At 43.6% G+C, this 144179-nt stretch overlaps 1 protein-coding gene across 5 annotated transcripts; it reads left to right on the top strand.

Moving 5' to 3' along the window:
* The first annotated feature begins 28214 nt into the window (after positions 1 to 28214).
* Positions 28215 to 130613, top strand: LOC122396184 (nucleolar protein 4-like). Of its 5 annotated transcripts, none has more exons than XM_043394357.1 (11): positions 28215 to 29383; positions 48335 to 48365; positions 62063 to 62139; positions 94639 to 94693; positions 99581 to 99820; positions 111037 to 111371; positions 113402 to 113605; positions 115966 to 116112; positions 121881 to 122095; positions 123518 to 123699; positions 125124 to 130613. In XM_043394357.1, exons 1-11 carry the CDS (start codon positions 29339 to 29341, stop codon positions 125288 to 125290), a joined length of 1698 nt encoding a protein of 565 aa, XP_043250292.1. In that variant the 5' UTR covers positions 28215 to 29338; the 3' UTR covers positions 125291 to 130613. The 5 variants fall into 5 exon arrangements, with proteins under 5 accessions (XP_043250292.1, XP_043250290.1, XP_043250293.1 ...); XM_043394355.1 differs by having other exon boundaries at positions 123518 to 123708; XM_043394359.1 differs by lacking the exon at positions 48335 to 48365 and adding an exon at positions 35130 to 35213 and having other exon boundaries at positions 29251 to 29383; positions 123518 to 123708.
* Positions 130614 to 144179: the final 13566 nt, after the last annotated feature.

Here is a 144179-nt window from a genome sequence, read left to right as displayed (position 1 = left end):
TTCCTTAGCTCCTGCTGGGCGAAGCTTGATGGCAACAGGGGAGGGGCGCCTGTCGGATGGAAGCCGGGTGTTTCGGTCTGCGAAGGGTGGAGATCGGGATTGTGGGGGACTGCGGAGTCCAGGGTAGCGGCGATGGCATTACCTAAGGGTCTAATACGACGTAGGAGGGGTGGGAAAGAGATTGGGGGAGGATGGAAAGAGAGGTTTCTTGCAAAAAGACACCCAAGGACAAAGGGGTACCGACGGACCGGACTGGCGACTTTGGCTAGGACGAACAAAGGGAACGTTTAATCCCGACGTGTTACCCCGAAGAAACCATTCGTGCCCGGTCATCCGCCATTGTTCCTCGTCCTTCCTTTTGTCCTACTTCGGGTCTCTCGCTCGCGCAATTAGTCCTACGTACTTTCAGGAGACGCGGTGCCGATGATTTTTTACGCTGAGACGCCACGCATGGTATTAGCCACGCAGCGACGCTTTTGGCTTAGCGCTTAGGGTCCCCTACCCTGCGGTGGGGGATGTCTGGCTGACGGAAGATAAACGAACTTTGTTGTGGGGAATTTTTAGGTGAACATTGTGGCAATCAGAAGCCATTAATATCGTTCCATCAATAGCAAGAGTATACTTTCAATGCTCCTTTGTGTATGTGGCTATAGAAGCCATTATTTAATTCCAAAGTGGTACAACAGAGTTAAATGTACTGGACGATTACAGTACATACGTATTAATTTCTATTTCTCAACAGTAGAATGGTACTGGATAGATTGGTGGTGTTTCTACTGGGTTTACGGCAGCCATTTTGTTAGAGGTTAGGATACATGTATCTATTATTACCTCTAACTCTCAAGGAAGTCGGCATTTGCATTAATAAAAATTGTCTTTCAATAAAAACTGACCCAGTTTGCCTTAGAATGGAGTCAACAAATAAGTTTACAGTGAAAAAGTTGGGGGACGCTGTTCGACAAATTGAATATCACCGATAATTAATTGATACAAGGGGCTCCGAAAATTCAAGCGTCACGTTAATATATATTTTTCGATGTACGACGAGGAAGATCAACCGGCGAGCCCACAGAATGAGGGGAATCCGGGATCATGATTGAGGGCTGGTTTCCATAAGGCTCGGTGAACCGTCGGGTGGAAGTCTGAAAAATATCTTTCCATATCAACCCTCGTTCCCCCCCCGGTATCCTCTAACCCATGCATGCCTTTTTGCATTCTTCTCCGACCTGTCCCGTCCTTTGTCCGTCGCTTCGAAAATATCGAGGAGAATTTAGTGACAGCTAAAGAAGAGACAGAAAACATTGTGGAGCTTCCCCTGGATCGAACAGGTGCTGGGTATCGGCTCGAGGTTAGGTTTCGTATTTTCTAATTCTTAAAAATTTCAATTTCGAAGTTAGTTATTATTATTATTCAATATGTCCGACTGTAAGCCATTGCATTTTGATTTATGTTTGTTCTATCGAAAATATTATCACCACAAGACGTGACTCGGTGTAACCAATTATCGATGTATAATTTAAAATCGAATTTTAACCTCAAAATACAAAGAAAGTCTACCGTAACTAAAATAACAATAAAACTCTAATTTTAATCTCGCGTGTCGAAAACCCCCGAAGTCGTTGGAAAAAACAAAATCCTGAAAACATTAAAGAATCTATTTTAATCGTGAAACCTTGTAACGAATGTTAACCCTAACGCCCAGTAATATTATTGCTACAATATTCAGGGGTTGCAGAGTAGCGTGCAGCATTGATTTTTCTGGCAGGATATGGAGCGGGGACAAAAAATCATCGTCCGCAGCCCTCGAAAAATAACTCTCTACCTTCATCCACCGGTAGAGTTAGCCCCCCTTCTGCGCCCCGTTCCCCGTCTCTGGAACCCGCCCCCTTTCCACCGTGCGCCAAGGGCTGGCAGGTTTTTTGCCTTGGGCGATTCGAAAGGGCGGCCAGGACGTAGGGGGGGGGGAGGGAGGAGGACGGAAACCTAACCTAAGAGACTCGATCCGAGAAGCACGGCGTAGGCCAGAGAGAGAATAAGGGTGGTTCGGGAGCCGGTGGGGTGGCAGAAGATGAAATGGGGGTAAAGATACGAAAGGAGGACTCAGCCGGAGGATCCACGGGGACCACCTAAGGTATAAAGGACGACGTTCGGTCTTTCCACCCCCATATTTGTCCCCTCTACGTTCTACGTCCTTCCGTCGGTCTATGTATCCGCCTCTGTACGTGTACGCGCGCGTGTGTGCGCGATCATGGCAGAAGCGCTCGTATATATGTGCCTTCATAGCTGCGGTTATATACACTGTATCTGGAGCTGAATTGAAGAAGGATCCATGATAAGAATGACTGCAAGAAAAATTGCCGATTAAAGCATCGCGGGAGCCTAATCAATTTTAGTTCGCGCGTGATTAATGCTCGATTGATTGGAATTAAAGGGGGCTCGCGCTTTAGTTCGATACATATAAATTTTAACGAAATAAAATTGCCGATCTCGTGGTATGCGATTCCATTCTTTTTATCAGAATCTGGATTCCGTGATCGTATTAACATACTCGCGACTAGCCTCTATGCATCACTGAAACTTTCCTGGAAAATCATGCATCGCAAACCCGCTTATCGCGAGCTGTGATACTTCATTAGTGTTACGTAACGTGATCTAGATGTTTCGTGACTCGTTTTTTGCCATAAAGATTCGTGTGGGCAGCGGTGCACAACCTTTTTCCTCTTTCAAGTAAAATAAAATATTTTCTTAGACGAAATAGCTTTTTATAATTTATGAATTTTAGGTTTTAGCTCTTTTGGCTTGTACCTCAAGAGTATAGTTCTGTGACTTCAATAAATGGATGACAGTCAATTTAAAAAAAAGATAAAGGGTATTTTTCTCTTTTTGTACGACATATTAAACCCTATTTTACTCGAAACATCGAAGAATCTACAATGCCTAGTTCTGGTTTGTAATAGTACCAGCCACTTTTACCGATCATTGTTGGTCTGCTGCAATTGTATCGACCCTGAACAAAGAGTCCACCTAACCACAGAAGGTGTACCTTCTTATGATACATGGAGGAAGTCCCATATTATTATGCTCCGTAAAGAAAGGGCTTGCGGGGTGCCATGAGGGGAAGGGGAGGGCCACGGCGCCACACGTGGGTCAGGTTACAGCGACACTGTAAACACAGCGACCGCTGGCTTGACCTATGCAGGCATTTATATACACCTGACTTACAAGGAGCATAACTGAACCATAATACGTCGATTTTTACAAAATTTATATATATTTCTTACTCACATTCTACCATCAATCTATACCCAGAAGGTAAACACAGTTTTTAAAGTGGGGTGGATAAAAAACATTCTCCTCAATATTTCGAAAACTATTCAATCCATAACAAAATTGTTCAAGCAAAAATGGTGTACCTTCTACTACCAAATTGAACTACCCCAAGGCGGAGAACTTAAACACACTGTTGTGTATTTCTAAACCGAGTACTTTAACGAAAACAATGATTACAATTCATTTTCCAAAATGGCGGACTATAGGGCACATTTACCCCATGTTTTTTCCGGATTTTCGAGTGTGAATGCCCGGAATGCGTGTTGTTTGGTCGCAGTTTGTCAATCCCGGGCAACCAGACAGTGCCCTGGCGATACCAAAAATGGCCCCCGCCGTCCGTGCAATTTGCCGCGACCGTATGGCATTACGCGGCGCAAGATTCGACGATATTTCCGCGATGCATCAAGCCCCGGTGCCAGCTCCGTGACACGGTTCCGCCAGCACTTGGCGAAGAAGCTCCGGCTCTAGCCGGCGCAAAAAGGATGACTAGTCGGGTTGAAAAGGAGCGAAGGCAAAGAAGAAGCTAGGGTGGCTTGGGGGGTGTGGTGGGGGGGGAATGGAGGAACGGGCAAAAAGAAGAGGAAGAATCTGTAGAAGTGGCGGTACAGCGGCGAGGAACGTTGGGGAGGGGCGGGGGGAGGATCGCTGGAAAGACTACACCAAGAACATATCCCTGCTTGAGAACTTCTCCACGCCACTTTCCGCCTCTATTGTGATTTATGCGCGCGATGAGGGTGGCTACGGGCCACTATACGGGTTTTAGATTCCGGGATCCGCCAGGCCGTGGATGGCCCGCGATCGTTTTCAACGAGATTACAAAGGATCGTCGACTGTCTGGTCCATACCAAGCAGGAGACGTGAAACGTTTCGGAATGCTTTACTTTTCGACTCCTCTGCGCCCGCGGTCTAACCCTATTGTTTGGAATACTAGAGTTTGACGTCTCGGGGTTGCTGGATTATTGGGTCGAGGAGACAGAAGCCGAAGACACGATCGATGACGATCCGGTATACGCTGTCTGTTGCATGCTGCGGTACACGGCCCTCTCAGTTTGCGAGTGATTGTCGAATTAAGTGGGAATGTCGGCTGGGAAGGTAGTAGATGTAGTGGCCGTCTCAAGAAGCTTGAAATTAGCACGAATCAGACGCGAAACCGTTGCGTTATTCGTTAACGATACGGACGATTCACACTTCACAAACTGGTTTCCTCGATCTCGCCATTCGAACCCTCTAAAAAAGTCATTTACAGTAACAAATTTCATTCATTCGTCATTCACGAATGAACCAACCAGTGTTGCTAACGAATAACGAATAAATCGAAATTAACCGTTATTTTTTTACTTTTCGGTCGAAATTTGCAAATGAAAGTAAAACTTATGGACTCTCGTGGCTACAGAAATATCATTTTCTTATACCGCGAACTTTATAGCGCGAAGCGTTAGAGATTCTCTAACAAATGGGTTCATAGAATAGTAGAATAATCACTCTAACATGCATTAGGTTAATTACACCTGTCGCCTGTAGAGCTTCCATGTTTCGATTTGATAATACTAGTAGATAGAACGCTTGTAAACCGAAGATTAGATCGGTCCTATTTTTTTTCCTGCCCTACCACCCGATCTTATCGAGCAATCTGTTGCGACACGCTTTTAACGAAGGAAACATCGTTCCTCGAAGTTGTCTTACACGATTCAACAAACGAATTTATATCTCAAATACAGAACAACGTGAATAAATTACCCCAAGGAAGAATGTAATTCATATTTCAAAGAAAAAATTATTATAGTAATTATCGCGGTATAAAATCGAATGATAACTCCATCGATATAAAAATGGAGAACAATTGGCCATGTTACCATTATGATACCGTGAATTTTGCTTATTTTTACCGGCGTTATCGCGTTAAAATCCATGCCCAAATCTGTTCTAATCGATCCGTTTCTATTTCAGGTTGGATTGCCAGATTCGCCGGGAGGTATAGTTAGAGCCTGTTCCAACGTGGCGATACGAAGATCCAATTTACGACGAATTTTCGTTCGCGAGATTCGGCTATCATTGGTGAATAATTTACTTAATTGAAATTACGTTTATTTCCGTGCCGCCCGAAGACAACGCCTGCCAGAGAAACGGTAAAAGGATTATTTGGGGCACGTCACATTGTCTGTGACACGTTATAATGGCTGTCAAAATTAATTAAGAGAAACGGGGAAATATATTTAAAATGTCCAGAGATGGATCTACGAATAAATAAATTTCTCAGAGTGCAATAAATAAATAGGGAACAACAGAGTCGTGCAGCTTGTTCGTAAGTAGCGGATCGAAGTCTGTAAAAGTGTTGTTTAAGCTACCTTTTTGTTCCCTTTTGTTTACTTATTGATATAAGGCTACCGCAAATATGCGTCATTGAGCAGGGTTAAAAATAGTCCGAATAAGGTCATGTTTGGGGTCACTTGAGTCGACGAGTCAATCGGCTGAAAATGCGTAAACAATGGGGGGGATGATTCACTTCAATCCGGCATAGAAACTATCACTTGAAAGCGGGGGGTTACTCGAACTACTCACCATAAATTAAACAGTGAATTTTATACAATATTGTAAATTAATATTTCTAGAATAAAATATAGGTAGATGTTTCATAAATTAATATAACAAATTTTGCACATTTCCCTCTTATCGACGCGCGTCAAAAACGCTACAAGATCCCAACTCATCGGCAGAATAGTGATCGCGAGACCCTTTGCTTCTTACGCAACCAGCAAACTATAATTCACCTTCAATCAAAGTGCCCCAACTCATCGCGTCGAAATTTCAAGTAAACCTCCAGGCTCCTCCAAGTCCGAGTCTCCAAATACTCCGTATCTCGTGATCCAACCCCCGCCAGCATCCCCCCCAGAAAACCGTCGTACTCGTCCATCGACGTCCTTCACGCTTCGAAGGATACGGAGCGACGAATACATACCTGGACAAAATTTTCCACGGATGTCCCCGCAGTCTGCGAGTCGAACTCGCGCAGCCCGGCCAGGATACCTGCAAAGGGACAGATAGGGCGCCGAGGAAAGGGACGCAGGGTGGCTGCAAAGAGGCCAGAGGCACGGGGTTGGGAAGTTGGCGTCGGTTTGAAATGACCGCCGAAAGTCGCAACTCGAAGCATTCTCGCGCAGGGTCACGAGGGGCCTGGCACAGCGGGAAGGTAGGTGGGCGAAAGCCTTTGCAGAGAAATTAATATCGCCTAGCGGCGGCGTTCACCTATATATGTACGCGCACATATGTACCACAGACGCACGCGTGTATTACATAGAGACGTGTACGACTGTGTACACGCCAGGCTATACGGGGTGGTCCGTGGCGTCCCGATCGCCTGGGACCTCCACCCAGAACAAAGACGTTCGCGAGGTCCGAGCCGTCGATGAAATTTCTTCCCCGGGTCCAAACACTACCGATACCCACTGGGATCTATGGAACAGGTATCCCCGTAACATATTTGATCCGTCTGTCAAATTGCTCAAAGGATCCCCGGGTCCTTTGGCTCCCTGAGAGTCTACCTGTTTCATTACTCGAGCACGAAGTATCCAGGAAGGAATGCTCAGGCGTGCGGGATTCTACGTCAAAAGCATACTTTCCCCGCTTAATATAGGTACACGGGCGTAGTTGAAAAGTTAAATGATCCGCCCCCTCATTAATTTTAAAATCCCATACAGGGCGCTTTAGCGGTCGGGCAAAGTTTTATGCCCGGAGCTAGCCTCTTTCGGTAGAAACTCCGCATCCTCTGTGTTCTATTCCGAGGAACTCTATTATTACCTTGTATTTCTGGTCTTTTGATCCTGGCAGTCTAGCGCCTACACTGCGATTAAAAATAACCGTGAACCTATCCACGAAGATGCTAACGCCCGAAGTGACGAACTCATCGACGAACCGTGCGCACCCTTAAAAAAAAGAGGACCAGCGACGGATTCCCGACCGACGAAACCTACGTGTTCCGCGGAAGCAAACGTCGCTAGCCATCGGAATCAACCGTGATATTCATCTCGATCATGATATACGGATCACCCAGTATAGGGATGCTCCTCGGACACGTTTCTCTCCGGCCGTGTCCTTCTACCTTCTCTGCACCGATGTACCCGTCCCGTTTCCCAGCCCTCCCCGACCGCCCCCGCACCCTCGATTCAACCCCAAAGGACTCCCTTACTCTCCTCGACAGGGCATAGCGAGAACGAAGGGAAACGGGGGCTGAAGGGCGAGCGAGGGGAGGGCGAGAGAGAGTCGAGGTAGCAGAGAAGTTGGGTTTCATCTCGAGGGCTCGGGGGATGAGGGAGCGTTGCTGGCCGGGGGAGGACGAGGGGGGAGGGAGAGGGTCGGCCAGGATAGAGGGTGAGACTTCGTAATATAGGATGGCCTGTGTGCGGTGGAACGAGTCTCACAGCTTCGTTCTCTCTGTATTCGAGCGTCTCTCTCGCTCGCTGCTGCTCATAGCCTGCTACCCTTCTCCCTCCCTTTCTGTCGCCCTCTTTTCTCGTTCCACTAGACGTGCACGGGTCTACTACGTGCATCCGCGCTCTGCTCGCTCACGTACGTACCCCACGGCTTCCAGGTTTTTGCCTGTGGTAGCCAATACTCTCCGCCAACGACGACGAGCTCTTCGTTAAAAGAAGACGACTGACCGTAGAACGGGGGGAGGGGACAGGGGTGGAAGAGAGAGAAATGGACTAGGGAGATACGATTTTACCCCAGCCGCCTTGCCCGAGACATTTTTTCCTATCTAGGGATAACCTCGAAACTGGAGTAGCCCCGGTTCCGGAGGGCCAGAGTTCCTTGGATCCATTTCTGCCACCCCCCACCCGCCCCCCAGGCACAGAGTCTGCCAGGACGAAGACCTTTTATGTTTGAAAATGATTTTTGCTTCCTGGACAGCCGCACCTTCGCGAATATTACGAACAGGGAGCAAGCATCGAGAGGGGGACAGCAGGGACGAGGGGAATTGGTATTGTTTGATGGGAATAGTTGTCGTGTCGGAGATTCTGAAGGGGATAATTGTGGAATGCTAATGGATGCGACGGGTCGGAAATGTTGTTGCAAAAGTACGATGCGCTTAGGGCTGGATGTTTGTGTTGTTTTAGTTCAGTGACTCTCAAAGTACCGTGACTCGAGTACGGTTGTAGTGCGAGGTGCTGTCAGGAATGATCCTGAGCGATGCTCAGTATGTGTATTCACCAAAAATGATTGTAATTGACCCCTGCAACCAAAAATAATTTTTTTTAGAACAATTATAAATATATTAATTTTGTGACAATCCCAATATTGTCAATCGAAAGCTGGAATAACATTTTAACATTTTTCAATATTCGGAATAAAGATACAGTAAGACGAAATCTCTACTTTATATTGACCTATACTTCGTCAGATACATTTTAAACACATAACTCTTCTACTATCCCGCAGATAAAAATTATTACCCCGCTTTCGAGTGAACTGATAGACCTGTTTGTGTCACTCTGAAAGCAAGAACTACCGCGCATAAAAAAAACTGGCCATTCGTCAAAACAATCTCGTTATATTTTATCTAACCTGGTAGGAGACAGACGAAGATAAGAGATTGGAGCACGTCGTCAGTCTTTCTTCAGAAATCACTTTAAGACGTTCTAGCGGCGGCAGGATGGCGGGCTGGGTACCTGGCACTCGCGCAATAAAAAAAATACCCTCTGGGGTCGTGGCTGGATTATCGTTAGGGGTGGGGTCCGTGCAAGGAACGAGATAGGGTAGTCGAGGGCGGGTTTCGACCCCCTGCGCACTGGTTTGTTGTTACAAATTGTTATCCCGAATCCTCGTATCATCCTACAAACAAACCCCAGGATCCGGTTCTGGTTGTTTATTTGCATGGCTGCATATTTCTTCGGTAGAAAATTCCTCGAAACAGTAACGTCGTCTTAGGTGTTTCGCTATGTTGTAAATATTAATTATTTATATATACAACCCTTGTTCACGACTCTAAAATTATATAATAATTTTTGAAATCTCCTGAGAGTCGATGCCTCCGAGTGGAAATGTCGTTTCAAGGGTTGAAAGTGTCGCGTCTCCCGTCAAGTATTCACCGATCGCACGAAAAATATTGTTTCCTTCCCGAACGTCTTTGCCCGAAAAAAAAACTGTCGTCAGGATTCCGTAGCCCGGTTTCCGGCTGCACAGTATCAGTCCGTCAACCCTCGGCCAACAACCGGATTCCAACTGCTACATCAGTTTTTATCGCGAACAGTGTTCCACTTCTCCCTTCCCAAATCCTGACAACGACTTCACGGGAGAGGCACGTCGAGGATAACGGATTCGAGAAGTTCCGCTATCTACTACGAACTGGTAGCAAGCACCCTTTCGGACCGGAAGTGGGCGTGAAAGGTGTCCCCGTCCCTATCTTTTGGCCTCTCTGCCCCAACCGCTTCGTATCGGTCACCCGAAATGCACGTAGGTGGCGACGTGTGTGGCCTTGGCCAGCAAAACATAATTTCTCCCTTCAAAAATTTTAAAATCCAATAACGCGAGACTTTCAAATTTAAAACGATTATCAAAACTTTGATATTTGTATTTATAAATTTAGAAGGGGTTTGAATTAAATAAAATTTTGCAACTACCTTACCCCAGCGTTACATCATTGAATTTTTTAATGGAGTTGTATATGGTGTACGATTGTATTTGATAAAAATTTAGAGGAATCGAAATTTACACATCGTAGCAGGCTTAAACGAGGTCCTCCTAATTTCATGTATTTCCCCTTAACACGAATTAATTTCTCGATGACCTCGATTCAGGTGGCATCACCGAGGCTGCCTCTCACTGTCTTATCGATTCCCGTTTTGATTGCGTTGCATTCGATTTGACATCCAGAGCAAACAAACACTATCGTAGAGCGAGCCGTGTCTGTGACGATGTTTTCCAAGACGTCGTCAAGAGATAATTGCAATCGAACATTCAACAATTAAAATATATCGTCTATTTTTTCACTAATTTCTATTTCAACAATACTCCACAATATTCAATTTGGTTTAAGGTTTTACATTATCAGATAATTCAGTTTTCAATATATTTAAAATTAAATTTTTCTACCACCAATTCTAATTTCCAATTTAAACAAAAATTTGCATGTATCAATATATTTACCAGCAGAATTATTTTCCAAACCTAGAATTTGCATCCCACCGTGTATATTCGCACGCCATACAGGTGCACGTTTTGTGCATAAATGCTCGAGCTCCCTTGGTTGCACCCCACCCCACTCCGTTTTCACGAACTGCAGCGACGCATGGCGGTGGTCGACGCGAACAGTGGCAAAGGTGCAACAACAGGACGCATAAATTGTTGCGACTATTTTAAGATTTTAGAGCGAGTTTATGCTCGCCATTAGGTGAGCGCGCCGAGACAGCACGTTCGCGAGACGACTCGAATCCCCCAACCCTTTTCTCGCGGTCCTTTTTCCCTTCTGCGCGAGGCTCGGCCTCGTATAAACGAGACGGGGGCATAAATTGTCGCAGTTGCGCGCGTGCCAGCCTCTCTTAAAGTCTGGTTTACCTACCAAGGGCCGAGGGAGGAAAGCCGGTCAATGAGAAGAGTCGGATTGGCACGTTGTGATTCGTATCTCACCCCCCTTTGCCACTACCAATGGGATTTCTTTTCCAATTTTCTTAACCGTTCTGGTTATTTACGAGTCTGTCGATAAAATTCGTCGTACACCGGTCGGGGTATGATACAGCGTGAATCCTCTAACAGCGTTGCTATTATATTGGGCTGATAGCAAGAGGGATACCCGAGAAAACTAATTAGTCGGAGTTCAAAACCCTCTGGTTCCGATTCGTGGTTTTTAGTCTAAGGAGCTTTTAGTTCCCCAGCCGGGGTCCTATCGGAGCAGTTCTCGAATACTGGAACTCAAAAGGAAACTTCCTTACGTCGACTAGAGACTGATGGGTCTCCACCTGGTCCTTTATAACTGAAATAACAAGCAGACTGCTAGTTGTTCCGGTTTCAATCCACCCCTAATAATAGTATCCTGTAGTAGGAACACATGTTCACGCTGTTTGATATATATTTTTATTAACCCTATTTACTCCGAAGTACAAAAAAGAAATAAACTATATTCCCCCCGTTCGAAAATAAAATTGTTCTCAATACAAAGCATTAAGACTGTTATTTCTCGCCCCTGAGGCAATTTTTACCGAAATAGCCCAACCGAAAGTAAACAAGACGTTTCGCGTGCGACCCAATTCGAAAACACGCGGCGCGATCGTCGTCCGCCATGTTTTTTTTTTGTCACGCGGCGACGGAGCCCCAGATTTCGCACTAATAGTCACGTATTCGATTAACCGACTCACTAATTAAACCTTTAGCGGTGGCATTGGCGAGCCGCAGCACTCGAAGCTACGCATGCCTCTGTACCGTGGCTGCAACCCGTGCGTGTAGGGAGCAAGCAAGGGGGTGGTTGAACAGGGGTTGGAAAGAAGGACATGGGATGCGAGAACACGCGCGCACGGCAAACTGAAACGCGGAGGAATTCAAACGAAAGAAGAGAAAGGGAACCCGAACGGATAGAAACACATGGGAGTTGGAGGATACGCGGTTCAAGGGAATGGATGTTTGCAGGAAAATATAGGTCGAGATCTGGTGGAATTGATTATGCTCGACGTTTCGATAAGAAAGCGAATCGGTAAAGGAAATTAAGATTAATTCCATTCTGGAAGGCTGGATGTTGGGTCCATCCCGACCCCGTAGTAAATTCTGGTACTTTGTTCCAAACTGAATTAAAAATAGAGGGAATATTAGGGGACACAAGAATAAGATTCTATTTGTTTCCAAGAAGAACGAGTATAGAAATTTCTAAATGTGGAGGAACTCGGATAGTGATACTATTTTTACAAAAAATATTTTCGATCGGAGTTGACCCTGTTTGCTCGACGCTTCCGGTCGGGCATATTGAAATATCCCCTAACATCAATCGAGACATTGTCTATCGCTTAAACGCAGTTCCGAGTAACCTCCAATATACTAGTTCAGCTGACCAGATCAGCTGACTAATTAAAATCTGTGGTTATTGATCAGTAATTATCGACGTATATGCAATTTCAATAGTCAACTAACAACGCGTTTCAGCACTAGAGCATCCTTGGACCCTGATTAGGCTACAGTATATTACTTCAACGTTCTTCGTCAAAAGAACTATTTCGAAAGTCGAAACCATAAATGTAATTTGCGAAACGTTCCAATCAGAGCCAGGAGAAGGCGAGAGCAAAAGGGATGTCCCTGTTCGCCATTTTACGAGGGCGCAGACAGACGCCATTAAAAGTTGACGAAAGTAAATTAACTACTTTAACACTTTACCTATTATTTGTACAATAACGATCGACAACTTTGCAATAACTTCGCGGTGCTGTTTTTGAAAATTACCTCCCTTCCATTTCATGTACTTAAAATCATTTTATAACAAATATTGGCGCCCGGCTCGAAGGGTTAACGTTCCCCTTTTCTACGCGATTATTTATTATTACCAGGTTTGCGCGTTTCATCGTTTCCGACGAACCGTTTCGGGCAATGTTACGCGACACGATTTTAGTTCGGGAATTTTTACCGATTTCGTGTATTTTGACGTCTAATTCGACTGGATTACTAGTCCACATGTTCGCAACGGGTGGACGTCCGAGGGTGGCACCGTGGTTATTTCGGTGATTGGTTTTATCGCGTTGGCAACAGTAGCGACCTGGCCCCCTCATGATGTCACTCCCCCTCTTCACCCCTTCCATCCTCCCCCCGTTCTCCCCCCCCCCCCCACCCCCGCCCCCCTCCTGTTCCGAGCTCGGGTAATTCCCGAACTGCGCGTATCAGCGCGGGAGTTCCAGCGCGGGACGCGTAGATGGACGCTCGTGAACGTGCATACAAATTCGTCAAATATTGGCCCGCGTATCGGTGGCCTTCGCAGCTGCCCGGCGGAACGGTGAAAATGGAACGCGGCCGTTCCGTGTAGCTTTCCGCGAGCTGTTTGCCGACGATGACGCCGTGCCCTTTTTCCCTCCCTTGCGCTGTTCCCGCGCTATCGATTTTCCTTTTCCGTTTTTGCCCCAACGAATTGCCGGTGTTTTTGGCGCCGGTGCCGCGTCGCAAATTTAACGCGGTTTAACAATAATAAAATCGTCGAACCGCTAAATTTCTTTGTCCCGGAAATTGGATGGACGCCGCGGAACACGCTGGAATCAATCGACGTTAGGAAACAGCCATAAGTAAATTGACGGACGGCCAAAATTGTTCGAAAAATTTTCTTCTCACTTTCAAACAATTCTGTCTATTTATCTATTGTGTACTTAAATTTTGGCTAGTCAGCTAGGTTTACTTGAAAAATTATTAGAAATCCTCCAATAATTATTTTAGCATCACACTAGCGTATAGTTGAAAATTTGTGATTCTTGAGATTTACCTTTCAATTTACTATTAGCGTTTACCATTGATTATATTGTATAATTTGTTTTCAGGTGCCAAAAATGAGACTTTGGAGACTATGGTGAATGGATCAAAGAGGATTTTTGTTGCTGAAACGGCTGTGGCTCGGGACTTTAGGTACAGCATTACGAAAACACGCACGTGTTTCGAATTTTTTTGGAAAAAGTTTCGGGACTTCCTCCGACCAGTTGCGCGATGGCCCGAAATGTAAATGTGGCCCGAAAGTGGAGCGTACATACTTTCCAGCCCTTGCGCAGTGCGGTAAAGCTCGGCGGTTCCGTGTCATCGGTGGGGTTGCCTCGAAGACACTTGTCTTCCCACCACTTTTCCTGGAGCACTGAAGTAACTTGCCTCTTAGCGGTGTAGAGTCATCAGGAATGTTGTTCTATCGTCCCCGGGGTAGCTTTTTGTATCTTGTACACATAAATGGGTGAAATTTTAGGGATCCAGGTTGTAACGTGAGACAGAAGAAATTTAGAATTCTGGTTTCACTCATACTCGAAGTTTTTTAATACGTTTTCCTGGATGAAAATTAAACTCAACCTACCGACCACTTATCCACCTTACGCCCATAACAATTTCGGTACATGTACACTTATTACGAGAGTCCCATCCTTTGTTTGATCGTTTGATCTCGATGCAAATTATATAGTCAAACATTACACCTTGACACGTAGATATTAATTCCCCCAATTAACAATTCACATTTTAACTTCTCAATAACCTCTATCAACTTTGAATTATTTACACTAATAATTCCGCCTAATTGTTCCTGAATTTAACGCAATATTGTTTCCTAGCTCTCCGTTTCACATAATTCTGCAAATAGAAACACCTACGTATATACTGAATAATACACGTATTCGCTATATCATTATTGTAATATTGAAACTATCCGAATGTTATACGATCTATTCAATTAAATTTAAATAATCTTCTCCTTATGATATTATAAATAGCAATGTCTTCTTCATTTTTGTTTATTGTTTCCACTTCTATTCATCACAAAAATAAATGAAGCTTCACTGTTTATCTACTACTTGCCCCTCTTTCAAGCAAACCGTGGTCCCAGCTTTGTCACTCGAAAGCGGGGCCAACTGTGAGTCGTCAGAAAATACTATCTACGCTTTCAATAATAAATCTTTGCAATAAAAATACCAAGTACTACGAATCTATACCACACAGAAATACAAATTAGTCTGATCGTCTCTCGCCCCGGTTTCAAGCGAACTAGATTTGTACGAGGTGTCCGCTGGAAATATTCGCCTCCCACGCACTAGATCCAACAAATTAGCGCGATATCCAGGGCTAATTCACTCTGCGCCGATCCCACTAATTTCCAAAACCCGGACATCCACAGACGCCCATCGATTCGACGAATTCTGACAGATTACATCAGTAGTGGGCTTATTAATGCCGTCGTAAATGCTGCCCCTGACAGATTTACGAACGGCAAGGCGGCCCTTCGCGCGTGCAATCGTTTATGGTGGTCCGCCGCGAAGTGCATTCTCTGTGCAGCCCGGGATGCACCACGCTGCGGTGCATCGTTAAACGCACGATGTAACACATGCGCGCGTGTACCAGCGTCGGGTGAAAAGGCTGGCCAGGTCATTCTGCGTTAAGGTTGCGCTGTCGCATGCTACCGCCCGACCCGAAGTTCATTATTTTGATTACCCTCGTCGTGACTTTCGTAATTCCAGACTTTTAGCCAGTCTAATTCCTAATCGATGAATCGTCGGCATTCTGTGCCGTTCGAAACGCAAAGTTATATTAGGAGTGACCAGGACCGTGACAAGCCGCAGGCAAAGGGGGCACCGTGCCTTGGGGAGCACAAATGCCCTCGCGGGAACACGCGCGTGACTCCCCCCCCCCGTTTCTAGCGAATCTTATCGCCATCTATTGTCTCTTTAGCGATACAAACGACGGTCCAGCTTGTTTCACCTTCCAAACGTTCGAGTTTTGCACACACAGGGTGTATATAGCAAGTGTTTTGTGTTCTATTATCAAGATCTTTCAAGACGAAAACATAACAATTCTATTGTCGTCAGTGAATAAATAAATTACGAAATACTCGAAACTTTCAAGCTGCGGAACTATTGGAACTAATCTAATTGGACTGACGCGATCAATTTTTGAAGTCTATTAATCGAGTATTGTTAATTTCTCAAAAAAGGTTGAAATTGCGGATGATCGTATTCGTGTAAAGATTCGGACATCTTTCATTGGATCTCGATGCTACTTCCGCACGGAGTCCAATCCCTAGCAATTGAACGTTGCAACTAAACCATTTATGCTGGTCCACGAAGTGCATTCTAGATACAGCTCTGGATGCACCGCGGTGCACCATGTACTGCGACACGCTCGTGTGCGCGTACGTGCCCATTGCTCGGTTGGCTGTGTTAAAGGGAAGTCGAACCTCCAGCGAGTGGCTTTAGGTGGGTGGTACACACACGAGCGCGCAACCCCCGTATTGCACGCACGCGGGAACACGCGTGTCATACAGGACGCCCAGCGTGTTTCGCGTCCCCCTCTGCGCTGGCTGAGCAAAGCGAGGCGACGTTTCACGATAAGCTGGATTCCCAATGGAGATACACTCGGGGCTGGCAAAAAAGAAAGTCAGTCTAACTCGTAGATCATTGGATCGGTCTTGACCTCGACTATCACGTCATAATAAAAATATATAAAATATATTTCCTTTTGGAAACAGAAAACGAGAGACGTAGACCGAGAATCGAACGAAAATGGACGTCGAACTACACGAAACCGAGTATTAAAAGCACTAATAATAATTTCCTCGAATTTTATTGTATAAATGGAATAAAAAGATTTGTAACTAAGCAAAAACGCAGTTCTAGCATAGTTCTAAAATAATGCAATATTTCCAAATTATACTGACGAGACAGGATAATGGTTCCGTGTTCGGAACGTTAATGCATGGGGAGCGACACATGACGAACACAGAGACATCTATGACACGAAGTACACGTCTATGGAAATACGTCTTTATTGCACCAGGATTGTATAGAATATGAATTAAGGGATTAAATAAAATATAACACGTAAAAGTAGAGGTGGATATCGTGTTACAGTAAAAAAACTAAACACAATTATCCGCCATTATTAACTTAACCTAGAATCCACCGTTAGAGACTGCAATAATCTACGAGTCGTTGCTTGTTCCGGATAAAATTGTCATCCAACCAATTACGTGTCAAAATTTCCTACCGATCGTACTTTAAAATTCACGCGTAATATCGTGAGAGATATACCACGATCAGCCATATTCCAAATTTAAGGTTATAAATCGATACTGTTTAATAATTGATCTTGCTGAATAATCTAAATCATTCAGCCCAGGTGTTCGAAGTCTTGATTAACCCAGTTAAAACGATCAATGAACGGTATTAAATTAAAGTAAAATTTCAAAGTAATTTAATATCTTTGGGAAAGGAATATTTTGTATCGAACGAACAAAAATGTTCGCACAATTTTAATTTTAATTTAATTGTAAAAAAAAATGATCGCTTCGCGACGTTGGTAAGACTCTGTTACTTGAATCCGGGATAAAAATTGTCGCTTGAAAGTGGAGAATAGTGTACGAGTAATCAATCTACGGTTCATTGGTCGCCTCCTTTTTCAGAGGGTGCATTTATAAGGCAGTTTGAATATGTTTATACAAGCGGGTGATGAATTATAATGTATCGCGAGGAGGCTTTGTGCTCGTTTACATATTCTAGAACTTTAAATGATCAGATGAATATCTGTTGATGTTTAAAATGAACTTCGTATTATAATACAATTTTCCTAATAACTCTACAGCGAGATTAATGTTCTACTCGTTCCATGAATTGCGTGTATTAATATATGTAATGAGTTGTTACTGAATTTCTCCCCTATAATTTCGTAACTAATTTATTTTGTTAATTAGCAATTATCAATGATAATGTTTATGATTCATAAAATAGCAATACAGAACGTCCTTTTGATATGTAATGCAATATTACAGATTACCATTCCGTCTCTTATTCTTTTGTACAAATTTATTGAAAGGAAAGGCTAAATGACATAGCGAGGGGAAGTAGTTTATTTTCCTTCAACTATAGCTCATAAAACTGTACTGTTTCCGATCAATGACTGAATTTAATTCAGGGTAAATACTTCGATTAGAAACAATATTTACAAATTACATAATAATAATATATCGTCGATCAAGCAGTAATTATTTTTTAAAAAAGATTAAATAAATATAAACCGTATAGGAAGAGATGTAACGACGGCAACAGGGCAACCTAACGTGATTACCGATTTGCGAAACCGCCTAAATGTTCATTAATATTACAAACATATATCTTGCGACGCTTCCGCCCATGCTCGTAATGATACCACACTTTTTCGAAATAATATTGATGATCGCATTAATGAGCAATGCGAACGAGCCAGTGCTAGTGGCCGCGACGTAATATAATTAATGATCAAGTTTCGAGGTATTAATTAGAAAAATAATTACGTACGATACTGTTGCACCGGCGATCGCTGCAATAAATTGTCGCGTATTTGTAAATGTTGCACACCATAGAATTTACTTTTTTCGTCGAGTACGATTCCATCGATTCTATCGTTGACACGAAATATTGTATTGTTGTAAACATTGTATATTTCGCTAAATAAAGGAGGAGGATATAGTCCTACAATGTTTATATTTAAAAGTTGAGCTACCTGAAACGTATCAGCGAGTATTACTACGTATATTCCAGCGTTAGTGAACCATCAGTAGTCGCCATATTGAATTTACCACTTCTTCAAACTTCAAACTGTTACATGGCAGTTAAATAGTGTTTCGCGTCGATGCCGAAATTAATTAATTAGCAAAACTAATAGCGAAACGATACTTTCAATCATATTCTGAAAGTATAACATAGTACTGGAATATATTCATAATGGAATCATGAAAGTAAGGTTATGAATGATTTTTATATCGCGTGTACGAAGAATTTTATCAAGTTCCAGTGAATTTCCATTATTTAATTCAGTCCTTCGAGCGTAAGACGAATCGATTTTACGAAGAATAATCTGCATAAAAGTTTGTTGTTCCGTTGGTCGGTCCTTAATGAGCTGGAAGTCATCGTAATAATTTGTTCGCGGCCGGCAATGAACTATAACAGCGAAATTAGCTGTGGCACGGCCTGACAGCTAGGTGAGCGATCACGTATGACCCGCGTCGCGAGTAAAAGCTAGCAATTGCGGTCTACGTCATGCATTCGATCACCGAAACGCCTTCGTTCAAGCAATCATCCCTGGAATCACTGTCCACACGGATCCAGATCTATCCGGCTACGCGCTGATTCGTCCGATGCCTAATTGAGAACAATGAGCAACTTGTCCTCTTGTTTGCTACGGGTGTCTTCGGCTAGTGGACAACTTTAGGCATTTCCTCGCTGAACTGCGGACGCAGGATGAATGGCCGCCGAAGAGACGAACTCGACGCGACGGATTGCCTCTTGCGTCCAATTACACGTCGGATCGGCCGCGCATTTATGAAAATTACGGAACTTCGTGCCTCCGAGTGGACGTCAAGACATCGACAGTGGCATTAGACGACCCATCGACGCGTTGTCGATGGTTATAGATACGTTTATAATAAAACAATAGACTGGATGAACAGAAGTGGTATATAGTTCGGGAAAAAATATTTGGACTTGGATGAAATTTTGAATCTCCCTATTTTTGAGCTTGCTATCGTTATTAGCGACCTCAAGATACCCCAAATTTAACCTAAAAATGATTATTTTAATTGAGTCGACTACGTTGCATCCGCCATATTGAATCGGAGTCAGTGACCTCACAGTTATATCGAATCAACGCTCAAATGTCACGAAATTTTTGGATCACTCCTACCAAGGATATTAATAAAATAAATGGCAAATAGATGGCGCTATTATTTTTAAAATTCGAAGCCATTTCTAGGAACTTTCCAGAGGATTATAACTAAATACCTATGGACCGTGATAAAAGTACTATATTCCCCTGAAAATGGCTGACTTTCGTAGAACGTGGACGAATGGAAATCTTCCCCCCTTCTTGAGGGGTTCCAAGAATCCAGCTCAACTATAAAACGTTTCCCACTCGGTCCCCGGCCGTCCGCGGCAGCCTACGTTGTCTCCGTAGCTAAAATTCCTCCACGGTTAACTTTCAAAAACCATAAAGCAACGCGGCCATATCTCTCCGGACAGGTATGACGCAGGCCGATCCGGCAGCAGAAGCATCGCCGGCGCGTAAAGTCTCTCTCTCTTTATGCGGGACGGCGGCAGGGCTCAGATATATGTCCGGCAACAGCCGAGAAAGAAACTTCAGCTCTGGCATCACACATGGTGGCCACGTTGCCGCCTCCTCGACACTGGTGCTCCTCCACCTAATGTATTCCCCGGCGTTAATACCCGAGGATGGCTCTCACCGAGGCCGTTCCGTCTCCATCGCACGTGCAAAGACGCGTCCGAGGCCCGTCGTTCGGTCCTCTCTGTCCCCCTAGCGGCCGTCGCGCGCGTTGTCTTACCTCTCTCGGGGGTGAGAGGCTTCTTTTAATAGTGCTAGAGAACAGGATCCGCAGCTTTCATGACCGTGCGCCGCGGCAAGATGACTTTCAACTCCCGGCACTCTTTCCTCGTTGATTTTATGCGTGGCTTTTGCGTCTTGCTTTTCATCCTTTTGTTCCCTTCGTTTCTTGCCCCTTTTCACTCGGATCCGTTAACGTCTGCTCGACGGATCGCGGAATTCCTGCGGAACTATTGAAATTATCGGGGAGCGCGAATCGAATCGTAGGAAAAATGAACAAAACGACTATTTTGCTAGGTTATGTATCGTTTGAACAAGAAATTATCAACCTGTACGCCTCTAAGTAGTATCTATTGAGAAAATGATTCTGCCAGCTACTGTGGCGCCATCTGTAATCTCACTTCAGGCCATCTTCGTGTGCAACATTTACTACTATCGCTACAGTTCATGCTTAAGAATCATTACTGTGTTTCTTTTCGAGCTATTCTTAACAATTTTCATCCCTTCAACATGAACTGTTTAGATTTCAATTTGACTATGATTTAAAAGGGATCCTGAGTATTAAGGTCGAACAACCCTTAGGTTTACACGTTCCCTATTTTTCCAAGTATCGTTCTAACCTGGTTCGAGAAAGATCGCCGAAGGAGGGATGGCGAGCCGCGGGGTTGACCCAGGCGCGCGAATAACGGGGTAAAAAGGGTGTCGTTGAAAGCTAGTCGCATGGCAGGACAGTTAAGCGCGACGCGTAGATCGCATCGGCGGCGCAAAACAGCCATCGAAAGTAATCGCGTATCTCATTTTTGCCCCGCGTAAATGGAACAAGGTAATAAGAGTCGAAGGGAGTGGTTGGCTCGAGACTGAGAACGTTGCATCGCATGCGAGCGCCAGCCTGAGGACGATAATTTACCAACACGGTTGCTTTTACGAGCGCGAAACTCGCGGCCAGGGCCCGATTCTTGGCCGATCAGTAATGGGATTATCCGATCAAGCCCCGATTCGTCTTAACGGCGCGGCTAATGCGTTTAACCGGTGTTGGATCATCCGACGCGAGTCCCGTTACGAATAACATCGATACCTTTGATCGATACGACGCCCTCGCTACCGGTTGCGAGCCAGTTCCGGTCGCCTCCAACCGCCGGTGAAATGGGTCGTCGTCAGGGCTGGATCAACCAGCGAGCGAAATACGGCGCTCAGGGCGACGAGGAAAAGGGCTGTTGGCCAGTGGAATTTTTTAATCCTCGTTCAACGCAATTTGGGTTCACTTTGACTCGTGCAAACTTTGGTCCAGAAAAGTAAAATTCTGATGTTAATAAATTGGAATGATAATACTACCAAGTGAGCTTTTTTGAAACTAACGATGATGATAAATAAATTTTTATTCGAGTTAAAATGGAGTCATCCTAGGATTAATATAATTCGTTACGTGTATAACGCTAATCAGGGGGGTCACGTGGTTGCATTGAAGATACTGATTCTTGGTATACTTGTCGGTTAAGCAATTGGAGGTATCGTTGGGCTGTGCTTAGGGTACCATCTGGCATTAATACAGTCTTGGGGTTTCTGAGAATATTCGAATTTCTTGAGATTGTTTAGGATTCCCGAAAATGTGAGCACAGAGTTTGTTTAGGTTTGTTCAGGATAAGTGAATAGGGTCCAAACCCCCTGCAACCCTCCTTTGTACCTATCACTAAATACAAACGAATATAATCCATACTCTTTCTTCGTACTAATAATAATAAATGCCAGAAGGCCAGTTATAAACAGTAAAAATCAGGTTCGTTAATAAAGTGAGAAAATTAATTAATCGCACTTGACTTATTTCCATAAATATCGGTTGCTCCGCGTGGCATTTAACTGTTCGTAAAAATACATATTATTTAACACGAATTTTATACCTGTTGATATTTATAAATGCAACGAATGTAATATATTAATTATCCGTTTTTCCGATCAGGCTATTAATAAATACACGTCGCTCTTACTTGATCAAAAAGTTCAAATACGGTGTACGTTCGACGCGATTTCGAATTTATATGTTTTTTAACAATACGTCGACGGTATCTTTTATAAATTGTTTAAAAGTGATTTATAAACGTGTTTACGTCGAATGTAACTCCCAAAACTGATTCTGTCATTAAACGTTAATAGTGCCGGCGCGAGTATCGATTACGCTCGGGAATTGTTTATATCATTAAACATCTCCAGCGTTACCGTATTACATTCCAACATAAGTATACATTATTTTTGCAGTTTGACGTTAATGAATACGCTCGCGTCGACTATACGCTCCGCAAATTATCTCCATCCTGAAACGTTAATAAATAAGCCTGTACCGACTATACTCCGGCACGATATATCTCACCGCATTCGCCGACGGCCCCTAACGAACGGCTCGTCGCTATCGCCCGCCGTCACCGTAACCCAGAACATTCTCCCGCAAGAGGAAGCCAAACTCTCCAAGAACAACGTGTCAAAGTCATCGACTGACGTGGAGGTTGAGAGTCACTATCCCGGAGACTGAAAGACAGCCACCGGAGAGAGACGGCGCTCTACGCGAACCCAACGTAAGCGCCCGACGAAGGTGGCGCGGGCTACAATGAGAGGGAGCAAGTGAGACGAGGCTAGCGGAAAAGAGAGCCAACAGAGAGAACGATCGGACTAAGGTATAGCACGATGAGACTTGGCTCGGCAAGAGGGACAGAAAGTGGTCGTCGAGGGGGATGAGGAGGGGCCAGGGGACAGCGTGGGAGGGGGAGGCAAAGGAGAAACGTACGATGGGAAGAGGGTAAAAGGAGGCGAAGGGAGAAACCCCCCGTTGCGCCCACACTGGACTCGGGGTTTTTTGTGAGGGAGCAGCGCGCGGGCGACCGTAGAGTCGGTAGGGGGGCGGACGGGCGGGGGTGGTGGAGGAGGGGGGTCGACTGTGAGGAGCCGCAGGGCCGACGGTGGCAGGGTGAGGAGGGCGAGGAACTGGCAGGCAGGGGCTGCTCTAGGGAACGAGAAGCGTAGACGGTGGATGGAACGGCTCGAGGGAGAGAGAAGACAAGAGGGGGTTAGGGTGAAGACGATGAAGGTGGATGGACGGGTGGGGAAGGAGGGTCGCGGGTCGGGCAGAGAGAGAGAGGATACACAAGGGTGCCGGCAAAGGGTAGGGGACTGCCGCCCAAGGCTTCAGAAACCAAGGGTGTCTAATGCCGAGTGGACTTTGTTCGCTCGCGAGATGACACACTGTGTATACAAGTGCGCTAGGAGCAGACGCTTCGCCGTGTGTCCAGGTGTGCGTTACGCGAATTGCGCGTATCTCGCATCGATGGGAGCGCAAATGGATCTGTTAATGCCTCGATATCCCTAGAAAACTCTTTTTACTTCTTTCGTTACGTTTCTACGGTTATTTTTTAAAGAAACACCCTTACAAAGGATAATCTCACCCCCTCAAAGTAATTTTCTTTGGCAAAAGTACCGGTGTTCGAGTTTGCAAACCTCCCTTGCGAGAGGGAACCTTTAACCCTTAAGTGGACTCTGAATCTTAACTGAATTATTTCACTTAATGTTGATTTTTACCTATTTTCAAATAATTACATTGACATATATTAAATAATTGTTGGTTTAAACTCACAGAGGGTTGCAGTGGCCCCAATAATCCACTTAAGGGTTAATTTATTTCCATCTCAACCCTTTCATAGCATCGTGTATTCTCAAAAACGAAACTATTATCGTGAGATGCTCTAAAATATTTCAGCACCCCACAATATATCGAAAAATGAAAAGCAAGAACTACCTTACGAGATACTTAAGGAATAATAAAGAATATTGTCTATAAAATTATACTCTGTCACCCTGAAAAATGTCCAATCAAACTAGAAAAATATCAAAATTCATTTTAAAAATCAACATCCCCCAAAATGAGAATATCCCAGAATTCTCAATTATAAATAAAGATGACTCCGAATAAAAATGACTGTTCGAACTGGTTCTCGCGTACAACAAACAGAAAATACAGAGAGAGAAAAAAATCTGTTTCTTTTATCCAAGAAAGCAGAAAGTCCCTTCAATGGATCACAGTCTACACGGGTTGCAGGGAGTATTAAGTACCGGGAGAGCTGACCGAACGTCATCCTGGGCCGTTGCATTATGGTCGCATCGGAAAACGGAACGCGTACACGCGGGTGGGTAGGTGGGGGGGGGGGGGGGGGGGTGGAAGAGGAGGGGGTTGAATCGGGTATTATAGATTTAATTCGACCGCTTTCATACACGGACGGGAACGTCGTTTTTTGTTCGGGATTGTGGGGGGGTTGGGTGGCTGGCTCGGTTCGACGCTTCTGAATGCGCGCGGGGGTACACGGCGGGTCGAGTGGTCTTTGTTCCATCGTGGGATGACACGTTGCGCCCGCGAGATCGCGGATATACGCGTTTCTGGTGGTGTTCGCGGCTTTTTGCGCGTTAAGGAAAATCATTTGGCGCGCTGCCTGCTCGTCTTGATACAGGAACGAAACCGAAATCCGGAGAAATTGGAGCAACGACGAACGATGGAACGTAAAAAGGAGAGTAGATCATTTATGGAGGGACGGACATTTTATGTAGAAAATATTATATGGAGGCGCAAGGTCTGAAAGTGACGAAGAGATATCGAATTTGTGTCCGCAATCGAACAGGTGAATTAATTGCGAATAATTGGCGTGGTTAGGAAGTAATTATACTTTGTTATTCGTTCGAGAAAGAACGTTTTCTAAATTCTGGCAATTATTTGAGAGTCGATGTATATACCAATGAAATACTTTGATATTTATAGATGTTTACATGGAAGCAGCAATTCGCTTGAAAGCGGGGTAAGTTGCGATTTTGCAAGATAAAGTTAAGAATTAAAGTGATTCCTTTTGTTCTAATGCTCTGATAGTGATTCGAACTGTCGATTAAGAAACTTAGTCGGCGTCGATATGACTATCCTGTTGCCTATTTGCTTGGTTGCACACGAGAATTGCGCAATCGAGCCTGAACATGGATTCTCTATCAAGTTTTTCGTAGGGGTTCCGTGACGTTGTACATCCGGCTCAAACGATTCGTAAAAAACACGCCGGGAGGGGACTTCCTTCACCCTACTCCTTGTTTCTTACAGGGTGTTGTCACTGGCTTGACTTAGCGGATTGCATGTCAATATACTAACCCTAAGTTCTCTTTTATTTATTACAAATCAATTTTTTTAAATCCTCAACATATTTTAAAAAATCAGAAAGATGACTGAGAATGGAAATCATTAAAAACGTTGGTCAATACATCAACGACTAAAATTAAATGTAAATATCATTATTCTATAATTAATCTACGACCTAGTAGTACCAAAAAAGACTCGAACATCAAATCGAAACGCTTAAATATGAATATGCTCGCGCAATGGCCGAGGGCTCCGAAAATTTTTCGAAGTCAAGAACACCGAATTAGATTTCTTTCCAATTCGCGGAAACAACGAGTTCGAGCAGGGTGGAAAAAGGTACAAAAGCGCTCGATTTCTCCGTACACGGTGACCGAGAGTGTCATCGATAGCGCCGAAGGGAGTCGAAATGGAAGGCGGAGAATTGCACTTTCGCCGGAAAGTTTCGACCTTTTTTATGCTCCTCGTGTCCCGAAGTTTTCCACCCCCGCGGCAAACTGTTGCTTAGATCGTTATCGCGTACGCCAGGCCGATAAGGGTGACTCCACCCCCTATCGACGCGAAGGAATTAGAAACAATCTCGGCGCCGAGGGGACGCGGGTTTATTTTCGTTCCGTTCGCTCGCGACTTTTCAATTCAACGGCTAATGAGCACCGCTTAAAAACCGCAGACACCGTTTAATCTGATTACCGACCAAGAGACGGGGACATTAATTCGAACGCCTTCGTTTCGTCTGGAATAGAAACGCGAAGTCGCTAATAACGTTCCCTTTTCGATGGGAGCTTCTCGAAACGACGTGTACGCCGAATGTCGGTCAATATTACAGAAAAAGGACGAGGATCGACCAAAAAGCCGGTACGTTAAATATAGACTGGACGAAATCTCATTTTACGTACCAAAGTTAGTAATGGTTGCCGGGGCAGTCGGGGAAAGAACTTTCAGAATTCAAAATTCGGAAGTTTCAGACCCGACGTTTTCGTAGAACGGTTAAAAATAGCGGTCCATTATCTACATCCTGTATATAATAAAATCTCAACGATTACTTATTTGGATGAGTACTCACGTGGTTCCAACGCTGCTCCGAAGCTTTAGTTTTAAATAGACCCAATCTTCCGTCAGCTCGTTGTAAAACTTCATCCCCGGGAACTGCATATTGGAGAAGTCCACCTTTTGAGAACAAATTCTATATTTAGTGAAAGATTTTGGTAAGTAACTTGTTACATTAGTAAGTTAAATGTAGTTGTGTTCGTTTCGATATCGCTCTAACGTGATACAAGGCACGGTGCGTCAGGTATCGAAGAAGCGAGTGTTTACGTCTAGAGTAAAGTCCGATCTGACCCGCGTGTTAAAGATTCTCCTTTCACATTGTTATTACGCTCCATTCATCGAGCCCACAGACCTAACTATTCAGAACTGTATTCCAACGAATCCTAAGACCAGTGTCGCGCGGCAGAGAGCTAACCCCTCCAACAAGAACGTGCAAAGTCCCCGTTATAAACCTCTCAACCCAAAGTCCCTTTGCTCCCCGTTCCTAAAGTCGGGCCTAACTCGTACAGCCAAGACACCCGGGCGTCGTACCCCTTATCGAAGCCCCCCGCCCCCCAGGTGGTCGAGTCGATCGCCGTTACCTCCGGCAACTAGCCTCGAAAAACTGACCATTAAATATCCTCCTGGTCGGGACGCGTATTCGAAACTCGGCGCTCCGATGACTCGTCATCATCGGGGCGCGCTGGCAAGCCGCGGCGCACACGAGCAAAATGCATCGATATCGCACACCAACGTGCCAGGGAGAGAGCAGGGGACAAAGATGGGCGTACAGATAGATGGCAAGCAACAGAGACCACGGATCCCGGTGTACGTCCACGTATCCACACAGTCGCAGGCGTGTTCGTGCAGAGAGACGAGCGGTACACATACCCTCCTAAGCACAAGCCTAACACACCCGTAGAAGCCCCTTCGGCCGATGAGTACCCGCGCCCCTTGCCCCCTCGCTGCTCTCTCTACCTCCCCCCCCTCTCACCCCCGTTCGTCCCGTCACCCGCAGCCAAAGGTACTCCCTTCCCCATCCCCCTTGTCGCACCGAAAGCCCTATGGATGCCCGTGTGCGGCCCCTTGCGCCCCTTTCAATCCCTGCTTTCCCTTGGAGTTACCCGTCCAGCGGCCTCTTCTGTGTTCTGATGGTGACAGACCCTACCTTACCGCCTCCGCTGCCGCCTCCGCGGGCTAGGGAGGGTCGAGAGGAATCGGCAAGGGCGCTGGGAACAGCAGAAAGGAAAACAGAGAAGGACAGTCGGCCGCGTGAGAGAGGGAGAGAGAGAGAGGAAGGAGAGTTGAAGCGAGAGCTACGGAACGAGGGGGTGAGGGAGAGAGGGTTGACGTGTTCGAGGAGGACCGTTGGGGAGCGAGAGCGGCGCGGGTCATAGCAGGGCGCGGCGTGAAGGAGTGACAGAGACACCGAACGAGGGAATGGGGAAGGAGAGGAGGGGAACGGCGTTGGCGAGAGAGAGGGAGAGAGGCAACGAGAGTGCAAGCAAGAGGAAAGAGGGGAGCGAGGTACGGGAGAAACGTGGAGTGAGGTTGGCGTGGTTAGGATGAGGAGACGTGGGGGAGTCGAGTGCTACAGGGGAGCGGCGCGGAGGCGGTGAGGAGAGTAGTGGAAAGGGCGAGGTGGCCGTGGGGAGGGGGGTCGCCACCGCGTCGCCAGTCGCCAGTTTGCCGTGAGCGCTCGTGATGTGAGGACGTTTTATGATCTAGTCTACGAGCGAGGCGCTCTCTTAACTCTCGCCAGTAGAAACGGGGAACGTCGCGTTGTTTTTCCACGCACTCGCGTTCCCTACGACGCGCGTCGACAGGAACGACGATCGCTACAGAATATCGTCGATTAACTGAGAAGTCGAAAACCGCGGCGTGCGCGGGCACGCGACGTACACACGAGGAACGATCGTTGCGAAACGGAGCACGACTCGTCTTGTTTACTTCTGCTGCGAGCCGCTCGTCGATGCGACGGGTCATCCCGTGTGTTAGTGCGTGACATTTCTCCCCCTCCCTTCCCAACCGGGGAACCGAAGGCATTTAACATCGTGCTGGCTGGAAAGAATTTCGCGTGGAACGTTTCCCAGTGGCGTGTGCTCCTGTGATGACCGAGCATTCCCATCGGCCAGCTGATCGCTGATTCCGGCAGTGTTGCATCGATTCGATGGACTGCGTAGAGACAGATCTCCGTTGGAGTATCGCACAGGCCAGCGAGAGGAATCTGTGTCGCACGACGACGGGACGGTTTTCGTGCGGGCTCGTTGCCCTTTTTTCGCTCGCGCAAGTCTAATCGCCGACACCTGCGACGACCGCGGGAATTTTATCGCGGCGGTTCGCGGCGCTGCTGCGTGGTGTTGTTGTGCGCGAGCTTAAAGTTCGCGGCGGTGCGCGAGACAAGGATAGAGTGCGCGTTGTGTGTACGCGCGTCGAGCCAACGGAAAGGAGACAGAACGCGCGAGCGTCAGACGGAGAAGAGGTTAGAAACGATAGAACACTGAGAAAGTTCGTGGGTGAAACGTGCTATCGGGACGAATTCGAGGCGTTTTTTGGTTCTCCACGGTTTCCGCTATCGCCTCGTGGCTCGGGCGTAGAGGGACAGAGGATCGCGGAGGGAAAAGCGAGAAAGGAACGTTAGACTTTTTTGTTTTTTTTTTGTGATCGACGGTGGTTTTTGGAGCGCGCGGGTGGTGCGCCAGCGAGAGAGAATACGAGGGCACGAGCGAGACAGAGGATCGGGGGAAGAACGGAGACGCGGCGGAAAAGAGACAGAGATACCATTGCCGCTCCACGAGGAGAAGAAAGACACGCGCGTCGGGACTGAATATGTCCGCCAAGCGAAAGGCCACTGCCATCATGCAGCACCACAAGGTGAGTCGACCGATTGCCACCGTATCGCCACGTGATCGCACTTTTTCTGCGGCGAGGGCTCCGTAAATCAGCCGTCGATGTTCCTGCTCCGGTAAAAAATTTTATCGTGTGTCAAAGTTTAACGCGCCGCGACCGCAGGTTCGAAACAACGACGGATGTATATTTTTCTATTTTTTTTTTTTTTTTCGAAAATTTATTCGTACGACGAACCGTTTCTATTCCGTTTACAGTTAAACGTATTCGCATGTTGTATACCAGGCACGTCAAAGTCATTTCGATAATGTACGCTTTGCTCGTGTCGCTCGTATAATTGTTCGACAACAGTGATAAATGTTTCGAGGGCAATTTTTCAATTATATCAACAGTGGTCATTTCGTGTGTATAATTATTGAAATCGGTAAAATGATACGTTTATGTAAAGGCGTGTTTATAAGATTGTAAACAGGCGTAGGTACATGGAACAAAATTGTTTTTTATTATTTGATTCTTTCGATGATGTTTGCCACCGTTTGACACGCCACGAAACGTCAAAATTTTTATATAAAATCGTAGAAAAAGGTCGATTTTTGAATTAAGTTATGTACGTAAATATTTGCTCCGAGACATCGATAACAGTATACGGGGAATAAAAGAATTAAAAATGGAGTAGCGGACCGTAAAATCGAATAGATCGAGCCGCGTGTTTGACATGCCTGTCGTATTCGATAGCTGTGCAACTGCAAAACTTCGACGAATACGGAGTACACAGGTATCTTGAAAATACCTGAACAGTGCCGAATATATTGGCATTTCGTACTTAACAGCTGAATGAGTCTACAATATTTTAACGTAGGTAACGAATACATGGACCACGGAAAAATTTTTATCGGAACAGTTACATGCGTGTCGTGGTCGTGGGTACATGATATTAGCATCAGATTTGCTCTTTAAATTTTATAGAAATAAGTAATAGTACATATTTTTTATTGAGTTCTAAATTGTTTATATATTTGCGCTTTTATAAATCGAAGAGCAAAGAGTATCCTAATGTTATGTGCACTGTCGCCCAAATATTTTTGAACAATCTTCGATCTTTACAAAAATACAGATATTTATAATATAATTGGTTCACTGAAATGACTTGGCTCTTTCTCGAAGAAAAATAAAATACCGAGATAAATCGTTTTCCTGAATATGCCTCTTCTGGCTATCAATCGTTTATTTTTACTCCAATATCGTTTCCCAGAGAAGTGGCATCGGCCTTTCGTTATTAAGCGACAGTTTGTACGAACAAACACTGTTGCAGTCTTATATATTCATCTTAAACTATACGAAAAAAGGTATACATATTTTAAAGATCGAAATATGTTTCGAATTTTTGAGTGGCATTCCACAAACGACCTGGAACAATGATTTCTATTCTTCAGTGAAACTGAAGTATTTTTTACTAATTAGATATCGAATATAGAATAAAATATGACAATGCATTATATATTAAGTTACCAGGAGTTTTCAATTATGAATCATTATAAAATACAAGCGAACCTCGACATTTGATCGCAACAGTTTACAATATATAAATCGTATTTCTTGGCATTGATAGTAATATAATTCCAAAAATTAAATCCGATAGGTCAAGCATTAAAAAAATTTCCATTTTGAAAGACAGATGTACCGACCATGATCTTTGGTTGTATCGATTATCGTCTCGCGTGTGTCTAGAATAAGATATCTTTTTGGCATCGGTAATGGAATAACTCGAAAAAATTATATTCTACATAAATATCGACATTTCGAAAAATATTCCCCAAATGACTCAAGTACCGAATAGGTTTCCTGACATTGCTAATGAAACCACTAAGAGAATTAAATGTTATAGGTGAGAATTTGCATTTTGAGAGTTGGGTGAACCAAATTTGGTAAAACTACCAGTGTATTGACCAAGAAATCCCCAACGGAATATACCCGAATATCCGTATTTTTTTATTTGTTCCGCTATCAGTGGCAAGGAGAGATACAAGTTGGTATTCTAGACGTATTTCAATTACAAAATCATTGGAGCATGCCCATCCCTGGTTCAAGGTTGTCGTAACGCGGACTGTCGTGCGATATTCTGGCGCGCTCTCGACGAGGAGCACGATCGCGAACCGTGGCGCGATAAACAGAGCACCGAAGGGCGAATAATTTTCGCAACGAACGGGAAAATCCGATTGGAGTCGAGTTTTTCGCCGCGAGCCACTCGTCCCGCGGAACTCATTATTCCGTCGCACTCTAATATTTTTTCTCCCGCCCCTTCGTCCCCGACCCCCTCCCTCCCGCCGGACGTTTTCGGGGCGGAGTGGGGCGGAGAAGGTGGATAGGGGGGTGTCGAGCGGGGGAAGGGGAAGATGAACCGCGCGCGAAAGTTTTAATTGAAAGAGTTGCGCGAATTTTGTCCCGGGGACACGCGGAAAAGTTGCGAGGGCGACACTTAACGCGCATTGACTCATTAACCACCGGCTGCGTCGTTATTCCAGATTTTTGTTTTTCGAACTACCAGATTCGCGCGTCAGAGTATATGCTTCGATTCGGTTTTTCTCTTTTTGAACGAACACCGGTACTTTTGCATCGACAGAAATCGAATCGTATTTCGTAGATTTTTTGGGGTGTCCTTTTCTATTGGAGTAAAACGCTTTTGCGTTTAATCGTTCGCGAACTTTTCCAAGATAGTCTTATCTGGAAACGATTTTACCTTACCAGTCTTCTTTTATAATTATATAAATGATCGTCAAAGTATGTTTTCCTGAAAACTATTAAACTTGCGATTAGATTTGCACAAAACTCGTCGCTCGAGGAAATCGATGATATCCGATGGCGAGCTCGTCGAAGTCGACTTATCGCGGTACTTTTTCTCCCCCGTAGTCGAACGATTGGGCCTGTATATCTTTGCGCGGACAGATAATCCGTGGATCGCGTATCCGGAAAGCATGGTCGGACACGTGCTCGATCGAGGATCGCTAAAAACTGAAATGGGGAAAAACCTGCGAGAGGCGACTCCGTCGTTTATTTCGCGTTGCAATAATGTGGAGGCGAACTATTAAAATATTATTGACTCTCGTTACCGCGATCGTCGGGTACGATTTACAGCGACTTTACACTTTGGAAAAGTTTTTTTTAGTCGATGCACGCGGACAGCGATAATTACAGCGGGAAATACGTTAATTTTCCCTTGTAATGGATTTATTTTATTTTACCTTTAAAATGAAATAAGACAAAACATGCGGATAAAGTTCGGTGTCAGGATCGATTCCCATTCGCGTTGGTTGTTTTTCCATTAGCGTTTCGGGGGCGATTTAAGTTACGGTCGCGTTAAAAGTGTGTCGATTGCGACCGTAGCTAATTTTATTATTATATTTGCATACATTCGATTCGATTCGTGGATATATGTAGTCTAATTACTCGCGTTGAGGCTAATTGACGCGGAAATGTAATTTCGGGGCGCGCGGCCGGGTAGGGCGACCGTTCGAAACGTCGTTAAAATCTGCGAGTAATTGCATATGTTTTGATCGCGGGCTCCGGGGAATTGTTTCGAGGTGGAAAAATTGGTAAAAAAAAAAAACGGGGGATGCGTGTAAGCGAAACGTAACGATCTTTAAAAAAATGCGTTTTTCCAAACAATTCTTTCTCGCCTCGATCGTATTATTCGATATTAATTCCTGTTATTTTTTTTCGGCGAGACTTCTCCCTCGGGTGCGCTATTTTCCGGACATTAAAAATAAAACGTCTGTAATTTAATCGCTTTATATTCGCTCGATTTATTTGCATCAGAACGGGGCATTTATCGTTTACATTTCTCTGCAGTAATGATACCCTTTCAACTTCCAAATCTGATCTTTTCGTACTGGAACATTGAATTGGAAATTATCGAATCCAATTAAAAGTAATACGCAATGGTACGTGAAATCGAAAAAGGAAAAGCAAAAGTGTCGGAGAGCACTTAACCCTCTGTAACCTGCGTCATTTTCAACCGATGAAAATAATTATGTAATTGGACGTAAATTTTAATAGAAACAATATCTTTTCATATTGGCAATTTGTATAATTAGATATTATTCGTGTGTATTTACACGATACCTCTTGCCTGATAATTCTTGGTTTCTACCATTCATTTTTCTCGTAAACCTTTATGCTATCAACCGTAACTGTAAATTTAGCATCAAAATGGTTTAAAGATTAGAAATCATACACTTTAATTTAGTGTATATATTCATTTTATAAAGTGTTCGTATGAATTTACGATCACTTTATTCATGACTATAATTGCGACGAAAATTTTTCAAAATATTCACAGTACATAATTCGTATACAAATTATAAAATTCTACCAAAAATAACCAATTTAGAATTCAACGTTTTTCACATTCAAAATGTTCGGTGCCCTCCATTCACTACAAAAAAAAGGAACCATTTTATTTTATTTAAAAATTTTGTTTGCATTGCACACAGATAGATGGGAACAAAAATAAAAATCGCTGGGTCGATCGACACTGAAGGCTCGAAGTGCGATGCGTTTTCAATATGAAACTTTAGATACCCAGTAAATATTTCGCCATATTCAAATTACGCTATTTTTAAAATAAACAACGCAATTATTTCGCATGCCACGAGATACAAGACAGATTTACCGAAACGGCTATGGATGCGTGAAGAAAGTAGTCGTATCGGCCGAACTTCGATGAAATCCAATAATCGTGACTAAAATGCGCGCGAGAGAGAACAAAAGATCGCGATAGAGATAGAGAAACAGTAAATACCGGTGGCTGGTTTGCTCGCTGGCGCGCTAGTTAGATCGATCCGATCAGAATTGAACCGCGAATGTCAAGTTGGAATTAAGGCAGGTTCGGGACGTACGCGTCCTTCCCCCACCCTCAGCTGTCGCCCCCCTCCCTCAACTTTTGCGTCTTTCTCGCGCCCGTGGCGCCCTCCCTTCGTCGAACCAACGAGTTCTGTCTCGCTCTGGCTCCCTTTTCTTTCCCTTTTCCTCCGTCCGTTCACTGAATCGTCTCTCACGCTCGCGCATGCGTGGTTCTCGCTCTTCTGCGGTCCAACAGGTTATATTTTTCCAACTCCCTCTCTCGCGCCCAGTCTTCCTTCGTCCGTCCTTCTTCGTCCAACGCGCTCCGTCCTTCTCGTCTCTTCGTTACTCTAGCGCTACTATCTCTCTCCCTCCGTCCCATTCGGCGGGTAATCAATCTTCCCTCTCGGTTCTCCTTTCGTTTCTACGACCGGGGCTTTCTTCCCGCTGGATTCAGAGGTTTTTCACGCTCGGGGGATGGAGCCTCGAATCCACCCCCGCGGTTCGAGAACCCTTTCACTCGTTTAAGTCCTAGCGGGGAACGAAACGATTAGGTACGAAACGACGCGACTCGATCGATGATAGAACTTGCCGCGGGGGATGTGTATTTTTAACCCTTTAACGTACGATTTTCTTTTTTTTTCTTTTTCACTTTGACGGCCAAAAATGAACAATCCTTTTTCCACGCTATACAGAGTGTCCGTACGATACCGAGGTTTAAAAGAATAGGAAATAAACAGAAATTTTATACGTCGAAGTTAAATGGTTAAATCGAAAATATAATTGCATACAATATCCAATGTAAAATATGAAACGAAACGTATAAATTAGCGTCCACGGTAAATGAGTGCGTTAAGGGGTTAATTGTGGTTCTCGTCGCGTTCGAAGTGGGATAGCTTTTGTAATTTTTATGTTTTTTGTAATTTTGTTATAGGCAGAGTGTTTTGGAGGTTTTGGACTTTAGGTTAGAGTGGGGGTTCCGATTGGAGTAATCCGTGACTTTTAGAATCAGCATTTCGTGAGTATAGACATGCATTTATGATAATTTTCTGTGTAAAATTCGATCATTGAATCTCGAAACGTTTACTAATTTTCTGATACTCGTAAGGGTTGATTTACGTTTTAAATTATGTTTAGAATATAATATTTTACAAGCATTCAAGTAGATTTAAGCAATTTAAAGCAGTTCAATGCAATCTTCTTTACTAATTTTAAATGATCTACATTTCGATATGTTTAATTTCGAAAATTTTGAAAATTTCTTTGGTATTTTTCTATTCTTCCGGGGACTCGTTAAGCCTGATTCACATTATGTGTCAGCTGACGTGAATCGACCACTGACTAATAAAAAATACGAAGGTTTTTCAACGGCACGATGATCCCAGGCGTTGACGCGTAGCGCGAACTATTTCTCGAAAAATATATTTTACGCTTTACCTGGTTACTTGTCAGTGAAATCCTTGGTAGCTTATTCACACTGCACAGTAATACCAGAGATTTGCTACAATGTGAATTATATAATAGTTTGACTGTACCTGGTACAGGTACGATTTGTAATAATGTGATTTCAAGAATGTCCGGTTAATCCACTTTTTCTCCTTAAACGATGAAAAAGTATGTATGCATTTTTCGTTTAGTATGAATTGGATTAGTGTGGTAGATTTGGTACGGTATTATATCTACTTTAATCATGGTACTCTTTTAAAAAACTACTATCGTTTACATCACTGTCTGGAGGAGGGCTATTTTTCAAATTATCTTATATTTCGAAGTTATTAGGTTATATAATTAACAGCATTGGTTTTACGGGCTATGACAAAATAAAACAGTAATTCTTGGAGCGTCATTTTTTTGTATTTTTCTTGTAACTCATATTTTCTAATCTACAGCCTTTATTGCATCCTAATTTGGCCAAAAGTCTGAGCATAGGTTACGTTTTTAAGTACTCGTTGAATCATTATGTAGCTTTATTCATGCTTAATTATAAAAATGACTGTGCGTTATCTGAAATATCAGTTTGAATCATGATGTATGACGTGGTTTTCATGAAATAGCAGATTTTATAATACTACTAGAAAATGTCATTAATTTCCAATCACAATGTAGCAGAATTCATGATTACAAGAAATTAGCGTTCGCCGTAACAAATCAATAGCTATTAAGGTATCAAATTCCTAATCCAGGTGGTTGATATTAATTTAAATATCTCGTAAGAAGCGTATCGAAAAATATATGAACGAATGCACGATATAAATGAGCGGTGAACAGGAGCTGCGAATCGCGCAATGAAAGATGGACGCACAATTCGGCAACGATGTATTTGGCACGATTACATAATGCGATTAGCATTTTCCCTTGTATTTCATTCGAGCAATGCGGCAGAAGGTAAGCTGGATTAGCCGAGAATGAACGACGCATTTAAAAGGAAACAGAAAGAAATGTTTGTAACTGGGGCGCTTTTAGCGTATTAATCCTGCCTCTTTGCGATGTAATATTTATCCCCCACCCTTTCTCCTCCATTCGAATCAAGAATTGTAATTTTTTTTTCACCCTCTAAAACCTCTATTTGAACAGAAAGAGTAAATATCGACGAAGATATATGGCGGACAATTTAAAAAAATTTAGTAGCTATTTATATATATAGTAGTTCACGATTATTGGTTTGAATTTGTTTGGACTGATTTGAAATATAATGTAGGTGGTTTGATTTGGTTTGTGATGGTTTGGTTTTGGTATAATTTTGTTTGATTTAGTTTGAGCATTAGTTGAGCGTACCAATAAATAATTTCAACTATTTAGTGTTTTTAAATGTGGTTCGTCGCTTCGAGGAAGCATTTCCTGAATGAAACCGACTAATTAACATTTTTTTTTGGACCGAGAAATGAAAAACTCCTTTGGTATTAGTCCATCGGAGATCGAGGGGTTCAAAATGTAATGTTTCAAGTCACTTCTTGCCCGTAACCTTGCAATCTTGCGGACAGGATTGCTGAAGGCGGCTTCACATGGCTTCCGAAGTTGCTGTAGGCACGTGGAGTCCTAGAGCGCTAATGAGGCGTGCGATTCTCTCGTTAAAGGATTAAATTACTGGACGTGGAAAGTCGTCGTAAAAGCTCGAGGGTTTGGCATAACGGGGTTCCTTTCTTCGGCGACGTTCTCGAGGACTTAATGGAGCTTGTAAAATGACGGAAAATCCATCCTCTTGCGATACGCTGTTCCTCTACTACTTTGCCTTCTGTTATTCACTTTACGCGTTGTCACTTTCGTTGCGACACCTTCGTAATAAAAATGAGGCTAGGTTTTACAACGTCTCGCCATTTATTAACTTACGATCTTCCTGTTCTGCTTTTTATAATTTCCATGTATCCTCTAGATTTCAAGTAAAAGAAAAACAAGATCATTTTCTTCGTTGCATGTAAATAGAGAATAAAGAACACAGTGTAATAGTGATTAATGATAAATCGTTGTACCGCTGAATTTTGATAATTGTGCTTGTTTTATTTAGACTTTGCAGAATGAGATTATAGTAATTCTAGTTTTCCAACGTTTAGATCCCTTTATTCCTCATCAGGAAGTTAGACAATTAACCCAGCTTATTCAGACCACATATTCATGATCTCCGTTTTATATGCAAAATATTTTGAAACATGCTAAAGTCGTAGCTAAAATTGAAATATAAATATATCTTTTTTTCATGCTTCAATGGGATTAGGAGCTAAGGGTTGATTTTGTGTTTCAATTTTTTGGATAAAATCGATAGATATTCGGTTCGATCGTGTTCAGAAATGTTCTTTGTTGGCGTATCGCTGCTCGAATGAATTTGATGCGTATCACTTTGGCTATCCACGGAGAAAAGGCACTCCGACCATCAACGTCGAAGTCTCCAGTTTATCATTCACACGATCGTTCTCATTCGTTCAGGCAATTAACTCGGCAACACACGTGCCAGACTGACACGCAACTGGTGATGAGCGTTCGATCCTCTAACTTGCAAATTTTCATGCGATTCGATTGTACAATCACGCGATTGGCCTGGAATACTATCGCGAATTAAACGTTGGTTCAAATTTTCAAGAATTTTGAACATTCCAGGAACAGAAATTTAAAGATTCATGCAAATAAAACACGAACTTTACCTGTAACTGCAAAATTGTTCTTATGTTCATAATAAAAGCATGTGTGAGATAATTTGTTGGAAATTAAATGTAAAAATAAGAAGCAGCGGGTAATAGCTAGTATAAAACATTGTAGAACGTAAAAATTAAAAAACTATCTTGGAATTTCAAGAACTTAAATACCTCGTAAGTCTTAACGATGAAAAACTGTTTTACAAGAAAAAGTTATCTTACGAATATCTTTTGCAATGATTGGAATTTCTCTTGTAGTTTCTTTAATTGCCTTACAATTACTTTGTGTCTATTCTATTTCTGGCCTACAGTTTCGAAACGGAAATATAATTTTTCTACCTCGCCTTCAGACTTGTTTCTACCCAATTTTCTTTACGTTGTTCAGAATTTCCCTAAAGAGAACTCGATCTTTTCTGAAACAAGTGCTTGCTACGCGACGCTATTTAGCTTCTTTTACAATTCGAAATAATTCCAGAGGCTGATCAAAGATTCATTGCAATGCGAAGCACCGTCACTCGATGACTATGCCCGACATAGCCGGAGAATACACAATGCGGCATAATTCGCTGTAAAATCGAAAAGTAGATATTTCCATTTAAGGAAACGTATCGAAAATAGAAAATCGATTTTGAAAATTTAAACTATTATCATTCGTTGTACTAGTTCATAATTTTGTAGTTACAAGTACAAAATATGGTTCACTAGCTTATAAAAAGTATTTGTCGAAACCTAAATTGAATGAGACTAAAACTCATATTCTTTTCTAGAGTAATACGAAGCACACTGCCAATTGCAGATCTAGGAAAGTACAAGAGGGAGGGATTTATAAAAAAAATTATCCCCCAATAAATTCGAGGAACACACCCCCAGAAATTACAAATAGAAATGGAAATATCACAGTTTTATTTTTCAAATGAAAAAATCGCTCGAAGCTATCGAAATTCGGATAATAGAATTTTTGATGACTTGGGGGGGGGGGGGGTGGGTTTGAGTCCTCAACCCCGTTGGTATCCGTCACTGTGCAGAGTTCCCAAACCCTGTAACTTCGAAATGCACATTCTGGGGATCGGAGAAGTTCGTCGGGGGCAAGTTCGGTGTAGCTGTAGAGAAGGGGGTGGCTAGAAGCTTCTTCATCACACGGCAGCCTGGCGCACTGAAAGGGAAGGAAAGAGTTCGTGCGAGGGGTGCGAGGCACCCCTCGTATTCCCAGCGAAGTAAGGGCCAGTATGGATTTCCCATAAGATCAGGTATGCTAGTGCCTGGAACCGACAATAAGAGTGTGCCAGTGTGCTCGTTCGCTATATTCACCGTAAGGGATCGAGGGGCGGTGAAAAAGGGAAGAAGAGAGGCACATCCCTTCGCTCGGCCCATTTCGAGCTACCCCGGGGCTGCTCGTGTCTCGCCCCGTTTTCAAAGCTGTCCTGCCTGCCACGTCGTGTGGAACATTCCAAATATATCCGCTGGAATATTTGCGACGGTTCTGTAATATTCACCGGCGCCGCGCGGTAATTGTTTAACGTCTGCTAATGAGATACGGAGACAGGGGTACATTCGATATGCTCGGTGAATTTTTACTCGCGACACCGGTATCCGCGGTTTGTTTTTCGCCTCGATGGCTAGCTCTATCGATTTTTCATAGAAAAATTAGCCCCGTTTTTGGTCTAACTTACGAGGGTTGCGGACGAATCAAATTTGAATTCGTGAATTTTACTCGGGGAAGAAACACGTTCCTATTAAATGTTCTCGTAACGCAAAATAACTTGGTTCGATAGTTTAGGGTTGGTTGACGGGGGTAGAAGATGAACCAAATTTAGTTCTTGCGCTCGGGTAGACGTTTATAAATTGTGTTTTTGGGTCTGTGGTGGGCTTTATTAAATGTTCTCGTACTGTAGTACCTCCAGTCGATTAACGTCTGTTGATGAAGATGGTCTTGGGGTTAAATTAGATTTACCTGAATTTTTACTCGAGAAAGCAGCCCGTGAAGCTTGTTTTTGATTTTGAAGATAGCTTCATCGAATTATCTCGAAACGATCACGTTAATCCCCTTTGGTCGATTAGTTTAGGACGAGAAGATGCACTATATTCAATTTTTGTATTTTTAACATCTTCGAACCCAAGTTCCCAAACCTCCCCAGCGACTCCCAGTCGTCTAGAACCGCGTAAGCTGCAGATTTCCACGATAGCCTTTCGAGACTTTCTCTTCAAATCCCACTTTTCATTTCAACAATGCAACGATCAAACCCTAATCAACGTACGCACGCACAATGACGACTGCTACAATGAGACCTGGTAACACTGGAACGGTCGAACTCGCAAGTAGGTAGTCGGAAAGTATCCCAGATAACCAGTCCCTTATCCTGTCGATGGTTCCCGTTAGCTGGTTTCCTGAAAGCACCGGTCGCGCGTACTTTTGTTACGCGTATGTGACTCGTGTACGTGTGTACACGGAACAGCATCGAGCTGCCATCCTGGTTCCACCCCTTTGTAAGCGCTACGCTAAACCGGGGGCACCTTGTGTCCCGAAAGTACGCGATCCGTTAATGCACTCCTGATGGAACCACGCCCGCTTATCCTTCTTCCGTGAAAGAACCATGGGTCATGCTGCCTCCTGTTAAGATAGTAGTGGGGGGCTGTATGAACTCGAACCCCTACCCTTGACCAGAAGAACCATTTCTTTACTCATTGACAAATTAATATATTTTTTCTGATTTTATTTCCAAGGGGTTAGGGATTCACGAATCCTCAAAACTTGGAATTTTTAAGTCCTCTAGGCTGACTCTACAATTATGGTTATTGACTAGTTTCTTTTCGAAAGTTCCCATCGTAAAGTTCGGTTAGTGAATCCCCTAATGAGACAGTAAGACTATCACCTCATTCTCTCAATGAAACTACTATTGAAATTTACAAAATATTTAGTAATAAATAAATATATATAGTCGGATTAATATTAATTGATTGCTGAAGGCTACTCGTTTATGAGTTTAGCCCAGGACTTGTGCTCTTGCATCGTGCTTTTGACAGATAGGGAGTCTTTGATTGCTGATTCGAGCAAAGAGACGAGATATGAAGCGATCCAGTAGCCACACAATATGGTGGGGGTAATCCCTAAACATCCCTGAGCGGCTAATTGATTTTAATCCGACTGTAGAAGTCCCTCTGAGGGAAGTGTTCCTGGAATCGAGCACTGTTATCTATCTTCGGATTGCTGGCCTGTGAATACGTTAAAGACCATCGACGATAATACTGAGAAACAGCTAGGTTCAGTGGAGGTGACCTTGCGACAACCTGACAGGGTTACTTTGAACCAATGTAACAATTGGAAATTAATCTCTGATCATTCAATCATCACGATTTCGACGAGTTATCGCGAATCAATTGTACCAATAGAATTTGATCTTCCTCTCAAGTTGTCTATGCTAGGTATCGAGCTAGTGACGATCGGAAAGGGAACGCTGCAGTAATTGTCTATAGCGATTCTAGGTAGTTTGGTAGAAACTATTATTCAGTGTTAAGTCCCAATCAGCTAGAGAGTTTTCATATTTCTATCCCCACTCGTTGCAGAGTCCCGTCTTACTGTCGAATCAGGTTCGGCTAGCTGCCCGGTTACAAGTGTAGATTCAGCCTCATAATCTCCTTCTTGAAGCAGCGCGAAGGGTCCTGGTTTTACTCACCGTGAATTCCGTGCGAAGTATTAATAGTCTGATCTTGAGGGTTACCGTTGGGCTATAATTTTTGTGAAATTTTTCTTTTTTTCCCCCTCTCGGCCATCTTTGGTATGTTTTATAGATGGAATAATTGTCACGCTAAAGAAATTTCTGTCTTTCCATTAAGTGCATCTTCCTTATTTCGAAGAAGCCTTTCTTGAATTTGGAGTAGTAAGAACGGTAATGTTAAAAATAATTATATGTATTTATATCACTTGTCATTCCTAATCTCTGAGTACCATTTCTAATTATCTTGTCAATTCTTGATGGTAATACTGGAATATTGAATTTTGTATAAGTAGTGTTGAGTCAAAATTCATTTAGGTAATCCATCCGGATACTCCCAGGATATTAGGAGTATCCTTCTGTTCTGTACCTTTTTGTTTCATTTCTAAACATTGTTGTTCCATCTCAGAGCACATTTAGACTGTTCTTCGTGACTCAGGACCATTAAGGCTATCTTTTTATTGCATTTCTAAATACTCTTGAATCTAGTGAGAACTCATTTAGTCCACTACTAACAATAAACTCAGAATTATCAGGTATCTTTTTCTTGTATTTGATCAAGTCAGAATATTATAAACTCAGGAGTCAAGATTCCCCCAGAAAATTCTACACTCCATTTTTTAATTATTCTGGACTTACGTTTGGGTTCAACTAATTGATTCTTCCTGATAGCTCAAAAATATCACTATTTCGTCTAATATTCCTAAAGATTGTTGATTTCAGTCAATAGTAGGCCCAATAAATATTAAATTCAGGAGTCAAGATTCCCCTAGAAAATTCTTCCTTCCATTTTATCGATATCCTCGATTTAACTTTGGATTCAACCAGTTAATTCTTCCTGGTAACTCAAAAATATTATTATTTTGTCTAGTATTTCTAAAGATTGTTGATTCCAGTCAAAAGTAGGCCCAATAAATATTAAACTCAGGAGTCAAGATTCCCCTAGAAAATTCTTCCTTCCATTTTTCGATATCCTCGACTTAACTTTGGATTCAACCAGTTAATTCTTCCTGGTAACTCAAAAATATTATTATTTTGTCTAATATTTCCAAAGATCGTTGATTTCGGGCGAAGTGTACGCCGAACAAATCCCTTTTGGTGGCATAGGAGTTGGGAATATTAGGAGTTGGGGCTGCAGCGCGAATCGGAGGAAATGGAATTTCCTACGAAGTCGTCGTCGTCGTTTGTCTGGCCAGCCTGATGACGGGCTTATCGGCGCCGTTCGTCAACTGCCGCACACGCGCGCACATTCGTTGTCACCGAGCTCCCGCGGTATAGCCGGTAGGCGTGTGTGATAGCGAGGTGATGTTTGTTGCTAGCTGTCGGCTGATTCAGGGAGCCATCCGTGTCAAGGTACACCGCATCGACGTCCACATGCAACGTCCTGTGTTCTTTTTGCAACAGTCACGTGCACACGTACCGACAGCCACGTTTGTACGCTCGACTTGGGTGTTCGTACAGTGTTGGTGATGTACAGGGTGGGCTACAAATCTCACCACGTTCAGGGTTGGGGGACCGTCCTCCATTTTCTGTCCAAACTAGACCCCAATTTTTCCATTCAAATTTCTTTCCATTGTTCATTATCGATCATAGAAACTCTACAAATATTAAAGATCTATTGCGAGTCTCTGGAGCGCCGGTCACCGGTGACCACCATGACAGTGAACGTGTCATTATTATTTGATAAAAGTTACCAGGCTATTTGGTATTTAAATTTCTTTTAACTGTTCGATGACGATCATAGAAAATGTACAAATATTAAAGATCTATTGCGAGTCTCTGGAGCGCCGGTCAACCATGTCACTCAACCTGTCGACACTCATAATCCAAACTTTATTCTATATTTATAAACAAATTTGGAGTCCTCGATCACACGTATCCGGAATATTTATAAGAGAAAAATTCCATCTCTATATTATTATTCGATAGAATTTACTTTCAAGTATTATCTGTCTATCAGTATTTTAGAGTTGATTTTCGACGAATAAAAACTTCCAGAAATACTCCACCGAGTGTGCTCGAGGAATTAACGCGTTCTTCGTTGCACGATTACGGAAAAATCCCCGGGAGTTCGGTAATAAAATTCGTCAGGATCGACGTCGGTCGAACGCGCGCGTGGCAAACGCGATTAAAAAAATTTTTTTTTGTTTCCCCTCCACCCCCCCTCCAGGCGTTCGACACGAGCAAATATTATTGTACGACTTTGATCCGTTATAAAAACAGGGAATCCACGCTTCTCGAATCGTATCGCCTTCCGTGGATCTCGCGAAAGGGAACAGGAAAAATTCAATTTTCGTCGCTGGCTCGAAACCGTCGGCCGTTGTTTCCAAGATAGTTCCTGGAACGTAGTGTCGTCTTTTTACGCGACGATTCTATTAGCCGCTGCACGCGATTCGGCGATAAATTACGCGAAAACCGGCCGCCGGAAGGAAATTACGCGGCGATCGAGAGACCGCCGCGTCGCCGGCGACGCCGTTTTCTGTGTTGTTGCGAAAACGTATCGATACTTGGAATGCAGTCGATCGATATAATCACACGGCTGGTGACATTGTGAAATAAGGCTCGACCCGACGCGTAATTTTAGTCACGCGCTCGAGCAGATAATTAAGGCGACCGCGAGCAGATGAATTATGTTGTTTTGGAATTGAACAAGTGCTCGGCCAGGTTGCTCGATTCCTTTTTTTTTTTCGCGCGGTTTTGCGGTCTTAGCGCGTAATTACTCGAGGACGAGACCAACGAGAAAAGTTACGTCGGGGACCTTACTCACGGTGTCGTTGAATCGAAATACGATCGTTAAAAATTTCAATGCGCATCGATTATTTGTATTTCATTCACTGGTACGACTGTACGATTCGAAAAAAAATACAGCTGATTATATGCTACACTTGCGGCAATTATAGTAAACGGTACAGCTGTTTAAATCGGTTCCCGGAGTGGAATGGACTTTAAATTATAATCGGAGAGGAATGATAAATACGATACGAGTAAATTTATTTATGTGCATATATATAATACAATTTTTCTGGGAGTATATTCTTTTTTTCGAAAAATAGCAATACGAGCAGTTCGGAGATCATTAAACGCTGATCGTTGCTATCGCAAACAATAATGAGATTTCTCAAATTTCTAACGAATACCGTTGATAATCGACGCAACTCGAATCCCCGGGATTCTGAACACCGTTAACGCGCCAAACAGTTTCCACTCGCGTTTAGTATCCCAACATTGCCATGGGCAGCATTTTTGCGCAGAAATTCGAACGATAATCGAATCGTTGGTACGAAGGTCGCCCACGAAGAGCACCTACCTGACCTGGCCAGTATATAATTCAGCCACCCAGAGTCTGTAAAATACCAACTCGCTGACGACACTGTAATCCTTGGAGCTGATACTGGGCTAACGATTGCCACTCGAAACAGCCAGTTGGCTACCTGAACACCCTAACGGCGTTAAAGGATACGTCGGTAGAAATTATGCGACAATGGCTGTCCCGTGTCGAACACAGGACCCTTGGGGCCCGACCACCATTTTTATGGTCGTGAGCACCAGTGCTGCAATTATGCGGGGGAATTGTTCTGGTTCTGTTCTGGCGAGCTGTGAGTAATTGGAAACGGTGTTCTTGAGAAACTCACCTAAACGCGGTTTAGCTATTTGCTTTTCATCGTGGACGATTAGGGCACCGATAATCGTGCGTTATCTGTGTTCGTTGAGTCATTTGATTTTATAGGTAAAGACAAGATATCGCGTTGATTAGGCGGGACTGATTTATTAACACTGGATTACAGTGTTTGCGAAGAAAGATATTAACCTTGGTGTGTTAGACCTGAACGGTGGTAAGATTTTCACTTAAAAGTGGGCATTGCAGAATATTCAATCGTTTATCATAGCTACATCTTTAATTTCGAACGCTACAATTAGTTACGTCAGTTAAACATTCCGTAAATTGTCAATTTCTAGGTTGACCGCTTATATAGGGGCAATACCCGCTTTTTAGTGACAAAATCGCGATTTTTATCTCGGTTCTAAAATCAATAAGTTCTATAGTATTATATAAAGGTAAACAGTGGTTATGATTTTGCTTGAATCCGGGTTTTAAATTTTCACTTGAAAGCGGGTATCATCGAATGACTCCACAGTTTATTATACTATAGTTCTCGTAACCCAGAGAGCCCCAGTCTTTTAGAGCCCGAGTAATACAAACAACCTAATGAATTACGTTGTTTGAACCTGAGGTTGAAATTTTCACTTGAAAGCGGGTAACATCGAATAACAGAAACGAACTTCATCGCAGTGCATTGTATCACGGTCCTCGTAACCCAGAGAGCCCCGGTCTTTTAGAGTCCGAGTAACACAAAGAACCTAATGAATTACATTGCTTGAATCCGGGGTTGAAATTTTCACTTGAAAGCGGGCATTATCGAATGACTCCATCACAGTTTATTATATTATAGTCCTCGTAACCCAGAAAGCTCCACTCTCTTAGAGTGCAAGTAACACGATCATAGTAACAGTACGGGTCAGAATCGACCCACCAATCAGCAGTCGTTGATCAATCGCTGACGAGCAGGGAAGCAAGGAATGTAAGACGGATCAGAGGCAATAATCAATACCGAAAAGGGAACAAAAAACATTCATTATAGCAAATTCGTTTTGACAGAGCTGTGAAGGGGGGGGGGGGGATTCTCGCTTTACTTCAATTACGTGCACCCGGAGAGGCATCTCTCTGGTAATACTGGCTCGCCTAACCTCCTCCGCGCCGCCCCCTTGGTCTCTCACTTGAGTCGGTTGTCAGTCAGAGAGAACGGCACGAATCGGGCGAGGCATGAAAGTTTCACTCGCGATTACTCCCGTAGTCAATTAGCGGCGAGAGGATTCGATTATCGCCGGGTAATCCCGGACCTAGGGCAACCGAAGGGCTCTTGACTGTCGGAGGATAATTCCGACCGACCGACAGAGAGAGTTTAAGGGCTGCAGTTAAGGGCGCTGGAAGATTGAGATCCGAAGATAGCGGCGTATATCTTGGGCGTCTTTCCGCCGGTCGCGTAATTGAATTCCCGGGCCCCTAAAAATACGAACGTCGCCGCGGGTTGTGGCCCCGAAAATCTTCGCGACGATTGTCGGAATTGAGACCGGATGCGACGGTCGGGTAATTATACCGAGTCTGCGGATTTTCATTATTTATGCGCATAGATACGCAAGTTTCGTGGCTTCTCTCCTCCTCGATAGACAGAGAGGATCCAGGAAATCACCGATGAGACCGTCCCGACGGCTGAGCGCGGGGAGGAGCAGGAGTCTACGCGCGCGGAAACGTTAGTTTTTTAATGCGAATAACTGCATGCCAGGCGTAGACTGGAACGCCCTTTCCTTGTAAGTCTTCGCGAGATTATTGGGGAAGTCCGGGGCAAACCGTCGCTGATAGACGATTCGCTTCCTTTTGCAACATTTTCATTAAATCGTATCGTCTCGAAATTATTTTGGAATTTAGTTTTTCTTTCCATCGAGCTACGAGGATGATCGCTTGTTCCAGTTAAACACACATCTCGTTTCTAAGAGTGAAATATTTTGTTTCATTTATCAAACGCGTTCACTGTCCATGGTCCATATATGGAGCACAGCGTCGCGTTGTTGGATAGGATCGTGACACTTTGGACAGTGAACCTGTTTGGAGATTTGAATTCGAGGGTACAGATACGTCATAATGACGCCAGAAGTTTGTAAATTATATAAAAATTCTATTTGCAAGATTATAATCCAAATTATATTCTCTGGGGGTTATGCTAGGATAGCCAAAATTAATGTAGCTTTTGAGTGTTTCGAAGAACTATAGTTTACTAGATTCACAGTGAAATGTATGTTCGTTTTAAGTGCTGCACGAATGTTTAATAAACCACAGACCCGACGTGAAAAAAAATGTCTAGAAGCTACCTTAATTGTCAGCCCAGGGAACTTGGCGCAACCCCTTAACACGGTTGGGGTTGGAGAAAAAAGTCATCAGGCAAAATTAAATGATTTTTACATGCTCTGTATTTCCACAGCACCATTGTGTGCTTTCACGTGTGCGTGTGGTTGTGAAGTGCAACCGCAGTCATTGTTTAAACAGAACCCCATTCCTTTACCAGTCTACCAACTGATGCATTTTTTCGTTCTCCGTGAGAACACATTTGGATACCCGCGAACAAACAATTAAATTTGTAAAATAGTAATATTTAAGTGTATATGCTTTATTATGTGTGTAAAGATTAATGAATTTATAATATCGAGCAATCTAAATCTCTTTTGCCTTTTGGCTCTTTTCAAAGATACAGCCTGGCTCGGTCGCGTGGGACACCCTGTATAGTGAGTACACTTTTTCTTCGCAACGAAATTATTTTCTAAATGGTTTAAAGTTTATGTAGAGTTATGCAAATATTGCCCTGTAATGGCTGCACAGGTCAGTTTCTGTTATATTTGTAGTCTTTTTTTATGTCGTCTCACGATTCTTGTAGACACGCGTTATAGTAATTCTGTAGCAATTTGAGCAGAACATAATCTAATGAACAATTGCGATTATGAATGTAACTGTAACTGTTGCTGACAATAATTACATTTCACTAAAGGAAACACACATAGCCTGTAGTAACGTTTAACAATTACAATTGCAAGTGTAATCAGCAGCAATTATTGAAAAATGTAACTTGTAGTTCAAGAACATTGTACTTGCAGTAAACGTAATTAATTAATCAATTATTAAGTCAGTTTATAGAGTTTTATAGATACTTCGTGTTATAGTCGCTCTAAAGTAATATCATAGTTTTAATATAGTTGCTTTATAGTCTTGCTGAAGCATCTAGAAGTTTGCATTATGTAATATCTCTTTGAAAATTGTTATTTATTTTCTCCATAATTTCTGTATAGTTGCTCTAGAATTCTATTTCACAGTTACACCTATAGAGTTGCTCTAAAGTAGTTGCATAACTACTCCATAATTGCATTGAGCTTGTCTTTCGCTTTGTCTATAGTTTCTGTGTGGCTGCTCTCTTTTTTAGACTTTTTAAACTTATTTCATAATCACTATGTCCTACCTATACTTTCTCTATAGTTCCTTTTCTATACAGATTTCATACGTAAACATAAATGAAAAATGTCATATAGAATTTTGTTGCACGGGGCATCGTTTCCATGAAAATCGATTTTGAAAATACGCGGGGCACGCGCACACAATGGAATTTCGGCTTCCAGGATTTTTTCGAAGTTAGTTATTAAAAAATACTATAGAGGTGGCAATTTTTAGTCGTACACACTGCCCAAAATACGTAGAAATATGATAGACATTCGCAGCGAAGTTCGTTAAGCCCAATTTTAGCGAATCTCGCGCGTGCGCGCAACACCTTCAAAAATCGATTTGCCCCACGTTTTCGATTCACTTTTGCGCGTAAAAAATTATAAAATTATCATCAAATCGTTTCCACCTTTCCCGTTTGTATTTCTCTATGACGTTTCTTTTATTTTCTCCCGTCGATCGCACGATAAAAAGAGTGGTATTTGCGAGGGGCAGTGTTTAATCGGTTTCGTCCTTTATTGTAGAACGTAGTTTGTTGTTCGGATCATTTCATATATTGTAGAACTGTAGCTGCAGGACAGCGTAAAGCGTTGTATTTTTTACAGGCGGACCACGAAGGGTTCGAATTCATCGTGAAACCGAACGACGAATTTATTGCTGTCGAATCGATCAAATTTAACGGGCACACAGATACGCGGTCGGTTGTCTTGTATAGCTTATAATTCCATGGTGAGAAGGAGGTTCGGTTGCGCGGGAGAATAAAACATCGGAAAAAATTTATTGGGCGCACTCGCGACAGCGATGCGCATAGTTTGTAGAACGCCACCCGGTACCCAGATACATATATGTGCATATATATCGCGTATACATATAGGCGAGAGCACATACCTGTCCAATTTCCAACAAGGGAGGGCACAAAGGGGAGTCGACGGTGGTGAGCTACATTGGGGGTTGCGGTGTCAATAATACATCGCGCTGTTCGTATGTAGGTGACTCTTGCTAGCGACTATTCGAATGTCGCTCGGATACAAACAAAATGCGGTGAATTTTATAGAAGCAAAATGACCACGTCGACGGGACTCGCGGGGATCGTAGTTGCGAAATTTCTACTGAAATGGATCGTACAGTTTATTCAGAGGAGTGCATTTTCAATAGTTGATGTTTCTGATTCACGTACAGCACCTTCGCAATAGTCAGAGTCGATAGTTTATTTAGAGCCTGTAAGAAAAATCAAAAGTTTTCTATTTAGCGAGGGTGAAGGGAGCACCATTGAGAGTCACTGCTCTACTGGACACAGCATTCAGAGTAAAGGTGTCTCACACAAACATGTGATACCCGACAAATGCTCTCCCACTTGTGTGAAGGAGCTCTTATGCCTGATGTCCACTTGAGAGATTTTCTTTTACGAGTCCGCATCGAGAATGAGAGGTCTTTCTCACGACCTAGCAGATGGGTCTTCGTACTAGAAATTACTTTGTTACAAAGTTACAAGATTGAGTAACGTAAATATCAAATCCTTTGTGCTATAAAAATTACTATTTGAATCACAATTTGCTCTAGATACTATACCAACTATATATAGGACATTTGATAGCAACCATTCATTACAGTAATGTTTTAGAGGGCCTAACCCACACTTAGAGCTAGCTCTTGCACTCGATGGTTTCCCCTCCAGACTTTAGAGCAGGATCAAGCTCGAGTGGACACCAGGCGATGTAGTTCGCGATATTTCCACGGCAGAGAGCCGTTACTCATCTACCGTGGACGAATTCGAACGCAACGGGCGTCACGATACGCCGCGTCCGCCGCGGAAAAGCTATCCGCGCGCGGGCAATTCGGTCGTGCGGTACAATTCCGCGACGGAATTTCGACCGCGGTGCCGTGGACAACGGGCGCAACAAAATTATTATTTTATTCGCGGAACTTTGCTCGTTTCCTCGGGTCGTAGCCATCGTTGTATCTCCCTCGTGACTGGTCTCTGGTCGAGTTTACGGCTCCCCGGCCTCCACCCCTGGCGTTCCCTCTTCCCACACACACGGCCAGGAACCATGCACGCGATCCACCACCACTTACGCTAGTCCAGCCGCGCCTGCGGTACATATATTAGCACGTTCCGCGCGCACACGTACGAAGGGACACCGCCGCGCACACCAGCGCCACCTACGTGATATATGTCTGACTGTACGTGGCGGTTGAGTGGAGTTGTGGTGGACGGGTGGGTGGCCATGTGGGCGGACGGACGATAGTTTATTCAGCGGATTATTGACGGGTGGTGTGTTCGGGTCCTACATGCCGTACGGTACACTCAAAATAGCCCCCGGTTAACCCCTGATGCTGGCATTTGAAATATCGACCTTTTCGAATTTAGCCGGGACATGGAGTTGCCAGGATCTCGAGCGACCGCATCGAACGGGGCACCGGTTGATCGCGAGAAGGGTGATCTCTCGTTCGCCGGGGATCCAAGGCGCGAGATTTTATTCAGAGGCACGATAGAACGACGAGCCGACGTGGGTGGACGTTCCTTGGACGTTTCGCAGCGCGCAAGGGGCTACTATAAACGGTTTAGAGTCGATTTAAAGTTGTTTTGCGGCCGCTTTATTGTTCTTTTATTGTCGGGTTACAGTTGCTTTATGGCCCTGTTAATATTGATTTGTCGTTTATTCTTTCGTAGACGTGTTAATAGCCATGTATCGTTCGCTGTTTAAACTTAACTCGGAACTGACCGACGATCCGCGCTATAGTTTTGTTTTACGACGGCTCTATACTTGTTTTATAGTTTGTCTGTAATTCGTAAAGAATCGCTCTGTACGGTTGTACGATCCTGCTCTATTAAACATTCTTTCTATATGTTGTACAGTAGTTTATAGATTCTAGAGCTTCAAAATTCTTGTATATTAGTCTACAGCTTCTATACAGATGCTCCACGGTAACCATTTTCCTGTTTTATAGTACGTTTTTATAGCAACTGTACTTTTGCTCTATAGCTGCTCTAGAATTATTCTATAGTCGTGACTGATGTAAAATTGTTAAATTAAGACGGTTTCATTATATACTCTTGCGTTTACTGGATCTGAACGTGTTTATTTTGAACGAAATATAGCAAGAATCTTAAAGAGTACGCCAGAATTAATTTAAATGTACGCAAACTATTTATTACTCTCGGACACAGTAAGTACTGTTTAGCTTTACATAATAATTTTTAACCAGTTTATAAGTGCAATTGATCGGTGTGTAATTTTTAATATAAATTCCTGGAAATATTAATTGAAATCTAGCGAAGTTGTTGTACATGCAAACAATTTTTAATAAATTTTTCGCAGATCTTTATTGCGTACTTTTAAAACGAATTTTGCAACGATTCGAGTTTGGCGTATTGGTTATTAAACTAAAAGCTCGCCGTGCGCGTCAAGTGCGAGACATTAATTTTATAATATAAAAAATACTTTTTGTTCGGTACACGTTGTCGAATTTCACTGCCTTCGCGATATTTTATCGCGTAGCTTTATTGTATTATTGTTAATAATTGCGCGGGTAGATCCCTTTTCATGTAACAAAAATGCTTATTCGGCTTTCGTGTTTTACGGTTTATAATGCCCAATCAAAATTCACTCGTTTTTACCCTTTTTTAACGTTCAATGAATCTGAAAAAAAAAAATTGTATTCAACAATCTCGAATTGCCTATTTGTTTTTTGAGATTTCCCTTTCCGAACCTCCAAATTGAATGCAGCAAATCAGGGCCCCGAAACGCGCGCGGCATCTTTAGTATTCCGCAAGTTTACTCTTTCGGGGTAGGAACGAATTTAATTGTAGTCGGGAGGAACTAAAAATTCACGGCAGAAACCGCGTATAATATTTAATTTTCCTCGCAGACTCGCATACTCGCGCGAACCGCAGTGTTCAGTTACAGATACCCACTGGCCTCTTCCCCTCCCCCCTCGCCGCGCCGTCAGCTTCGTTTTTCCTTTTTTTCACTCCATACATACACTCGTTTGTTGGTGTATTCGCGTGATATCTCGCATTATCAAGGTGAGCTGACCGCGCCGACAGAAAAGGAAAAAAATGTGCGGCGCGCTTTTTTCATCCGGTGAGCCGGCCGTATTTGCACGACTAAAGCCGCGTTTACGCTAGACGAACGTCAGTTCGCATCATAAATGTTTTTTTCAGATCGACGATTGCAATAATTGTTAACTATTACGATGTCGTTCGAGAAATTCCGTTCGATGCCACGGTAGAAGAAAATTAGATCGCGGTTAGAATACTCCCTCCAAAGTAAACATAGCTTAATCGAGGATACTTTTGAATAATACAAGCAATACATCTATAAATTTACACACTATTTATTTTATACTATTCGTTTGCAATTTCTGATTGCAGCGTATCAGAATATTATTAATAACCCATTTATTATTGCGCCAAATTGCACGAAAAAAATCATGTGGTATCTCCATAAACATATTAATTACCACAAAAAGTTTCACTTTAATGAATCGCGTAATTTAAGAAAAGAAAAATATTCACCGCTAGACCAAATCTCGATAAATAGTTTCGCGTGCTCCAAACGCTTTCGAGATCGATTTTCTCAAAAACTGGGCGCTGTACGAAAAAAATTTATTGTACGTTTCCGGTGTATTTTTTCGTGTAGAAGCACTTCCCATCTGGTTGTACCGGTCGCGGTCGAGACACACTGTATAAATCACCCTTATCAGCGATGACTTGCTACCAGTTTTCGCCACTTGTGCACGGGTCTTAAGGGAGCAGCCGACGTGAAACGGGGCGTGTGTGCGTGGGCAACACACACGTGTTTTTCACACGGTCACGTGTGGACGAACTGATAGGGATGGCCGTGTGGGTCCGCGTAATTGCTGGTGCGGTGCTAGCGACCACTTCCGCTCACGTATCCGTTCCTACAAGCACCTTCCTTTAACCGGAAAGCAGCACGCGCTCCCGCGAGAGCATAAAACTCTACGACCGAGGACTTCTTAGCCGGAGTTGGGCAGTAATTGATTACCTTGTAATTACTTTTGTAATTCAAAGATTAAGGAGCAACAATGGCTCCTGATGGTGCATTATTCGTTTGAGTAATGACCAGCGATATTATTTTTTATTCTTTTTTGGTACTCGTGTACCATTAACGAACCCCTTCAGGTCTGTACATTGCGATAGTAGACTTTGGAATTATTTTTTAATACGAACGAGTTAAAAATTTGAAATTAAATACAGTACAAATATCTCGAAAATATTGCATTTTGCCATGTTAAATATAAAAAGTTTCATGATTTCAATAGATCATATAATTATTCTATTTAGTGCTTATACGGTGGGTGTTTTCAATTTTCTTTTTTTTAAATAGAAACTTCTATTTTTATTCTGCTAAATTATTAAAATATGACAGCAAACGCTTCTGAGTGGTTATCTAGATTTTAAAAGGAGAACCAATATTGATAAATTTATTTAAGGCTGCTATATTTCTAGCGTGCAGTGGCAGAACTGTCGTGCATTGAAAATAGTTTATAGAAAGTCGCTGCTATAGCGCCAATAATCGTTCCCCATTATTATTCCATGTTCATAACAATTTTCAATTTAAATAAGAACATTTCAAAAGACTTTCTAGATTACTTCACTTAACGTTCTACGAAGTTTTAAAAATAAAAAGCCAATACCAGTGCGGCTGGAACTAGTTTCTTCCTATATATAATTTTAAGTGTACAATATTTATAAATATTTACTTTATAAATTGTGGTACAAAAATAAGTTTGCATTCGTACCAAAACGATTCAAATTAATTCAATTAGAATTTAATTGAAACACCCTGTATAGTGAAACAAACGAGTCATATCACATTATTGGCTCTTCGTAGATGCGATTGGTACTTTGTTATCGTTTCGTAATTGTAGTCGGAATCGAAGGTGGTGAAAGGAAGTGGGACACCCGGTATATCAGGCCACTGTCCACGTGGATTCCTGTGTACGCGCGTGTCGTAAATCCGGAAGACTTGAACGCGTGTACACGGAGCCTCTAAACAGCGGTGAACCCGTGTACGCGTGCGTCTGTGTACACGGAAACCGAGAAGAGAGGTAACTAGAGAGAAACGAGATTTCGCGCGAATCGATGGCTAATAGCCTCCCCGCTGTAATTAATGCAACAAGTTGATACCTAACACTTATCTACGCTGCCGCTGGTTTCACGGTTAACCCGCCACGAGTTTCGAAGCGAGTAGCATGTACTTACGTGTCATCGGGAATCGAAGTCCGAGTTTTCGGTTTACCTTCGCCGTGGTTTAATTCTATTTGCGTTTATTTTCCGTTCCCCTTGGATCCCTTGCCCCGAAAAATAACAATTAACACTTTCGATTCGAAATATTATTCCAGGCGTTTGAAATAGTTTCTATATCCCAACTATAGAAATAGTACTTAGTTTCGAAATACAGACAATACATTTTCAGACGGGTATAAGTTATGATATAACGCGTTGCAAGAAACAATTTTATTTTGTTATAACCTAACTCAGATCAGACGACAAGAATCGAACTCGTTTTGGATTTAATTTCGTGGTGTTAAAATATAGTATTGATATGTTATTAGTTAAATAGATTGTTTAAATTTATCAGTAGGTGATTGCAAAATTTAATTTATGAAGCACGCGTGAAAAATGAAATTTCGATGTACGGTCGCGCGAATTATAGTTGAGAATCTCTCGAGCCTCTTTCTCCGTTTTGCACGATTCCGTTGTTTTTTGGTAATTTTATCAGTCATTTTAACAATGTTTGTTTAAATTCTGCGATAATTTCAAAATATATTCTTTTTTAGGGGTTTTATTGGCAGGGTGCAGCAGTCAACTAATGAAATTGATTTAATCGAATTCCCTATCGATAAAACGGTGTAGTTGGCGTGATTTGTAATTTTCATTCGGACAGATTTTATTGCATCAAATATTTTGTATGGCCATTTCACCGAACGAATGCGATATTATGGGCAGCAATACAATATTTGGAAATTTCGTAAATAAACAAATGCATTGGAACGCTTGGAGTATCATTTAACGAGCAGTTTTTATGTTTGTCGTTAAAAAATTGCGTTTAATCGAGGTAGATTCAAATCCTTTCTCGACTTTTACTTAAAAATAAAACAAAATTGTTCATATTAATGTTTAAAAAATCATCAGTGAAAATTCTATTCCGAGGTGCCTAAAATTTAAAAGACAATTTATTTTAAATATCTATAAATCCTGACGTGTCCCCCACTCTTCTTATTAATGGAGTTTTCTTGATTCACGGCTGTTTGGAGGAAGAATCGAGGCACGGTTAAAAGCCAATAGAATTTACACGGTGGCAGGAAACGAATGTGTTTTGTAACGCGATGAAAAGGCACTCTGGCGGCCGTTTCCCGTTTTTTCGATTACGCGGGATTGGTGAATATTCGACGAATTCTGGCCCCGCGACTGGCAGAACGGGCATACAGAGCGGGCATAGTTATTGGTTACGCGTTTATAATTGATATTACACTCCCGTGCGAGAGACCGCTAGTGAAATTTACTGACGACTGCCGGCCGTTGTTTCGATCGTTTATTCGTGTTCGTCCTGGTAAAAAATATTTCCGATTTTAAAAGCTCGATGCCGGTTAAATGAAAAATATCCTCGCGAGCCGTGCCAGTGACGGGGGTTGTTAATCTGGCGTTTTCGAGCGTGAGCCAGTTTGGTGATTTTTTTTTTTTTTTTTTTATGCAGGAAATAGTATTTGGCCTTTGACTTGTTTAGAGTGTGATTTTTCTTTATTGCGTTGTATAATTCTAATTTCAAGGCACGTTCGTTCGGTGATTTGTCAAACAAATTCGAAGCAAAATCGAAAACTCGAGACTTTCGAGCATAATAAAGAAATCAGTTCGACTGTAATTTAGCGGCAATGTATTTTTACCAGTGCAAACTCCAATGCGTTCAATTTTTCCAACCCAGTACTCTGCTTCCATTTACAGATTAAAACCAACTTATCTGTAAAATGGCTGACAAAAATAACAAATTTCATGCAAAAACAATATGATTCCATCGTTATTTCCAAATTCTGTATTCTTAGAGCCAAGTCTCGTAAGAAAGTAACTCGTCGCGCTGGAGGTGCGACTGAAATGTAGTGGCTGCTCAAGGTCACTCAAGAGTTTCCCCCACCACAATGTACCCCCACTCATTCATCGTTAATTGATTATCAAAAACCCAAACCTAGACTGCTCTAAACTGTGTCCGCGTAGAAAATTATTGAAAAAACCAACAATGTTTAATTGCATAATACGAGGCACTAACGAGAAGCTTGGAACACCTGGGCGTCATCGATTGTTCGGTGTATCTCTCGCCATTCCCGATGTTTCCGACCCAGTGCTGCATCCATTTAGAGATTAAAACGCGACACCCGGTATAAGAAACACGTAGTCCCAGCTTTCAGGTGAAAGAAACACAAACGGGCAAAATGATTTCGGCCTCCAGAGGATCTCGCGCAATAATTTCTCGATCCATTAAGGCTTCCCAGTCACAGTCGTTCGTAAATACACGCAAGCCAGGTACACACGCATGCACGTATAGTCGATCCACACGCAACGCGCGCGCGTCCTAACAAGCAAAAGACCCTAGGGGACCTTAGTGTCTCGTAGGTGGTAGGTTGGACGGCCGCCACTAAGAATTCAATTAACGGTAATTATATGGCGACCCTCGTGGCAGCCCTCGTTACTTTACTCCCACCTCCGCGTCGGTCCTACAACCTTCCACCCTTTCTTTCTGTCTGCAGGTGCATCCACGATGCAGAGAACTGGCAACCACGCTGCCAGAAAGTTCCTACCAAGTCCCATTTGGAGTCTGAGGCTAGGCAGCTCCGTCTCTTTGCCTCTTTCTGTGCCACCATCCCGTCCCCACCCACCCTCCTCTGTCCGTTCCGTGTCCCCTTTTCCATAAACCACCACCTCCAGAAAAGGGGTTCGCATTTAATACCGACGGAAGGTTCTCAAGAATTGGCAGGGATACCCAACGGTTCCACGATTCCCTAATTGTGCATCCACGGACTTTCCGAGGCGGAATGGTCGCTTTTATGTTAGGGCTGGATCAGGCTGGATCAGGCTGGATGCCAAGCCTTGGCCAATCTTAAGCCCAGGTTTGGTGAACCTCTTTTTAACCAACGCGATGGAAGGCTTGCCCCCTGCGCCCGTGAATCCTGCTCCGTGTAATTAGCGGTGAAATTTTGATCGCTGGAGGGGCGTAGACCTTTTGGTGAAGGTTTTCAGAATCTGGAGTGCTCCTCTTCCAAAGAGGACTACACATGTTGCCTTATCTGACTTGTTTTATTCGTTGTTGATCATTTATGGAGTGTGATAGGTGGCCAGTCTTTGGTTCAGGAATAAAATTTTGAGGTTAGGTTTAGAAACAACAATTAGGTTTAGAAACAGTTCCATTACGATTGAAATTTATTACACATATCAAGGGGATAAATATAAAAAAATAATTTGTATACCTTTGAAAAAATCGACTTTCTACTTTATTTTTTAGAAAATATTATTATTGAATCACTCGCATCAGTATTGTTTTTTATTGTTCAAACAGCGAATGTCTGTTTTTTTTTTAAATAAATAAATATACACTCATGCATGAACATTAATCCTCGTACAAATTTAAATTGCATCAATTTTTATGGAAACTTTTACGGAATTTGTCATTCATATTGCAGAACGTAAACAACTGTTATTTAAAACAAACGTCAGAGTAAAGTTGCAACGCAACGATTCTGTTGTTAATTGTTCATGTGTTTGACACGAACGAGTATAATATTTGCTTTCTCTTATAAAATTAATTTCTAATTTTATTCAAAGTATTATTACCGCAGTAATAAAGTCACGTGTATCAATGAATATTAACAATATTAACGATTGAAACCGTCATTTTATCCATTTCGATGGAGGCTGTTGGGGAGATTTGCACAACTAAGATCTGATGATAAATATTTTGAAATCAGTAATTCGAAATCTAACATTGAGAATATGCATAATTATCCTGCCCAATGAAGTTTGCTCAGCAGGAAATTAATCAGAATAAAATTGCTTTCGAAACGCGTTGGTCGCACTTCAATAGGAAACTCCCACATTCGGACGACGAATTCAATAATGAAGATTAAAATGTAACCGTCGTCCTCATTACTCGAAATTACACCGTCAACAGCGATAACAATCAACTATCCTTCCTCCTATTAGCAAACGACGAGCTTAAAAAGTAAATAAAGAATTCGACAAACGTTATGTTAATTCTAACGAATCAAACTTACATCGTTCAAAATTTTTCTGCAAAGTGAATCAAATTAAAAATTTTAATTCAAAATTATTGTATATATATTAGTACTTTGTATTATATAATTATAGTTCTCGTTTGCCAGAAAGGTGTAAAAGAACGCACACGATGGCGCCGAGACGCGACTGGTTATTCGGGCGCTCGCGTAACTCAATTATCATTTCAATTAAACGAATTGTTTTAATTGATTTAATTTTTTGATGTCCCGGGGTGATGATGCGTTCGAGCTTAAATCATCGAACGCAGGGCCACGAGGTTGTCGATGGAAAATGTAAAATATCGTTGCAGCGCGGCCGTTTCAGAAGTAGGAAATTGAATTTATCTACTGGCGCCCGGACGGAAACACACACGCGAAATATAACCTCGATGATGATCAATTTTCGAGATTGACCTGCTGAATGCAAGGTAGTTCTATAGTTGCAACAAAATTGACCGGTCACTCGAGGCCATTTTCGATTGTAAATCACGTCAGTCGCAACTTTTGTCGTTCCATTCGTGGAAACTTAGCGTTGACCACGTCAGAGGGCGCCAGTGGAGGTAGCTAAGCTCTGTGGTGGGGATGGGGCCTCGGTGACCTCGAGGAGCCAACTTATTTCGCTTCAACCGAACGTGTCGAAGGACTTTACACTATTTCTTTTGTGTGTTGGTTAATAATACTGATTAATTTTTTCTTTTCTCTCTTATTTCGCTTAAAGTTTCTAATAGTAAGTATTTATTAGAGTTACTGGGCGATCGAATGGTCTGCTCGATAAAAACGAGCGTCCGTTTTCCTACTTTTTTCCCCCGGTACACCTTCGATGGCGTCCTTTCTCTTCCTCCGCGAAGGTGCTTCCAGCAGCTTTCATTCCGCCTTCATATCCATCGTATCGCTACACGTTTCCTGCGAAAAACCCTCAGCGAGCAACGTTACCTCTGACATTCGCGAAACGAAATGCACGGCTCGGTACTAACGCCCGTAAAGAAATCGCGCCAATGGTCTGGGATGGGATCGTAAACCGACTCTCGATGGAATTGCACGGCGAAAGAGTGAGAATTCGTTCGGACCGAGTGGAGTTGGCCATTATTCGAGCAGCGCGGAATGAATATGTATTTAAAATAATTGCAGAATGAATATGTATTCGAAATCATCGACTGGGCAAATACTTTCCTTCTGAATAATTTATCTAAATAAGAATTATTAGGAATATCGTTCGACTTCAGGAAAAATGACGCGTATCGGAAGCTGAAAATTTTTATTGCGATACAGCCATGCTTGAGATTTCTCTATTATTTGGAGAAATTAAAATAATTACTCCATTATGAAACATACGGTCATTTTCTAAATTTAATTATCTCACGAAAAAAATAGTAATAATCAATGTTGCATTTTCGCTAATGGGTTAAATAGTGTCCGTGTTATTCGGGCGAGTATTCGAGTCGACGTCGATAAATAAATTTCAATTAATATCGATGTGAAAATAGGACACCTTGTATATTGCGCACCTGAGTATTCGATCAATATTTACGTACGTGTGAAAAACACGTCTATTCTTGCTCTCATTTTCCTTATTTATATTAGTTTAATAATACTTTGGTATAATTCTGATATTTCTGAAATGTATAAATTTCACATTGTCCCCATTATTATTACCATCAAATTATTTTTCTTTACGAACAAATTAATACAATCCTCTTAATTAACCTATAGTATATAAAATAATCGCAGCACTTTTTTCTCGCTTTGAATAAATCAACAAACGTAATTTGTACCGTGGAAAACAATTAGAGGATAATATTTCTGAATGAATCATTGAAAATTAAATTCTTTCCACGTTGTAAGGTTAAAGAACAGGTAAACAGTCCTTCGAGGATCGACGGTGCACGTTCGAATCGTAATTGCAGCCTCCCGGCTTCACTGTTGATTTCGTAGATCGAGATCTTTGGAGGTCAAAGCGAGAGAGAGATATTATCGATCCCGAGTGATTAATTTCGCTGCTCGATACAGCCGACGACCTTTTCCACCTCCTTCGCTCCGTTACTTTCGCGAAAGAATCCTGGCGATCTTCACCGTTACTTCGAGGCAGTCACGAGCAACCGTGACCACCAGCAGCTTCACGACGAAACTGCATGAAATCACGGCGTTTATCGAATGCAATTTAGAACGCAACTTCTGCACGCGTCTAGCCTCCGCGTTTTTGCCTTCCAGTTTCTAGGCGAGATGATGGAGATTCTGTGCTAGTAACTCCGGTCCGAACGGACGAATACAGCGCTACCCGGATAACTGTACAGATATTACCCTCGATAACTGCACATGCATTATCCTAAATAAATATACAACATTTTACCCTGCACAACTGTAGAGTAATCCTACCCCGGATAACTGATCAAATTTCATCCCGGATAATTGTACAAATTTTGTATCAGTTATCTGGTATGAATTTCACACCCGATAACTGTTCAAATTCACTTTCGAGAGATACATTTTCGTCTCAGAGTCTGTAACTTTATACTGTAGATTATTATTCGCAACTGGGCGGACCTGATTGTTGACCTTAAAACGAGGGACTATAGTATAAGATATTTCTCCGGTAACAAAAATCAAAATTACCTGCATACTTCATCATTTGGTCACACATTGTTGAACGTTATATTAGGTACATTTATAATACGTTCGTCTAATGAAAATCCATTTTCTTTGTTCGCAGGTAAGACATCATTCGTGAGACAAACCTTGAACACAATCCCAAACTACGAAGACAAACCGAAGAGAAACAAATTACAGGTATTTTCAATTTTATTCTTGGACTGTTCGCCAACAATTTTATTTTATGCGACGTTTGAGAAACACTGTCGCGGCACCATCGCAAATGGGGCATCGTGACACTTTTTTTGCAATAACTAATGTCACGATACAGCCAACCGAGAGAGAACAGGGACCCGAGCGACGTCTGTCCAATTTTTCTCTCCCCCTTGCAGTAGCTAGACTCATTTGGCGGTCGGTAGAGAGGGGGTAGGGGGCGATTGAGAGTGCGGCAAAATTGAAAATTGCCATAATACAGCGGCAGTTACGGTAATACTCGGCAATATCGGCGCGCGCACGCTTATACGGCATCGTTCCGAGGTAATTTTTATGCTAAACTTACCACCAGTGCGTCCCGATGATGCACGTAACACCTAAGTTTCAGCGGAGGCGAGCTGCTGGCCGGGAGAAAGTATAGTAATCAAGGCGGTCGATTACTTTCTAGCGCAGGATGGTTAGAAAAAGTACTTCTGGCTGTTCGCGTTGGTCAGAAACCATCAATTCGTCGTTGGGGGTTGTAGAATGGATCGTAGATCGATCTGCACGACGCTTTTTAACGCGCAAATTGCACTATAGCAATACCCGGATAACCGAAACAATTTCATCCTCGATAAATATGCTGGAATCGTCCCCACCACTACTACGAACTTTCATACGAAAGTATTACATTTAATTACACTCAAAATATCATGATTAGCATTTGGCGAGTCTCGTTTTTCGTCATATAGCGAGGGACTACTGCACGAGACATACATTTCTCTAGCAATCGAGTACTAATCGATCAGATCATTGCGTAGGAAGTATTTCAAGACCATCAAGGGTCCAGTTACCCCTAAAAAAAATGTCTATGATGCAAATAAGAAGAGGGTACGTCGACGGGTAGACTTAGAACGTTGAAAATCAATCACTCCGTAATTCCGCGTAACCCTGACAGCCGTGATTAATCGTGCAGTTGCAGTTACCAGTCTTATATCGTGTACAACTGCATCATTCACGATCTCGTGAAGCCCCGATGCCCTTCCATTATGACGACGGGAGCTGGAGAAACGTTATCGCGGCTAATATCATTGATCCGGCCGGTTTGCGTTTCGATTACTGTGGCGTGGCTGAAGAGGGAACCAACGCTCGGCTGTCGCGGCCTAGCTGACGCATAGCCGCAGCCTAGATGTACCAGTGCTCCGTCGCATCGGTGCGGCTAATTGAAATCTACGACTTTGAACTTCGCTGTCGCGGAGGGAGAGTGATATTAACGAGCGCGCATAATGCTCGTAACGTGCCAATAACCGACGATTTGTCGCGCGATCGCTAATCACTGATTACGCGTGTCTCGGTTAACTCTGACGCTAGCTCCTCGGGCTGATTTGTGCGCAGACTAGTTTCGATGCGTATTAGTCCTGGTAAATCCTGTTCCGTAGGCTCCAGGTACTGATATTTTCATAGAGATCTCGATTGCGGACGATTTTCCTGTGTATCAACACTGGTTTCACCTCCCTTTGTGCCTGGAGGCCTAGTGTCTAGAGTCTAGGTAGTCGATAAAAGGGAAATTGATTTTAAAGGATTGTCCAAGTTGGGTGTAGGACTTTTGTTTCATAGGGAGCTTGATAGCTGAAGGTTTGGAGATGTTTGACATTGGTTTGATCTAGTTTTGGGTCTAGAGACTAGAGTCTAGGTAGTTGATAGTCTAGACAGTCACACATCCTCGTAAATTCTGTCCCCCAAAGGTGGGTGTAGGATTTTTGTTTTATAGAGAGCTTGATGGCTGATTGTTTGAAGATGTTTGACATTGTTTTGGCCTATGTTTGGGTCTAGAGTCTAGAGTCTAGGTAGATGATGAAAGCAAAATCAATTTGAGAGGATTTTGCAACCCCTCAAAGTTAGGTACAGGATTGTTGCTCCATAGGGAGCCTGATAGCTGAAGATTTGAAGTTGTTTGACTTGTTTTTGGATCTAGAGTCTAGAGTCTAGGTAGTTGATAAAAGCAAAATCGATTTGAAAGGATTGTCCAACCCCAAAAGTTGCATACAGTATGTTTGCTCCATGGGGAGCTCGATAGCTGAAGATTTGGAGATGTTTGACATTGATTTGGCCTAATTTTGGGCTTAGAGTCCAGAGTCTAGATTTAGAGGATCGCTCAAATGGGTGTAGATTGACAATAAATATTGTTTAAAAGTTGTTAATGTATATTTGTTAATAATACAAGAGTTCAGAGTACGGTTCTTAGGCTACTACTTTCGTTTTTTCGACCGTTGGTACAGAATTGGAACGCGTCCGGTAAGGTTTCGGTACTACTTGCGATATGCTTGATCCCATCGCTAAGTATGTCCACAACTGCATTCAGCGTGTATGCATTGACTGCATCGCGGCTGCGCTGAATGATTGGGCTCTCAAAGTATGCAGTAGGTTCGCATCAGATGGTGACGCAGGTCATCGCGCATTTTTCGAACACCGAGTACGTCGACCTGTCTGTGCCAGACGGTACACCGGGCGAGTGTAATTTGCAGACAATCCTCGCCGACGGTGGGGGTCGTACAGTATTTTTTTTCTACTTGTCACCTTGCTGAATATACTGATGAGCTGAAAACGCTTCGAATACCTGCGAGCGTGGAACGAAAGTTACGAATCATTTTCAATTTTATTGCATATTTCCCTGGAACTTTTTTGCAATTTTTTAGGAAGTCAGAAAACCACTCAAATTTACCCGTTATAATTGTATTTCAATTTGTTGAAACTGCTTCGAAATGTTGCATTTCCAAGTAGTTGGTTTCTTTATAATCCTTTAATATCGTTTATATTTTTCGTTTAGAAAATAATTGAATTTTTCGCGTAACTCTGGAAATTAGTATCGTTAAATGGTTAGGCTGATCTGTCGTGTAGGTGATTATTATTTTACTTGCAATTCCGTTTGCGTTACAATAGTTTCTTCTACCGAGACCGTTCCAGTTTCTTGTATTGTTCGAGGTACGCGTTTCTGAAGACGTCGTTAAAAAATTCTGGACACAAAACGGCGTACGCGACTCGCTGGTCGGAAAATGGAAACGTTTCGCGTATTATGGATTCGATGACGCATGACGGCGTTACGTCAGGTCATTCGCTATGAATACGGATCCCTTGAATAATTGTTGCACGTGAAATTTATGAAAATTAGTTTACAATTTTATTACAGTACTTTGTTTTCTCGTACATTGGAAAGTAAACATTTTTCTTGTGAATCAGAAACAAAAGTTGTTTAACTATCTCGATAATCAGTTGCTCGTTTAATTTCGATTGAAAATAAAATACTGACACCGATCGAGTCGAATGCCGTTTTAACATTAAACGAAACCTGCGTGGCTCTGGCATGTATCGACGCAGGTAAGAATGCATTCACTCGCGTGAGGTGCGTCGACGTTCATATCGCGAGCTGTATATGCATTCTTACACTCATACACGCCAAGAACGAAACCGTGAGGCACCGACAGACGTTCCACCCACTCCTGTTGGAGATGCCAAGACATCTGACAATGAGTCTCGACCTCAGCAGTTCTCATCTGGCCGCAGAAATAAAGGGGTAAATATTTGGGCATCTGTGTTTAGCGATGGGATCAAGTGCAGCGTGTACTTAAAAGCACCAGTCATTTTAGTAAATAATGCCCACTTTGCTAGAACCCAGAAACACTTATAGAAACAAATGGTTTATTTAGTCTACTCGAGTAGTACAGTATTCCCTCGTTTATTGATCAAATTCTGCCTTCGATTAACTAACATCAGTCATCCACACTATTATTTTCGTTCTCTAGAAGATTTTCTTGCAACCATGTTGCTACTTTTCGAGCTAGAGACTCATAGGAACCGATGGTTTATTCGACGTACAATATTCCCTCGATACAAGACCGAATTCTGTCCTCGATAATTGACCACGAGTCATCCACTGTTTTCTTTCACGAAAAGGTATTCTTCCAACCAAATTTCCATCTTCCCTCATCTTATAGAGTCTAACTTTAAGAAATATAAATCAATGAGTTTACAGGAAGTTTGCAATGACTTAAAATATAAATAATAACAAGTTGGCAGTTTTTAATTATAGATGCTCGATTCGAAAGTACTTTTTATCTCGTCCCTATCGCTCGGTTCAGAGTCCAACGCAGGGAGACATCGGGGTAGCCGGCTCGCGAAAACAACTCGTACATTCGCGGAACGTTCTATTTCCGAATAACTTTCGGCGCAGGTCCACCGACGGTAAAAGTCGTAGAAAGCGAACGATTTCCCGTGCTCCTGGGGATCTTTTTAGCGATGACCGAGGTTTCTGCGAGCAACTTTCACACGTGGGCTTCCTGCAGTCGCAGCCGTCTACCCGTCTAATTATATCTTACTTTGTTTGAGTACAACGCACCTTTCGACACGCGGCCGCCACCTCTTCTCTTTCTTCGTCGGCTCCCTCTCCCTCTCCGTCCCGCCTCCCCCGCGAACCGAAGCTTTGCATCCCTTCCTAAGGAACGGGAGCGATTGGATCCTAGCCAAATCGAACGATCGCGCGCTAAATCAAACCGCGAATTAGGCAAATATCCGTTTGAAACAGCGATTACTGACCGAAGACGCGAGAATCATTGCGTGATTTGTGGCCGGGGGGACAATTTGATTCTGTTTGTAGTCGCGCGTTGAGCCCCATGCTCCCGTAAATTACTTGCAGATGCGGCGAGATCAATTACGACGACGTTCGGATTAAAGACTTCATTTCCAGTTGCTGTTTTCACCCGATACGGTACAATATCGGAGCTAGTTTGCTTGAAAGCGGGGTAGGTAGCGAATTTTGTCTCGATCGTGGGGGGCAGATGATTAGTTCGCTGGAATCAAGCGTAAAACTTGAAATATGATGGAGGGTACTGAAATTTGATCTTCCACCGAAGCCAGGCTCGTTTAAACTATGGTAATATTACAAAAGGGGGGTGGAAAGTAGCTTTCGTTAACATATTAATAACCCGTAGGTGGCACTTTTATCATTTTTCGTTACATAGGTGTACGTATAACTTTCCACATTTGCAATTCGAATGAAACACATTTGCAGCTCCTGTATTTGCACGACACTTCCTCATCAGCAAGACCATTACAGTCGGTACAAAAATAGCGATCCGCTTAAGTCCGTTTCGCATAATCTGTCAAGCAACGTTTCAGTTGGTTACTAACTAGGGTTTTCCCATCATAATGACGGTAGACGTCGTCCATAACAACTCTGTTACCGAGAATGCTCAGACTCGTGAAGTTCTGGTTCCCAAAATCGGTCCCTGAATTGTTCGTAACCCCGCAATTCGCGGGAGATCGCTGCATTTGTACAGAATGCGCCGGCGAAGTTAGGGCCAAACATTCCAGAAACACATCGACGTGTTCTCGCAATCCCCATAATACGATCGTAAGCACCGTTCGAAGGTACGTTCACCAGGCCGGCGACGAGCATCTGGGTCCGTTGAACTGGTCCCAGCTGTTTCCCGTTTTATTAGAAAATCGTGTTGAGCCGCGCGGCGCGCGTCCTGGTCAGCCAGAAGGATGCGGAGGACATCGCGTAGCGTTCCGCGCGACCTGCTTTCACCGTTTCGACCGCCGCTGAAAAAAGCCGCCACTCTGTGACCCACTACCCTCGTGACTCAGATCCCTACCCCTGCGGAAAAAAACGCGGATGATGAGACGGGACACGGAGGAGGGGTCGAAGCGTTTAACGAGTCCGCCGCACGAACACGAGGAATAAAATGAGCAGCTAATCGATAGCAGTTCATTGAGTTTCAGGCGTGCACGCGCGTCACGCCTCCCCCTCCGCGCCGCAAATTTATCGCCGCGCCACCCCCTCCACGAACCCCCCCTCTCCGTTCCCCCCTCCTACGCCTCCTACCGCGAGGATGCGGAGTCTACTTTCTCCTCCCGCTGGCCCTTCAATCGCTCCCGTCAGCCCCTCCTGCGCCCCCCCGCGTTTCGCGACGGACCGTGCGCCGCCTGACGCCGACGTGGTGGCGCGTTCTTCGCGCCGCTGATGCCGGATGACGCGACTCCAAACCGTAGTGGGGGCGGGGGTAGATCACGTGGGTTATCATTTCGCGTTTCGCGCGACGGCCAGCGCGCATCTTACGTGCGCGCCAGTCGCCACGGCGACTCCAGCCCGCTCGTAACGGTTCAACCATTCGCGGCGTCGAATTTTTCGTCCCGAAATCCCATCCACATACAAATTTCGGGTAACGAGTTGCAGATTGTACAACTTGATACCCGTTATTCATTGAATACAAATTAGAAGTCGTAAATAAATCGCCATATAGTCAATTTTTGACATTTCTGATATCTCTGTACAGTGGAATTCAGAATATTCAGTATCCAGCAAATTTATTTATGAAGTAGTGTACCTACAAGAAAGTGTCAAACAATGTAGAGCGCCAAACAAATTTATTATAAATCGAAAGAAGGAGAAATTTTTCAACGAAAAAAAAATTTTTTTTAGTTGCAGGGGTCACTTATAATCATTTTTGGTGAATAGACATACCCCCGAAATCCTACGCACTTTCGAGAAAAAAATTCCTTACCGAAAATACAAAAAATAACGAATAAACTTAATGATAGTAAAAAATACTGTCTATCTCTAGTTTCAACACCTTGTCCAAAGAGGATCAGAAGAGTAGGGTCTTCGTTAAATAAGATTACATTGTAACAGAGTGTTTACCACGACGGAAGATGATCTAAATTCTTTTCGTTTTGAAACCACGAATTAATCCTTTCATTATGTCACATTCGAGCAACGTGGCTGTTGTCGCGATTCGAGGAGCTAGCATCAGCCTCGAGGAGATCTCGATTGATGAAGGAGACCTTGAATATGCTAGGGACGGTTCGTTAAACCAGGAATGTGTGGGACTTCGTTACGGTGTTCTGCTTCCATCACTAACGGCTGGAATCTCGTCAATGACTTATGGCCGACGAACGGTTACAGGCGAAGTCTCTCCTCTCGAGACTTTCATCTGGATCTGCTCTGTCAGGGTATTTAGCCTTGTTAATAAGTCAAGCTATGCTAATACTTCCCAGGTGTTTCTGCAGTTTTAGCCGGCCGTCCCTCCCTTCTGTCTAGAAGGGATTCCGAGACAGCTGTGCATCTACTTGACAAAGAAGGTATTCCGATCCAGAAGAAATGGCTCTCGAATTTAATAATGTCATCTAACGTTGTATTTGTATAGTACGAATGCTTTTCGTTCATCAAGTTAATTTACTTCTGTTCGAACTGATTCTTCATACAGTACCACCTCGTTCATTGATCGAAATTCTTCCTCGATAGCTGAAGGCGTCAGGCAAGCTGTCTCTCCTTTCTGTTTAGAAAGGAATCTGAAGGGAAACTTGAGTAAGATTTATGAGCTTAGTATTGCTCAAGCTATACTCACATATTGCTTGGACAATTGAACTTTTTTACAGTTTAGCGATTTAATATTGCCTTAAGTTATGTGCTGATTCGATAATCAAATCTTTTTGCGGTCTCGATTTGTAACTTAATATTGGTTGGAAAATGCTCGTGCATCGCTGGAATATTTAAACCCTGTCGGAGTAAGACTCGCCAGCTTAATATTGTTTGAAGAACTCTGATGTATTACTTCAACACATCATTACCTTAGAGGTCGCTTTCTCGCATCAATCTCGTTTTTCAGCAACTGCAATTCCTTCACATTTTCCATGCCATCCTTAGTCATGGCAATCAACTGCAGTTTGAAATGGCTCCATTCCCATCCAGCATTCCCATTACCGGAAGATAAACTCCTATAAAATCTCACTGCCGTTTTAAGGCTCTCCCTACCTAGACACCCCTTGGACTAGCAAGCCAATATCATTCTCCATCGCAACGTATAACCCCTTTTGCGGATGGTGGTTAGTCTGGGGCATGCTGCTGCATCGTCCCCTAAACATTTTCGAAAACTCTCGGTAGCTTGTTCAAAATTAATCAAATAGTCGACAAAAATTATTTCCAAAGAATTGGTTTGATAATTAAAATTTCTAGTCTTAAACTAAAGTTGTACGATCATGCGAATGAAGTCAAAACCATTAATATTTCTCTCTAAAGTTGACTTAAAATTTATATGTAGACTCGTCTCGAGTAACTAGAAAAGTCACACGGGAGAAAAGTCATTCTAGGATTAGGAAACAAGAGGAAATGCTCGAATAGGAAAACAGGGGGATAAGATATACAATCTCTCTTTCCCCCGAGCCGTGGACGGAGTAAAAACATGCCCAGACGCTGACGTTCCTGAACCAGTAAAAGTTTAAGCCTCCGTCGTAACTCTGCGAGCCGTTATAGCGCCGCGACGCTGATCGTTCCGTGCAAACTACCCCGCGATCGCGTCGTTTATACGACAGTTACCGGCCAGACGTGAAAAGGTGCTTCAAAGACCTGTAACGAGTCGGCGTCACAACGCGCGCAAAGACTTCAAAGAAAAACGAGGATTCTAGGCACGCATTGTCACGCGACGGCAGCAATTTCCACGCGTTTTTGTTGACTGTTCACGTGGCATTCTTTACTTGAACCTGTTCCGTCATGACTCGAGTCATCTTCACGACTGTTTCACTTATTTAGCACGAGCGACTAATCATTCGGAGACTTTGAACGAATTTTTTCCGAAAATAAATATAAAAATTTTTATCATTGTACGTTCAGGAGAGTAGCATCAATCGATTGGCGACGTTCTCCTGATGACAATGAGTCCAAACACGACACCATTCGGACCAGTTTTAGTCACATTTTGGATTTCGATTTTCAAACAAATTTTAATTACGTGTAATTGGAAATTGTCCGAATGGGGTCGTGTTTGGACTCATTTTCATCGGGGGAATCTCATGAATCTATCGGTAATATTATCGTGAAGATATAGTGAGGGACACTCACTGTTGGAAAAATACCACTCAAAGAACAGACTTATTCAGATAAATGGGTTTCGATCGCATACGAGTTGAGATATTTGGTCACCAAGTGAAGTTTCGTCCTACTGTACATGCGCAAATCTCAACCCAGACAAGTTGGCAAGTCTGTTCTTATTAGAAATAGTAACCGATACGAACCACCTCGCGCTACACGAGGCACTGGTACAATAATCGAAACCCATAACCGAAAGAGACTTCGTCCATCGCCTTGACACCTTCCTCCGAACAATCTGCTTGTGGAAAGAAGCTGTCGATTCCCATTCTCTCGAAACAAGGTAAAAGCGTAACGCGCAGCAGAGGACGAAAGTTCGAACAAGGGGCTCTCGTCCCAGGCAATTTCGTGCCCGCATGGGCAAACGTATTAGCTGGTTGATTGGTATTCCAAAGATCCTTGGTGTGGGAGAGTCGAGGTACTTTCCCTCCTTCCTTTCCCCGCTTCACGAGCCATAGGATCTTCATCACAGTGCCTGTTACGAATAAGCTCTTAATTCCTTGTAGGGTTCTTGACTCCCACTTCTGGCGTCTCTGGCTCTTTCTGCCCCTCCCGTGCTGCGGTTCCTCCTCCTCCTCTTTTCTCAATCCGACTCTCAGTTCTCTTCTACTGACTCTTTCTCCCCGTTCCCCTTGACGCGCGAGAGCCACCGTCGTCTCCCAGCTTCTTCGTCTAACTCCTCGACCCACTCACCCACCCACCCAACGAACCCCACCCCACCTTCTGCCGCCACTTTCTTGGCTTCTCTCGCTGCTTGTGCTCTTCTCTCTCCCGTTTTGCTCTTGTACGAAAGCCGACGTGGCCTGTACGACCGTGCAGATGTGCCTAGCAGCGGTCTCGAGCGCACCAAGAGCAAGAACAACCCGCAGATAAGAACGGTTCCGCGGGACACGTGGAACCCTGGCTGCGAGGCTCTTGATGTTTTTCAATCGGGATGACAAATAGAGTAGGCCGCTATCAACCTGGATCGTTTTATACTTATAGCCCGACACTGGCCAGTTCATAACGGGAGCGATAACGCCTGGCCTCTCCGTGACAATTTATGCTCTTGCGGAATATGTTATGCGAGGTTACTAGATAGGGAACCAGATGTACATTCGCGATACTGCACCTACTATTTAGTTAGTAAATTACCATTCTTTCGTTCGATAACGCATCCCAAAGATGGTAGCTCCTGAGTCCACATTAGCCGAAACCAATCATCAACATTCGGTTGCCACGGTCAACATCGTCCATTTCGTTTACTTTGGTCTCTTTGAGTAGCAGACATGGTCGATCCATTAGGATTAATTGTTTGTAAAGGATAAACTTTGAAGCATGCAAAGCGATCGGTGATAGGGGTTTGGGTAAAATTATTGTATAGTTCGATGGAATGTATATGTAGGTTTCTCGGGGTAACGGTACTCTCTCGCGGGAGCATTTAACCGGGCCGGTTTAAGGCGGCTAAAGAAGTACACCGAAGTATTTGGAATCGATACCGGCCGGTTGAAGTATTCGGGCTGGAATTGATACTTGTACTCCATAGTTATTGGGTTCGTAACGTACAGAATAGACCGATAGTGGCTGGTTGATTAGCCTCTTCAGCGTTGAGCACCGTTGAGCAGCGCGCTGGGAAAAATTGATCCGGCAGACACGTGGAATGACGTTTCGCAACTAGGAGTGCCGTAGGATTCGTTGCAGCGAAGGCTAAGTTGGAGTACTAAATTCGTGTACGTAAGCGTGCGGAGACGGTATGCGTGAATGAAAGAGAACGCGAGACCGGAGGCAGCAACGATGCAATGAAAATATAATTAGAAACGTTTTACTAATTCTCTTTTCGACGCCGAACGATCGGGATTCGATCGAAGGGTGAGGGGGGTGCTGGTTAGATCCACGAGATACCGAATTTCGCGTTGCACCGTACGAAACGTTGTTTTTGATACAGGGGCTCTTTCTCTTTCTGACATCTTAAACACAAAAGCGCACGTAACGCCCGCATCATCCTTATCTGACAAGCACGAATTCCGCTCACGTCAGCTGACTCAACATCGCCCGTTTCGACCGTACTCCCTACATGGAGGATGTTATTATCGAGACGATTAGCAACGCAGTTGGTGTTTTAGGACATTGTGTGGAATATAGTAGTTGATGTACTTGATTTGATCAAGTTCTACTTGGCTTGAGAAAGTTCTACTTGACTCAAACAATTTCTACTTGATTTGATCAAGTTCTACTCAGTTCAAAGAAGTTGCATACTGTTCATGCACTCCATGCTCGATCATACTGAGTCGCCTAACTCATGATGTCTTAAAACCTGATTGAGCCAGAGGCAGATACTAAGGGGCAGGAATGTTAAGGTTCCACCAGGTTGGAGTAAATTTCCGAACTGTATACCGTTTATTGAACATAGTAAAGGGAAACCTGTCCCTTCCGATGCCCGTACAAGGCTCGGCTCCCTTAGTGCAGGAGTGTTCATTATCCTAAAAGACTCGACTGACCTCACCGGGCATCTACCCAGAACGGATCGAACCGGGCGCACCGGAGATCCTCGATCGCTGTCGATCAATAATAGCGTCGGGTCCGAAATCGCAACAACTCACTCCGCGACGGTGTCCCCCTGGCAGGCATGCCTTATCTTATCTAACGGCCTTGCTGCGCTGGCTGCCCGTCCGTTTCGGCGCACAGCGGCTCGGTGGCTGGTCCGTGCGTGCACGTAAACTCGTCTCCCCCGCTCGGCTGGATTCCGTGTCCTCCCTCGACCAAGCAAAGCGGAGCGGAGGAGCGTGTATCGACCTCGCTCGGCCCCGTAGGTGTGGGTTCGGCCGAGAGCGGTCGGTTTGCTCACGCTTGGCAGCCTGGCGACTACGAGTCGTTTTTCTCTCTTTCGTTTATCTCTCTCTCTTTTGCACTCTCGTTGGCTCTTCCTCTCTTGGCCGAGCCCTCGAAAAAATCCCCCAATGCCAGGGGAAATGGGGGCAGGAGTGGTCCTGTGGAGCAGGAGGGGCGAGTCTAGCCGGGAGAGGACGACGTTGCCTCGAAAGGAGGAAGGAGAGTTACAGAGGCTCCCCCGCCGCGCTGCCACTTCTTCGTCTTGGTCTTCTTCTTCTTCTACGCGGTGTTCTTCCTTTCTTGCCCGAGGTCTCCCTCGCTCCCTGGCTGTTCGTCGACCCGTCTCCAGTCGTATTCCATTTAGCAGGGGCGCCGCTGGAACCGACGAACCATCATAGAATACCTTATAGCGAGCATGGCTGCCAGTGCTGCGGGAGAAATAAAAAGGATCGTCCCCACCCACCCACCCCTTCTCCTCCTCCTCCACCTCCTTTATTCGCGGCATGTCAAAATAAAACGGCCGAGCCGTCTCCCTCCCGGCGTTTCTTTTAGCTTTTCGCTCTCGGGCCGCGATCAACGGATCGAGGAAAGAGAGGACGCCTAGGAGCTGGCTCGGTCCAGGTAGCAGGCCAGACAGAGACCGCGGCTGTTTATCGGACTCTGGGAAACCGATTCCCCCCTCGAGGGCAATTAGCGTAGCACAAAACGGAGGTACCTCTCGATTTATGGATCCGGGCGCTGAGAACGGGCCGAAGTCCCGTGCACGTTGCGATCCCTGTCCCGCTAAGTGTCCCCGATGGCTCAATTCTCGACGACGAAGCCCGAAACGCCTATCGATTATCGAAGACGGGGACGGTCAGCCTGATCGAGGACCGTTCATCATTTCTGCACGGAGGACGCGTCGCCGTGTCGAGTTCCCGACGATACTTCCTCTGCGCCGTTAACAGACTCTTACTGATCTCGCGTGATAACGTGGTTCGAGGTAGAAGCGACGTTAACGTATACTGAATAGAGTGTCAGGAGACAGCTTCTGCTTAGCTTCGTTGAAAAAAAATATATACTTGGAAAACTAGAATTTAGGGCAAGCTGTGAACGAGGATTATGCTTAGTTATGCTTAGGATCAGTTAGGGTACGAATTAGACTGGGTTAGATTACAGCAATTGGAATTAATAACTTGATTTAGGCTTGACTCAACTTGACTTTTCACTTTGACTCGACTTGTCTCGGGCTTGAACTTAACTTGAGCGTTAATCACGCTAAATGAACACAAGTTTTACTTTGAACGCTTAAATTACCGAGTTATTTCAACTGAACTTTGAACCAGACTTGAATTAGATTTGATATTCGGGTCCAAGGTGTGAAGGCTAGATTCAATAGGGGTTCCATGTACAATTGTCAGGTTACTTCCCGCTCAAAGAACATAATATTGGTTGATAGAAAGAGGTACGAGTCCCGACTATGATCATCGCTATATTATTGCCGTTTACATATTCCACTGGGAGAGCACTGAAGAGGGAAAAGGGAAAGCAAGGAAATCCGATAATCGGGAACTCCAGGAACGCTGCTCTCGAAGCCTGGCAATGTTTGGGTATCAAACTTGGATCAACGAGCAATTTTCTTGAATGATTTTCAGCTAGGAATTGTTTAGAGACGGAATAATGAATCCTAATGGAAAGTACACAAATTAGAATTGTCGGTTTACCACGCTCGTTACTGCAATTATCGCGATCAGATTGCACATTCGTTGTTGAATTATTGTAAATCTCTTCGCAAAAAATAGTTCGAAGTTTCTGGCGAAATTTATCAGGTTTCATTTTATACTGCTTTTTTTCTGTTCGTCCTTCCTCGTTGACCTTGCTACGTGCCCCGTTATCGAGCACCAGCCAAGAAAGAAAAAAAAAAACAAAGGGCAAACATTGATAACCAGGAGAGACGCGAGCACGTCTGACCTCTGGCAGCGTTCGCTTTTTTCTTTCCGTCGCGTTCCGAAGCGCAGACGGTATCAGCGAGGACGAGTAAGTCGCGATCTCTTACTTTTCGAGGTCCCCACGTGTCATCGTTCCCCTCTTGTTTGGTCAAGCGGCTCAAGGACAGCCTGCTTTGCTCGTCGAGCACCGGAAACACGTGGTCACTGTCTGAAAATATGCCTGAGTTGCCATTTCTGAGCACTTTGGAAGCTCCTCGTCGAGTCCCATAAATCAACCATCCAGTATTCGTACGAAAACATGGAATTTTATTCTCTGCAGTCGTCGTATTAAATTATTAACAATTTGTCAAACCGATAATAAATCGAGTTCTCGATAATAAAGAAAGTAACGAAAGAATTACTCATTCGCTTCTAAACACAACACAGACGTCGGTTGCTGATTTCTAAAAATCTGAGAACAATACTCATTGTCGGCAGGGGAAATTAGAAACCTTCCTCGCAGATTACAGGCACACTGCTCACCTTGTCACACCCAACGAAACACATACTCGTCGATCATTCGCGAACATGTTCACCTCCGTCCCGTAGAATGCTACCAATAAAATGCTAATGTAGATGTTAAGAGTACAGACAGCCAGGAGAATTTATTAAACGGTCGACCAGTGATCACATTCACCTAATATTTATTCCAGTTGTCACAACTCTCGTGACTCGACAGGCCTCATAGGCAATCGTGGTGCATCTGTTTCATCCACCATTTTAATTTATCGCAGGCGCATCCGTGAGTTGCCGCAACGTCCGTGTCGCAACGTACTCACGTGGCAGTATCACAAACAGTGTCGAAACTTAACGAATCACGTTCAAGACTTGATCACAATCTTCAATTAAAGGAGTCGCCTGATCCAGATCCGACCACAATCCCCGAGGTTTTGGATTACAGCACTCTCTGTCAGGTTGTTAGGGACTCGGGACCAGGCCCGTGACAACCTGACAGAGAGCTAGGTGAAATTTGATCGGTGCTATCTCCGCCGGCTCGTCTTTGTATACATCAGGGACGAGAGTCAGAAACGGCGATAGGTTAACATTAACGCGGCACGGTTACCAGGAAGTGGCGGGGATAACTTGTGACAACTCGATGGCGAGAATTCGTGACAACCTGACAAATGGTATCGTATCAGATTTGAAGTGCTCACCGGTATCGAATTCTGCGAGCGATTGCGATACCGGGGCCATAAATAGAGCCCGGCTCTATAGAACGGTTGATGACTGAACTAAATCGCAGTTACGACTGTGCATGGAGCTCGACCGCAGCTGGCAGTGTCAACCAAAATTACCCAGAACCCCTTTCGCGTCGGAACGCAGACACGTACCGTACCTATGCGTTCGAATCAATTAAACAAAACCCGGAAGTCCTTGGCATACCTGGCTGCCAGCCGATAAACGACGACCGCGATTATCAATGAACACATTTTACTTTCTCGCCGTCGTGGATTCCTGACCAAGGAATTCCTCTTCCTCGATATCTCGTGGATCTTGCCGTAGATCTTGTCTCGACGCAGGGTCAAGGGACGTCGGGATCTACTTTCAGCTAACGATTCCTCTATTTGCTCGGGATCTACGCGAACGAATCCACGCGAGGAAGATTGATGCGGACAGGCCGCTGTCTGATTAAACCTTAGGTGTGTCTACGTTCTCACCCTGTTATCTTCTCTCTCGTCCCACGTGCGTTTCGTTCTCTCTCTTCATCTTGGCTACCATCGGGCCTCCGTCCTCCGCTTAACAGTTCGCGTTATGTCATCGATTCTTTTACGGTTTGCACTTACCACTGGCGGACTCTCGCCTGTCGTCATCCGGGTATCATTAATTTGATCCTTGTGTTTAATTTACCCGTTCGATTTTATCCTTATTCACTTTTCCTTTCTATTTAAGTATTTCTAGTATTCCTCGTATCTACCCTGGTTTATAGTTCCTCTTTTTTTTACCCTAGATTTGTTATTGTCTACTCGTTCCAATATGGCCGACTGGTTAGTTGTCTCCAAGCTCTGTGCATTCATTTTGCCACCTTCACATAGGTCTTCCTTATTGTGTCATTAATTTGATCCTTGTCTCTAATTTCCTCCTTGGATTTTATCCTTACCTCTCACTTTTCCTTTCTATTAAAGTATTTTTAATCCTCGAATCTCCCTACCTAGGTCTACAATTCTTTTTTCTCTACCCTAGATTTGTTACTGTCTTGCTTCGTGCATTCGTTCCAATATGGCCGCCTCGTTTCTAGTTTACGTTTGGACCTCCTGTGTCACTGTCGCTGTCTACTTATCTTTCTGTTACTTGTCTCCAACTGTTGCCTCTGTTCATTCATTTTGCCACCTTCGCAAGGGTCTTGCAGTGTCTTGTCCAACTATTTTTTCTTCATCCTCGTCTGTTCCTGACCTGTTCCCTAATTCCTCAACGCTGTGGCTCTAAATTTGTTATAGCCTTACTTTGTCCCTACATTCTGCTACCTTCGCGTCTTCCACGCTGTGTCACGTTCATCTTTAGCTCATTCTTTGACCTCCAGTGTTACCGTGTCTCTTCTTGGCAGGTTCCCTAATTCCTCAATGTATGGAGCTTAAATATTGCCTTGCTTTGTTCGTTCTGCCACCTTTACACGGATCTTCTTCGCTGTGTCTTGTTAACCTCTATCTTTGGAAGCTCATCCTCCAGCTTATCTATTTGTCCCTCGTCTGTCTCTACATTGGTTAATTCCTCTTTGCAATCTGAAGTACACAATTACGATGCATTCGACGTCAGTTATCTAATGCAAATCATTGGATTACTTTTGCAACGTAAAGATCTTTGTGATTGGTATATTTGCTGATGTAATATGGGGCATTTGACGTGTCACGCAATGTTTTTGATCGAAATCAGTATAGCAAGTTCATAATGGTTAAGCTTAGAGTTGTATACACTAGACCGGTTCTAGAACGATTTCACACACGATCAATTTGTTCTCAATTGTAAGTTTTTGGCCTAGACTCTCACGTTCGATTCAAGATATTTGAACTAACGTGTGTTACAGAACTCTAACTAGCTGATATCGCGACAAAGTCACTTTGGGCGTGGCTGGTACATCAAAGGTGTACATTTAAAATAACCAGAGCCCCCGCCTCGAGATCCTGACTAATTGACTCTATTTCTGTCACCGATCGAGCGTTCAAATTTCTTCGCTACCTCGTGAACTTCCCCACACGTTCGATTCTCGTCCAATATTTTTTAACTCCCCAAAATTATTTAAACTCCTCGACTATCGGTTCCCCCGTCGCGTCTTTCTCTCTATCCTTCTTTTTCCTTGGAACTCTCAGACTCCTATTCCCTCGTTCTCCCTCCCGGTGGTTCCCCAGCCCTCCCCCCCTCTGGCAGAGAGGCGAGACAGGCCTCCTCCTCGCGGCGCGTACGCGTCATCGCCAAGTATAATATTCCCTTGGCAGGCCTCGCCTGGGCTCCTCGTATCTCGCAGGCTGAGCTCGGCTCGAGGGACCCTCGACGACCGTGACGCACGAAGAAAGGGGGTTGCTTCCACTCGAGGGGTACGGGACTCCTTTCTGTTCACGGAAACCGCGTATCGGTTCTTTTTGGTGAAAAATTTTGTCGGGAGCATCGGGTGCGCGCCGCGGCCGGCCATCCTCATGAATTAATTCTGATTCAGGATGTTACGCGGCCTCGTGAAAGGGCCCTCCCTTTTCAATGAAACGGACAATGGCCACCACAGCTCCAGATGCTATCTTCCCTTTAGGATATGGGACTTTTAAACGCCAGCTCCCGCTGCGGAACGCTCTCGCGGCGACTTTCTGCCAGGCCTTTTCGCGCAACTGTTATTTGTGGTATTCCCGGGTACCCCCGTACTCGTTCGTTGCGAATTTTATGCAAATTCACCGTATTCCGTGGGTCCTTATTTATACATTTCTCCCTTGGGCGTTGGCCGAACAAATTGGAACGTATCGCTGAAAATTATCCGAGCAATTTCTGTTTATCTATTTATTCATCTTGAAACGATTGTTGCTCCGTTATTGTATCAATGAAAAATTATTTATAGGTTTGAACAAGTCGCTACCCTCGCATTACAAACACTGGTATTAACTAAAATGAAAATGTTAACTCATTGTCAGGTTTATAGATCCAGCACCCACGACTTGCTCGAAAATTTTCACATTTAATTCTGAATTTTAATACGTCAACTGAAGACGTTCTTCTCTATAAAAAAGATTCATATCATCTTGAGAACAACGATAACAAATTATAAAAGTAGCTCGGTTTATTTACGACAAGTCAAGTATCAGTTTTAGCCCTTGAATGTCAAACGAGTAGAACGGAAATTTGAGGAATTTGGACTTTGAAATCGAAAGTGAGCACTGGGATGAGTAATGCACTCCGAAAACAACTGGCAAGCGCGAAATTATCAGTCGAGCAAACACAAGTGATTCACGACAAAGATATTGGTCGTCCAACAGTAGTTGAACCATACTTTGCTCCCGGGAAAGAAATATTAGAAACTCGAGAGTGGTAGAATTGGAACGCAACGCGATTTCGCGCGAGTGTTTGTCTTGGCGATACTAACCCAGGCGGCAGGGGCTCTTGGTGTCAATTAATGCGGCTCGATTAGGTGTGCGGAACAACGGTGCCGACGGAGAGCGCGTGTTACGCGCGGATGCGTTTAATAAGAATATTATACGTCTCGTTAGGAATTAGCACGGCGGCCACTTTAATCATCGCATCTGAGAGTTGCATCGATGGTCACGGTGCGTTGGTTGGGCACGTCGGTTTTAATTCTTGTGAGACATTATTTTAGCGTCTCTATATACTGAAACACTGCTATTATCTCTTGGTATTTGCGTAACATTTATTTCGTAGACGTTTGAGACGTTCAAATAATCGCGCGGTATTATTCGAGTCAAGTTCAAGCGCCGACTCAATGTAATTCTAGTGTAAATGTTAACTTAATTTGAGTCAAGTTTAACTGTTAACTTAGTACAATTCAAGTCAAGTTTGACTCTTGACTTAGTCAAGTAGAACTAGAACTTCAGTTTAGAGCGTGAGCCAGCAATTCCAATTGAAACAACAGCTCCAGATGTTAGTATAAATCAGAATTAATTATAAAAGATAATCAAGAAATCATGAAACAAAACTGGAGTTAACCTATTCAACAACTTATAAATCCTCGGGGCAATAAAAGAAACATAAATTTATCAACGAACGATCTGAAAAATGTCAAGATCGAGGGAACGGAATCGAGAAACGTATGAGTCTCGTTTTCAGAACAAAGACGAGGACGTTAGAATAAAAATTAGGAAGCTGCGTTACGCCGAGATTGAAGTCAAGGTTTTCCTGGGGATACGTAGTTAAGAAGGCCCAGACGATCGACATTAATCGCTCCGCCGCGTGTGCTCATACGTTCCACCGTCATCTGGGCTTCTCGTTAACCGTCAAGATCATCGTGGATCTCGCGTGGGAGCGACGAATAGGAGAAAGAAGAGACAGAATACCGCAAAGTACTCTTTTGCACAAACCCCATTCCAACACGTCGGATGCTTGAAGTTGGAATTTCGCGCACGGGTTTCCCGGATTTCCATCAGAGGTTTATTAAAAAACTTCCGACGATGAGATTCCAATTTCGTCTATTTACGGAATTCAGCGAATAATTTCGGCCAATTGTGAATTCAATAAACGACCCGCGCTTGAAATCCAAAACACACGACTACCAGATTTTCAACATACGCGTGCGAATTTCACGAACGCTTCAAATCGCAACCTGGCGATTTTTTTTTGCGGCAAATGGACGTTGATTTGCCGCATTTTCCGTGCGAGAGGGTTTATAATTAACTCTGTAGTCAGTTTTGTCAATAGTCAGTCTACCTCAAGCTATGTTATGGTATTACTAAAATCAAATTCAAGTACTAATTTATTATAACTCGAGTCAAGTTCAAAGTAAAACTTTCGTTAGTTCAGTAGGTCGAAGTTCTAAGTGAACCTAATTTAAGTCAAGTTCGAAGTCTGCCTCAAAGCCTGGTAGCTTAGAACAGCTTGAGTCAAGTTCAGTGTTTGACTCATTTTAACTCAGTCTCATTTAAGTTCCAATGCTAATTCAATGTAACTCTCGTAATTCAAGTTCCAATTTGAGTCAGTACTCTTAAGCTTGAGACCATCAGCAATTCCAAACTTGAATCTTCAGGGGAGTTTTAAAACGATTAAAGTATCCATATCATCAAAGGGGGACAGGGTTCGTACGGGTCACACAATGTACACATGAAACATGCAGCGGATCTCCTACAGAACAAAAGAAACATTTTCCACGGCGTAGTTGGCAGCATCGTCTGGTTGTATTCGGTTACATCAATTCTCTTCAAAGTTCAGTATTACCGTAAGAAAGGCCTGGATAGAGCGATCGTTGCGAAAGCGAAGTCACAGGTGGCCCGGCAGAAGAGAAGCGAATTCCAGGCGGGCTGGCAATCGCGTAATCGTTTCGCGGATTGAAAGATCGCGGGGAAACGGGTCACGAAGAGTCCATACTCCCTGCTCGTGGCACGAGACGCGACTGGAGTGAACGAATCGAACGCGTCTACGCGGCTGAACCGAATAGAGCAGGGCGCGTGCTCGAAACCGTCGCTCTATTCTCTTCCTCTTTTTCGCCTCCTCGTCTCCCCCGTGTTCTCCACCCCCCGTTGTCGAACGCCGCGGATACTCGACCAGGTGATATCTCACGCATGAGAACACCCGTCCCTGATATGGGTCCCGTCGTTCGTTGTCAAGCGATATTCGATGTACCCGGCGCTCTTCCAGAAGCGGTTTGACCAAACTTTCCGATACAACCCATCCACTGCAAAAATGAGTATACACGAACCAAGTGCTTCCTGTTCTATAGATCCTCATTGCCTTCGAGATCTCGATACTCTGGATCTGTCTGTTTGCCTAGGTACCTCATGGTGTCTCTACGACAAACATCTTTTGAAGATGTTGGGGTGATAAACTAGGTTACTTCGTGTGATAATTTTTGGCAATCTCTTTCTAATTGTGTAGTGTTGTCTCTTGGGTGGTTTGCCTTGGTTCCTGATATGCTTTGAGAAAAGTGTTGAAAGTTGGAACAGTTTCCTCAAACCTCATCCAATGTCAATTAAACCAAGCAAAAATATCTTAATTTAATCAGGATATTTAAACTAGTTCATTTGACAATCACGATAATTATGATTACATCCAGTGTGGGAGTATGCTCGTCTCCGATGTGGAGCAATATAGAATGTACAGAGCTCTCCTGTAGAGAAGGTTGGCTACACTTTCCGATACATCGATCGCAAATACGAGAAACGTCATACGAAGCAAGTGCTTCTCCACGTCCAGATTCCGATGGCTCTCGAGATCTCAACATCCTGGATCTTTTCGTTCGCAATATTTGAAGGAGACTCTCGCTACATAACAGAGGTCCCGTAATCCCCTCGGTAGTCCCTATGGTAAACTTGGACACTCGATCGCGCTATACTCCCTCGATATATGAAACAATTTCTACCCCGGTGTACGAACCCCACAGGTTTGCTCAGGTTCGTCAGAAAAATTGCGGAGAATCGAGCCTCGTGTCTCGTTTGGTGATCTTTTTACACGAGTTTTCCGAGTAGAGAGAGACAGGGGGGGCAACTAAATTCTTAAATTTTGTGCAATCACTCGTTTTCCCCGTCATCTGGCGTCGACCTTTCCCCCGTGTTTGCTAAGAGCAGCAAAAAAAACGAGAAGTTGAACGAAAGGCCCGCAGGCATGCAGATCAAAGTGAAAGAGCAGCTCGGGACGGAGCGAAAGAGAGGGATTGGACGCACCGTATGCGTACACGGGAACACGGTCGCACACGCGTTGCACCCCGGGAATAATGGACGTGTTACACGGCCGAGGATTCAGAGAAACACGGACGTTCTGCACGGACGAACGGCTCGACGGATGGACGGACAGACAAGCGAATGGGAGACTGTTACACCCAATTGTCCCTCGTTGTGCGGGGGTCAAGTAAGGTAGCCAACCGGCCACGCTGTGCACCGTTGTCATCCGTGACTGGTGCTGGATAAACTGCACGCCGGCTCGAAAATACAGCGACAGCCCGGTGGGAAAATAACGACGTTACTTTACGATATCGTCATGCACGTCGCCCGGTCTAGTCACGGGTCTCAAAGCTAGACCAGAGCCGCCTGGCGTCGTCCTGCTGAAAGGATAGCCCGCAGTGGCTTATTGGAAAATAAATTTCAAACGTCCTCACGCCTCATTGTATTCGAAATCCAGCAGGACACCGAGTTAACGCGGTATCCATTATCTGCTTCTTTTTGCATTCGAGTACTCGAACACTTTAGTGATTCTAACGTTTGGTGAGTGTAATTCGAATAGTATTTGAGTAATGAATCATACGAATACTTGATTAATTGAATACTGAATTATTCGAATATTCTACTATTTGAATACTCAAATACTTAAGTGCATGATTATTTGAGTACATGTATTCTGTAGTCAGAGTTTGATGAATCAGAACAAAGATTCGTGCAATATGTTCGATCCTATCACTACTTTCATTGAATATGAAGAATTCAAGCCATGGACCAAAGCCGTAAGAGGGGGAAGAGTTCCCTTCAACAGGGCAACTGGTCGAAGTCTCCCAAGTCGTTCTTTGGTTGACTCGACTTTAAGTCTCTTTCACCGGGTATCCCTTTTGAATGATAATCTTGGAGTCATTCTGTTGCCATCTGCACCTTTGTTGTAGTTACTATTCTTTTCAATAGGGAATATTGCTTCGAGAGATTTCACTTCCTAGTAGTTCTATCTTGAAATACATTAGGCGTCTCCTAATCGTGATGATTTTTCAATAATAATATAACGTGTTCACATGTAAGAAAATAAAGTAATCGATTGTTTAATATACGTACTAAAAGTGATGCTAAAGAACGACTTCGCGACCATAAATATTCAGCTACTCATTTGATCGTAGGTTACATCAATTTTCCTGTGACGTTAACTGAGGACAACGTATTAATATCGCGAATGTCACACATCCACACCTACAGATAGTGACGGGTTTAAGAGGGTTTAAATCTTCTAGCATAGACGACGAGTATTCGAAGTAATCAGAGCTTGACTCAAAGTTCAGTGCTTGACTCGTTTTTAAAACTCAGCCCAAGTCAATTCAAGTTCAAGTTCAGTCTAACTCTGAATTTCTTATCTAACGATTGCTTATTCTATTTAACTCAAGTTTCAAGTTGAGTCTCTACTCTCGTTCACTATTAGACTCCAGTCTAACATTTTTAAACTTCAACTTTCTATTCTTTTATTTAAAAAAAATGATTAAACATAGGGTTGAACGAATTCGCAAAGTCTTTTATTCTCGATCGCTCAACTTTGGAAGCGCTTTTAATGGCAGAGTGTCCAGGCCTGATGCAATTTCCAGCCCCGAGCACCGTTCCCAGTGGAAAGTTTTTTACTCCCGTATCTTCGACTCGTTTCAAGAGGACGAGACAATCATTATCACCGGTGTGGCGCGATTAATTGGCGATCACCGACTCCACCGCCGCTGATAAGCCGATTCCTTCGGTTTTATTTCTCCCCGGCTGTACTCCGAGTCTTTTCCGTCGACGGAACCCGCCTCCGATGTCGCAGTCGTCTCTCCTCCTGGCCTTCCTTTTTTTGTGGCCGCACACGTGTGAGGTTATCCCGCCGACGGTGACCCCGCCGTCCTCTCCTCCTACTCCGCGGCTGTTTTTCAGATCAGAAGAGCTCCGACAATCATCGCTGGGTCCCCCCCTGACGCAACCTGAACGCGTCGCTTTGGTGTATTTGTCTCCGATGACGTCAGACCGGCGCTGCTCCTTTCCTCCTCGTTCGTCTCGCTCGTGTGCAACGACGATATATTCCCAAAACGAGCACCACGAGCGGTATCCTTGGCCAGGATACGGCAATCGGCGCTGGAAGTAGTATTTTTTGTCGTTTTTATCGTTCGATGATGGCTCGCAGGTGTGCTTTCGGTGTACTTACATGGCGATACGGCGTAAGACATTTCGATTTCTGAATTTCATTCGATTCGTTACGTCGTTTCACCTTCGAGTAGTTTTTTGGAAACGCTTCTGACTCCATTGAGACTCAAAGTATAATGATAGTTCGTAGAATTATTCGGTACAGAATATAGGGAGTACTTGAGTTGCTCTAGTCAATATAGCATGCTATAATTATCGTGAGTAGTCAGCTCTAATATTCAAATAGAGGGAAATTCGTCAAGTAGTCACAACTCTAGTATTCGAATATAGTAGAATTCAATAAATAGTCGCAGTAGTACCCAAATACACCAAAATTCGACATGCAGTTTTCACTCGAAAACAAGCAATGTGTCTAGTTCCATCGAGGCTCGTAATTTACCAAGGAACTTTGTGTAGTTTTGGTAAATTATTATGTTCACAATGCAGTGACGAGTCGAGACGTTAAGTCGTTATGAACAGACCACTATAAATTCAGAAGATCGAAGAAAAAGCTGTTACGTGATCAAGTGCATCAAAGTGGAGATCAGTTTAGGGTCACACGAATACGGTAGGATAAAAATCGATTTGACTAAGAAGAGGGCAAAGGAAAGTCCACGTGCAAGGACGTGGCGTCGTTTCTGCAGTAATTACCGACGACCTTGGGGCCCGTTCATCGTTGGAGCCTCCGTGTATTTAGAGGCCGTCGAATTTGGTAGGCAAATGAGCCGAAATTGAGAGCCGCTCACGCGGTTCGACGAGGAGGCAGAGCAACAAGGAAGGATAGAAAGACCAGAATCGCTCGGCAGACGCTTCCCTCCAGTCAAAACACACGGTCCTGAAATCACCGGTAGGCCACAATCATTTCCCCATTATCCAGAAAAGTGGCCAGAAGATTTAACTAAATCAGCCACTCGAGTAACCGTTGTAATGGCCCAGGCTCTCCTACTTCTCGGCCAATCACCACGCAGACACTCCACACTCTAGGCAAACTGTGACCTTTCGTGGCCGATTTATGGCTATTCTGGCTGCCCAAGTTATGGTGTCATTGGTGTAAATATTTTATAGATTTATAAAAATGGTCCAGTACGAATAGTTTATTTACAAAAAGTCGGTAGATACAAGATTCATTGAAGCAACAAACATGTTTTGAGACTTCTAATAGTCTCAGCTCTAGTATTAGAATATTTGAATACAGTAAAATTGACAGATATTTACTGCTCTATCATTCAAATACAGAATACTACGATGACAGCTCTAGTACTCGAATACAGTAGAATCTCATAAGTAGTCACAGCTCTAGTACTCGACTATCATAGAATTCAATAAGTAGTCCCAACTCTAACATTCGAATACCGTAGAATTCAACAAGTAGTTACCGTTCCAGTACTCGAATACCGTAGAATTCAATAAGTAGTCCCAGCTCTAGCGTTCGAATTGAGTGATCCATCTCGAATAGTAATAACAAAATCAAGCAGACGAAGCGATCCAGAGTGTCGCTAACGCCGCGACCAAGTAGTTCCACGACTCGTTAGACTCGAAAGGCGTTGAGAAATAGCGTCTAGTAAACAAGTGATCGCTTATGCCGTTGGAACTACGGCGTGCTAGTAACAATCCCTCATTTCCCTGCAGAATTTCCGGCCGCGGCGATAGCTCTGTCTTCTGATCAGCCGGCGATCGTCTCGGGGTCAATAAAAATTCAGAGCACGCGGTCGGCGCAAAGCGGGCGCGGACGGTCGCGTGACTTCGGCGCACAATTCATCGCGTCCATCCACGGCGCTCAAGACAAAAGGCAATCGTCTGAGCCGATCTCGCGGAGTGTCCGACCGGTTGCCGGGCGCTGATTGGTCGGACACCGGCTACTGGACCCGGTTGACCCCTAACCCCGGCAACTCGCTCGGCTTTATCGTCTGGAATTGCCGTGTTGGTGGCGAGTTGGTACAACAACGCACACGCGTCCGCGCGCTTTATGAGCCGCGTACCCGCACGTGGGAGCGGAATTCTGTGCTGAGCGACAAACAATTGCCGCCAAGTGGCTTAATTGCAGCCAACTAAACAAATGTTCCAACCGTATCTCCCTGGCCGTGCGGCTCTACCCCAGGCCCGGGGCAATTTCTTTCTCTATAGCCCCGGTTCCAGGTCCTCGCGAAGGACAGTTTGAGTTCCCGGACGACTTCTTGCCCCCCTAACGATCCACTCTACTGTTTTTCTCCGCGTACCCTGGTAACGAAAATTGGAGAACTCGTTCGACGATACCAGGCGGTGGGATGACTGTTGATCCACGCGATAAACGTGGATGACTGGTGAACTCTCGACTCCCGTGGACCGGTCGTTGTTCTGTCGTAGGTATACCTCGTCAGGGAGGGTCTATTTTGAGCGTTGCACCGGCAAATGTCGGAACCAGGTGCCTTCTTTCTAGGGAATGCGATTTAAATAGGATTAGGTCAACGTCTCCTGTCCGGCTCCTCAGCAAGTCGCCGATACGTCCAGTTTATTCGGTGACTCGACAATTGCTCTTGAAAGTCAACTGATACGAACTTAGATCTTGAAGTTATTTGTACTTTAATTTACTTCAACTGCTTGAGTGGTTCGATGTTGGTAAAGACTACTTTAGAATGGACGGTAGAACCGTTTAGTCGCCTCGTTGCGCGTTTTCGTGCCGGGGGATCGGTTACGCAAACGTTGAGCGTTTTGGATCAAGACGTTATTCTACGAGTCGCTTTTGGAAGACCTTTCTTCAAATTTAGTTTAGCGTAGAATAGACCATGGCATCGTTTCGGATGTTCTATGATAACTCGTGAGTTGGAAGGTGTTTACGGAGATAGGGCATGAGAGTAACCATGAGAAGGGACTCAGCTAGGAACTCGATGAAACAAGATTACATCGTGGAAGCACATGACCGTATAGTTTATGTAGACCATAAGCTTGTATCGATTTGGTGGAATAGTCCTCCCACTCTGGCTAGTGTCTTTAGTATCGACTGTAGAATCACTTAATTGCTTTCAATGCAGCTTAGGAAGAGCTCTTTGGCTACCCAATACAGTATTGACCTGGGTAGTCGAGACATCAAATCAATCGTCTCCTGAGGTGCCAAGGTGGAAGAGGCAAGACAAAAATATGCAGTCTATGTATACCTAGTGTCTTCAGGATCACCTAGTGAAATCATTGAACACTAACGTATCTTACTATGAACATTTTGGCTACCCAAACATGGTAAGCCTCCACTGAGATTGAAGGTGCCAAAATGGCAGAAGCAAGACAAAGTCATTCGTATACCCAGCCACTACCTTCAGTATAGCTCACCGAAGTCGCAGTAACACATTTTATTATGAACAATATGGCTACCAAAAGTACAACCTGGCCCAAGAGATACAAAGACATTGTCCAGATCCAACTGTAATCTACACAGCTAGTAGGTGGGTAGTATTCGCAAGGATGGGCCTTGACAGCAATGACCAGGCAAAAAAAGGAGACGTCCAGGAGGAAAGAAGAGTAAATCGAGGAAGCGCAAGACCCATGCAGTGGACGTAGGCCACAAGGCTTGTTTCGTCTCCTGGAACGCTCCTCCCAGGACTCTGGCGGCCGTCTCATGAAATCATTAACTCGACGGTTCCTTCTGGCGTTAAACGACGCAGGGACGTAGGCCCCTAGCGCACCGTGCTCTTCCCCTCATTTTTCTCCGGTGCTTCTTGTTGCCGGCCTCGAAGACGAGCACCGCTCCCGGCTCGTTTCTCATTCGGCGCCGTGTGCGTCGTCGTAGGTGTATACGGCCGACTGGTCGCGCGCTCAGCGAGATTCCCATTTATCAGGGTACATCCGCCGGAAGTGGGGCGGCCCGTGCGTAGGTGAGACGAGGAGAAAGAGAGAAGGTGGACAGCCGGACGAGAGAGAAAGCCAGAGGACATTGTTCATTAGTACCTACGAACTCAGGATACCTCAGGCCTCTCGTGACATGATTTACGAGTCGGTTTAGGACCGGCGATCGACCGCAGGCCGGAATCGAGCGAACCTTTCTGGGGATTTTCAAGCGACCGTGCCCTGGACACACTTGGTAGCCCGCGAGGACGACGTTACCGAGTCCTGCACCTCGCGATTTCGGGGAAGATTGCCGGACAGATGGGTAGCGCAACTCTTTGGCTGGTGCATAGCGTTGCGAACCGGTAAGCAGTGAATTCTTTTTTGGGCGTTAATGGACCCACGGACTCATGGGTATTGTCATTATTATACGGGGTGCTCCGGAAATTCGTGGTAGAGACTCTGATCTTTCATAAAATGAGGATGTTCAATGAGTCTAGCTATTAGAGATGAGATAAAAGTGTCATAGATTTAGCCTTGGGTGTTAATGGGGCTACAGACTCATGGGTATTGTCATTGTTATACGGGGTGTCCCGGAAATTCGTGATAGAAACTTTGTTCTTTCTTATCAAGGTTTAATAAGACTATTAGAGATGAGAGTGTTTCATAGGTCTAGATTGTAAATCAATTTATTTCTCTTTTACCTGAAACATGTTGCTATCCCATGAACTTGAGTTGTTCAATGTTTTAGTGTTTTCTTCTTAGATAAACGGGGAGTGGAAACGACTCGTTCGCGTAAGTGTTCCATGTTTTTTTTCTTAAAAATCTGCTCGTATTTCTCGCGTCCCTATGAATTTCAATCACGGTTGTCGCGGCAGAGGCGGGCCACGGAGATTGAATTAATTAAACTTCTGAAACGAATTACTCTTGTTGGGAAACGCTGCCGCCTGATCGATTGAACAGTGTAACCGGTTATGCTTATTGCTGGTAGCGGACGAGCCGCGAGAAAGTTGAACATAAATTGATCCTAATTTTTTAACGTGCGCGATATTTGATTGCAAAATTATTTTCGTGATAAGACCAAGGAAAAATGACAGGCCTGACGGTTGACATTCTTCATTCCGTCGCAACTCCTCTTGAAAATAAAATATTTTAATAGCGATTGCATTACGAAACTATATAGGATAATACGTTAAGATTAAAATTATCGAATAGTTGTCGTTCTCGTGCATATTGAAAAATAGAATAAATGCAACTTCTTTGTAACTCGGTGATTATTTTTAGAAGGCTCTGCACTCTAAACGTGATGAGTATTTCAATGAAGGAACAGGAAACGGACGTCGCGGATCGAAAACGTATCGATAGTAGCTGGAATCGGGTTATATTAAATTCTTAATGAAAGATTCTTAAAATAACTCGCGAAGCTGTAACTCGAGACTGAAGATGCACGTTTCCAGTCAATAAATTTCACCGAATATTAAAACAGAAACTGCGTACAACGCTCGCGACCAGGGTTGATCAAAATCAACTGACAAATAGTTTGACAAATATATTAATTCTTCTTTAATGCTGAAGATTGTTTTGATATTAACAAGCATAAAATTGTATTCCAATTGAACTGTAAAAAGAATTTTATTTGACCCCGATTACTGCACCTTAGGGTTCTAAAATTAACGCCTTGTCGATGTTACATCCACCATAATGATTCCCAAGCGTTGCATTCGTAGATGCTGTATGGACGGTTCTATAGCCTGGCATTAAAAATTTTTTAAGCCGTCTATGTGTGGCATGTGTCCCGGGAAGACCTGCTTCCTTGAAAGACCAGGTATTGAAGATCGTACAAAAGATTCCAACTAAAGGATAAGCAACCCGTTAATCCTAGAACCGTTATAATCTTTCTTTCACGTCTGTCGGTCTTCAACCGAGATTACAACGCATCAATTGCTATTGAAAGGAAAAAATCGTGTTCCGGAGAATATCAATTAAAGCTTGGACTTTTTCCGGGGCTACTAATATTTTTAAACATCGAAACTCGGTATTCGGAAAAAGCAACTTGGTAATTCACATCGTCAACTAGATACCATGCTCATAATCATAATGATCAGTTTTCGAGGTGATTAAGTAATATTGGATCCCAAATGTCTACGATCGATAGTTCTCAGCTTGGAAGTATTTAGAGATACAAATAATTCTCGATTGAGTTTCTTATTTCTGTGGAAGACTATTATAAATTTAGGTAGGGTCCATTTAAAATTGATATTAGCCACCTTATCTCTCAATCGTGTTACGTAAGTTCCCCCTGTGCACGAAGAACCCAACACAATGTGGCGTAGAACAGAAAGCAACCTGTGACTGGTGTTAGATCATCGGCTCAGGTGTACAGACCGAGCAATTTTGACTTTGTGTAGAAACAAAGGGGCCTGTGTAACTGCGTCTACCTCAGTTTGCATCCCAATAACAATGTACCACTTCCACGCGGTCAGGCTTATCTCATCGTTGCACCGTGTGTCATTAACAAAGCCCGATCGACAGATATCTACTCTCGTAACACTGTCACGCGACACAGAATCTTAGTACTGGTCTGAGGGGACTCCCGGGATTAGTCTGCTACTTTCAGTAGGTCTAATTCATGATTGGAACTTGTCGACAGGTGTTGTGTTGTCTCATCATCCGGGAACTGGGAATCCTAGCACCATACTAGGAGTTCATCTAGGTTAGTCTTAGTCCCATCCTGACACTACTCTTTGCCTGCACTCTCAATATTTTAAACTCCTCATGAGTAAGGCTATCTAGCAGGCCCTGCCTTAGACGACTGGACGTTGGGAAGTCGGTCGAGCGCTTGTGAGAGCGCGACCCCTCTGGTGGCGAGCATGGGAGGTGACGCCACAGACACATGTTCCCTTTTCTTTCATCAGTCATATGGTACTAGAATCCTCATACACCCTCCAGATAACTCTTTGTTAGGATCTGGCTACTCATATCAGCAATTATAAATCCTGTCAAACTTATCTCACCCATCATCGATAAACACTGTCCTAGTCCCATCTTGCGACTACTTGCCTTTACTAATCGACTTCTCTCAACAGTTCCCAGCAAACTTCAGCATCAGGGGACATTTTCTTATAATAACGCGTCTTCCCGACTCCCGACGTCCTCTAATTTCGTCGAGCAGCCCCCGAACGGGTGTCCAGCGTCGTGCACGGCACGGTCGGAATGTCTCGGTTGCATCACCGGCGCTTTTTGCGCGGCTCTAGCGCGGTATGCGCGTACAAGTCGACCGCTCGTCGTCCTACAACACCGCTGGACAAAGTTGCGGCCGGTATCAATTGGCCGTGCTCTCCTCGGCGTGTATACCGGTCGACCTTCTGCAGTTGCAACACGAGACCTGACACAGATAGGAGAGCCACAGTCGGGGCCTGTCGGGCCCGGCAATGGCTGTGCACACGCCTTGTGAAATCGACGTACGTTTCATCTGGGGTGAGGTGGGGGGGGATTCTGTTCGACGAAGAGAGGGTCAAACTCTCAAATTTAGTACACCTGAACGACCTCATGATTCTGGAGACGGGATCCTCATCCTTTGACCAACGGTCAGTTGGTTCAGGATCAGGACTAACGACCTCTGGTCGTTTCGTTCAACGCGCTGACTTGACAGAATCCCATGGTTCTTAAGCGTAGAACGATGAAACACCAGATGCAGGACACTGCAAAGATGTTAATGGGCTTTGAAATACGAGGTTTTTTCGTATGTTTGACGCCCGGGAAGAGTTATCGCTCGATAATTTACTTGAATTTTCGATGACGCGCCAAGAGATCGGACTCGAGTTTCAGGAAGTACTTAGGCGCCCGAGATGTTGGCTGATATATACGGTTGCCCGAGAGGCATTAAATGATAGATGGCGCCGAATTAATTCCGCGGAGTTGCAAGCGTAAATACACGAAAGTTTCTTATTCTATGACGTCGGTGTTAGGCCTGAGTTACCATCGACACATTAATCGATCGTGATGGATTTATTGCAAGATAAGATTCAACGCGATCTTACTCATAAATCTAGACCAAATAATTTGCATTCGGAAGCGGGGTGATGAAATGATTATTAATGTACCAGGTTCCATCGTGAGTATCCTCTGATCTTTTGCAAAAACATCAAGTCATAGTCAAGCTTTGATTCCGGAGTTTCGTCTCACCCTTTCGCCTCCCAGTTTGGGGCAAATGGTCGGGATCGCCGGTGACATCGATGCCTGGGCAGATTCGACAAAGTTGCGTTCGGTTTTCCCGCGAAGAAGTCCGCGCGCTGAATTACGCTATTGATCCGGCATTCCCGACGTGCCTCGATCCCGTCTCCCACAGCACGTCGTCGAGCCGAGGCGTAAGTAATTTGCGTTCAGACGAACCGCAAGCCGCTGGCAGCTCTCGATCCGGGACAATAAAGTCCACGGCCGTTCCGTGGGTGTACGGAAAGTCTCTCTCGGTGTGTTTTTCTGTGGCGCAACTGCGAAGACAATCGCGACTCTATGGTACCCCAGTCGGACGCCGCGTGCACGGCTGACCGCGGGATTGATAAGTTCGCCCGACTTGCGGCGTCTCAATTTTTCAATAATCCAACGATCGAGACGCAGAACCGCTCCACGAGGGTTTTCTAATTTATACCGGTGCTCGATGATTCGCATTTCAGCTCAATTGCGTCCCAACCTTGCTCGTGTTCACGAAATGAAAGCTACTAGGCTCTGTTAAACTTCCCTCACGAGGTAAAAATCGTTTGCCCGCTTTCATGTGACTTTACCCCGGATTCAAGTAACAAAACCACACCAATGTTGTATCTACATAGTTAGTGATCGATTATCAGTGTCATATTTATTGCCATTTCAGGTGAAATGGCGATTTCACTTAAAATCGACTGGAACCGTCAGAGCTAGGGAAGCAAACTTGCGTATAATTGTGTTCGTGTTTGATTTAATTTGTAGTAGAGTAATTCTGCCCAAAATACAGTACTCTTCTCCAAAGAAAATGGTCTCCACAACTCATAACTAACGAACTCTTTGCATCTTGTTGCAGGAAAACATCTCAACGCCGGAACCAGCCGACATATCGGAGGACGATCACTACTCGAGTAAGCAAAACTTTCCATCTGCCATTTTCATAAACCTAGTCGTCTCTCTGTTCGCATCGCGGGGTATCGAATCATTTTCTTGCGACCCTTGGACCACCTTTTAGCAACGCGTGTCCGAATTTTTAGAATTTTTTACTTCGTATGGCAAGGGAAGCTTCTCGAAGGGCGTATATTCTCAGGCACGAATTCTAAGATGGAAATTGAATCGGTAGCTTCGGGAGAATCTTGAAAAATTTCTTGAAATTCTTCGAGGATCCTTTAGAAATATCCCAGACGCCTTTGAGGCCTGGAAATTCTTGAAAATCGTGCAAAGTTGACGATCCCTGAAAGTCTAGCAAGTTTCAATGGCGACATAGAATTAAATCCGTGCTTCTATGGTTGACAATGGTGACGTTATCGGTTGCGTTAGGGCTCTTCAATGGCGTCCATTGGCATTCACACTTCAGTGAAGTTCACTCTTCTTCCTCAGGCTGGTGGCTACCGTCGTTGTGCCGTTTCATGAAACCAGACACGGTCGACAATGTTTCGACTGTACTTTGAACATTCAAGTGTTGCGTCAAACGTGCATTCGATACGATGCTAGATCAGGATCTGTACGCGTGGATCGTCCCTATGCATTGAAACTCTAGGTTTCCTATTTCGTCTCCCCATTCACTATACTTTTCACCCGTTTGCTTCCTCGGTATTACCTCTTCCTTAAAATAAACAAAATTCCTTCCACTGTGTGGTTGGTTACCCCAAGATGACACTAGGATCATCTATGTTTCTCTTTATCACTAGTTAGTTTCTTTATAAAGGGTTAGATACAAGTAGTAAATAAGTAGCCACCCGTACACTTAAGTGAAAATAAGTGAACAAATACAAATACAACTATAGTTGCTGCCTTCTCTTTCGATTCCAAGTCAAAGTGCTTGTTATTCTCGTTTTTGCAAATTGAAAGCTGTGGAGGCTTCCAATGTGCCAATAAAAATAGCTAAAACTGGATTTGACGTTGGCGAGCCTCAGCGACAGACGACTGAGAGTGTCGAACTTAGCAGTCGCAGTCGAAGCGTTGAACGCTCGGTGTTCGTTGTCCTTTAGACGGGGTCGGGTCGCGGCCGTTTCGGGAATCTGACCCAAATCCAATGGCGGCGTCGCGTTTCTGCATTATTGAACGGGCTGAATGATTTAGACGTCACGTCGTTCCCGTCACCCGCCAACTTTATCCGGTTGCTAATAAATCTCTCTCCGCTTTCGTCCTGGCGCGGCTCGAGAGCTCTTCTACGTGTCACTGCTAACTCTCTCGCTCGGATGAATCGACGCTGCAAACCGGAGGGAAATCTGGAGAGCAACGAGCTACTCAGCCGATCGCGGATGAATTTCGCGGCAGAAACCGGTGATGGGGTGCTTATCGATCATCCGCGGTGACGCATTTCGACTTACAGTAATTCCCACTCTCGTGCGACTATTTTTATGCCCGGCTCGAATCGTCCAACCGTACCCGGTTTTATGTTTCTCGATCTTTCGACGCGTCTTTGTTGGTCCCAGTTCGAGACAAAAATTTCATGTTCGCGAAATGTAAGCTACCAGTTTCTATCAACTTTCCTTCGAGGTAAAAATCCTTAGCTCGCTTTCAAGTTACTATTCATACCCCGGATTCAAGCAACTAAACCACACTCAAATGTACATATTTACATAGTATTAGTGATCGATCATTACTATCACATTTTTTGGCATAATCGAGATGAAAATCACTATGCTTCCAGGAGAAATGGCGATTTCACTTAAAAGCGACTAGAATCTTCAGCTATCGTTAGACTTAATTTTCTATTATCGTACCAAGACAGGTTTATATTAAGATTCTGTGTAACTTAGGCATGGGTCAGATCCAATACGAGTTAATTCACGTTAATATTTGTGTTAGTATAATCCTCAGCCATTGTTTGACCAGTTAATTTCCTGTTATCGTCCTAACAATGAGGTTTACATCGAAGGACATTGTATCTGAGTTAGTCGTGCACGAAACTGTTTAATTCTTTTTATTCGGATTTCATTGATCGTGCCAAACGTGTTGGATACAAGTTTCGATAAAGACGACCTGGGCTCTGTCCACGTTACGATTGACCACCGTGTTTATTAACATGCACCAACACTTCAACCTCGTAATCTCGTTACCGTGGCCTCTTACATGAAAGAGCGAGACGCACTCGCGCCTTGCGCGCGATGACGTTGCCTCGCGGTTCCGAGAATCGAGCGATTAATCAAACGAAGATCTTCGCGCCGCCATTACGTCCTCCTTCGAGCTGATCCCGCAGCTCTTCGATCGGATGATTTCATTCTCTACACGTTCGCGTAAACGAAAAGTGACAGACTACATGACACGTACCCACAATTCAAAATTTGAAAAAAGACAAATTATATAAAATACGACTTCGACGCTTTGCTCGATTTATTTATACCTATCTCGAAAGGTAACATGAATTTTTCTATGCAAAAATTGTTCCTATACGATCCGGAAGTCTGTGAGTTTGTGATTTCCTTATAACTACTACTACGGTTGTCCAATTCGGTTGAAATTTTATTCAGTCACTGTTCGTGCTTCAACAATACGTATAGGATACCTAATTTGCGGAAATATTAGTTATAATAAATCTGATAACCTTAGCTGAAATGAAGCATAGCAATCGATATTATTTCTTCTAAATGCGATTGCATAATAGTGGAATTATTTCCAGTATAAAATCAAGTAAATAAACAAACGAATTCGGTTAATTCCAGTGATGAATTTAACCGACGCACTTTTTCCCCGGCAGTATCTAAAACTCGATCGATTGTTATTTACGAGCGACTGTCGAACCATAGCAATTTCACGGTAGGTTCAATGAGCCTGCCCACGCCAAAATCTTTCACCAGGAAATTTCGCGCGGAACTTGTTCGCCTTCTGCTGTCGGATACGAGAGTCTGTACTCATACGAGACGAAACGGGATCGATAATCGAGTGCGTGCACAATCGAGATGGGGTCGTACCCATTGGGCATGAGGTTTTAATTGACACTCGACGAACTCACTGTCGCACTTGTGCGCCACGTTTACCGCGCCCCTATAGCGCTTCCTTTACGTAACGCGCGCAACACACCTCGATTTTTATTGTTGTTCGTTGGAGAAATTAATCGAACAGCTAATCTCGGAATAAAATACTAATTAAATATAAAATAACAGACTAAAAAATAATTTTATTTGTCCTCCACTTCGAAATGAGAAAATGGCCCTGTCGTTAGAAGTTTAAAATCCTACGAATTGCATTTTCGGATTCAACAGAATTTGTACAGGACATTTTGTTGAAATAGTCGCCGCGTCTAGTCGAAGGAAAGGCACGATTGTCACGCGCGATATTGTTCGGAATTTTATACAACGTCCCGAATCACGGCGGTCGATAAAATTCCGTTCGAGCACCCTTAATCACTCTTTGTTCGGGATTAAAACGTATCGTCGATCGAATGAAAATTCGGGAGCGGCTGGTTAGCGCGCGATCGGCGACGGAACTGTTAACGTATCCGTGTTTTCGCGCGAACGGGCTCGAGAATTCGACGGATGTCGGCGAATTTCGATAGTTGCACCTGTTGCGTCGTCGAACGTGAACCGTTTGAAGACGGGCACGTAGATCGATCGACGTACGGGACAACGTCGACGATGGTAAGGAACTCTCTCGTATGAGCGAAGGACTCTGTCGAACATCTGGCATGGACTTTGCGAATTGTTATCAGCTCGGAGTTATTCGATCGGTGTCATAAAAATGTCAAAGTCACTTGTGGCCCGGCGAACAGGATCGTGGAGGTTGGAATTTACGATAGCGCGACTTGCGGATACTAGAGACACCATTTCTCAACGCGTGTTTATATTTGTATGGAAACAAATTTTTAGAGACTGGAGTACATTGCTTTCGTACGATTTTGGAAAATAAATTCTTTGGAAATCTAGTGGACATACTTTCGATAATGGCATCTCGATAAGTGATAGAGAAATCTACTATACGACGATTTTATCAGTTACTAGAATTTTCAGTAGCAATGTAGAATAGAAAAATATTTAGCAATTTTAGAGTGTAAGACATAGTAAATTGTAAAGTCTGCATCATCCTCGCCATTTCAACACACTTCACGACAGTCCAATCGACAATAAACAAGAGCACGTACCTCTAGAATGCAGTAAAACCTCGGTGAATGCAAATAAGTAATAATTCAATAAGAAGTCATATTTACTTAGTATATCAGTACTACTTATATCCATTTCCAACTTCGTTGCTAAGCAACTCACCCAGTTCTACTCCCAGCTTCATTGGTTGCTAAGCAACACCCTCGTTTCTACTTCCAACTTCACTCGTTGCCAAGCAACTTCCCCAGTTCTACTCCCAGCTTCATTGGTTGCTAAGCAACACCCTCGTTTCTACTCCCAACTTCACTCGTTGCTAAGCAACCTTCCTGTTCTACTTCCAACTTCATTCGTTGCTAAGCAACCACTGCACTGGTCAAGAAAGTGCAAGAAAAGAGGTTCCCGTGCAATTATCTAGGTTCTACTGTACTGCTTAACAACGACACCAAGTGTTCTCCGTCTCTCACGAACATTTCCTTCCCAAAACGAAACTTGGCGCCCAAATTCGCACAAAGCCGCCTCAAACCACGTCCAGTAGTAAACAAAATGAAGCCATTGATCACCAAACGTAGACAAACAGTTGCATATTTGTCTGTATCACGTAAACAGTATCGATAGCACCACGTCCAAGCGAACCCCCCATATCGAGTCGCACCACCACAAAACCGTAGAAGCGAGTCCGATTCTACCCCCTCCATCGGCACTAATTCACCGTGTTAATCATGCCCTGAAACCAATTGGCACTTTTAATTTCGGCAGGCGCGCTCATGAAAGACGCGGATAAGCTGAAGCTGATGCTGCTCGCGTGGAATTATAATCTTCAACAGCAGGCTCAGGCTCAGGCTCAGGCCCAGGCCCAGGTACAGGCTCAGGCGGCCAACGCGGCCCTCTCGCCAAATAACTCCTCGACAACCACGGCCACCACCGTTGGCACACCTGTCACCAGTCAATCGGCTATTTCCACGGCAAACAACACCATTAACAACTCCACACTTACAGGTAACGCCTTATCTTCATCGATCGACGGGAATTTCCGGTCCATCGTCGTTTTTTAAACGCTTCCACGGACCGCGGATCGTGTTTTTAACCGCTCGGGGGGTTTGCTTTTACGATTGGTTGCCCTGCTGGTAGAGGGGAATGACGTGGTTTTTGTTAAGCAGGCGGTATATCGGTACATAGTAAAAACAAAATTTTTTTTCATTTTATTTGCTCCTTACATTCGTCGAACCTAAGAGGCCTCCATTATATGACCCTTGGTTTTAGTCATACATGGAAATAATTACACGAATTAAGTGTAAATAGATTACGTGGTTATTATAGTTTTTAGATTATTGATGCGTTATTTATAATCAAATTTTAGTTTTCAGGTTATTGAAAGTCAATTGATATCTTAATTAGTGTCTTGAATTTTATCTTTTAAAACGCGAATCTACGTCGACGGAGGCGGAATGTTCGTCGAGGCTCCGCGCTGATGAAATCCCGGGCGCAAGCTGAAAGGGTTACCGTCATGGCGGACGCGTAAACGCAGAGACTTCAATGCTCAACTTTCGCGTCCTTCTCCGACGACGAGTGAATTGCAGGTTTCGCGGGGCCAAGGTGTACCGGCTATTTAGCTCGTGCGAGTTTTGTCGTCGCGCTCGACGTGACTAATGGACTGTCGGACCCGTGACGTTGCCGCGTAGGAAATTCAGAGTACGCCTTCTTTGGCCCTCGAAACCGAGGCGAGACGAGCCGATTCGGTGACGCATTCCGCCGTGTTAATCGTCAGTGATTAACGCCGTCAATTAACGCTGCCCCATTATATCGTCGCGTCGAACATCGTATTCTAATACAGAGCATCGTAAAGAATACCATTTTAAATCATTTTTAAACAGAATATAATTCTATATTTTGTATTTAAAATGTGGTCAAACAGCCAACCTTAGTTTATTTTTCATAATATATTTGTATGGCTTGTGTGTTATTTGTTGAATTTTGATTTTTGAGTATGGTCATTTTCTTATACTTCTTACATTAACTGAGTTTTACTCGAATAGAAATGTAAATCTCCTTTCATTATAGTTTACTTAAATTTTATTACAGTAATACTGTACTTGGTTCACACAACACGATTGCAATATGAAAACTTCGACCGAAATTCAGACGTACATCCGAGATTCTCGAACCAACCGAGATCTCGGTTGCATCCGACATATTCGTATCCACTTTTTATCCGAAATTCTCATCAAAAATGAAATCCAGATTCACATTCAAGACTCCGATTCTAGATTCTCAGTCCCATCCACGATTATAAACACAGAAGTGAGTGTGCCCTCAAGTTGAGAATTTCTGGTTGAAGGGGTTAATCTGGTCGCGCGGCAGGTCAGAAACCCTTTTCTTTTCCGCGGTCCCCGGTGCCAAAAGTGGTTCAGTTAGGCAAAATTGCGGAAGGATAATTCACCGTTGCCCTCTGCCCCCTCTGTCCTCCCCCCTCCGACCATCATCCGCCGCGGCAGCTATTCGAAACTGGTTTCGAAGCGGGCCTCTGCATCTCGGACGTGATCATTGCGTAATGAACCAGCCGGCGTAGACGCGATGGTACGCTCGCAACCAGACCCGCGGATCGTCCAATCTCTTGCCTCCCCCTTTCACCCCCCACCTCCCCTACTCCGCGAGCCACTGTTCCCCTCTCCACCGCGTTCGTACGGCGTGGCGCTGACGGCGATGACCAGCGAAGAGTTCGCGTCTCGCGCCGGGACTCCCCGTTCGCTCGTTCCTGGACGCGCGCGCGTTTCGCAAATCGATTTCGCGATAAACGGCCGCGCGTTCGTCGGTTTTACGATCGCGTCAGGAAATTCGCCCAGGAAAATGGCGGGCCGTATTTCTCCGCGGTTTACCGTTGTTCCGTTTCGTTCTGCGTCTTTTCTCCTACCCCTCGCGCCCGCTCCACCGGCGCCCGTTAATTGAAACGTTCAACGCTCGTGTTCGAGGGTTCGTAATACATTTTTCAAGCCTTGTTTCTCCCAGCTATCATTAAACCACCGTAACTATATTTAGTTTTAGAGGAGACTCACCGTCGAACGTCGTGGACGGGATAGAAATTGAAAGGAGAATCGCAATGAGCGTAAACGTCTCGATCTGGTTTAGGGAATCGTTAAACGAGGTTGAATTAGATCCAAATTTTGCTTTATATCTCAGCAGTGATCAGAAAATCCTAAATTTATGTACATTAAAAAATGAAAGAAATATTTGGTAGAAAGCTATTCCTTCCGACACGAAAGAAATAATTCCCCCAACACGACGAATAAATCTCCGTCCCGTCATCGTTGCGATTATCTGAATTTTTAATCAGTTAATATGCTCCTTGCCATGCTCAGAATGCACCTTAACGGTAAAGAATCTTTATTCAGCGACGTTTGCCAAAGAGAACGCGTATTGCATGGCCGGCGACTCCTCTCGCAGCGATGGGCAAATCTGATTTTACACAACGAAAGCAATTTTCTCGTATCGTCTTAATTTGTTTACGAAGGATCTTATCAACGTAATTTCTTACGCGAGTTATCATAACATTTCGCTTGTTATATGAAAATAAGAATAATTTTCATACGTAATGGTCGTTGCCAGTCATACATTCAAACCGGTTTCGACCTCTGGTCGGTGTTTCGTTCGTTTTTTATACCTTTTTGACTTTTTTCACCCCTGGCGAAGACAACTGACATTAAACGGGTGGATCACTATCGTTACATTTTAAATTCATACTATCAGGGTCTGTCTCTCAAAAATTGTGATAAAATAAAATATTTTCGCGTTTCTCAAAATATCGAAATATTATTATCACCGTTTTTTTCGGCCAAACTCGGCGGCATTTATTAATGATCCGTGGAAATTAATCCGCGGGAAACGTCGGGCTCTCAAAAGGAGGCATTCAAAGGGTGGTGGGATGCAGTAGAAACGCGCGGATCATTCCGTCATCGTAAATGTCACTGACCATTAGGCGAGGGGATCGTCTGTTTTTCAGAAAGGTGAATTCTCACGGGAGATTCAAAACCGAGATACGGTTGCGAAATGAAAGTTCATGCACGTTTTCCTGGCGATCTTTTCAGCGCGATCCAGACGCGGAATGGGAAGCCTTTATCGGGAAATCGATTTTGCGAAACGCTTTTAATCGAAAGAGGATCCGACTGCCGACCGGAAAGGTTGGACCGAAAATCATTTGTTCGTGCCAGAAGATATCCAGTTACGGTGAAATTCGAATAATCGTCAAAATGAATCTCGAATTCGAAACGTATAGTGATTTTTTTATTAGGTACAGATCCAGAAGGTATATTTTTTTAACCTCGTATTGCACTCGAAATTTGTAACTTATTTATTTTAATTGTTCGAAGAGGATTAGTTATTTAATAATACGAGTGTGTTATCGAAACCATTTGTGAAACTTTAAAGAATACAGTTATTTTATGTAATATACAGTGTAACGCGTAGTACTAGAATAATTTATGATACCAGACACAGAAACCTTTTTGAATATTTATAGTATGCATACGTACTAATCTTTTCATACGAAATGAAACATTTCTGATACGTATCTTTAAGCACAATAATATACGTATCATAAATATTTATAAAAGTATCAGTGCTTAAAATGCAAAATATTCAGAGTTGTCGTTTGGGACTGGAATGAATCCATTAAAATTAAAATTGGCTAATCTATATTTGATTTGACGAAGAATAAATCACAGAATAGGAAGAAAGAAATACTACCAAGCCTTTGGATCTGTTTAAAAAATAAAAAATATTTTTATATCTTGTGTTTTGAACAATAGAAATTACAGTCACTTACAAAAACAAACTAATTTGGTATCTCTACTATTTCTTTCGAAAGATTGAAATAAAAAATTGATTGATAATGTTATCTATGATTTGCCAAACAAATTTCGTGCCCAGTTCCTTTTTTCCGCGACGCAGATTCTTCCAAGATCGTCGTGGATTTTTCATCCGCGCTTACGAATATCGAAATTCCGAATCTCGCCGTTCACAGAACCGGCAGTCGGCTTCGCGATAGGGAATCTCCGCTTTAATGACCAATGACATTTACGAAAGTAACGCGAAGAAACGTCTGCTGGCGAGGCGAATCGTATCTCCGGCGATTTTCCCATATGGCTGTTGGTTTATTTCGCCACGAATACTTTCGTTTTCTCGTCATGGATGTATGCACATGTCGTGAGGCGATTTTCGGATAAGGGGAATCTTGATAAGCCCCTCGCGGCGGTGAATCATTTCGCATTTGCATGTCGGAGTATCATAGAACCATCGTACGTTTCAGGACTGGTCGTTATTTATTGACCGTAGAAATTTTAATATCGAATTCAGCTATTTTATTCGATGGAAACAAAAGTTCGAATCGATGCTGACCAAATCATCGATTTTATTTGATTTCGTCTGACTGTAAATGTTTATGTTAAACATTTAAAATTATTTAAATTAACACTATTTGTACACTTACTAAATAATAGAATCAATAGTGGACGGAAGAATATAATATCTAGACTCTTTACTCAACGATCAAGTAAAGAAACCAAATATTGATGATTTTGATGACTAGTTTCGTGTTGCAATATTTAAACACTATGAGTAGGATTAATATAGCTAGTACACCCAGCTAACGCAATCAGTAACCTGATAGACCATCGGGATTCCCGAGAATCCCAATGATCCCAATGTCATCAAAGTGTTGATCAGGCTTGCAGGCCCAAGATTATCCAATGTTATCAACGCATCTCCCTGATTCAACGAATTATACTGCGTGGTATTTGATGTGGAAGATAACTCTTGTTTGTACACTGCATACAGGATCATCCTAGCTAATTAAACCAGAAACCTGATGATCAAGGTTCTAGAGATCCTTAACAATCATACTATGGCTACAAGTGTCGACCAAATTGTGTAGACTCAAGATTTTCGAATTGTAACAGCTACTAAAATCCAAAACTTGATGACCAATAACACTCAACAAAAATTCCAATAATCCCAATACCTCTACAGTGATAGATTCTGCAGGTTCAAAGCTTCTGAATCATTTCACGGTGACGCCAAATACATGGATCCTGCTACACTATAGAAATACTATTCCTGAGGGTAATTTAGTAGACTCCAGTATCAAAAAGGACCTAAGGGAAAACTTCCTTACGTTAACTAGAGTCTGGGCGTATCCGTTCCTCCATGACTCGTATAACGAAGAGTGGACTAGTTATTCCGAGTCCAATAACCCCTTTGGCAGCGACGCGCCATGGTAGTCTTCGAACCATGGAGGCCATAGAATTCAATTTTATTTTTTATTAATAAACTGTATTACTACATTACCCATGGTAGTGTTTAATAAAACTGAAAAACAAATTATAAAGAGAAATTCACAGGGGGTAGATGCCTAAATTTTTCGACGAAAAAAAAAATTTCAAATCGTTCTAAAAAAATTATCTTTAGTTTCAGGGGTCAATTATAATCATTTTTTGTCAATAGACATACCCTCGAATTCCTACGCATTTTCGAGAAAAAAAATTCTTTACTGAAAATCTCTAGGTATGTAGGTCTAAAGGCTCTAAATCATTTCAACGTATTTTCCTATTTCTATGGTAATATTTAATGCATGGACTTTACTATATCAAGTAAGACTAGTATATCTGTGATATTTAATTAGTAAAACTATAAATTTGAAGGCCCTATGACATCTTTCAGTAAGTTAAGTATAACCTCAATCATCCCAACATCCAGGGAGTATCTATAGAGTATCTAGGGAGTTTCTTACGGCGTGTGTGCTAACTCTAGTGTACCCACTGATCCTGAAAACCTGATGTCCCCAATTATCTCGAAATCACAATGGCGGCCACGTTGTTCCAAAGACTTCCGAATTGTTTGGACGTTGGCGATCTCTCGATGGAGGCTCGAGTCGTACGGCGTAACAGTCCGGCAACGAGATAAAACCTTTTTGTTCGGTCAGCACGGTGGTATTCCGTACCTGGTCGTCGGAGCCGTGGGCGTGCGCCAGCTCGTCCGTGAATTTTGTTGCACGGCCGCGCGTAGCGGCTAGAAAAAGAGGAAGTCGCCGGGGCCGGGTATTAGTTTCCTTTTGCGGGAAGCGGCTGAAAGAATGAGGAGGACGAACTGCCGGGTGGGGTGGCGGCGACTGATTTCAGGTTCAGGCCGGCGAGTTCAGGAACGACGCTGGCGGGATTGGGTTTGGTAACCGGCTTTCTAGCCAACCTAGCCGGGTTCGCGCGTTTCCCTCCCCTCCTTTGGAGGCTCTTCTGCTTTTGCAACGCCGGCATCCGCTCGCCGGAGGCTAGGAACCCTCGGCGCACGTAGTACCGTACCCCCATGCACTCGTACACGCCGCGTGTACATTCGGCTCAAACGTGTTATGTCATCCTGTAAGTAATGTGGCTTCTCTCGGCGCAAACTCACGCCGCGAATAAATTACTTTCTGTTAATGGCTGGAAACTCCGCGATTACTATTGTCGAGATGCGACGGGGTTCGAGGTCTCCCGATACCAACGCTTACACATGCAAATTTTTATTTAGTCGAGGCTTAAAGAGATTTTTTTTTAGCGCCGTTGGGGTATCTTCCGTGCTGAAAGTCAAATGGGCCGGTTCTAAATAGAATTAATTTCGAGCACTTTGGAAGTCTGATGAACCCTCCACGACTTTCCAACAGTTTGCCTTCCTACTCCTTTTACGAAATACTTTCTTGAATTCATCTATAAACATGGCCGAGCAATATCGATGCTCCGTTAGGATATATTTGATGTGCCATCCTCGACGAGTCGATGAACTAAAATTATCAATCGTCAAACCGTATTTGTTATACGTAACATCAAAATTGGGACCACAACCTACACTCGAACGCCATCTGACTTTTATCGAACGAACAATTGTCATGTTCCATATAAAGCTCTAATAAAATCGTCCAAACTATTTTAGCTTATATTGCTTCTATTGCTTCGAGGCTGGTAAAAATTTTCTTATTTCGCCAAAAAAGTTCTTCCAGCGGGAAAGGTGTCCAAGTTGAGAAATCGTTTCCCTGACCAGGGACAAGAGCGAAGGGGGGGAGGCTCCTGGTCTCATCGCGATGGCCACGAATTGTTTGAACCGAGTGTACAGGCGCAAGAACCAAGGTGCAGCAACCTCGAAGTTGCTTGAACTAGGGAGGAAGAGAGAAGGAGAGCTGGTGCTGCGCCGCCTCCTGGACGAGGGTCCAGTTTCCTGGGTCGTCTACTCGCGCGTTCAGTTACTGGTTCTACCGGAATCTTCCTGGAAGCGTGTGTGCGATCGTTGAACGCAGAATTAGAATCGACGACGTAGGGTGGCCGATTACCCGGCGCCTGGCTTTCTATTTCGCTGTGGGGATTTTCTTCGGTGCCTTCGGTTCTTCAAAATCCTTGGTCGATACCTTCGAAGCTTTCCTTACGCTTGGTGTAAATTTCTCTGGCTTGTTTTTATTTCGTTGAACAAAATGGATCACAAAGGAAATTGTAACAAATACTATTATATTCGTTGGACCATTTTCCACATATTCAGGATCCAAATGTAGACTAAAACGGGGAATTTTAGCAGTGGAGTAGAATAACATCTTCGGTTGTAGCTTCGATGTACACCTAGTATCTCTGTTTGTTTGTTCAACACACATGTGCAGAAGTTGTTCTCTTTGAACTGCATTAATGGTAATCAAATTCCATTGTCAAAAGCGAGGAATAACGAGCGCGAAATAATACCACCGGTGAATTGGATCCCCCATGGTTGATGAACTCAACGGTAGACGTGTTTACCGCAATATAGAGACGCTTCTGTAAAACAAGGCTGGTTGTTTAACCAGGCCACATGTATATACCTCGCAGCGGAAGACTTTAATTGTGCTCTGGAATTCGTATCTTTTCCATCGTTAAGGAAGTCTATCCGAGATTTATTCCACGTCAGGTGTCTATAATATCAAGTCCTACCATCCAGCATGCTTTCACGATCGATGGTGGAACTAAACAGCGGATTTTTCAGGCCAAGTCTAGTCATAGATTCGGATCTAGCTGCCTAAACGCACGAAGATCAGATTTTCCGAATACACCTTTCGCGTGGCAATCCATTAACACTGTTTCCATGCCACGTTAATCGATCAGGATCGGATGGAGGATCAATACCAATTTATTTCGGTCTCGATTGCACAGTCGTCGCCCAACGCCTGACGTGACTCCGATCATTTGAGTTCGCATAGATTTATCAAGTTTCCTTTCCGATGGTAACCTGTTTGCTCTATATTTTGTGTTCCATTCCCGGTTTCTCTAGGCTCATAAATCATATTAATTGGCTGGGTATCTCGAGAGTAATTAGGGTAGGTCGAAGCGTGGTATGGATTCGGTCGTGGTGCACGTTGTGGGTTACGTAGTCATTCCGATTTCGAAATTACTCCGAATGAATACCTACGACGAGAGAGAGACCAGGGTTCATCTTTTCTAATCGAGAGAGACTCTCCGGAGGAGGCAAAAGTCCGTGAGCAGCCTTTTTACGGTTCGCCTGCGGCACTCCCTACCCACGATCCGCAACACTTCGTGGGTTCACGTGTAGCCTCTTGCCGGTCAGACTTGTACCTGTCCTCGCCGATATCCTCGTGAAAGCACCTTTGCCGTACATTCTCTCCTGGGATCGTGACGATGGAGCAGCGTGCCTTTTTCTTGCACCTCGTGGTAGGGATCTACTTAGACTTATTACGGGTTTTGGAAACAGGTCGGCCTTTTTGCGCGGCGGAAAGGATACGTTCCTAAGCGACGCGTCGTGTCGCCGCTGCAAATACCGTCTTAACGACGCTTGGGCCCCATATTCGAGACGCTATGCTCGCCTTACGCCTCCGTACTGTTCATTTTCTTCTGTACTCGAGTACTTTTACTCTTGGACCATTTATTTTCAACGAATTCGAATATTACGAGGTTACGCGGTCGGTAAATTATATTTCGTTGAATAGATTGATTATTCCAGTACTTGAATACTCTACTTGATCATTCGAATACTCGAATACATTGAATACTGATTCAATTTCTACATATTCGTAGTATTCAGTGAGCTAGAAGTCACACTCTTCAAGTACAGCTTCCATTTCGAATATTTGATTATTCCAGTACTCGAATACTCTACTTGATCATTCGAATACCTTGAATACCTTGAATACTGATTCGATTTCTATATATTCATAGTATTCAGTGAACTAGAAGTCACATTCTTTAAGTACAGCTTCCATTTCGAATATTATTTGGTTATTCCAGTACTCGAATACTCTACTTGATCATTCGAATACTCGAATACCTTGAATACTGATTCAATTTCTATATATTCGTAGTATTCAGTGAGCTAGAAGTCACACTCTTCAAGTACAGCTTCCATTTCGAATATTTGATTATTCCAGTACTCGAATACTCTACTTGATCATTCGAATACTCGAATACCTTGAATACTGATTCAATTTCTACATATTCGTAGTATTCAGTGAGCTAGAAGTCACACTCTCCAACTACAGTTTCCATTTCCAAAATTTGATTATTCCAGTACTCGAATACTCTACTTGATCGTTCGAATACTCGAATATTATGAGCACAAATAATCGAATACTGGATCCGACTAGTCCCAGATCCAGTTCGAACCTTGCAACCTGCAAGTTTTAGCACCGCGTTGGCTGGTTGCAACCGCCATTATCAAGATAAGTGCGATCCACGGAAAACTAATTTGACTCGATGGGAACTGATGCTTCCAAATAATATGCACCTGTGAACGGCGAAGACTAGTTATCTTGTAGCTTGGAAACGACTTTGTAATGGTCTTAACGGGTTAACTCGAAGTTGGTAACCACGCTCGTTTGCGAACCGTTAAGATATCCTCTGGCTCTTACAACCGACACAACATTGCACTTTCGAGATACTTCTTGCTTTGTACGTCTTTATAATAGAGTCGAGGACCAATTCTATCAAAAAATGCGGATGCAGGTTTTTGATTCTTTGGTAGAAGTCGTGTACTTTTCCGAGCCACTCGTGTTAGCTCTATGACAGACCTTTTATCGCCATCCTAAATTGGGATAACTAATGCCACCAGCGTGTTCACCCTCGGATACCAGCATGATGAAGTTCTTACGAAATAATACTTCTTCGATCATCCCTAATCAGCGGCGTCACGCGATCCGAAAGTGGCTCGCGTTCGTCGTTATTATATTCGTGGCATAAATACCACCCACGTGCCCAGTGCTCCTTGGTGGATCTAGCCAGCGAATAGTTCCCAATCCGACCGTGGGAAGAAACAGTCGTCCTTTCCTTCTGTGGTCAGGAATTGAGGTGAGCCACCCCATTGGTCATTCTGGGGTCTACCAGTGTTCGTTTCTGGTGCTCCAAGACAGTTGGCATGCTTCGAGATTCGCAAGAATACATAATTCGATAGACCACGTAGATCCGAGTTAGGCTTAAGAATTAGATTTTCTTTTACAAATCATTGGTCGAAGATAGTCAAATTCACAGTTTGCACACGCTGTCGACGATCGTTTAAAACGTTGCCGCGCTCTCGCGATTATGTTGTTGCCGGCGTACGTTGTCTTATTGATTTATTTAGCCGAGCATGGAGTTTCGAAGAAAGTTGCGGATCGACAGATGCGAGTAAGTTCCACGAGAAACCGAGAAGTTATTTGAATTGTCTTCACGGCCAGGCGCAACAAGTTGACAGACGCCGTTCCAGATACAGAAAAACTTTACGATGTAATATCGAGTTACGCAACTTAGTCGGTGCGTTGTTGTGAATGCGAAATGGGACGTTCCGTTTCACGGTTTGGTGTAATTCGTCGGGCGCGAAAGAATCGTTCTAACGAAGGTGTGCTGTTAAGTGTTGTTGAAAGCTGCTCTTCGCATTAAACAGAAACACTTAAAAGAATATTCATTTGTATCTACTCGTTCATATTTTTTTTATAATAAAAATTTTCCACAACTTCAGAATTCAAAATATGTAAAATCAGTAATTAAGAAGTTTGAAATTGGCGCCTCGAGGCTAGCTGCAGTTACCTAGAGAGCGCTAATGTTGCCTAGATGGCGATACGATGTATTTCTACGATCCCTCAGACTCGTATCATTCAAATCTCATATTTAAACCAATTTTCAAAGCTTCGATTGGTTGTGATACTGTTAATTTTGGGCAGTTACAATGACGTCCGGTCGTTTTTGATTTTCCAGACTCACGGAACGGCTCCTCGGATTTGGTGGACATGCCTGCTGGTACCGTTCCTAATTTGGGCGCCGTGGCCGGGGTCGGTAGCGAGGACATGGCATCCTTGTGGGCATCCTACGCCATGGGACTGAAGAAGACGCCGCCGCCTGGGTCGTCGGCGACGCCCTCCCGATCGGATCGCGACCGCGAGTCCAGTCCACCGGGGGGCGAGGGGACGGGGAGTGCTCACGACGAGACCAGCAGCAGTGGTAATAAAGAGGACGAGGACGATGATGACGAGGATGCCGACGAGAGGCTGGATCCCAGACATCATGACCCGGAGCGTCTGAAGGCTTTCAACGTGAGTTCGCGCTTTACGTAATTCTCGTGGTCGGCTTCTTTTTTGGGACGCGGTGGTATTGGAGGTAGGGCGGGGGAGTTCTCAGCGACAAGCGTCTGGGAAGCACCGCAGAGTCCTTAAACAGTGTTACCCAATGGCAAAGTGGAGCACCGTTAGGGTAAGAGACGATATCCTTGGTGACACAATTTTTAGGGACGAATAGCACTTGCAATAAGTTTTCTCGTTTCTCAATTACAACGACCTTCGCGAAAGGTTTTATCATTGATATTCTTATCCTCTGGTCACACCTAGACGATACTCGTAGTCGCTAGAAATCTCGTTTCGTTCACTGCAGGAGCGTTTCAATATTGTTTATGGACGTTCTGTAGACAATAGACGTCGAGTGACCTCGCGAGAATCCAGTGTATTTAAACACACATTCAGTTAAATGAGATCCTTGGACTCGCTTTAACATCGGCTCTTGTCATCCGTCTGTACTTGTTTTTAGTAGTATCAAATGTCACCCGTTAGGTTGTAAACCTGAGCGATAATCTAACCGCCTGGTCTCCCGTCCGCTATTCGCTCTCCCACACTTAGGTCGGCACATTATATCTTATTAAACGCGGCGAGCTATGCGCAAGATATTATCAGATGTTTGTAAACAGTCGAATGGAATCAATTGTACCAGTTTCTCGATGGAGTTAAGACAGCATAGAACTTGCTGTAACATTTAAGTCCCACGTGTTAAAGCCATCTCCATGACCGTGAATGACGTCACGAACTATTTCCTCTTTTACCGTAACGTTACGTGCCTGTATAATTGAGAGATCTTGCTTCTTTTCAATAGTATCAAACAATAGATGAACTATAGGCTTGGGCAATAGCCTCACCTTAGGCTACTCTCTCGAGGATCTCATTAAACTCGTCGATTAATCCTACTCTGGACCCTAAGAGTACCTCGTGTTCATAACTACCAACTAAACAAGTGTTGTTTAATCGGGTCTGAATACTACTTGCAACATGCTTCATCCTTGGGTAATAGTTCTATTAAGATGAATGGTAAGAGGCCTCCTAAGTTGACTCTTTCTTCTGTATATAGGGTGTTCGGTCATCTCTGGGAAAAATTTTAATTCTAGAGGCCAAAATAAAACGAAAATCAAGAATATCAATTTATTGATCGAGGCTTTGTTAAAGAGTTATTATAGTGGTTCTCACTCTACTCACTGACGTATCGATAGCCTTACAGTTTTGTGAATGAAAACCACTAGGACTGACTTGCCCCAGCCCCAGTACAACAGGCGGAACTTTAAACGTTAATAACTTCTTAACGAAGTCTCGATCAACAAATTGATATTCTTGATTTTTGTCTTATTTTGGCCTCTAGAATCTCCCATTAAAATTTTTTCCCAGTTGCTCCCCCAACTCCTCAAAGTCACCAGAGTACATCTAACATTTCGAACTCGGTATCGCCGAACGGCTCAAACCCCGAACATAATCTCTTCAGGGTGTTGTGCGCCGTTCGCAGATAATTACAACAATCTAATTACCAGCGATAAACGTTCGAAGAAAGACGCAACACCTGAACCCGTATCCCGTCGCCCCGAACGCTCCGAGCCCATTTCCTCCCGCGTCGGTTGCGTTAAACCGGAAATGGCGAGTTTATTGCGGCCGCCATTACCGGCGGTAACCGCGTAAAAAGGTACGAACTTGCTCGCAAGAAACACAGCCTAGGGGAAAAGCGGCTGGCGATCCAATGAAAGCCGAGCCGGCTGGCGTCAGACTTTCCCCGAAAAGGCCTCAATTATCGTAAAATTTTATGAAACCCACTGTTTCCTCCCTTCCGTTGCGGAACCTGAAATCCAACCAGGGTCCGCAGCTGGCCGTGAGCCGTCCAAGCGAGTAGCTCCTTTATTAATTACAATTAGTTTAATAGAGGCCCCCGTGCGTTCTCCTCCTCCTCCCACCGCCGTGAAATTCTTAATTCCGTCGGCAGCGAAGTGTACGGGCTCGTTTAATTCATTCCGCGGCGGTCCGTCCGCGTCCCCTTACAGATGTTCGTCAGGCTGTTCGTCGACGAGAACCTGGACCGCATAGTGCCCATCTCGAAGCAGCCCAAAGAGAAGATACAGGCGATCATCGACAGCTGCACCAGGCAGTTCCCGGAGTTCGCCGAGAGGGCCAGGAAGAGGATCAGAACGTACCTGAAGAGCTGTCGAAGGAACAAACGCGGCAGGGAGGGTGCACCTTGGGACGCGGTAAGTTTCCATTGCCTCTATCTTTGTAGCTTGTTTGGTAGGTCCTTTAGTTGCTTAACTGAATTCACAGCTTGGAGTTCGGATGGATAGTTCCGTGGTGTTTGCCGCCCAGCGACGCTCGTGTATAGTTGACGAAACAATTATAGTGATCTGCTCGCGTCAGTTTCGAGACGTCTGTCCAGTGATACCCTTGTTGAGTGGAAACTGCTAAACAGGTTTCTCTCGCAGACTGAACATCCAGGTTCTTAAACTTGTAACACCCAAAACTGATCCCTTCGGACCTGGTGTAAATTGTTAACAGCGTGAGTCTAAGCTCCTACCATTTTGGTAGCCCGCGGTTTTTACGAGATCGCTATATTTGTTGCAAGTATACAGTAGTGCTATGTGCCTAGACTTTTACGAGTCAATATTTTGAGAAATTGAACTATTAGACGAAGCTCTATCGCCAAACGCTTATTAAATTTCGAGGAATCCATTAGGGAAGTCCCCTTGGTAGTTGCGAGTTCGAGCAGTAGATGGCGCTTGCTATCGTTTCTGACGAATAGAACCAGCATTCCTCGCGGAAGTAAACGTTTGAACTTCGAGCTGTATAATAGAGTGCGAGGAGAGCTTTATTGTACGGCTGTGCTTGTTATGATTTTTCGAAATATTTTCCGTCACACTTTATACACTTTATCACATGAAACCAGTCGTTTAAGATCCGTAACTTCGAAAAAAACATTGATGAACCTTTGTTCGTACGCTTAAACAACTACTTTAGGGACACCTTGTTCACTGTATCGTAATGGATGAACTGTGAATCCAATTGTGGTCGTAGATTTTACAAATGGCTGACCATTTTGAAGTTACCAGGTACTCCTATATTTTGGCACTTCTTTGAACGATTCTTTCTTTGTTGAAAAATTCAAAAAAATAGGATTCTAATCCAACTATCAGTTTTTATTCTTCAGCAGACTTCCAAACTAATCTTTAGTGTGTTTGAGGAGCACTTCCTCAGAATGTGGATCATTCTTTGAATCACCATTTTAAAAATCTCTGTATTACTCTTTCATAGTCCACACCAAGGAGGTAGATATTGCAGGCCTGTGTAATGAGCGATAAGCACACCATCGACTACTTCGCATTCCAATTGGGTGTACCTCAAGTAGTTCACTATATTCCATCCACTTAGCATAGCTACAGATTTTGAAAGCGAACGTTCATGATTAAAATACCACTGAAAGGAACAAGTTCGACCACGTTGCTTAGAATAGTGTCCCTTAGAAGTGTCATTCACTTTGGCCCAGAAGTGTCGTGCGTCACGCATGTGACTGATCTGATCTGGTGATGTTAATTCTTCACGATCACTGTCAAAAACCATTCGTGCTTACATTCGTCCTCTTTAGTCCAGATTCCTAAGTGCGTGGAACGATGGGAGTATAGTTAGCACAAGTAAGAGGTCACATTGCTATCACGAGGAGCACAAAAGTGATTTAATATTATTAATAGAAATATATTTGATTATCTTGTTTTGGAATATCCCCTTTTTGTGAGGTGTCCATTTCGTACTGATTAGGTTCAGTGACTGAGTTTTTGGTAAAGTAAAGTGGTTCTAGAATTAGGTTACTTAAGTCTCCAAGACTAGTACCACAACTTGCCACCATTGTAGCTAAATTCATCAAAGTTTATACACTAAAGATTCAGTTCTCCTATTAGTTTTTGATTCATAATTAAATTTCTTAGTTAGATAACACTTCAACGGTGTTACAATATTTACGAATGCCACAGGTCAACATCAATTTGAAGCTTTGCTTGTTCGAGCCAATATAACGCGTCCCTGAAAAGGGGCATGGGTTAGGTAGTTGCCAAAAATAGCTAACAGTATCGACTTGGAACAATTCTTTCACTTAGCTTCATTCATTCTCCTTCAGGCAATAACGATGGGTATCTAACTTAACATTTCACGCGTTTCATCGCATTAAGAACGAAGCTATAGCAACTCGAGGAGGTTTAAACCACCCATCGAGAGAATGATTCACCTGGACTTCTTGAATTTTGTAATTTTTAATTGTTGTTTAGTTGTTGAAGTCTTCAAGTTAGGGTGTACCCTCGAAGTCATAATTTTCTAGTAACCTGCTACGGCCACAACACCAAAACCATTTGTAAAACAATTCGATTCCCCATAGTTACAAGCGATAGTTGTTAAATTCCTTTGAACGCAGCCTCGAATTCTCGACAGCGACGATTTCGAAACGCTGTCGGAAACGTTCCCCAGTGAACCGCCTACGGGTCACCCGCGAAAGCCAAAAAATTCCTGAGGTCTGAGTCAAGTTCGAGCTTTCGGTATGCGACGATCACGTGACGCAGGCATTTCTTTTTAGGCGAGGCCCACTCCGGCACACTTGACCTCCGTGCAGGCTGAGCAAATTTTGGCAACAGCCTGCGAAAATGAGAGCGACAACGCGAAACGCATGAGAGTCGGTCTGGAGCCTGTCTCACAGCCTATGCCAACTCTTCCGGCCGCAACGGTGAGTAAAATTAGAATGAAAAGAGCACTAACGTCGCCTTCGTCCGTGCGAATCGAGCTTTGTTTCCTACGTCTTTCGCTGTCATTTTGTGATTTCACGATCGCCAGATAAAAAAAAACCATTACAAAGTGACCATGCTCCAACGGAAACGTTGAACGCGATAATACGATGATCGAAAGAGAACAATTTCTATATGCTTGGTGTAAATAATGTTTTGAAAACGATGCAAGAAGTGGCGCGATAATTTGAAACTGCTAAAATTTGTCGCGTATCGCGACAGTGAATTTAACGGTGGTTCGTAACCGTGTGTCACGATCGATTAAACTTTGGAATAAAGCGAGTCTTCTGGAACGCTTTGTGTACCTAATTCGTTTAATTTTCGAACTTGTGCGTCAAAGGTGACAAGTTTGTTCGCGTGGTGCGTTAATGATCCGTTAAAACAACCGATACGGTCGAAACTTAACTGTAGGGTCGGTGTATATACAATTGTTACTGTGTATATATTATTTTTAAGTTCTTATTCGAAAACGTGCGGAAATACCAACAATCGTACGATGATATTAATAGCGTACAATTCGTATTGTCAGACATCGAATCACTATAATTACTGTAATTATAGTTATCCAAAGAGATAAATATCTTGCAAAATAGGAGTCTTCTTACAACACTATGTTGTTTGAAATAGAAAATCAAATCATAAATGTTCAATACTCCGATGGTGCATTTACAATTTTGTGGTATTCCAATGGCGTCAACGTTATTTATTTACAAGTACTAAGAAAGCACAAATACGTGGCCCGCCATTGCATTTAACACTTTAAACCGTAGTGGGGACGATTCCATTACAAGTATGCCCAATGATCGATGATGCAAAAAGCGAGGCAGTACCGTAATACTTTCTTAAATAATTTTCATTGCACTCGCGGTTAATAACCGGAAGCTTCGACCGTAAAACAGTCGTTATGAATACATTATTTGTAGGTTATACCATCGCTTTAAACCCGTAATTGATACGCACCGATAACGGAATTAAATCGGAATTCAAAAGTGTAGATAGGCGGGTACGCGTCTGGATAGTCGCGCGGAGTTATAAAGGGTTAAGTGTTCCCGTAGAGCGCCATCTAGACTGGCCGAGGCGAAGTTGTCGTACGATCGGGCACGCAGCTTGCTCTCAAAACCCAAAGAGGTGGACTCTTGTTATTGTTTATAAAAAGCAAAGTGCTCCGATCGAAATAACTGAACCGTAACGGCGATCCACGTTTCGCGAGGGGATCCCGAACGGGCTCCTGACGCAACACCGTGGACGATAAAGTTTTCCATAAACCGTCGAGTGCTGCCCCGGCCATAAAATTATCGTGCGTAGAAATCCGAGCGACGCGTCTCTTGCGCAACGCCTCGAAGTGTGATACGTGAAACGAAGCTAGGATTGATATAGGTACACAGAGGCCGGTGATAACCCGCGGGTCGCGCACCTCTCCCACTCTGATGCAATGGCGCGCACACACTGACCACGTTCCACGCGTGCCGCCTGAACGACGGAAAAATCGAAATATATATTCCATCGCCAGGAGTCGTCAACAAGCTCCGGACCGATTGCGTGCCACAATAGCGCGGACACGTTTGAAATTTCGCTTAAATTCTAGCTGCAAATAGCTTGCTCGAGGTATGTACGCTGAAAGGGTGATGCCTCGCGCTACGGAACGGTACATCCCCGCGCATCAGGTTCCATTTTTCAGACAATCGTGCTCGAAATTGTTCGAGCACACGTGCTGTGCGGACCGTGGTTTCGATCGTTGCTTTCGTTTGCCCCCCGAGAGGCTTCTTTCGAACGATCTGATTAGGCAGAGTCGAATATGGACTTAAATCGAAATGCTCATTGCGGGGGGAAAACCACGTTCGTCGTAGTTGCTCGTATTTGCAAGGATAACATCAAGAATTTGAAACTTTGAATATTCGATGCAAACACTTAGATAGACGTTCCATTTAAAAGGAACTTGTTCTTCGATTCATTCGATATTATCATTCTTCACATACCTAAACTGCTGCATGTAAAACGATCCTACTTCCCACACCTTGTTTTACTTCTCCATTGTAACCATCGTTAACTTTCTTGCATTAATCGTCTTCAGCAAGGTGTAATCACGGAAATAGTATACATACATAGTTTCCATAGTCGAAAGTAACGCTTGCCATCCGGTCAGGAGAACCAGACGTTCAAACCTTCGGGCGTTACATTCTATCATTAGTCGTTCACATAGCGTGCAACTTTTTCATCGACTATCCTACGATAGTATTTAGAAGCAAGAGTCGCTAGATTCATGGCCAACCAATGAATGTTTAGCATTCTCTGATACTGACCAGAACCAGTGAGCGTTGCTTCGCGTTACGACTCCAATAGCCACAATGATCCGAAGATCTCATAAGCATGTTAATCTACACCACTACACTGCACACATAACAAGAACCATGACTGAGAGTTATCAGTCCACTCAACGTTTCCCGTATCACCTAAGATGGGTACTCGGCGACCCATCTTGATTACTAGTACAATATATAAGGATCTTCTCTCTTGGCTCTTCCTATCCTGGTCTGGGTTAGGTCTGATCAGAACTGACTTTTACCACTCACTCTTTCGCACCCTGTACTAACGTAAGTCGGTACAGGGTCCCAGGGGTCCCACGTGGAGGTGAGATAAGTGGATTTGGCCAGAGTGAGCCCGCCAACTTCGTCAAAATTCTCTGCACCAGGCTACTAACGAGATAGTAGCCCAGGTATAGGAGAACATTAGCTCGATCGGGGTTTTTGACCTGTCTAAGACCAGGAAGTCCCACTCCAGCCTTATACCCCCACAGTCCAGCACAAAAAATTACTAGATACCTTTTAGAAGCAATAAGATTTACTATTACACAGTGGATGATGTAACCACAAGGCATACATCCTCCTTCAGTTTTAAAACTACGTTCAAAGTAGCTCAGCTTCTCTGCAGAAACATTAGGACCTGCTAGGTCATAGTCAAGTAGGAACCCATCTCAATGATTCTTAAAACGAACCCAGACGCGATTCGTAAATTGGACGCTCCTGGAAGCATCAAAAGTTGCTTGTACCAAGCAGGTTGTTGTATGAAGAATCAATTCTCGATCATTAGGATGCTTTTCCCTGTTGCATAGACCAGGTCGCTGACGGAACAAGCGTGCACGCATCGCGTTCGCGATCGCAGATTCCCTGGTTACCTATAGTTCGTTCACCCTAATCGCGGAATGTAGTTTCCAGAACGTTCGAAGCTCGTCTTGTGCTCGAGGTTCGTGGAGCCGCACCGCGTCGTTGGCACACCTAATCCTCCCTCTGACCTCTTGAATACTGCACGTCTGCTCCCGTCCCGTTTCCCCCGTCCCGGAGCCAAGAAGCTAGAACTTGGTCTCTCGTTTCGACTTATCTACGTTGAAAATCCCTACCGAGGAGGACCAGAGATACAGGCGTCTCGGCGGGACAGAGAGGGAACGAGAGACCGATAACCTCTCCGGCGACCTAAACCTAACCCATTAAGGAGAAGACCGGGGTTCGTGCACGGACGCGGCTATCTGCCGTGGCCACCTATATAATTGACGTCAACGCACACTGCTCGCCTTTCATAAAAACACCTCCCTACATCCGTTCTCCTCTCTCTTGACGATTTCATTCCTCCGTGCACGCCGTCGGCCTCCTGGCACCCCGCCCCCGTCCACGGTGCGCCCCCTCTCGTCCGTGGCGTCGTTTCTTTCTCGATTTCGTTCCTCCCCTTTCTTTCTGCCTGGCTCTCCTCTCTTTCCTCGAATTAATTTCCTTGCCCGCGAGAGCTTACTCACGCCTCGACGTTTCTGCCCGCCACATCTGGCCGCCTCAGCGGGCTCCTCTCTTCGGTTCTCTTCTTCCTGGCTTTTTTGCCGCCGGTTTTTTCGACCCTCCATCCCGTGCACTCGCGGAGGCAGGTGACCAGGCTGCCGCGTACGAGTCCCGAGGATGATCGCGGCGCGGACCGATGCGGGGGAGCGTTCGTTCGCGGGAGGATCGACGGTCTGTTCACGGTCCGTTGACTCATGACACGTGGTGCTTTGGTGACTGTGCTCTTCGACCATCCGCGGACAATAGAACTCGACGGATCGTCAGTGACGATTCCCCGTGCTTCCGTGAACATTCCGCGCGAGTGTCCGGTGCGATGAGTTGAACGAGCAGGTGGAGAACTCAGCTGGACCCCGACGCGACACAGTGAACGTGGCATTTTGGAAACGAGGGGCTAAACATGAGGAAAAAGAATCTGAGAGTAGTTCACAAGCAGGTGTACGATCGCGTGCAGATCCAGCAGGTACATCTTTAAGTACGGTTTATAACCACGTGTGTTTCTCCCGCCCCTCGGAACGTGGCGTGTTCGCCTTTGGCGAAATCTTGGCGAATTTACGTCGAAAACTGCGCCGAGCAAATTCTCGCTCGCCACTGGCGGAAATTGGGTCAGAATGCTTAAAAATCTGGAGTAGGAGATAGTTGCTTCTCGCGTGTTGTGGGTGGTGGGGGTCGCCAATGAGCGAGCCAATCGGCGGAGGCAACAAAATGTAACAATTACGATCCGTTTACCGAGCGATACAAAAATTCAGAACGAGCTGAGGCTCGAAATGATTTGTCTGTGATCGATTTGCAACGCTTTCGTTTAGGTGAATTATGACGATGAGTTTCTGGTAGTTTTAGACCCTTTGATTGGGGTGTTTTCGATGTTGCGTTCAGGCATAGTTCCAGTTTGATGGTAGACGGAAATTCTGAAGGTCAAAAGCTCTTGAAACACGAAGTCTTCAAATCTTAGATAATGGGAAAGTAAAAAATTTTCTATTTTAATTCACTGAACTTTGTTATCGTTCCTGAGGTTCGAAGTCTTGAAATACCAGATCCTATGCAGTATCCTTTTAGGTGTAGGTTTCGAAACACGTTCACCACATTCCTTCTTGCTATTTCAGAAGTGGATTTTGTTTCTCTGATAAAACAAAGCGACTATCTCTATTTGTTTAGGAGTTTCAATATCGCTCGACTCCATTACTTTGTCAATCTTTACCAAGGGATAAATCAACACAAAATAACTGACATTATATATTTCTTTAGAAAATGTTCTCTTGTGCAATTTTACACGTATTATTTTCAAGATTTTTCATACAAAATTTTATCGTTTACGGATCCACAGTACATCATGCCACAAAATTGAAACTATAACACGCTTCATAATTGTCAACTGATTAGTCAGAATTAACAATAAATAAATCAGTACCAACCAAATACGACTACAGTATGTACAAGATAGATATTTGGAAATTGATCTGACTAACCAGTTTATAAATACTTTCTCCATCGCAAGCAATAATTATGATTTTAAACCGTAAACACTCGTGGAGTTGTTTACTGTTGATGTACTGTAAAAAAAAAACCATAGTACTAAAGTTGAAAACACTGAGATTGTAAATTTTAATAGTAACAAACTTAGACTATCGTATAATTTTACTTCTAACATGCATGAATGAAAGACTTCTTTTGTTACGAATCCAATAACAAAATATTGTGTCTTTACAGTTTTGATTTGTCGATAAAAGATTGGAGTTTTGTATGTAAATTCTGGCATTAATTTATCAATGAGCGCGATGAGCATGACGTTAATTAATTTGTGGTACCCGATTTAATATTAAAATACGGAGGCTCGACGGTTCTCCATCTTAAATTTAACGCGAGGAGGAACTAAGATCGCGTTCTGGTTGCAGCAAACGGACGTCCGGTCAAGTTTGGAGCATTTCTCGAGTACACCGGTGAAATCACTTCCGGGCAAAAGGGAGGATACACCACCGACATCGCTAACGTCCCTGGCGCCGTTAACCAGTTTGGCGAACTTACCGAGCAGCACCCTCTCTTCTACGCCCCTATCTCTAGCACCAGCGTCGAAGCTGCTCACACCAGCGGACAACAAGGGTCTCATGAGGTCAGTACGATGAACTAACTTTAAAGCAGGCACGACCAATTTCTATATGAATTATAAACACGACATAATGGTATCTATACCGGTTTTGCAAATAATCACACCAACCAAAGATACAATTTCATAGCAAAACTATTATTTAGAGGACAATGTTTCTGGGAATCACTTAAAAGAGAACTTACCAGGACGTGTAACACAACTCACATTCATTTTGGACACTGTAATTCACTAAATAACTAACACTTTATCAAAATAATCATCACCTCGTCAGTGGTCGACACTATAAATTATTTATTACATTTCACTGCCAATTAGTCACTTCTTGAATACGGTAGAGCCACTAGTTGCACTAGGTCACTTAAATCTAAACGGGACTGAATTTTTAAACAATATAAATGGTCTTGTTGTTCATTGCATGACGTGGACAAGTAGAGATTCGTAAATTGAACATTTCTATCTCTCCCAACTGGGGGGATTCCTCTTTAGAGCCTTTGTGGAAAAGTGCAAAGGGCGACATTATTACAGTAATGATTCTTAAAATGAACACGTGATTCGTAAATTGAACATTTCTTTCCCTCTTGGGGCCAGTGAAGCGCGAAAGACTACATTTAAAACGCGATACACGCTGGTAGTTTATTTTCATCCTTTCATCCCTAAAAGATGAAAGTACGCCTCTTCAAAAAGAACACTTTTCTTCGTACTATTTTTGAAGTCTAATAAGACTGTCACTAGATCCCCTCGCCAACGGGAAATTTGATGATAATGCGCTACTCCGCGCTTCGTGGTATCCTCCGCTCGCTCATTTCTCTCGGCGATCCACCACAATACGGATGACGTCTAAACCGCTTACTGAAATACGGCAAGATTCAGTATAATAATCGGCTGAGGTCACGGACTCGGCCCACGGAATCGTTTAGGAAATTCAAGCAATCCCGTTTATATTTAAGTGACCTAGTACTTAGCAAGATCGGCCGGTTGTTGATCGCCCAAATTTATCAACTGGAAAATGCAGCAGGGGCTATAGAAGACGGGCCAATCTTGGTCAAGCTTCGTAGCATTCTAGTGGCAATTTTGAGAACACGATCGATAATGAATCTGTTTCGAGTCTGCCAGAATGTTACGAACGTAGTCTCCATAATTGAGCATTGATAAACAAGCTCGTACGAGTCTACGCGCCGAATCGACGTTCAGTGGCGACAAAAATTACGCACTCCTCTCGTAATCAATTCTCCGGCACGGTCATTCTCGCTCCCCGATCTCTCATTCACCGATCCGGAGTAACGACGATGAAACAGGCGCAGATAAAGCGTCGCGTAGCCGGTCAAAGATCACGGAACGAAAAGTGAGAGAGCCGGAGGCGGAACCGGGCGGAGCTAATCAATGCTACACCTTATCGTTAACACGAATCTCGCTCGCGTTTTTCAGCCAGGCGACGATAGTCAGCTCGTCGGCCGTTAATGGTGTTGCCAGCGGCGGTGCACCCACAGCGATGTACAGACCGAACTTCAGCCAGGCGTTCCAGCGTGCAGGACCAACGACAGTGCCGCCAACCCTGTCGGCAGGACTGTACCCGACGCAGAGCTTCACGTCGGGCCTTCTGAGCAACGGTACACAAAGTAATATTGCTTATCGGTGTCCATATAAGTTCGCCTTCGCTGAGCCAGCTCACAAAGGAACCAGTCGGTAGTGGCAAACGACCATTTCAATAAAATTTCCAATTCACCCATGAAAATCGTACCCGAGAAACCAAAAAACTGAACTATATCAAAAATAGCGGGGTTTACTAACATTTTGGATGAACTTCAAACCCCTCAACAAATCTTTTTCATTTTTTTTTTAATATTATTTTAACAAGTTGTTTATGGATGCCCTCTATATTTTGTTGAATTGTACTGAAGAACGATTTTTGATGACAATAATGTTGTTTGGAAGCTTACAAATATTGGGGATAACTTATTGCAAGTGTTGCAATGTGTTATACTATGTGTTGGTCACAAGTAATCACAGCCATTTTTAATATTAAAAATGAATCAAGAAACTTGTTCTTACCTATAAATAATAAAATTAGGTTTTCCATATCAATCATATTCTATACCTCTGCAAATTAATAAATTGAATTTGCCTCTACAAGTGTATGGGCATAGTCAACCAATATTGTACCTATGGTTTTTGTAGGTATAACTCCTGCTGTTTCATACCAATTTTATTGAAATTTATGTATGCCACTACCAACTCCTCTTATTAATTTTATTTTATACAATACAAAGTGTATTTTGTATCCTTCTGGGTCATCTCACAACTACAATGTTATTGCTACAGCTTTTATAATTTTCATAATTAAACTTGTTATCATTCCAATTTGTACATGACCAAAGACTTGTTGCCACTTTCTCAATGCGTAGGAATTGTTCAATCTATATGCTAAATGTAGTGCTTGCTATGCAGTGATTACTAACATCATTTTGTACTTACCAATGTTTCACTATGCGTATCTGATATTCACTTCTATTAATCTTCCTCACGTCCCTAAACCATTACCACAGATACATTGTAATAATTATAGAGAATTCTTTTACATGGTATCAATGAAAGTATCAACCACTTCTGAACGTGAATGTAATTTCATTGATATCAAACATTGGCTCTAAAGACACAGTCCACTGTATCAGACCAAGAATAATAAAATAATCATACAATTAATATACTTTAACTACAATAAGAATGCAAAAAATAGGAAAGACAAACACTGCACAGAAATCATAAGTGTAATAACCTAACCACAAATTCTACTACAACCCTTACTTTGCAATTTCATTCAGCTATTACTGTACATCAATAGTGTTGATCTAGTAACCAATCAAAATACGTTTCATTTAACAATTGCATAATTTTCAGGGGTTAGCTTCCTCGAAAAGAATTCCCAGCTACAGCATGCACGTGGAAAACTAAATAACCTGCGCTTGGCATTGCAAACACGCTTGAAACCGTGGTAATATTTAAACCTAACCTCTGACCTGAATTGTTCTTCCAGGACCGACGGACTTGAGCATGAAGAACACGAAGCCTCTTCTGAGCCACAAACTGAACGCGACGGAAATGACCGCCGTCAGGCAACTGATCACCGGTTATCGAGAGTCCGCCGCGTTTCTCTTGAGGTCCGCCGACGAACTCGAGCAACTGTTGCTCCAGCAACCATAGAGCTACGTTTACGTAGCCAGTGGCCAGCAGCTTGGCTCGTAAGCCCTTCCGGGCGATGAGCAGACGCCGTGAAACGCGACCACGGCGGCTACCCGATCCTAGGACCCGGAGACTTCAACGTTAACGCGAACGAAGCTCGCTCAATCTCCGCGGCGTCGATGTTACCGACGATTGGTAACAAGTTTCTATTATTCTCCAGCTGGGAAATGCATCCCCGAGACAACGTCGGTCCGCGAAACCAGTGGACGCCCGCGAACCCAATGAAACTTATCCCGCGAAAAAGGAAGCTGGAGTTTTCTACAACGCGTGGTTCTTCTCTCGGGCGGCCGCGAGGGGGCGGAGAGGTGTATCCCCCGTAACGATTCGCGCGGGAATTTTGAATCGCTGGCCACCGCCAAGGGTGGATTTCGTCTTAGAACAGAGTTCCCACGCGTCACGAATCGCTAGAACGCGTTCTTAGAAGATAGGTTTAAGGAAAACTATTCAAACAGGGTGTACATAAAGAGGATTTACAGATATTTACTTAACTACCGATAAGCTTAAGCTTAACAAACGAGACGGCGTGTGTGGCGTGCGTGCGAGTGTGCGTGTGGAGAGGCTTTGACGGAGAGCGGCCCGGCGGGAGATTTTGAACGTTGCTCAAAAATATTTGGCACCTTCTAGCGGATCCTGCGAGCCACGCGAGTAAACCGATCGCAACGACCACGTATATGTTCAAAGTAAACGTTTCTGTCTGGGGGGGGTTTTTTTTTTCTACTCAAGCTTGCGGGTTCGAGTAACCGTGCGTCGTGATCGTTTTCCCCGACGATGTACATACGGCTGATCGTGAAACACGAATCTTCGTTCCCTGTCAGTTGACGGGGACGATTTGAAAACGCGACGAAGAACACTGCGGTCACACGTGTACATAGGAACATACGTACGCATACGTTCGCGCATAGACATGTGTATATAAATAGGTCGCAGGACAAGATGGCTTTTTTTTCTACTGGCGACGCGTCAGTGAGGAAACGATGGGTTAATTGATAATTAATTGTACACTGGCTGAACCAACGTGGGTCGGTACAGAGCATAATGTACTTGAACCGTGCAGGTTGCGTCGATGATCGTGGCTGAACGCGGACGTTCGGTGACTCGAAACAAAATGGCGGAGTGTTTGAGGAGCAGAGCTTTGGGAACTATCTAGACTGAGGTCTCAGTTCGATGGAGGATCTTGTTGAAATGAGTTCTTGTTTTTGTTTGTTTTATGTATTTATGCGGGTTAAGTAATTTGTAGAAGAAAAAGAAAGGTTATGTTTAAGTAGAACGTTTGTACAGAGATGTATAAATGAGCTACTAATTTATATGAATTTTTTTTGTTAAAGAACAAAGTTTTTATCTTAATTTGTTGGTCGATATAATGGTTTCTTAGCTCTTAAAGGCGGGGACAGCATTTTCTAGAATTATTTTATACGTAACGTTGCGAGTTCAAACTGTGTATTTTTGTTTTCAGTTTTTATGATACCTTTTTGAGTATGTATGTTATTATAAATTTATTACAGACCCTGGCACGTGTGTAGTAATTTTCTTTAATGCAGTGTATGCTTTGAACCGTGTACAAATGAATTGCGTTAAATGGATAAATTGAACGAGGTGTCATGAAATAGAAAATCATTGCTGTTACATATATTGATTTTAATTTTAAGTTTTTCGTTAAAACCCTCGATCCAATAAATGAAGTTTTGTCGATCAGTTTGCTCGCGTGTCGAAGCAATTCTCAAAGCTCTTTTCCCAGAAACCAAGCACAGCAAGAATGCAAAATTTCTTTTTAAAGAATGGGTTGTAGCCCCACAATCCTCGACGCAAGTTGTACACATTTATCGGGACCATCTTGTCACGATCTGACAATACGTTAAAACCGTATTTGTGGTCTCCGGACGCATCACTGTGTTACCAAAGAACACTGATTATTATTATTATACGATAATATACGTAGCGCTATATATACACGCGTTTATTTCTTCCTCTCTTCTTTTATTTTTCCTTTTTAGCGATTTCTTCTTTTTTTTTTTTAAGGTGATACTGTCATTCGCATTGGACCAAGGAGTCATTCTAACCCGTTTTAACCTGTACGAGAAAATATAAGCACACGACAGGGGTCGCGCCACACCGATATCTTCCGCCATAGATCAATTTCATCGATTTGTATTAATTACGTGCCGCCGTAATTGTAATAATTATCGCGTCTTATTATCGCTATTACCATTTATATTATATTATATCATATTATTGTCGCTACGATTATTGGTTCCCACGAACCGTAGAGGAAGAAGGGTTGTCGCCCCTCTCGTGGAGACTAATTTTTCGCGATGCAGCGTCGCGCGTTAATTCTATTCTGTCGTTGTTTTGTACATAGTTTATACACGTCGTCGTATCACGTTACGGAGCAAAGGAAACGAAAGAAAACTGCGGATACACGAGTTTCTTTTGACGAGATATGAAGAGAGAATATATATATATATACATATACATATATATATATATTATTATTATTATTATTATATGCAGCATGGCCGGTTTGAGTGTATACATGCAATTATTTCACCGATTATAGCAGATACCAATAAACGTTGTTCATATAAAAATTGTTGACTTGGTGTGGGGAAAAATATAACATTGGATTGGAGCTTCTTGTGAGATTATTACTTGCAGAAATTTCAACGTTACCTATTTTCGAATGGATATCCTGTTGCGTTGTAAGATGCATTCAACGAGGTAAATAAATTTATTAGATATCTTTTTTCCATTTTTTATCCAAACTTAACAGCCAAATAAACTCTTCTAATCCTTTTCGATGGTTACGATTCCGTACGTTGCGAAACTGTAAACACAAATGTAGGTCAGTTGCGTTGTTTTTACATAATAAGTTGGTACAGTGACTCAGTTCGATAATTGTCACCAGTATTTATAGACTTATCTAAAGAACGATTTACGATTGATTACCAAAAATGACTGAAACGAACAATGAGATACGCGCAATCGAAGTATGCAGTTCCATTTAAAGTAATTTACGCGATATTTAAATCTTTGACGTAACTCTCGAAACAAGTATTATACTTGGCATGATGTTACAGGATGAACAATTTTTATACCATCGACGTTTATTGTATTCTCAGTATTCGATGATTAATTTCGTGCGTATGGTCGAACCGGACACACTGTATATGTATATATATCGTATCGTATTGTGTGTATATACTGTATGCGATTGTAAAATATGTTCACGCGGATGATCGATGGCCGTGGTCGCCACGACCGAGCTCGAGTACACAGAGAAACATTCCACCATTATGGGAGGGAGGACGGTTAGGAAAAAGAAAGGGTTGACGAACAGCTATACGACTGTTTTAGAAACGAACGACTTCTCACCTGGCCCCCCATTGCACGAAGTCATGCTTCCTTTTTCCTTTTCCGTTTCGCCACCGTTTTCACCGTTCGAGGTCGCGTACCGTACTTGTCTCTCGATCAATGAAAGTAACCGTGAAAAGCGTATCCCGTCGGTCGACGATCGCTTCGTTCAGATATCTTTAGCGATGGGCGTATTAATTAACTTCCAAGCATTTCGAATCGCACAAAAATATGAATCCATACGAGCTACGTCCAAAACCACAGAAATCTTCAAGTCCTCCAGAGCCTTTACAGTCTCGAACACTTGAAAGATTCGAGTCTTAAATGTCTGGACCATTTGGAAGGCATTCGAATGGTCTTAAATGCCTCGAAATTCTGAAAACCCCAGAAAGTCTCCAGTGTCTTAAACGCCCTAAGTATTTTAAAACTCCCCTAGACATTTATCCTTATTAAATGAGGCTGACGAAATTGCTCCTTACACTAGACAATATTTCACTAATGTTTTGAAAAACAATTCTGAGTTGAAAAGGGAAAAGGGATACTATCAGAAATACACTCTCAGAAATAGATTCAAACAGTCCCAAACAGTCTCGAACAACCTCAAACGATCTCAAACACGAGTGATACCGACCAATATTAATCAGTGAGTTCGTGGCTGTTCCCAGGACGATTATCCTTTTTAGATAGACGTGTCCATTGTTAAACTTTCGAAAACAAACATCGACCAACGGAGACTCGTAGTTTTGGCGGCGCGGTTCGATGCGTTTGAAAGTGTTTGGAGGGCCCCCGTCACTGAACGTCTCGTTCGTGGAATCTGGATTGCCGTGTATGCTGCCGCTGTCTAGTTAATCGATCGAATATCGTGATTCGGTATAGTGCAATAGTCTTTACACACTTGGTACTCTTTCCTCTTCTCTCTATTTCTCTCTATTTCTCTGCGCGTATAAAGTAGTCTTCGCTTCGCGGCACCGTGGAACGCCTCCTTTCATTCGAACGTCTCCTCTTCGCGAATGTAATAATCATTAGGATCGTCGTATCTTACAGACTAGTTGTACCGCATTAGATGTATCTCTGAGACTTGTACACATGTTCCGTGTGTAATGGAACCGCGTGCACCTGCACAAACACACCACAAGAATTCTGTTTCGCATCACGGTTTCCGAAGTCAGTCGCGTACGAACAGAACGGTTCGAACACGGGCCCGCCCGGACAAACTTGGACCAGTTTGGCGAAGTTCGAACGATCGTTTCGCCGAAAATTTTCAGAATAACAGCGTTTCGAGGTATAATTTTGTTCGGAGTCGATCGGTTCGGATTAATTTTGGTTCGAAACGCGTTGATATACAAACTTCCCAAACGCCATCGGTTTGATTTAGTTGAGAGTAGACATTAGTTACGAAACGTTCGATTCGAACCAGTTCGCGACTGGCTGAACCCTCCGCAGTTTAACCTGACGATGATCATTGAAAGAGAAATCAAACACAGTGGAAGCCACTTCAAGGTGAATCGGAACGACAATTTTCGAGAGTCGACCGGATCGTTCCTACGAGAATCGAGCATCGACTCCACGATACGCTGACAATAGATCGAAAGGAAAAGGGAAAGACGAAAAAGGTGACGAGAAACTCCGAAGGATGAAACACACGAATACACATGTATTTCATTTTCATTTTTCGTACATATACACGTACAGATTAATAACTATATACATACAATTGTATATGTATTTATATTTTTTTTTTTTTTTTTTTTTCGTTCGATCGTCCACAAACGCGTGGAGACACCTTCGAAAACGTGTCCGTATCTTGTTTGTCTACACGGGGTGCAGTTCTAACACCGTTCAATGTAATCGCGAATTGATGTATATTGATTAAAGATATAAATATAAAAAAAAAAAAAGAGAAAAGAATATGTATTTGTTCCTGAGAAAGAAATAATAAGAGTAGCACTACCGTAACATTAATATTGATAGTAACGATAAAGATAATTTGATGGTACATACTTTCTTATAAGTAACCTTATACATTACTACGATTATTGTAGAGTTGGTACGGTCTTTGATGATGCCTTGCCTGTAAATGTAACGTTAAATGAAAAAAATCTTATTACCTTGTAAATGTTTTACCAAATATAATCGATTATTCAACTTATAATCAGGACTCTCTCTCTCTCTCTCTCTTTCTACATCCCCCCTGTTTCTTTGCATTGAAATTTGATTTGTGGGCAATTTATAAAAATTTTCTGACGTTGTAACTATCAAATAAAATAAAGTTTATAGTATTTTCTCTTTATTTTTTGATTTTGGTATCATTAAACGTGCCCCAAAATATTGGAAATTTGATACAAAAAATACGTAAGCAGATTTATTTTTACGTGCAGATAGTATCAGTTGCAAGTATTACGAACCGTTTGGAAAATTTATCGGGAGGGTATTTATTATCGGAACACCCTGTATGTTGAAACGTACGCATAATCAGCGCCTTAAAAGCGACGAACAAGCAGCCGGATAATGTATTATGTACACATGGTATCGAACGAAATGGAAAGTCGAATGAGACCCGCGCGAGATCACGATCTTAGTTCGATTGTGAAATAAGAGCTGCCCACGAGCATGGTTCGGAGCAACAAACGAAAGTAACATCGGACCGGCTCTTTTATTTGCTATATAGCGGAGCAGGTCTTAAATTATTCGACGTACAAAATAAGGAGTGATATTCCAGACAATGAATCATTTGAATCGCTGCATATCATTGTTGGGACAATTTAGAAAAAGTAACCTTATCGTGTATCTGGATCAAATAAATCATTTTGAAATATGCTCGTTTTTTCTGTATAGTCGCGCTCGTAGTTTTTGGTTCTTGCAACGTTTGAACGTAGTGTATATGATCTGGATATTACACAACCAAATTATTTTCAAAAAGATTATTATATACATCGAGAACGATCAGCCTTTCGAAATAAATTTTCTTCCAAGCGAATGAATCATTTTTGCAATAAAACAATATCGTAAAGGAATAAAAATAAAATTGTTTTCGGTCAGTGCCAAAAAATATCCCCCCCCGGGCTGTGTAATCGTACGGTTAGGGGATCGATCTCGGCAGTGAAGCGGAGCTCCCTAAATTCGACGATAATGATCGAAGAGAGGCGAGGGGCCGATCGAGCCGAAATCGTTGCCAGAGAAGATGAAAGATACCGATAAACGATAATCGGGGGGCCCCCGGTTGAGTTTCAACAGACTCGGAGGCGACGACCTCTTGAAACGAGCAGCCTGGTCACCCATCAGGCGATGCCAATTATACCAATTACGATGTCCAATCAGCGCGCATATCGCACCAACCGAAAGGCGAAACTGCTCATTAAATCCGGCTTTAATGCCCTTCCATCGCGTCTCGTAATGGGATGGACTCATCGCTGGCCTCCGCGCCGCGAAATAGTGAACGTTGCCCGTACCCCGCTGGGCCCGGCGAGGTTGCCAGGGTCATTCGATTCAAAGGAAGGTCACGTCAAGGTCATATACTCACCACCCAACGATTACAACGCGCGATTTTGCCCATGCCCGGGACTCGATGGCCTCTGGCTGGCTTACGGTCTTCGCTTTCGTCGAACGAACGCGCTGAAGTAGTACCTTGTTCAGCCACCGTGCACGATTATTCTTTCATTAGGCGGCATCTGCGTACGCGGCGTAGGCGTCTCAGGCCGTGGAACGTTTGCTGCTTGACGTGGGCGGTTGAAAGCGCTTCGTCGACCGGCTCGTGCGGGAAACGCCTATAGGCGTGCAGTGCACACGCTTGCTAAACGGGACCAGTGCACTCACGCACGGGGCACGCGCTTACGCGTTCGAATCTTGAAATCGAAACGGGGAATTTAGTACTATGTATGTCTGATACGTGTACGATATAAAGGGTGTCTTTTTTATAAAGTATCAGTAAATTGGGATATAATTCAAAGGCAAATATATTTAGATTTTCATAGTGCAATTGGCTAGGCACTAGACGGAAGATGTCAGAAGGATCGTTGAATCCTTGTCGCTATTGAAAAAAGGCATCCGCGAATTGTCGATAAATCTCGAAGGAGGCGGGGGCGATGGGGGGGGGCTGAAGTGGGGGGAAGGGTGTAAGTAAGATGAAGGGTTTCTGTCGTTTTATTTCCGTAGCCCGATCGAATGATTTATACGACATCGTGGACGATCCTCGAACTTTCACCTTCTCCGAAGAATATACCTTTCGCGGGAGTTACGCGGCACCGTAGAAATAAATCCAACCTTTTTACGGGGGAATTTAAATAAATTGAAATTACGTGGCCCCGAGCGTTAGTTGCTTATAAATACCATCGGCCACGATTAATCTTCGCGAGAGCTTGTCTTGTTTTTGAGCGTTCAATTTTTAATAATCTTCTGTTCCGAGTTTGAAACTTCGGGAAACCGATCATGTTCGATCTAAATTTAGACCAGATACAAGTTGTAGTGCTGTAGAAATTTCCAGGAGACCCCTAGACAATTACGACTCGGGTCACAGTTTATTAAACTCGATCTACACCGATCAGCCGAGTCCCTATAGCCTCTCGTAATTCCCTTTAGTATCGTTCTGGGCCGTTCGAAGGCACCATCAAGCGCAAGATTCACTTTCGAGTCACGTTCGAGCGTACATCATTCGAGCGCACCTTGACCGCAACAGGATCAGCCGTGTAAACGAAGCCTTAACCTAGGCAGAGCAAACAGCAGGTATCGCCGGGGGCCGAAATGAAAGAGAACGTGAACGCAAATACGACGTAAATCACGGCACGCACGGGAAATCAGTCGAACCGCTGATCGAATATCGGGCTACAGGCCGTATCAATAACCCCAATCACCGGGTTGTTAGATACCGCGGTACCCTCCTAACGATGCAATTAGAGCAGGTGGGAGTGCACGAATTAGGCGTGATAAATGCCCGGAACGCCCCCGCGCGGCGTCGTTTTTGTTGCAATCAGAGGGCAAACGAATTTATTCGGATCGTTGCCGCGATAAACCGACGCTAGCCGCGTCATTAATCCTCTGTCGCGGCCGTAATAAGCCCTTAATCTTCCCCGCTGGCCGGCTACCAGGCTAGCGACTCCGCTATCCCTGATTCCTACGTTTGCGCGAGTATTCCGCAAATTTCTCCGATCTCACGCGGTCAACCGCGGCTATTTACGACGGGAAAGACACTTTCCTCGTCGCGGCGATTAATAAAGCTAATTAATGCGGTTAATAAATATCGCCTGGAACGCGTTAAATCATGTCTGAAGGTCGGCCGACGTCGCGGACGCGCGTGAAGGCTCCTGTAGATCCCGGGATACCGTGCCAGCCTCCGATGGAATTTTCTTTTTATTTCGACTCGCGATTCGTTCCAGTCTTCCCCCCTCCCCCCCATTCGTTTTACCTTTTTTTTTCGAGCATACGAACTCGGTAGACTGGAATACGGAGCTGGGTTGATCGATTGGTCTAGTGGTTCTTAGATGGGGTGCTTCATTGTCGAAAGTAACATTGAAAGCGTTGTATTGGCGTATTGTACTTTGGAGAGTGGTCTTTATAGATAAAAATATTTGACATATATTTGACAACTATCGTGTAATTTATGGCTGACATTAGGCGCGTCTAGGTTAGATGTTTCGTAAGGGTATATGTGCATAGTTGCTCCGCCATTTGGTTCGTATCGTAGCGCTTCTGCGCATGTCTCAAAAGGGTTAACATGGAGTCACTTGTCACCACTGTGAAATCAAAGCTAATTTTATTCGCAAACAACGAATGCAAAGTTTAGATTCATTTCTCGCCTGCAACTACACATAGTCTATTTAATCTATTACCAAATCTAAATAGAAAATAAGCTTACACAACCTAAGAGGTTAGAGAACTAAAATGTCAACCGTTGCACGTTACTTGAATCCGGGGAACTACCATGAATCAAAACATCGAATTTTACATCCTCCATTCGCGCTTGTACATAAAAATAAATACCAACCGGATATCAATATATTCCAAACTAAAAATTTCGCCGTTCACGAGGTGCAGTAAACAATTCATCAAACCGTGGCGGTAGATTCAAAAGACACCGTGTTCGAACGATTCAGCTGTTCTCCGCGAGCCTCTCTCAGGAATCAGCGAACTATATCGAGCCGGCTGGTGTTGCATCTCGCCGCGTTTCAATCTCTCGGAAGCCGCGCGCGGTTGAATATTTTGCACGTAGCGCCGTAAACAGGAAGGGCGAGAACGAGCCGCTCTTAATTATCGATCAATCGCGATTACCCTAAGCGCCGGCGGGCAACGGGGCCGCGCTTTCGTACCATCGGGAGCGGGCATCAGGGACGGTCTATCGGGGCCGCTTTGAATAGGATGCACTAGGAAGTTGCGCGTTGTCTTGACAAATGAGATTAATCGGTACCAAATACGGCGTCGGGGTTATTGCACTCGCGATTAAAGCCCGTTAATAAAACACCAAGGCAAATCGTTTCGCGCTCGCCGGAATGTGAAAGTAGATAAGTCTGCTGGCTGGCTAACATGGATAGAGGCTTGACCGCGCGCTCAATAGCCTAGGTCTCATTATCGAATTCACTCTTAATTGAGATTGGTTTCGTTAACGCGTTCGCGGCTGGACCAGTTCCGCGAACAGATACCCGGGGCCCCTATGTAAATGTCATTATCATGATCAACAAGTCGGAATAGGAGTCCAATTAGGTGGTCGAAACTGGTATATCTGTTTCGTGTGCTCTCGTTTAGATTCCCAGATCGTTACTAATGCAAATTACTATTATTGCTGCGGCTGACGCTGAATTTATTGGCGGTTCGGAGCGAAAAGCGACAGTGCTCGATGCAGGCTTATACAAAATGGTCCAGAAACACGAATTAATCGAGATCCCCTTTAACATATATCAAGGTCCCAGAGATGAAGTCATTAGAATTATAAATTTCTTCGTATGGAATAGGTGATCGGTCGAGCACTTGCGAGAGAGCGTAGCCCTCTGCTGGTAAGCGCGGGAAGTGTCGCGGCAGTAGTAACTCTTTGCACTCCACTTTACGCACCATTTGTGATAATACAAATTGAATTTAACCAAAAAGAATAGAATTGCATTTGATGTTGCTAGTTGTTCGTATTAATAAAGACTCCCGAAGTGCAAGGGGTTAACGCAGATAATTTCCATTGCTTCAAGACTTATCCAACGAATACCCATGTATCATTACCCAGCTATTAGGCGCCCCCCTCGGTGCATAAATCACCGCTTTGGCAACTGTCCAGCGTACTCTCCGCGCTAATACAAATATCAAAAATTCAGATATCCCGGAGGGCAGAAGAACCGCTTCGATTTTTATCGTTCGATCGGCTCGCCAGCGGTGGACGTCGGTGCGTGAAGCATCTACGGGCCGGTCCGGGCGTCGTAAATCAAGATGACCGATTCGAGGAGGTCCTTAGCGCGGTGTCTGCGACCTTCTCGCACGCTCCCTCGACTCGGCGAAATAATCGAGCACGTTTCTGCGTTCCATGTACACACGGGAGCGGCGGGAGAGGATGCTGGCGATGGCGGCCCCTTGGGCGGGGTGAGTGCATTGTACAGTTAGGATTTCGAGGAGGCGAGTGGCATAATGAGAGAAACGTGCTCGCCTCATGGCCTGGCGATTCCCGGCCGCCTGTATATTCTCATCGGGACTTCGCGAAATCTCGTTACGCCTGCCCGCGGTGGAAACCAGTTTCGTGCGCGCGGTCCGAAAAATCGGCGCGAATTAATTGTTTGAAAAACACCGCAAGGCCGCTGACCGGATCGACCAGTCTCGATCTCGGCGGTGGAAAACGCGACTGTTCAGGAATTTCTAACGAGCCCGTCGAGCGCCGTGAGAACAGGGTCGAAGGATTTTCCGAATCGTTTAGTTATAGCCGTTATCGTCGATCGTAATCGCCCGTCAGAATTCGAAACGAGGTTTCGCGCCATTTTTCACAACGATTCAGCGACCCGGTGACAAGCAGTCCGCCAGAACGAAAGTAAAAGTAAATTTATCTTCGAGCTCTAGATCGACGGATTGTGCGTGCTATGACACAACGTCTTTTTTATTTAATTATTGAACGAGTTAAGAGGCAAACGACCTTCCGTATTATATCGTGAAGTCTGAGCCAGTTTTGGACAGAATTTTAATTCCCTGAGATGGACATATTCAAAAATTATTACGAGCGTATCGTAATAGAGCGTGACCTTCGAGTGACCTTGACAAGTCGCTCGAAGCTCCGTTGTCCTACATAATCGTATTTATCTCGACTTGGAGTATAATAAGATGGCGATAAAACTATGTGTGAAAGTATCGTGTGTGTGGGAAGATAGAACCTAGATAATACACAGGGAGGGGCATTTAAATGGGAACACCTCAATATTTCCGTTATTTATGGTGGTATGATAAACATCTTGGAACAAAGGTATACTATTTTAAGAAGCACATGCAAGGATAGGAATTCTCTTTTCCCAAGATCATTTTTAAACGAGATTTCAAGGTCATCGATACTGCACATGCTTTACGCGACCTTCCATCGGATCGTACGTATAAATTTGCGTGGAAAAATGGACGATCCTAACAGTAGACTGTTGGGGGATGCGCGAGAGCGTGTACTCGAACCTGACTGAGAAATCGATTGCGTTCGTTCGACACCTGTTGACGCGCAGAAACACCGACGGACTGGACAACTTAATTAACCCATCATTGCGAGGATAATCAAGTGTCGGTTAATCAACTAGGATGTAATAAGGGGCTCTTGATTACTTCCGAGACGATCAGCTTCGGGACGACGAGGGTCGTGCAAAGAGAAGGAAGAGAAGCGATAGGTATCAAGAGTCACGTTTCCGATATCGTGACCGTGCTGGACGTGTTCGAAATGTATTCATAAATAGACACCCTATTGTGATCCAATCGACGACTCGTAAAAATGCTTCTGGAGAACCTGAGAATATTTTTCTCGAATATATTTACCTAATTCAGAATGGTTATATTGGCAAAAGGTCACAAAGTGGGATAGCTTGGAGACTCCATTTTTGATTCTTCGATTTTCACGAAGCGTGACACGAATTTGAGTAGCTAAAATTACATAAAATCAGTGACTGTCGGTCGAGTGATGTGTCTCGGTCAGGATTTAAATCTGCCAAAGAATTTAAGTCCAATTTGTAAAATGGCTACCCATCCATAACCAGCGCCATCGAACGAAACGCGAGAAGCGCGCGGCCGTACCACTTTCGCCACAGTCGGGGACTAGTTTCGTCGCCGACAATGCCAATTTCTAAACGAACGAGCGTGGGCAGGGCAATTGCGTACAGCGAAATCCGCCGTCGGAATGTCGCAAGTAGTCACGCCCGCGCAGGGATTCTCACCGAGGACAGGCGGCCGCAAACGATTATCGGGGGATCCTTGGGACAGGCTCTAACGAGCGTTGCGTAACCACGGTGGCTCATTAGCACGTCGGGACCCATTCCTACGCCTCGTCGAGCCGACTGACTGACTGACTGACTGACTGACTGACTTAGTGACTCCGTCCGGAACGAGGAGGCCCCGAAGACGTTGCGAAACCGTTGCGCTTACCAATTATGCGAACGATTCATTGTTCGGGACGCGCTTCCGCGTGGAAAGAGGTTTCGAAAACTTCCCAGAGGATCAGCCGGTGTTGCGCTGAACGAGCATGCTCATTCACGATCGCGAGGATTCCCAGGTGATTGCCAAACCGTGGACGGATGAACGTTTGGTTCCCCGGTTTTGGGAAAACGACGGTGACACGGTGCGAAAGGAAGAGTCCTTCCACTGTTGCGCGTAGATAATAAGATAACAATGCCCAAGGTCTCGGGTTGACGCAACAGACTCCAATCTCCTGACAGGGACCCATAATTTTACGTCCAGGGTGTGCTGAGATCTGAGAGTTGAGAAGGTTTACATAAGCTCTGATGTTTTCTAGACTACTGTGTGTGGAAAATTGCTTGCTTTGGGTGATCTGTTTGTTCAAACTTGAGGAGTTGAAGATCTATGTTAGTGCAAGAAGCTAGACAACTATTTTGATGTGACTGTCTTGGTGTTTTCCAACTGGGATTCAGAGATATTGTTGATAGAAGCCACTCTGGACATTACTAGATGCCCCTAGCTAGTATCTACTTCCCCTGTAATCATATTGATGTGTCTACATTGCCTAGATCCTGTTCTCCAAGGTGTCCTCCAAGAAGATTGAAAGTATCCTTAGGTAGCTTGGGATAGTTGAATCCGTTAATGTAAACCTCAACATCCATAGACATTTGTGGTCAATAGAAATCACTCCGGACAAGACCAGATGCTTCTAGCTAGTTTCTACATTGCCTACTATCCTTCAAGAAGATCGATAGTATCCCTCGCTAGCCCAGAATAGCTGAACCTGTCGATCCCAAACGTGAATGCCAGTCGTTGTACAAGGCACTTTAACACCGATACCCTAAATCTGTCTACGTGTCCTCGGGCCAGCATGCGCCTAAAACGCGTCACGTGGGCAGAGTCCAAGGCGAGCGACATCCCACACCAGTAAATCGTGTCCTCGGGTCTCGTTCGCGTGTTATCTGACCGTTCGAAGAAACTGCACGCCGGAATATGGAGCACTTACCCTGATCACCGTAACGGCGGACCACTTAGTCTGGGTAACGACCGACCCAGGGCATCATCAAGCCGTCCGGCAAGCGTACACGCTTCGGTTGGCGACCTTTACGCCATGGGACCACGGTGTTCCATTTGCCCGGGAGATTGAAATTCCGTTCGTAGCTCGGATTGCAAGGGACGGTGACTGGACGGTTTCGCGACTCTCCTCCGGTCGGGCATTCAGCTGCCTCTGAAAGCATTCGAATGTAATGGCGAGCTAACGACTGTATCTGCAATTCATCGGGGCGGCTTAATTGCGTATCGTGCGCGGCGTCGACGTTCGCGGAATAATTCATACGCGTTTAAAGCCCCGCCGTTTTCCGAGTTTCCATATTTTTCCGCGCCCGACGCGTTTCAGACGGGTCACCGGATCACCCTCTTCCGTTTCTGTTTCCAAAGATAACCTGTACGTACGAACACTCTTTCGATATTATTGCTATCTTTCCAGAGAGATCTTGCTCGAGTTTATAAATTAATTTTGCGTGGGAATAATAAATTGATTTTTTAAAAATGGCACTGTCGCGACTTGTAATAAACTTGTAGGGTTGAGAGTTTGTTCGATAGTTCTAAGTGCGTAATGGCTACGCAGAGACTGAAAGGGTCAAGAGATATCGTGTAATGTAGGCGGACGTTGAATACGTGTAAGAGATGGATTTCTTGATTCGAACGAGGGAACTGCTAATTGCTGATTTGTAGGAATATTCTTGGCAAGTCAGGTTGTAGAGTCTGAGGATCTGGTGACCAGGTTAAGATAAGGTCCTTGAATACAGTTAATAAGGACGTTTGCTAGTAATCTATGAGGAGTTCGACTCCGGTTTTATTAATGGGTATGCAGATATATGGAAGACCGAACAGAATCTGCAATTAAATGAACATAGAGCCTGTTTCGTTATCGATAGATAGAATTTAATTTTGTTGGGACTTTAAAATGGCTACTTGATAGAATTACCGAGTGCGATTACAGGAAATAATTACAGTTGTCAATGTTCAAGAGTTCTATGATTTCAACACGTAAATATAGATACACTATTTAGCGTTACGAGACATTCATAACAAGCCACACCTATTAATTTCTCATTGGATTACAATTCTGAATGGAATAATCAATATGTGGTCTCAGAAACGAGAAGACAAAGGACACGTGTTTCTCAATGAATCAACGCAACGAGCTATGCTTTGGCAGTAGCTAGTATTATAGTATGACGCTACCACGCATTGAAATCACTCAGGCGGCGCTTGCATTAACGCGTTCATTGTTAAACTGATTTCATAAACCGACGTGCATCCCTCGAGGATTTCTAACAACGTATAATTTCCTTCTCGTGTATTAATATAAACAATATAGACGACAATTTTGCAATCATTAAGAAGCATTTACAATGTACTAGATCAATTGACGAACTTTAAGGAGAAAGAATCTATAATTGTTGAATCACTATCATACGTTTAATGAAATGTATTTCTGAAATAGAGCTTCTGGAAACCTACAGAAAGGTATTAAATAACATTTTCGTAGAACAAAACCGAATTTTAAAAAAAATCGACAGGGGTTAGATGCCTAAATTTTTCGACGAAAAAAAAAATTTCAAATCGTTCTGAAAAAATTATTTTCGATTGTGGGGGTCAATTACAATCATTTTTGGTGAATACACATACCCACGAATTCCTGCCCACTTTCGAGAAAAAAATTCGTGTAGGTGCCTAAATTTCTTGATGAAAAAAAAATTTTAAATCGTTCTGAAAAAATTATTTTCGATTGTGGGGATCAATTACAATTATTCTTGGTGAATACACATACCCACGAATTCCTGCCCATTTTCGAGAAAAAAATTCGTGTAGGTGCCTAAATTTCTTGATGAAAAAAATATTTTCGATTGTGGGGGTCAATTACTATCATTTTCGGTGAATAGACATACCCCCAAAATCCTACTCAATTTTGAGAAAAAAATTCGTATATGTGCCTAAATTTCTTGATGAAAAAAAAATTTCAAACGGTTCTGAAAAAATTATTTTCGATTGTGGGGGTCAATTACTATCATTTTCGGTGAATAGACATACCCCCGAAATCCTACGCAGTTTTGAGAAAAAAATTCCTATAGAAATATGATGACACCAACGCAAGGTTCAAAGATATTTCTAATATTCCTTGGAACTAGATTTTTAAATAAAGATGATTGGTACCATATGATTTGGAACTATTTTTTGGTCACGTGCAATTAATACTAAATGATCGTGACGTTTCGCATTAACCCGGCTGTCAGCCGGATTGAGATTAATTGGCCGGCCTGTAAGCGAAATTGCAACGACCGAGGCAGCGTTTTATCTAGATACGTGGCCTGGCCACGAGGCGTACGCGAAAACAGCCTTTAAAGGAACGCGTACGATATGCTTGGGTGCGCGTACGAATCGCTGGCGAATAATGGCGCGGTGAAACGGCCAATGCGTGGAGCAAGAGCTCCCAGAAATAACGCGGTATCGCGTGTACAAATTAGCAGAGGAATTCGATTACGTAACTGCGGTTGCGCATAGTCGGAGGAGGATACGGGAGTCTGACTGAAACTATGCCTTGATCGCTTCGAACATTTATAATAATAATAATAACAATATATCGGAGCCCTCCACAGTGCACACATAAACATAGAACAAGAAATAGAAATAGATAAACAAGGACTCGAACCACACATGTCTGGCTTAAACAAGTAACTGTTTAAACCTTATAAATAAGTAAAATTATTGACGATTAGAAATGAAAAATGGCAAGCTACAAGTTATAAGAGTCAAGCAATTTCTTATTGAAGTACAGAAAGTTAGAAATTCCATGCCATAAAATTTGAGTAATTAAATCTAACAGCATCGAACACGCTTCCAAAGATACCACTTATTAAATAATTCTTATACAACTCCTTATATAATTTTTCAATTTTCATAACATCACCTTTCTTGTTCGAAATTCGCCTGTTACTTTGGGTTACATAAAAACAGTATAACCATTGTGCAAACAGAATATTTTAATCGACTTCAAACGTATTGCTTTTTATTAAATAATAGCATTATTTATAAATAATTGAATTCTTCGCTGCAAGTAACTAGATCGATAATTCATTCATTTCTCCTCGTGCATGTAGTACTTAATTTTTCAGTCATTTATTTCACAGTCTAAATTATTAATTTTTTGTGTAAATAATTTTCCAAAAATATTTCCTTTTGATCAAGTTTTATGGTATCGTTTGCTAATGAAAGTTTGTTGGTTGAAAAAATCGAACGGAACGGGAGTTGAAAATTTATTTCGCGCCAAGTAGATTTATCGAGTGCAGGTCAGACAGTCGTCAGACTCGAAGTAGATTTCGGTGCGTACGTGCACAGACATACTCCGAGCACTTTCTTACCGCGCAACATTTATGAATAGTGCAACAGATCGTGATTCAGTGCATCGTTTCCGTGAGACGACTCAATCGCGGCGAGTCGCCAGCAATCTTTTAGGTTTACGACGAACAGGATTGCTTTCCAGATCGATTCAGTGACTGTTCATAGTTCAGTTTCGCTCTTGAAACAGACCGATGAAGTCGACCAGACGATCGAACGTTACGAACTACCAAAATACAGTAAATTTCATTTACTTACCTCGCTTCCTCCTCAATTTTTTTTTAAGAGACAAATACTTTATAATTAATATTTTATTGCTAGTATGACCAAACTTAATTGTTTCTCAAAGCAAAATTATTGTGTTTTCGACTATTCGAAGAACTTTCTTGGCACGAAATGCCATCAGTTTATCAGTTCCCATCGCGTAGTTTCTCAAAGGTAGTAGTTGCCATTTTCCAGGACCGATCCTTGTTCCTTTCAGTTGTTCGATGACGTGTTACAATGCCAGTGCGCGTTTAACGATCCCGACAATAGCTTTCACTTTATTTCACCATTTCCCTTTGAAGTTCCCGAAGACAAAACCCGTCGCCATTTCCTGTTAGAATTTCTGTCCCGGCGAGGGGCACTTTCATATTCAAGAAGACCAAACGCCGTCATTGTGGCCGGACAGAAGCCACATTATCGGCTCGATCGCGATCGTTATTGGTGCCTTGAATCGTCTACTGTGGGAAGATCGGAATAGCGAGTTGATAAATTGCCCGTGGAACCTTTCATTTCTGCTACCATCTTTAGAAAAGTGAGCACAATTTAGAGTTGGTACGACTTATTGCTACATTTATTACTCTCGTGGATTGATTCGGAGACTTTATGAAAATGTTCTAAAATGAATATGAAATTAGAAATGGGAGGTATTTTATAATATTTTTAATCAATTTGCTCTGGTGCACGTGCGTAATAAACTGCAAGAAAGGAATGGAACAGCGCCGGAATTTTAATTAAACCGTTACTGGCGCGAGAATAATTGAAATTTGCAATTCGCTAGATTACAGATAACGCGTGGATTTCTCCCAATTAAGTTTGACTTCAATCAACCGGATTTCAATTCGCCTGTCGATTCCTTGGGAACTGTAACCAGTGGCGGATTTAGAAGAGTTCAAAGGGGGGCTAGAAAATTCGAAATTTCGAGAATTCCACCCCTATAGACTATAAATAAAAATAGAATTTTCTAAATTTTTTCTACTGTCCAACGTTTGGTAACGAGTAAAGAAAATTCAAGATTAGAACCGAAGTAAACCTTATTATTCATAATTTTCTCGAAATGTTCAATTTACGAATGACGGTGTTCATTTTAAGAATCATCACTGTAACAGCATGAGTAATAGTGAATACGAGTACACAAAATTGAAACAGCTAATATATTAAGTTTCTTAACCTATTTGTGATAGTTTTTTTATCGAAAAAACCGTCCAAAATGGACGTGTCTAAAAGGGAATACTATGGAACGGTG

Source organism: Colletes gigas, unplaced genomic scaffold (assembly GCF_013123115.1).
Source record: "Colletes gigas isolate AHSC1104 unplaced genomic scaffold, ASM1312311v1 Colletes_gigas_Sc00007, whole genome shotgun sequence".
NCBI lineage: Eukaryota > Metazoa > Arthropoda > Insecta > Hymenoptera > Colletidae > Colletes > Colletes gigas.
Note: the sequence above shows the minus strand (reverse complement) of the source record. Positions and strands in the feature narration are given on the sequence as shown.

What these genes read in the sequence shown, in the direction of transcription:
- LOC122396184 (XM_043394355.1), top strand. Translation starts at nt 29,339, where the DNA reads ATGTCCGCCAAGCGAAAGGCCACTGCCATCATGCAGCACCACAAG. An exon ending in CCATCATGCAGCACCACAAG is followed by an intron (nt 29,384 to 48,334) that starts GTGAGTCGACCG and finishes TCAAAGATACAG; the next exon opens with CCTGGCTCGGTCGCGTGGGA. An exon ending in TAACAACTCCACACTTACAG is followed by an intron (nt 99,821 to 111,036) that starts GTAACGCCTTAT and finishes TTGATTTTCCAG; the next exon opens with ACTCACGGAACGGCTCCTCG.